This window comes from Zootoca vivipara, chromosome 6 (assembly GCF_965207765.1).
Source record: "Zootoca vivipara chromosome 6, rZooViv2.hap1.1, whole genome shotgun sequence".
NCBI classification, from domain to species: domain Eukaryota; kingdom Metazoa; phylum Chordata; class Lepidosauria; order Squamata; family Lacertidae; genus Zootoca; species Zootoca vivipara.
The window spans coordinates 88,738,630-88,880,626 of record NC_142589.1 but is presented as its reverse complement, the minus strand read 5'-3'; the positions used below and the strand labels follow the sequence as shown (position 1 = coordinate 88,880,626).

Genomic DNA, 141,997 nt, shown 5'->3' with positions numbered 1-141,997 from the left:
ACGATTTGGATGTAACATTCTTGTTTTGAGAGTCTATTTTGGAGCAAGTTCTGTTAGGGAAGCTTTTGAGCCCTATTTTTGGACTGGACAAGTTTTTATTTCTAGAGGAGCCCGTTTTTGTTCATCACATTGATTTCAAATGCGCAGTAGTGATAACCGCAATGAAGTCAACTCCATCGATCTGTCTGTTGTGTCAAGGAAAGGTTGCAGCCCGGATTTTTAAAAACCCCGTAAATCTCCCGGATTCTTACCGGCCCAGGGAGGCTCCTTCTGCGCATGTCTGGAGTCTCTGGACATGCACAGAAGCGATTTCTGGCGCTGCGGCCATTTTGGAAATGGGCAGAGCATGCGTAGAAGCGACTTCCGGCGCTGCTCTGCCCAGTTCCAAAATGGCCACAGCGCGACTTCTGGTCGCAGCGCGACTTCCGATCCCGGATTTTTCAATCTGGGAGTTGGCACCTATGAACCATAGGAGGTTGTGAGGTCTGTGAAATATCAGGGGGAAACCCAGAAAGCTAATCAGCAACAGAAGCAGCCTTTGAACGCTACTGACTGTACCCCTCCTGCCTCACCCTTCTCCCTGCTGAAAAGGCCATGGTGGCTTTTTTCTGGCAAGACGCATCCTCGGAGGCTCTCATGTCCAGGAAGGGAAGGAAAAGGAGAGAGGGAGAGGGAGAGAGGGAGAGAGAATCATGGTCGTCATGGCAATGGCATAGGATGGAGAGCGGCCTGTTTTGCAAAACATTGGCCCTTAAACGGCTTTGTTTCCATGGGGGCTCTTTAGCGACAACAACGTCTGCCCCCCGCTGGGCACCCCAAGCACGTCCTGCTGGCTGCTGGACCCCTAATATCTCCAGAGGAAAATAAAAAAATTCCTTCAGTAGAACCTTAAAGACCAACTAAGTTTATATTTTGGTATATCCCATGGACTGCTAGAAGATCAAACCTATCAATTCTTAAGGAAATCAGCCCTGAGTGCTCCCTGGAAGGACAGATCGTGAAGCTGAGGCTCCAATACTTTGGCCACCTCATGAGAAGAGAAGACTCCCTGGAAAAGACCCTGATGTTGGGAAAGATGGAGGGCACAAGGAGAAGGGGACGACAGAGGACGAGATGGTTGGACAGTGTTCTCGAAGCTACGAACATGAGTTTGACCAAACTACGGGAGGCAGTGCAAGACAGGAGTGCCTGGCGTGCTATGGTCCATGGGGTCACGAAGAGTCGGACACGACTAAACGACTAAACAACAATGAGCTTTCGTGTGCATGCACACTTCTTCAGATACACGGAGGAATCTCCAGAGGAATTCTTGGAAGCACAAGCCTCCTATTGCAGAGGTGGCAGAGGGACAATTGTCCAACAGAACAAAGAGGACACTCTGCACATGCTCAGCGACTTGCTGGCTTTCATTACCAGGCCATGTCGAATTTACGAACTTTCAAATTCCCAAAATGGAAGGTGCTATAAATAAATTTTAAAAAGTTGTAACGTGACTTGGGAATCCCACAGGTGTTTTGTTGTTGTTGTTAAATAAATGCAAAATAAATAAATGCAATTAAGCTTTGCTTGGTCATTGGAACATTTGTAAAATTGCATAGAAAATGAATGCCGAGTGCTTGCAGTGATATTGCACCTTATTTATTATTGCCATCCCTTAGTACCACCTGACATTTTCAGAAGGTAAAATGAAAAGTTCTTCGGTTTCCCGAGAGCGGTTTGTGTGCTTTTTAATCAAATGTAGACCTAGCAAGCAAAATGTTGTCCAGTCACGAAAACAGAAGAATAGAACCATAGTTGGAAGGGACCCCCCCCAGGTTCATCTGCAATACAGGAATCACAACTTTTAAAAAAACCGACAGAGAGGGTGGAGAGGTTCTTGTGGGGCTCAGGCAAGGAATCCCTGGGATGGGGCTCTTTGGGGTGCCTCTGTACTACTGGGAAAGGGGTCATCTGGGTCCAGATGAACCTCTGCAGAGCCCCCCAAGACTCATCCTTCAATGAGGCACTCCCCAGCCACTCTGGGCGACTTCCAACAGAATATTAAAAACACAATCAAACATTAAACACTTCCCTAAACAGGGCTGCCTTCAGATGTCTTCTAAAAGTCAGGTCTTTGTTTATTTCCTTGACATCTGATGGGAGGGCGCCACCACCGAGAAGGCCCTCTGCCTGGTTCCCTGTAACCTCACTTCTCACAGGGAGGGAACCGCCAGAAGGCCCTCGGAGCTGGACCTCAGTGTCCAGGCTGGACAATGGGGACGGCGATGCTGCTTCAGGGATACTGGGCTGAGGCTGTTTAGGGCTTTCAAGGTCAGCACCAACACATATAAATTGCTGCCTGGGGCAGAGGTGGGCACGGTGGCTCTGGTGAGCTCTCCGTGTCATTTCCAGCGGTGGAAATGAGCAGGAGTGGGCTGTTGCGGTGGTGGTGGTGGCAGCAAGCCTTGGATTCGGCAAACAGCTGCAACTTTGAGAGCCTCAGTGGGGTTTGGGTTCTGAAAGGGATCGATGTAGGACTGCGCTAGGACTCAACACCCCCTTGCCTCACACTGGTTGACCAGGCAGCCTGGCACTCTCTCATCTCCTGAAAGCGAGGCCGGTGTGATTCAGAGTGGAGAGTCCAAGGCAGCTGGGCCCTCAGGGTGAGGAGCAGCTGTTCTCCACGCCCCTCGTGAGCTGTCAACAAAAGAGCAGGGGAAAGGGTTCGTCCTCATAATGTGGGGTGTTTCCTGTGAGTCTCTTGAACTGCACCAAGCCTTCCTGACAGTGGAGCCAACTGACTCCCTGCCACCCCACACCTGATTTTTTCCTTCTCACTTTTTCATGCACATATCTTGACTGGCTAACTGCACGGCAAAATTCAGAGACGTGAAAGTTTTGAAGGGCGGCTGCTTTTGGATTCTTGTTTCGTTCCAGAAACGGCAAGTTAGGCAGGCTTGCCTTTCAGTGTAACCTTCCCTATTTTCCCCAGACTTTTGGGCAATCGTTTCATGAAGCTTCCACGCTGCCGTTTCCAACCGCTATCTGCGATACATTTGGGAACATTGATTTCAGGTTGTTCTTATATCATGTTAACGCATACCCTCCAAGTGTCCCGATTTTCCAGGGACGGTCCTGGAATTATGAAAGCCGGACCTATTTTCCTCACCGGTGCAGGGTAGCGCTGCATGTCCCGAGTTCGAATCCCAACTCAAATTGGCTTCTTAGTCACGGTCTTCCTTTTTTTTTTTTTTTTTTTTTTTGCTCCTGTTCTCCAAAGTGAGTAGTGGAAAAGACGACACACACACACACACAGCAGGGTGATGATGAATTGTGTTTTCGGTGCCACTGCGCGACAGAGTCTCCTTAGACCTGGCGTGATGTATAACAGCATCGCTGCAGTTCATTTATCACATCCAAAGGCGAGGAAAAGAGGGCGACAGCACCACAGACCTCTGGCAAGCTGCAGCGAGCATCACCCCGTAAAGCAGGCACACGCGGGTTGACTAAGACCAGAACGTTGCCACGCTCATCCCAGAGTTTATACACCCTGTCAAGGCTCGACTCTGCACTTGTTTGTCTTCCCTCTTTGGCTCTATTGGTGCTTCCAAAGGGACCTTCCTTTCCCGAGCAGCAGAAACAGATTGCAGTAAAACCTGGGAGGAACTTTGGAGGCAGCGGCTCTTCGTCACCGAGGCGTAGTATTTGTCGCCCAGGATTTCCCCTTTTGAGTAAAATAAAAAAATCCCTTCAGTAGCACCTTAAAGACCAACTAAGTTTTTATTTTGGTATGAGCTTTCGTGTGCATGCACACTTCTTCAGATACACTGAAATAGGAGTCCCCAGGCACTTATGTGGAAAAGGGGTGGGGAGGGGTGGGTGGGGAGGGGAGGGGGTATCACTCAGAAGTGTGGTGGAAGTGGGTGATTGACTGACTGATAGCTGTTGATGACTGAAAACGACTGCAAATGGTTTTGCATGAAAAAGCAAGGGTTGAGATGGCTGAAGGTCACTTTATCATGTATAATGAGATAAGAATCCAATGTCTCTGTTCAAACCAGGTCCCTCCATGGTTTTGAGCTTGGTGATAAGTTGTAATTCAGCAACTTCTCTTTCCAGTCTATTTCTGAAATTCTATTGTAGTAAGACAGCTACTTTGAGATCTTGCATAGAATGTCCTGGGAGATTGAAGTGTTCTCCTACTGGTTTCTTTGTCTTGTGGTTCCCGATGTCAGATTTATGTCCATTTATCCTTTGGCATAGGGTTTGGCCTGTTTGTCCAATATAGAGAGCTGAAGGGCACTGTTGGCATTTGATGGCATACACAATGTTAGAAGATGAGCAATTAAATAGTCCTGAGATGGTATGTTGGATGGTATGTTTGAGTAGACCTGTATCGGATTGTGACTTCTACTGAGCTGGAAAAGCATTTCTTATGCCGATAGAGAGAGCTGCTTTGCCCTTGTGTCTAGTTCAACCTCTCTTTTAAATCAGAACCAGCGAAGGCGGTGAAGGTCCTGTGTGAGTGACTGGAGGTGGTTGGAGGATGGATGCGGCTAACAGATTGAGGTTGAATCCTGATCAGGCAGAAGTACTCTTTCTGGGTGACAGGGGGCGGGGCACTCCCGGGTCCTGAATGGGGTAACTGTGCCCCTGAAGGACTAGGTGCGCAGCCTGGGAGTCGTTTTGGACTCACATGGAGGCGCAGGTCAGTTCTGTGTCCGGGGCAGCTATCTACCAGCTGCATCTGTATGCAGGCTGAGACCCTCCCTGCCTGCCAACTGTCTCGCCAGAGTGGTGCACGCTCTGGTTATCTCCTGCTTGGACTACTGCAGTGCGCTCTACATGGGGCTACCTTTGAAGGTGACCCGGAAACTGCAACTAATCCAGAATGCGGGAGCTAGACTGAGGACTGGGAGTGGCCGCCAGGATCATATAACACTGGTCCTGAAAGACCTCCATTGGCTCCCAGTACGTTTCTGAGCACAATTCGCGATTGGTTGTCCAAAGAAGGATAGAGGTTGGCAAGGAAAATGCAGAGGCAAGTGGTATGCATTGGACCTCCTGGGATGGAAGTCAGGGGGATGAATTGCAGGGGGCGCCAGAGGCAACTGACAGGGAAAGCCAACTCTTTCCACTTTTGTGCTCCTCCTGCTCCTCCTTCCTGCCGAGTTCCACGGGGAGCAACACAGAGACGGAGGAGAAGGAGGAGCAGATGGGTGGGATCATGCCCTGGGGTGGGTGTAAAGAAGGAGGCAGGCTGGTGGGGGCCAGCTAAGAGCAGGATACGGCTGTTAAAGCAGCAGCCCATTTGCCCCAATGGAGGGCACAAGAGTGACTGTGGAAGAGGCCTCATGAAACAGGGCACAGAGAGGAGAAGTAGATGGACAGCTCTCACACCAGAGAGAGGGATGAAGTGGTGCCCCACCCTGTGCACTGTCGGCGGAACTTGCATTGTTTTTTAAAGCAGTCTATAAATGCTTTCCAATAAACAAACAAACTAAAAACTGCACGCTCTCTCTCCAGTATCCTGCAGGAGGAAAAGAAAAGGGGGTTGCATTGGAGCGCTTTGCTGCAGCTACTGGCACTTAGGCCAGGAGGCAAGGGGAACTCTAAACCCCTTTTCTCCATCAGTAAGTGTGAACAGCAAGAGCAACTTTGCCAGTCCCATGTCTATGTCTGATGCCATATGCAAGACAAGCAGGGTGGGGGGCGGTGTCAGGAGTTTCAGGACCACGGAGAGCTCAGAGAGAGCAATGTTGTCCCCCAGCTGAGACCAGAGGGAGCTTTTCGCCCAAGACCAGCTCTCCCAGGGTCAGCCACTTTGCGGATGGCTCAAATGGGTTGCCAGTCCATTTCTGGGCCCAATTCTGGGTTTGGACTAATAATAATAATAATAATAATTCATCATTTATACCCCGCCCATCTGGCGGGTTCCCCCAGCCACTCTGGGCGGCTTCCAACAAAATATTAAAATACAGAAATACATCAAACATTAAAAGCTTCCCTAAACAGGGCTGCTTTGAGATGCCTTCTAAAGGTCTGGTAATTGTTATTCTCTTTGACCTCTGGTGGGAGGGTGTTCCACAGGGCAGGTGCCACCACCGAGAAGGCCCTCTGCCTGGTTCCCTGTAACTTGGCTTCTCGTAGCGAGGGAACCGCCAGAAGGCCCTCGGCGCTGGACCTCAGTATCCGGGCAGAACGATGGGGGTGGAGGCGCTCCTTCAGGTATTCTGGACCGAGGCTGTTTAGGACATTACTGTTTAAAGCCCTAAATGACCTAGGTTCCCCAAAATCTGCTTTTCCCCCCTATAGATATTCTCGGTGTCATGATCGGTGGGTGTGCAGCCATCCTCCAAAATTCACTTTTCTCTGAATCTTCCAGTACCATTCACCAGACAAGTAAGGTGTGCAAAAACAATAAAAATCTACTGGGGTAGAGTGCGCACACACAAAAATGTATGTATTGGTGAAAATAACACGCAAACCTGCATTATACTGGGGGGGATTGCTTTGCAAAAACCTCTTATATTAGGCAAAATTGCATACAAACATGTGTCCATTAGGAGAAAGTGAAACTGAATTACTGGTGGATTTTTTATGATGAGTTTTTTTAAAAAAAATTGCTGATAGGTAATGTGGTGGCCTTAAGAGAAGGGAAATGAGAAACTGAAACTGAAATCGATTGGCTCGGAGCCAGGGGTGGGCCTGATGGTCTTCAGGGGACCGTCCCTCAAAGGCCCATGGCTGTAAAGAGGTCCCACTTCTCTCTTTCCGTGCCCTTAAGCCACAGGAGGCCTACGCAATCACCAGGCAAACGGCTGCGGCAGCGCTAGCGAATCCAGGCACATTTCTGCAGAAGGCACCAGGGGACAGGCTGTGAATCGCTTGGCATTTGTTTGGATGAAAGTTTGCAAAATGCCACCAGGCTCTGCAGCTAAAGTGGTTCATCTGTCAGCCGCTGCTCTGGAAATTTAAAATAAAAATAAAAAAGCGGCCTTCCAGCAACTTCTGTGGCTCAAGCAGCCACTCTCATCTGCAAAATCCATCCTGCAGGAGGAAAAGGGGTGCGGGGAGAAAGGGGGAGAAGAAAAGAGTCCAGAAACACACACCCCACAAGTTTCTTGGAAAAACTGGGACATCTTTACGAGAGAACGGCAGCCATTCTGGTAGCTGTGATCTCGCGCGATTTCCCCTGGAAATGAGCCATTTTGGGGGCTACAATCTTGCAAAAATGTGCATGCTGGGCAAAACTGCATACAACAATGGGGCCACACTAAAATGTGGGTAAATTTTCATGAGGTATAGATATACAGTGGTACCTCGGTTTTCGAACGTCTTGGAAGTAGAACATTTCAGTTTTCAAATGCCGAAAATCCAGAAGTAACTGCTTCGGTTTTCGAACGCTTTTCAGAAGTCGAAAGTGCCACTCGGCTTCTGTATTGAGTTTTCCGTAAGTAAACGCTTCCAGAAGGAAATGCTTAAGTTTCTGAACGTTTCGGAAGTCAGTCTTCTGGAATGGATTACGTTTGAAAACTGAGGTACCACTGTATGTATGTACGTGTGTGTGTGTGTGTGTGTGTGTGTGTGTGTGTGTGTGTAACTGGTGTGGACATGTGGATAACTGGATTTAGGATTGGGAAAACAAGAAAACGAAATGTGCGAATTTGCCTGCCCCCAGCTAACGCTCTTTTTCCTGAGGGTCGTGGCCAGTGTCAATCCTGCTCAGAGTTGTTGTTGTTGTTGTTGTTGTTGTTGTTGTTGTTTAGTCGTTTAGTCATGTCTGACTCTTCGTGACCCCATGGACCATAGCACGCCAGGCACTCCTGTCTTCCACTGTCTCCCGCAGTTTGGTCAAACTAATGTCCGTAGCTTCGAGAACACTGTCCAACCATCTTGTCCTACTCACAGTAGTCCCATTGAAATACATGGGTGCAGCCTGTTACTTCAAATGGGTCTACTCTTGAGTGGAACTTAATAGGGAAAACCCAGTGGTGTGTCCAACTAACACAGGAATAGGCAAACTCAGCCCTCCAGATGTTTTGGGACTACAATTCCCATCATCCCTGACCGCTGGTCCTGCTAGCTAGGGGTCATGGGAGTTGTAGGCCAAAAACATCTGGAGGAGAGGAAGAAGAGTTTGGATTTGATATCCCGCTTTATCACTACCCGAAGGAGTCTCAAAGCGGCTAACATTCTCCTTTCCCTTCCTCCCCCACAACAGACACTCTGTGAGGTGGGTGGGGCTGAGAGACTTCAGCGAAGTGTGACTAGCCCAAGGTCACCCAGTAGCTGCATGTGGAAGAGCGGAGACACGAACCCAGTTCACCAGATTACGAGTCTACCGCTCTTAACCACTACCCCACACTGGAGGGCCGAGTTTGCCTATGCCTGAACTAACAGCTCCCTCTGAAAATCCTAAATTGCATTTTTAACTCCCATCTCCCTAATTATTATTAATTTTTGAGCACCGGAGAGGTACAGGCCAGAACAACTGGTTGGAATGAGAGCAGCTGTTTGGAGCTGTAAGCAGAAGGCAGCATGAGATAATGATGGGGGAAGATAATAATAACGGATAATAACTTTCATCATCATCTACTATTAGGCTTGGCTTAGTTTCTTTACCTGTTGTCTTTGTCCATGGAGTTTTCTTGGCAGGGATACTGGAGTGGCTTGCCAGTTCCTTCTCCAGGTGGATCATGTTTAGTCAAAACTCTCCACTATGACCTGTCCATATTGGGTGGCCCTGCATGGCATAGCTCATAGCTTCTCTGAGTTATTCATGCCCCTTCGCCACGACAAGGCATTGGTTGGACAGTGTTCTCGAAGCTACGAACATGAGTTTGACCAAACTGCGGGAGGCAGTGCAAGACAGGAGTGCCTGGCGTGCTCTGGTCCATGGGGTCACGAAGAGTCGGACACGACTAAACGACTGAACAACAAAGTTTATTTACTATTGAGTTATTCTATAGGTTTTAATCTGCACCTGACTCTGTAGGTTGTCATTAGAATAGTCAGATTTGCTGATGACACTAAACTGGGAGGGGTAGCTAATGCTGCAGAAGACAGAGTCAGAATTCAAAATGATCTTAGCAGGTTGAAGAACTGGGCCCAAACTAACAAAATGAATTGAATAGGGACAAAATGTAAAGTTCTGCACTTCGGCTGGAAGAACCAGATGCACAAATATACGATGGGGAACGGCTGGCTTACTAGCCGTACACGTGAAAAGGATCTAGGGGTCATTTTGGACCACAAGCTTAACATGCCTCAACAGTGTGAAAAATGTGAGTGGTGTTCTAGGCTGCAAATGTGAATGGTGTTCTATGTGCTACAAAGAAGTCTTGTGTCAAGGGAAGTTATAGCACCGCTCTATTCTGCCTTGGTCAGACCACACCTGGAATACTGTGTCCATTTCTAGGAACCACAATTTAAGGATGTTGACAAACTGGAGCGTGTGAAGAGGAGGGTGTGACGATGTGTCCCACTCTCCGTTACTATCAATGCGACACAGGAATTCAGAGGGGAAAACACCCACCCTCTTCTCCTGCCGCCTCAAAAATAAACCCCTTTTACTTATGGGTTTCTCAGTAAGGAGAGCCTTCCAGCTTACGTGGCCTGGTACCTTAAGAAACTCTAGGCTGTCCGACGGAATAACCTCTTGCCTACAGTAAAGGGTCTCCCTCAGTCTGATTCCCCCACTGTAAAAGTTTGCCCTTTTCACTCTGGCAACTTCTTGGCGCCTCAGGTTACCCTACTAAGCCTCCTCCGTTTAACTCCAGGACACAAACTGCCACCTCCCTGCCTGAGGTGAGTTTTGCCCTCTCTTGAGCCACCACGGCTGTGAGTCCTGGTACCTCGCTGGAATAATAAAGACGGACCTTTTTGGCAAAACAGAGATGAAGTTTTATTGTCTTAAAAGCATAAGTGTTTCTTTAACGTGTCATGTATTTATCTGCCTTGTTTCAGTTGTACAAAAAAAAACTCAGTCAAACATTTAACTTCAAGCTTTCCTAAATCTTATCTAAATTCCCAGTCTCCTGACCTCTCCACTTTCTTCATATCACACCACACCACATCACACCACACCACACCCTCCTCCCTCTCCCTAACTGACCAAACTGCTACTCCCTCCTTTTTTGAACCGGGCACAGTCCCACCCCCATCAGAATTCTATGTCAGTCAGGCTGGATTAACTCTTTGCCAGCCAGGTAGGAATAAACATTTCAAAACTGCGTCAATTTGTCACAGAGGGCGATCAAGATGATCAAGAGTCTGAGAACCAAGCCTTATGAGGAATGGTTGAAGGAGCTGGGGATGTTTAGCCTGGAAAAGAGGAGAGTGAGAGGAGATACGATAGACGTCTTGAAATATCTTAAGGGCTGTCACATGGAAGAGGGAGCAAGCTGGTTTACTCCTGCTCTGAAAGGCAGGACTCGAACCAATGGCTTCAAGTTACAGGAAAGCAGATTCCGACTAAACATCAGGAAGAACCTTGTGACCGTAAGAGCTGTCCAGCAGTGGGAACGGTCTCCCTCATGGGGTGGTGGACTCTCCTTCCTTGGAGGTTTTTAAGCAGAGCTTAGAGGGTCATTTGTCATGGATGCTTTAGTTGGGATTCCTTCCTGGCAAGGGCTTGGACTAGATGACCATTGGGGTGCCTTCCAACTCTACAATTCTGCGATTCTATTATTCTAGTTAGGGTTGTGCACCAAATCTAGCTGAATCCTAGATCTCAAACCAATTGAGGCTGATTTGGGTCAAGTCAGGATTTAGTTGGATCAGAATGAAGTGGATTGGGTGCGATGGGGTAATTGGGCCTGTCAATAGGGGGGGCAGTGTCCTGGCAATGAGGAGAGGGGGGAAGAAGGAGATGCGCAAGCCTAGGCATGTGCGGAGGTGTGCCCCCCCAAAAGTGTGCATAAAAATGCACATATGTGTGAGTGCCTGGAGGCGGTTGGAGGATGGATGGCGGCTAACAGATTGAGGTTGAATCCTGACAAGACAGAAGTACTGTTTGTGGGGGACAGGAGGCGGGCAGGTGTGGAGGACTCCCTGGTCCTGAATGGGGTAACTGTGCCCCAGCTGTCCATGGAGGCGCAGGTCAATTCTGTGTCCAGGGCAGCTGTCTATCAGCTCCATCTGGTACGCAGGCTGAGACCCTACCTGCCTGCAGACTGTCTTGCCAGAGTGGTGCGTGCTCCAGTTATCTCCCGCTTGGACTACTGCAATGCGCTCTACATGGGGCTAACTTTGAAGGTGACCCGGAAACTACAACTAATCCAGAATGCGGCAGCTAGACTGGTGACTGGGAGCGGCTGCCGAGACCACATAACACCAGTCTTGAAAGATCTACATTGGCTCCCAGTACGTTTCCGAGCACAGTTCAAAGTGTTGGTGCTGACCTTTAAAGCCCTAAATGGCCTCGGTCCAGTATACCTGAAGGAGCGTCTCCACCCCCATCGTTCTTCCCGGACACTGAGGTCCAGTTCTGGCGGTTCCCTCGTTGCGAGAAGCCAAGTTGCAGGGAACCAGGCAGAGGGCCTTCTCGGTGGTGGTGCCCGCCCTGTGGAACACCCTCCCACGAGGTGTCAAAGAGAAAAACAGCTACCAAATTTTTAGAAGACATCTGAAGGCAGCCCTGTTTAGGGAAGCTTTTAATGTTTAATAGATTATTTTATTTCATTTTTCCGTTGGAAGCCGCCCAGAGTGGCTGGGGAAACCCAGCCAGATGGGCGTGTTATAAATAATGAATTATTATTATTATTATTATTATTATTATTATTATTATTATTCAGTGAAAACTTAGCTACGGAAACAGGAAATGCTTAGCAAATTTAGTGCATCTCTTAGGCAAAGCTTCATGCAGAGATGTGTCTGTATATACTGGACATTCACATTAAATGCAGATAAATCTTAAACACACACACACAAATGATGTGAAAATCCTTGCTTGCACAACTGTCTCTGAATGTGGCTTTGTTCTATGTTTTCTGAGATATCCCCCCACCAAACCGCATTCCCCGGGCAATGGGAAACCTGGGCTTTTGGACAATGGGGCTTTCTTGGTGGCTAAAGCCTGCCTCTCCCTGACACACAAACCCCCCTGTGCCTGTTTTGCGCATTTGTTTCGTTCAAGGGGTGGGTGGGGTGGTACTCTCCCCCGATCTTGAATTCTTGAACTCTGTCCAAGACACAGAGCAGCAGTCTTCAGGGAGAGGGAGAGACAGGTGGGCAGGGGAGCGAAGCAAGACAGAGATAGAGGGGAAAGTTCCCGGCGAGCATTTAAAGATCAATTAATGAGCTGAGGTTTACATTTCAGAAGAGGCGGCTATTCCGCAGGAAAGAATCGGGCAGCTCACCTCCGCAGCGGAGAGTATAATTTATGCTCTGAACAGGTGGCACACAGAAAGCCAGGTCAGCCTTTGTCCATTTGACTCACAGAAGTGCGGAACTTGCAGCCCTCCAGATGTTCAGGGATTTCAGCCGCCCCCAGCACGGCCACTGGGCCAGAGATAGTGGACAACAGCAACAACTGCCATAAACACAGAGGCCAGTCCAGTAAACAGCAGGCAAGGCCCCGACCCACTGGCCCTCTCAGTCTCCCTTTTAGGGTGATCATGTGGCCTACTTTACAGAGGACGGTCCTCTATTTTGAAGGCATCCTCTGTCGGCGAGGCTGTCCAGTTTACATCTGATTTCTACGGGGAGCTGGCTTCAGGCACCAGGCACCGTTAGCTACAAAGATGTCTGCAAACGGGACATGAAGGCTGGCCACATCAACCCTGCTGTGCAGACGACCACAGTGCCTTTGGTCCACAGCAGTGACCAGAAGAGGAATGACCGCTGGGAGAGGCACAGGGAGAAGGAATGTCGTGGTGCATCTGCAGTGGCACAACCGGACGCCTTCATCTGCCCCAGCTGCAACAAAACATGTCTCTCCTGCATCGGTTTCTACAGCCGCAGCAGTAACTCTCCAGCGGTTTGACTCCACCCCCCAAAGACGCGCTCCCCTGTTGTCTCCCAAGACAGACAGATGCCAACCATAACTGCATGCCTGTCTTTGGGAGATGCAAAAGTGTCCACAGCCCTTCCCTTTTTTTCAGGCTTTGGGAATCGGCTTCCTCCCCCTGTGGCCGTAAGCAGAACAAAGGAAAACGAGTCTTCTTACCAGTTAGAAACTTTAATAATCACAGCGAGAGAACAAAGAACACATCTCCTAGTAATGGCGGTGCTCCCAATTAAGGATACCACCCCCCTTCAGTCCTTATGAACCTACGTCACTTCTACATCTTGTAATCTGAGCTTGTACCCTCTGCGCTTTCTGTCCTGCCACTTTCTGAGCTCTCTGGGACTTTGAGGGAGGGGGTGTGAATGCTGTCCAGAGATTGTGAATCTGTTAACCCTCTCTCTCCCAGTGTCTCTTCTCCTAGCTGTTTCCCATCCAGTATTTCCCAGCTTCCGCCTTCTGAACTATGTCCCTCGGCAAACCACTGTTCCAAATCTATACAGTACTGTCCTCCTGCACCTGGGAAGAGTTAGGACAGGCATCGGCAACCTCCGGCCCATGGGTCAGATGCGGCCCACGGAGGCCATTTATCCGGCCCACAAGCCACCCGGTCACTGAGCCGCCCGTTCGGCAAGTGCCCGCACCGCACTAAATTGGTGGACTCGCGTGGGGACTCACAGAGCGGTGCTGGAAATGGCATCTGCGCATGCGCAAATGCAAAAAACATCTGCATCCAGGCATGCGCAGAAGCGATTTCCAGTGCCACACTGCCCATGCCCAGAAGCTGGAAATCGCTTCTGCGCAAGTCTGTAGCATGTCCGGCCCACGGACCAGAGTCAGTGGCAAAACGTTGCCGACGCCTGTTTTAGGATCTGGATCAGGAGCGGGGGGGGGGGCTCCCGCCATTCCTCCTCAGTGCAGCCCTCTGCAGCATGGTCCCGAACACCTTATTGGTTTCTGCATCTACATGACTGTGCTTGCAGCGTGTGTGGAGTGTCTGGGGTTATTTTCAGTTCACAGATATCTCCCCCCCCCCTTTGCAGGTTCCAGCAAGTGCACATGGAATAAAACCTCTCATTTTTAAAAAAAGACAAATGAATCTGCAACCATTTCAATACAGTGGTATCTTGGTACTCACAAACGCCTTGGTTCGCAAACGCCCCAAACCCGGAAGTAAGTGTTCTGGTTTTTGAACATTTTTTCCAGAAGCTGAACGTCTGATGTGGCTGTCGGCTATTGTTTCCGGGACGCCTGCACCAATCAGAAGCTGCGCCTTGGCTTTCGAACATTTCGGAAGTCAAACAGATTAAATCCGGTGCTTTTGTTTTTGCTATTTGTTTTGCGTTTTTGTTTTTGAGGCTTTTTCGATTCATTTGTTTTTGTGACTGAGTGGAACCCAGTTCAGCTACCGATTGATTGATTGATTGATTGTGTGATTGCAGAAATGGATAAAAACACCCCATCCAAACAATGGCTGTCATCAGTGCAGGTAAGGAAAAAATAATAATTTTAATTTTAATCATCTACAATATTGTCTTATTTCTTTTATAGTGCAGTACATTGATTATTGCTTTCATTTTATGGATCAATGTTAGAAAGTAAAATTCATACTAAATTGCTGTTTTAGGGGTTGTTTTTTTAAAGTCTGGAATGGATTAATCCGTTTTGCATTACTTTCTATGGGAAAGCACGCCTTGGTTTTGGAACCCTTTGGTTTCGGAACAGACTTCCGGAACGGATTAAGTTTGAGAACCAAGGTACCACTGTATCTCATTTTGCACTGTGTTTGTTCAGCATGCAGATGCAAAGCAACATGGAATGGAAGATCATATGTAAGCTTGCAGCAAGCTGAGCGTGCACCAAATTCCAAAATTCTTTTCAATTCTCCAAGTTAAATTGAGAGGCAGGTAGCGGCTGACTGCTTGTCTCTCTCTTGTTTTGTTTTTGTTTTTAAGGTGGGAATAGAAGGATGGGATCTTCTTAGTCAATGAATTAAGCATACACACGGCACAATGTTTGTATTTGCCATTCTGCTGTAAACACAAAATAAATAGGAACAGCAGGACCAGTCTGTTTGTTTAAATATATTTACTCTATATTTTGACTTGCTGGAATTGACAGTTTGTTTTCAAGCGCTTATAACATAGAAGTCTTGCCTCCCTCTGTCATTAAATAATTGCTTGTCTCACCGACTGTGAAAATGTAAATATTAAAATAAAATAAAAACTGATCATAACCCATAATTTTCCCACAATGTTTAAACGGGCAAAAAAAGGAGAGAGAAAGAATGCAAACAAAATAATCTGTCATGAGAAATTTGCACATCAATATTTATTTCATTTATATCCGGCTGTTCCTCCAGTGAACTTAAGGTATGTAGTTCTCTGTGGCCCTTTGCTACATCCTTACAACAACCCTCCGAGGTAGGCTGAGCTGGGAGAAGATGGCTGGCCCAGTGACTTTCATGGTAAAATGGGATTTGAACCTGGGTCTTCTTCCCAGTTCTAACCTTGATATCACACTGACTCCCTCCTCATGCATGTATTTACATCTCAGGTCAGCCTTACTATTCATTGGCTTGTCTACTGTGATGTCATGCAGTGCTCATCTAAATTCTAACTTCTGGGAGGGGAGCTAGCCATGCCATGTGGACAATGAATGCAGCTCCTCAGAGATCAGTGGCAGTTCAGCTGGAAGCAAAATTTCCCAGAGGCCAAGGTTCCGGAAGAGCAATTTTGCCGTGAATGGGAGACAATGTCAAGCCCACGTTTTGGAGGTCCTGAAGTTTGACCCGTTGGGGGGGGGGCTTTGCAACCAGCAGCAAGGTCTGGGTAACCACAGTTCTCTTCTGCAATGCAGTTGTTCTGCAACAGATCTGTCGTCCCCTTCTCCTAGTGCCCTCCATCTTTCCCAACATCAGGGTCTTTTCCAGGGAGTCTTCTCTTCTCATGAGGTGGCCAAAGTCTTGGAGCCTCAGCTTCAGGATCTGTCCTTCCAGTGAGCACTCAGGGCTGATTTCCTTCAGAATGGATAGGTTTGATCTTCTTGCAGTCCATGGGACTCTCGGTCCCTGCTCCTGCCCACCTAGCAGTTTGAAAGCGCGTCAAAGTGCAAGTAGATAAATAGGCGGGAAGGTAAACGGCGTTTCCGTGCGCTGCTCTGGTTCACCAGAAGCGGCTTAGTCATGCTGGCCACATGACCCAGAAACTGTACGCCAGCTCCCTCGGCCAGTAAAGCAAGATGAGTACCACAACCCCAGAGTCGTCCACGACTGGACCTAACTGTCAGGGGTCCCTTTACCTTTTTACCCCTTACCTGGCTGGAGAACTGCATTGCCATATTGGGAGGACTGTGATTTTGAGGGAACAAGGTGGTCTTTCATATGTTGGGATGCTAAGCCATTGAGGGCTATAAGCAGTAACGTTTAAACCCCGAGTTGGGCACCAAATCAAACTGGCAAGCCATTGGGACCATCCACAAAGGGGCAGAGTCTGTGGGAGATCAGGTCTTGGGTAAAAAGCTCCCTCTGCTCTCAACCCTTGTGGGAGGAAGTTTCTCACTCAGAGCTCTCCGTGGTCCTGAAACGTCTGACCCTCAGCCTTGTAGATGTGGAATGCTGACTGGCCCTTGGGAAAAGATAGGTCTAGGAATGGAGTGTCCTGGCCAAAGATGCGGCTGGTTAGCTAGATTTTGCCCCACTTGCATTAAAACAGTAACAGGACCTAAGGCAGGACTTCTAGATCACAGATGGTTTTCTCTCCTCCTCCTCCTCCTCCTCCTCCTCCTCCTCCTCCTCCTCCTCCTCCTTCTTCTTCTTCTTCTTCTTCTTCTTCTTCCTCCTCCTCCTCCTCCAAACTATGAATAAACTCCCAGCATGATCTATGGAATGAGGAGCAAAGACTTTGAGGAGCAAGGATTCCAGATAGACAGTTGCCTAGCAACAGATGCAGGCTTCTCCCTCTTTGGTTCCTCATCCCCTCCTCCTCCTTCTCCGAAGGGACATCTCAGGCTACACAGAGGCCCTTAGAGCAACTGCCTACCCTCCACACACCCCTCCCAGTCCTTCCCAATTAACTGGACCTCAAAGTCCTCCTTCCCTGGATGTCTAAGGGAAAGAGTGAAATGAGGCCTTGCTTCTCTTCTTTTGCTGGTGGCAAAAAATGGACTCCTGGAGCTGCCAGACCTTCAAGGGGCCTCTGAGAGTCAAAGAAAGGGGTGTTTTCAAGATAGGAAGAGCTGGCACTGAACAAATTGGGGGAAAGGGGAGATATCTGAAGGATGACCTAGATTCACTGAGAGGAGCCTAGCATGGAATTGTGGTAGGGGGGGAATAATGTAGGTGGGGGCAAAATATTCCAAAGTATAATCTTTTTCTAAGGCTGTTGCTATTATTATAAAGGAAGGAGGGGAGAGAGGAGAGGAGGGGAGGGAGGGGAGGGAGGGAGGGGAGGGGAAAACAGGAAGCACAGAATGGAGAGGGAGGGAGGGAGGGAGGGAAGGTGGCAAGAAGGCAGACAGGGGCCCTCCTCCTCCTCAAGAAAGAAGATTCCACCTAAACATTAGGAAGAACTTCCTGACAGTAAGAGCGGTTCGGCAGTGGAATTTGCTACCAAGGAGTGTGGTGGAGTCTCCTTCTTTGGAGGTCTTTAAGCAGAGGCTTGACAGGCATATGTCAAGAATGCTTTGATGGTGTTTCCTGCTTGGCAGGGGGTTGGACTGGATGGCGCTTGTGGTCTCTTCCAACTCTGATTCTATGATTCCTCCCCTCTCTGCTCAATGGCAGAGCAGAAGGTCCCAGGTTGACTCCGCCTTGGCTGGGTTGCCATCATGACACCAGGAAGGAGAAGGAATCTGCCCACCCGGAGCTGCTGAGAAGCAGTTGCTGGAGCATGAGACTCTTCATCTCAGGGTCGTGGGTTCAAGCCACATGTTGGGCAACAGATTCCTGCATTGCAGGGGGGTGGACTAGGTGACTCTCGTGGTCCCTTCCAGCCGTACAATTATGTCCTGCATTGCAGCAGCTTGGACTAGGTGGCTCTCACAGCCCCACCCCACTCTGCGATTTCTATGAAATGGAAATTTATTACTTGTATTATGCCTAGAGACAGAGGGGGGGGAACCTCTGGGCCATAGTCATCTTTTTTTGGCTGAGAGAAGGGTAGAGAGCTGATGGTTGCAGAGAACGGGAGATATCTGAGACCATATAACACTGGTCCTGAAAGACCTAGTTTGGCTCCCAGTACGTTTCCAAGCACAATTCAAAGTGTTGGTGCTGACCTTTAAAGCCCTAAACTGCCTTGGCCCAGTAGACCTGAAGGAGCGTCTCCACCCCCATTGTTCAGCCCAGAGACTGAGGTCCAGCTCCGAGGGCCTTCTGGTGGTTCCCTCATTGCGAGAAGGGAGGTTACAGGGAACCAGTCAGAGTGCCTTCTCGGTGGTGGCGCCCTCCCTGCAGAACGCCCTTCCATCAGATATCAAGGAAATAAACAACTATCTGACTTTTAGAAGACATCTGAAGGCAGCCTCTTTAGGGAAGCTTTTAATGTTTGATGTTTTACCATGTTTTTTATATATTCTGTTCGGAGGCGCCCAGAGTGGCTGGGGAAACCCAGCCAGATGGACAGGGTATAAATATGTTGTTGTTGTTGTTGTTGTTGTTGTTGTTGTTGTTGTTGTTGACAGTGATGTCTCTGGTCCCAATTTAAGGATGTGGGAGGCAGGAAAGAGAGTGGGCTTGATAACTGAGGAGGTGTGGGGGGGCATTAAAAATAATAATAATTCTGCTTGACATTCCAACCCGTTTGGGGCTATGCCTTGGTTGCCCTAATGGAGCAGCCTTCACAGCAAGTGAGGCCCAGAAAGACCCTTGCCTGGGACCCTAGAGAGGTGCTTTCAGACAGTGTTGACAATACTGAGGTATATGGACCCAGTGTTCCAGCTCTCTGTGTCCTCAATTGGTCTTCCAGGTGCTTTGCTTTGGGGGAACTCATACCCCAGAGTTCCCTGGCTAATACCCCAGAGGAAAGGATCACACTTCAAAATGAGCTTAACAGATTAGACAACTGGGCCAAAGCAAACAAGATGACTTTTAACAAGGAGAAATGTAAAGTACTACACTTGGGCAAAAAAAATATGAAAGGCACAAATACAGGATGGGAGACACCTGGCTTGAGAGCAGTACATGTGAAAAGGATCTAGGAGTCTTGGTAGACCGCAGACTTGACATGAGTCAGCAGTGTGATGCAGCAGCTAAAAGAGCCAATGCAATTCTGGGCTGCATCAATAGGAGTATAGCATCTAGATCAGGCATCCCCAAACTTAGGCCCTCCAGATGTTTTGGACTACAATTCCCATCTTCCCCAACCATTGGCCCTGTTAGCTGGGAATCATGGGAGTTGTAGGCCAAAACATCTGGAGGGCCGCAGTTTGGGGAAGCCTGATCTAGATCAAGGGAAGTAATAGTACCACTGTATTCTGCTCTGGTCAGACCTCACCTGGAGTACAGTGTCCAGTTCTGGGCACCACAGTTCAAGAAGGATACTGACAAGCTGGAACGTGTCCAGAAGAGGGCAACCAAAATGGTCAAAGGCCTGGAACGATGCCTTATGAGGAACGGCTTAGGGAGCTGGGTATGTTTAGCCTGGAGAAGCGAAGGTTAAGGGGTGATATGATAGCCACGTTCAAATATATAAAAGGATGTCATATAGAGGAGGGAGAAAGGTTGTTTTCTGCTGCTCCAGGGAAGCGGACACGGAGCAATGGATTCAAGCTACAAGAAAAAAGATTCTACCTAAACATTAGGAAGAACTTCCTGACAGTAAGAGCTGTTCGACAGTGGAACTTTCTGCCAAGGAGTGTGGTGGAGTCTCCTTCTTTGGAGGTCTTTAAGCGGAGGCTTGACAGCCATTTGTCAGGAATGCTTTGATGGTGTTTCCTGCTTGGCAGGGGGTTGGACTGGATGGCCCTTGTGGTCTCTTCCAACGCTATGATTCTATGATTCTCTGTCCCCTGGGACGCTGCTGGGGGGGGTGCCAGGCCACCAAAGCAGGCGGCAACCCATCTCAAGGTGCCATGACCGACTCTCGTGGGATCCATCAAGGTCCCTTTAGCACACGCGCGATTCAGCTGCTGAGGTTCGCGCCAACCTTTCTACACCCCGTTCAATGGCAAGGGGCCAAGAGGAGCAGATGAACCTGGCGGATGTTGGAGGAGCAACTGTTTGGCATGAGCGCAGCAGCTGCTGCTTCTGTTACCACGCAGTGTGCTTGTGAAAGCAAATAAAACTCACCCTGCCAGGCCCCGGACCACCCTCCCTGCCTCCTGTCCGGCGGGAGCCTTGAGAGGGGCTCTGGGAGACGTCGGGGCTGAGCCTGTGTTGTGGAGTCTGTAGCCAAAGAGGATTATGACAGGCCAGTTGCCAATCACAGGTGCCCCAAAGCGTGGGTTCTATTCAGCGTTATCCCCGCTGAAATGAATAGCCATGGGGAACTTAGGCCTTCTGCTTTGGGACATCTCACATAGTGTCCTGTGATCCCGATCTTATATAATTTGTAGCCCGGTCGCAACTGGAATCCAGTACAGGTAGGACTTTCAGATACCCTCATACGTTAGGAATTTGTCTGTACCAACCTATCGGTGTTCATTTACCAAAGCCGGACTAAGTGTATTTCCCTCGGAAGTTCTAAATGGCAGGCTGAGAGGCATCCCCTATCAGAATAGGCTTTGTTTATGTTCCCGGGACATCGATTGTATAATAATAATAATAATAATAATAATAATAATAATAATAATAATAATAATAATAATATATTATTTATACCCCGCCCATCTGGCTGGGTTTCCCCAGCCACTCTGGGCGGCTTCCAACAGAAAAATAAAACACAGTAATCTATTAAAAATTAAAAGCCTCCCTGAACAGGGCTGCCTTCAGATGTCTTCTAAAAGTCTGGTAGTTGTTTTCCTCTTTGACATCTGTTGGGAGGGCGTTCCACAGGGCAGGCGCCACCACCGAGAAGGCCCTCTGCCTAGTTCCCTGCAACTTGGCTTCTCGCAATGAGGGAACCGCCAGAAGGCCCTCGGTGCTGGACCTCAGACATCCGGGCAGAATGATGGAGGTGGAGACTCTCCTTCAGGTATACAGGACCGAGGCCGTTAAGGGCTTTAAAGGTCAGCACCAACGCTTTGAATTTTGCTCGGAAACGTACTGGGAGCCAATGTAGATCTTTCAAGACCTACATTGTATGAAGCATATCCTACTGCATTGTGCGATCAAACCCTTCCTGGCAAATCTGCCGGAAAAATCTGGAGCCTCCCATATTGAATATCTTTTGGAAGACAGGTCAAATGATATTACACTGGCCGTGGCAAAGTCTCTTTCAGAGGTTATAAGAAACAAAGATCATTATGCCCTAGATAAAACATAATGACTGCCTTGGTTTCTGCCTGGGCTTGTGGCAAAAGCTGCACTTTAGGAACTCAGGTCAAGGTTGACAAATGATATGGGGAGCAGGAATGGCGAGGGGTGCAGAGTTTGGGGTGATCTTTCAGAGCAGTAGCCATGGCACCATTTGCCAGAGCACCGGGGTGATAGAGGGAAGGGCTTTGTGCTGGCGAGGTGATAGCAAGGATTTCAAGTTTTGCCGTAGACACAAATTAGCATAAAGGGAGTCAGAGAACGAGGGAAATAATCAGCCAGAGGCTGGATACTTCTTTTCCTTGGTGCAGAGTTTCCTGAGAGTGGGCTGAACTTGTAAGGTTGCCAAATGTTCTCTTCTTTTTCCAGGACACATCCTCTTTCCCATGGGTAGAGTTGGCGTAACAATCTGTGGTTAAAAGTACAGTCATACCTCGGGTTGCGTCGGCTGCGAGTTGCATTTTTTCATGTTGTGAACACGGCGGACCCGGAAGTGTTTACTTCTGGGTTTTGCCGCGCGTGCATGCGCAGAAGCGTTCTGCGCGCTTTGTGCATGCGTAGAAACGCTCTGTCGCGCTTTCGTGCATGCGCAAAAGCGCCGCTCGGGTTGCGGAGTTTCTGGGGTGCAAACGGCACCCCGGAATGGATCGGGTCCGCAACCCGAGGTACCACTGTAGAAGTCGGCAAATGTGTCCCCCTTTTTGCTCTTCAAAATATGGCAACCCTCCCCACCTCTGGAGGGCCAAAGTTGGCATGTGGGCAGTGCTAGGGCTGTAGTCAGGTGCAGGTCGGCAATAAAGGAAGCAGATCTCTGTTGTCAGTAAAGTTAACTCATTCAAGGAAGCAAACATCAGAAAACTCAGCCTAGTGGTCTCATCAACCCTTCTCAGTAGGTCTTGCCCCTACGATCTGTGGTTAAAAGGAGAAGTTGAAAAATATGTCCTCTTTTTTGCCCCTCAAAATATGGCAACCCTCTCTGTTCTGCTCTTCTCATTACAGTTGTACCTTGGAAGTTGAATAGAATCCGTTCCGGAAGTCCATTCGACTCCAAAAACGTTCGAAAACCAAATTGTGGCTTCTGGTTGGCTGCAGGAAGCTCCTGCAGCCAATCAGAAGCTGCGGAAGCCCTGTTGGATGTTCGGGTTCCAAAAGAACGTTCGCAAACCGGAACAATCACTTCCGGGTTTGCGGCGTTCGGGAGCCAAAACATCTGAGTTCCAGGGCATTTAAGATCCAAGATATGACTGTACTCTGCGACAGAGCTTGCCTCGGCAGGAAGGGGAGACTCCTTGGATTATTCAGCAGCCTCTTGGCTCCCCTCTTCTGCATCAGCCTCAGAGTCTGAACTGCTACCTGTCGCAGGCTCTTCCTGCTCACCAAACCCTGTTGCCCCTCCAGCATCCAGCACCTCCTCCCTCTGACCTCTCCAACCCCCTGACTCTGAGCCTTCTTTCTCCAGAGTTTCCCTTAGGGGTTCCCCAGCTGATGCCTTCCACCACTCCTCTTTGTCTAGCCCAGGGTAGTTTTTATACCTACCGCCCACTAATGCATCTTTCTTGATGGTCAAATTCCCTTCCCGCCCACCAGTGCTCGATGGAAGGAGGATTCAGCTTGTGCCGTAGAACCCCCTACCGCCCACCTAGTGGTAGGGACCAGGTTCACAACCCCTGGTTTGCCAGTCCATGACAGGCACGGTTGCCCACCTGTCAATCACCTAACACCATAGTGAAATTGCTTTGAAGCTTCTGACTATCAGGACTTCAAAGTGTAGCATGGGGGCTGTTTGAAAGCCCTTTGGAAATGGCCTGATGCTGCTGCCTGAACCTCCAAGAAGCGGAGGTTTGAAGATCAGCATGGGTCTGTTTGCAAAAGGGCTTTCAAAAAGCCCGGCATTGCACTTTGCCTGTACTTGCCTGTTCCCAGCAGGGAATGCAGTCAAAACAAGCGGGTTTTCATCCCTGCTCATCAACTGATGCACAGCAGTTAATTCTGTGTAATTTCTGCCTGGGTTTGTGGCAAAAGCTGCACTTTAGGAACTCAGGAACTCAGTTAATTCTGCTGCAGAATTAACCCCACTTTCACCCACTAGCTGAGGTCACCCCTATCAGGGATTGGCTCTTTGGTTAGAAGTTCCCATTCATGCTCTGCAGGGTAGATTCATGGAGAAAGTAGTGGTGGTTGTATTCATAGAATCATTGAAGTGTAGCGTCGGAAGGGATCCCAAGGGTCATCTAGTCCAACCCCCTGTGGTGCAGGAATCACAGCTAAAGACTCCCGGCGGATGGCCATCCCATCTCTGTTTAAAAGCAAGGTAGTCCATTCCACTGCCCAACAGCCCTCGCTGCCAGAAAGCACTTCCAACTGTCGAGGCAGAATCTCCTTTCTCGTCCTTTGAATCCATCGATTCAGGTTCTACCCTCTGGAGCGGCAGAAAACGAGCTCACTCCATCTTCCATGTGATGACCCTTCGGATATTTGAAGACGGCCATCATATCACATCTCAAACCTTCTCCAGGCTAATCCTTCAACCATTCCTCATCAGGCTCGGTTTCCAGACCCTTGATCGTCTTGGTCGCCCTCCTCGGCACACCTTCCCGCTTCTCCAAATCCTTCTTCTTCAACTGTGGTACCCAGAACCGGACATGGGAATCCATGAAGGATGGGACCAAGGCAGAACAGAGAAGTGCTACTATGGTTGGTAGAATTTTCTGTCTCTTATTGAGAACCACATGGCCACCATCGGACACCGTAAGAAATGGATTGAATCATAGAATTGTGGAGGTGGAAGGAAGAGACCACGAGGATCGTCTGGTTCAATCGCTGCAATGCAGGAAACTTTTCCCTAACGCGGGGCTCGAACTGTATTTACAAACTTTTGCAAATATTTTCGCCTTGACCACCTTGCAAGGTTGGTTGCATCTCCCATCACTTGAGAGTTTAGGTTGGAGGAGAGCGATTTGCCCAAGGCCAAGCAATGGAAGTGGGTGGCTCAGGGCTGTTTCGTCCTGCGACAGCTCTAACCCTCCTCTCTTTCTCTCTCCAAGGACAGGCGCTCAGGAGGCAAGAGCCCCCATGGCTTGCAAGAAACGGGACCGAGCGCGGTGTCCTTATTTTTAGCCTGTCAATTCAAATAGATTGCATTTGGCTCCCGCACCTGCCAAAACAGGTGTAGCAGCTCCTCCGGACGGCAGCGTGCCAGTTTAGATATTTCCTTCCTGAATGAGCCGTGGGTCTGATCCTTCTCCTCCCGCAGCCTCTCTCTCTCTCTCTCCCCCCCCCTTGAATTATGGACACATTTTCCGATGTAAAGTGATATCAAAGAGACAAGGGAGGCAGGTGGAGGCCGCGCTAGCAAAGGGGGATGTCTGTATTAAACTGACAGCGATGAGACAAGAACACGAGAGAAGAAATAGAAGATGTTATTTCCTCCCTCTTCCCTGCCCCCCCCCACCTCACAGCATTACAAAAATACAGAGAATACAGACAAGCTAATGAGTCCAGGGATGAGAAACAGCAGGAGAACTCTGCCCCCTGGTGGCAACTTGGCTCTGTGTCATTTCACTGGGAATTCTAGTTTCCTCTCTCTCTCTTAAACAGGTAACGAGAGTCAAAAATGGAAGGGCTGCAGAATAGAGTTACGGCTGTCCACACCTCGCCCAGCTTCTATCCCACTGGTTTTCCTCTGTAAACCGTATGTACCTACCTGGACCCTGAGATCATCTTCCGAGGCCCTTCTTCGTGTGCCTCCTCCTCGAGAGGTCCGGAGATTGGCAACACAAGAACGGGGCCTTCTCTGTAGTTGCTCCCCATCTGTGGAATGCTCTCACCAAGGAAGTTTGCCTGGCACCTTCATTATACACCTTTAGGCACCAGGCAAAAACATTCCTTTTTAATCAGGCCTTTGGTTGATTTGAAGGACGTCCTATACCCCTTTTAAAATGTGACTCTTTGTAGGGGGGGCGTATTGGGTTATTGTTCTTATGCTGATTTTATTTTTGTTAACTGCCCTGAAACCTCCAAGTATAGGACAGTACAAACAACAAACAAACAAACGGGCATCCTGATTGTCTTATCGAATGCTAATGTTTTGTGTAAACTTTGTCTGCAACTCTGTACAACTTTATAAATCCTAAGGACTATTACACCTTGGCCTGCCTGAGCCACAGTAACCCCACATTATGTGTGATGTAATTTCTGACCGTTTGTAGAGGGGATTTTCTTCTTCTCCTAGCCAAAATGCAAACCCTTAAAAGAGATGTTTCTTCTTGGTTCTCTGTCTCTCTTGCCACCTTGCTAGGAGGGGAGGGAACTCTGTTGCAAGAGAAAAATAAAGATCTGCCTTGCTTTCCCTGCATCCTGCCTCCATCCATTCATCTCTGACCGATCATCTATTTCAGACCCCCAACTCTTTTATTTTGTCCCTTTGCCAGTCTGAACGCCGGTGTGTTTCAGCTACGCACCCTTTCATTTAGAACAGACTTCCCCTTCCCTTGCAAATTTGAAATGCCTTTCAGGTTTAGAAGTTTAAATTGGCAAATGGCATAGTTTAAAATTCTTCATCTGATCTAGCTGTGGCTAAAAGATTAATATCTACTCAGAAGGTTGAGGAAGTAGCTCACACAGAGAGCCCTGGTAAGCTCTGTCTCTCTCTCTCAGCTCGGTTTCATCCAAAGCTTCCCTTCTTAATCTCACCTTTAATCCGCCATAAACCTCCGGTTTTAATCCGTTTAAACAAGACTGCTCCAAATTAGTTTTGCTTTCTGCTCTTTCTCTTTTTTGCAATGTGTAGCTCGGCATCTCCGGGCTAGTCGGCAAGACGGCAGCATCGACACAATACATCTGAAGCACGACTGAAGCTCGAGACTTTCTTCAAAGAATCCTGGGAACTGTATTTTATGCCCCCCCCCCCGGCAGAGCTACAAATCCCAGCACCCTTAACAAGCGACAATTCCCAGGATTCCATGGGAGAAGCTTCGTGCTTTAAATGAACTATGTAAATGTGAGTCTTTCCCAGTCCCTAATGGAGATGCTAGGGGCATGGATTTCTGCATGCAAAGCAAAGATCCACACTGGGGTCTGTTGCCCCCTGGGGATCCCGCTGCCCGAGGCACTCGCCCCAGCTTGCCTCTTGGGTTAGCCAGCCTTGATGTCAGGGGCTGGCCTGAGGAGGAATGGTGGGGGCCACCCCCCCTTTCTCCTGAACCTTCCCGAGAACAGGAAGACAGTATAGATTTAGAACAGCGGTTTGCAGAAGGTCACAGTTCAGAGGCTGCAGGGGGGGGGGGAGCTGAGGAATATTGGAAGAGGAACAGCAACAAGAAGAAGCACCGGGAAGAGACAGCTGACAGACTCAGTGTCCTTGGAAAGCATGCTAGACCTGCCCCTCCCAGGACCAGGCATGCATTGAGAGTAGGAGAACAGAAAGCTCAGAGGCAGAAAGCACAGATTAGCCAACACAGGGATGATGTAGAACAGGGGTCCCCAAAGTAAGGCCCAGGGGCCGGATGCAGCCCAATCGCCTTCTCAATCCGGCCCACGGATGGTCTGGGAATCAGCATGTTTTTACATGAGTAGAATGTTTCCTTTTATATAAAATGCATCTCTGGGTTATTTGTGGGGCATAGGAAATTTGTTCATTTTTTTTCCCAAAATATATTTCCGGCCCCCCACAAGGTGTGAGGGACAGTGGAGAGGCCCCCTGCTGAAAAGGTTTGCTGACCCCTGACATAGAATATGAGAGACGGAGGGGGTGGGTCTTTACTTGGAGCAATGCCACTAACTACAGGAGACTGTCTTCCCTCATCTCTCTCTGTGACTTACGGAATAAATTACTTGGTAAGAACTCATTTTTGTTTATCTGCTTATTGGCTGCCACCATGGGAGTGATTCCTTGAAGCCTGATGCTGGCAAAGCAGGTACTCTGCCCTTTTGCTATTGTTATCTCCCGCTTGGACTACTGCAATGTGCTCTACGTGGGGCTACTTTTGAAGGTGACCCGGAAACTGCAATTATTCCAGAATGCGGCAGCTAGACTAGTGACTGGGAGTGGCCGCCGGGACCACATAACACTGGTCCTGAGAGATCTACACTGGCCCCCAGTACGTTTCCGAGCACAATTCAAAGTGTTGGTACTGACCTTGAAAGCCCTAAACGGCCTCGGTCCTGTATACCTGTAGGAGCGTCTCCACCCCCACCATTCAGCCCAGACACTGAGATCCAGCACCGAGGGCCTTCTGGCGGTTCCCTCGTTGCGAGAAGTGAGGTTACAGGGAACCAGACAGAGGGCCTTCTCGGTGGTGGCGCCCTCCCATCAGATGTCAAGGAAATAAACAAAGACCTGACTTTTAGAAGACATCTGAAGGCAGCCCTGTTTAGGGAAGTTTTTAATGTTTTATCATGTTTTTAATAGTCTGTTGGAAGCCGGCCAGAGTGGCTGGTGAAACCCAACCAGATGGGCGGGGTTTAAATAATAAATTATTATTATTATTATTATTATTATTATTATTATTATTATATTGCCCTTCTTCTTAAGAAAACCACAAAAAAACAGTAAGATTCCTCTGGCTAAACACTGAATTAAATTGTAATGCAGCTTGGTGGTGGACGGGAGACCTTCAGAATTAGCAGGAAAACTGCTAATTTACCGCTCAGATCCTAGTTGCAAAGTCCTGGATGAGACAGCTTCCCTCCACGGGAGGGTGGTTGAAGAGACTTTGTCCAACAATGCTAATGAATGCATATTAGAAGAGATTTCAGGAAAACCTAAAAATGGAACTGCTTGGAACAATGGTGCTTCAAAAAATAAATAAAAGAAAAAGAGATTTCCTGCTCTAATAGAATTAAAACCCCAGGAATCCAAGGTGAGGAAGTCCTGGTGATTGTTTAAGTTGCAGAGCTTGACCCGGGCTGATCTTGGAGGACTTGTGGCAGGAGATCTGCTGACTCTTAGGAGTTCCTAACATTTGCTTGCACTTCCGCAACTTCCTCTCTTTACATCTGTAAAAGCCCATATGTGAATGCTGTGCCTCCTTCTGGCAACTCCTGCAGCCAAGCTGGTGCCAAATGTCTGGCTCCGCTTTCCTTTGATGGTGACTCGGAAACTACAACTAATCCAGAATGCGGCAGCTAGACTGGTGACTGGTGACTGGGAGCGGCTGCCGAGACCATATAACACCTGAAAGACCTACATTGGCTCCCGGTATGCTCCCGAGCACAATTCAAAGTGTTGGTGCTGACCTTTAAAGCCCTAAATCAGGCATCCCCAAACTGCGGCCCTCCAGATGTTTTGGCCTACAATTCCCATGATCCCTAGCTAACACAACCAGTGGTCGGGAAACATGGGAATTGTAGTCCAAAACATCTGGAGGGCCGAAGTTTGGGGGTGCCTGCCCTAAATGGCCTTGGTCCAGTATACCTGAAGGAGCGTCTCCACCCCCATCGTCCAGACCGGACACTGAGGTCCAGCTCCGAGGGCCTTCTGGTGGTTCCCTCACTGCAATAAGTGAAGTTGCAGGGAACCAGGCAGAGGGCCTTCTCGGTGGTGGCTCCCACCCTGTGGAATGCCCTCCCACCAGATGTCAAAGGGAAAAACAACTGTCTGACTTTTAGAAGACATCTGAAGGCAGTCCAAGCGGGAGATAACCAGAGCAGGTACCACTCTGGCGAGACAGTCTGACGGCAGTAAGGGCCTCAGCCTGCATACAGATGGATCACCAGACAGCTGCCCTGGACACAGAATTAACTTTCGCCTCCATGGACAGCTATGAGTCCAAAATGACTCCCAGGCTGTGCACCTGGTCCTTCAGGGGCACAGTTACCCCATTCAGGACCAGGGAGTCCTTCTAAGCTTCCTGGGCTTTGGGAAGGAGGTTCCAGGGGAACATTTAAGGGATTAGTCTTGTGTCCATATATCCACTGACCACTGGTGCTGTCCCGCCCTGGACCACCTGCTTCAGTGGGTGCTTAGATCTCAGAATATCACTCAACAAGCAGCTCGACAGCCACAACAGTTTAACTGCAACCCAAAAGGCACACTTCCCCATTCTCATCCGAGACAGAGGAATGCCAGTAACAATCTATGGATGCTGGGCTCGTTGTCTGAAGCTGGGTCCTTGGACCCCAAGCTGAGGCCAAGGGATAAAACTGACCCTGTTCACAATTCACGTGGATTTGTAGAGTCGGAAGGGATCCCAAGGGTCGTCTAGTCCAACCCCTTGCAATGCCAAATAATTCCTGACATCCAACCTCCTGGTAAAAACATCTGCAGTTCTGAAGCTGAGCCTACCAGATTTGCAAATTATTCCAAATCAACAGCTGAACCGAAACACAGTCACGTTCAGGAATTTGCGCTTCTCTGATTGCTGCAGTGAGGTTTTCCAGCCAAGTCATGGGTGCAAGAATCCATATACTGTACTAGGTAAAGTGTGCCTAAGAGTGCATATATTAGTGAAAATAACCTACAAGGTGCATCCTTATTAAGGGGAACTGCCTTGCAAAGATGTTCATTTTGGAGAGAATAGCATTTAGAGGGTGAATTCGCATTCAAATGCTGGCGAATTTTCATTAGGGCTTCTTTCTTATTGTAAAGATTTGCAAACTGATAGGGAAACGTGGGACGAAAGGTGGGCAAAAATACATATACTGGGCTAAAAGCGTGCATAGGAATGCATATAACAGCAAAAACTAACACACAGTATAGCATTATATTAGGGGGAAATACCGTACTTTTCCATGTATAAGACTAGCTTTTTTTTTACTAAAAAATAATGTTAAAGGGGGGGTAGTCTTATACATGGGAGCAATCTTCCCCCTTTCTTAATTTTGAGTCCCTAAAAATATTATACATGGAACAATACGGTGCTTTTTTTTTTTTAAGTATACATTCAGCAAATTTGCAGCAGCCGGAAAGTTCTGCAAGACCGCCATCTGTTGGCAAGAAATGAGTTAGGCCAATTTGTGCCTAAAGTTTCAGCCAGCTAGGGTAGCCATTTACCTGGGGGGAAGCTCAGTTGAACTCAATGACGCTCCCTCCTGAGGAGACACATATACAATAGGATTATTCCATGGCGAATGAGAGCATTGTGGCTCTGCTCCACCTCTCCTGACGGAGGTTGGATGCCTCTGAAGAGTTGTGGTCAATCTCAGGTCTGCTGGGGCTTCCCCAAACTGTTGGTCACTGTGATGGACTAGGTGGGTCATTGCCCTGACACAGCAGACTCTTCTGCTCTTCTACAGCAGACTCTTCACAGCAGATACAGCAGAGCCAGTGTGGTGTAGTGGTTAAGAGTGGTAGACTCGTAATCTGGGGAACCGGGTTCGCTTCCCCGCTCCTCCACATGCAGCTGCTGGGTGACCTTGGGCTAGTCACACTTCTCTGAAGTCTCTCAGCCCCACTCACCTCACAGAGTGTTTGTTGTGGGGGAGGAAGGGAAAGGAGAATGTTAGCCGCTTTGAGACTCCTTAGGGGAGTGATAAAGCGGGATATCAAATCCAAACTCCACTACTACTACTTCTTCTTCTTCTTCTTCTTCTTCTTCTTCTTCTTCTTCTTCTTCTTCTTCATCTTCTTCTTCGTGTCCCCTTTTTAAAATTTTGTTTTTCAGTTTCTCATTTTACAAATACACCAGTGGCCAAAATTGTGGAAACCTTTTGGGGAAAGTGTATTTTCGAGGTGTGATGGCTCATAACGCCACTTTTTGGGGAGTAATTCCATAAAAGTATATATGAATGGAAAGGTAAATTAATGAAGAATGTAATGCAACAAAGTCTGTTCAATTATCTGTATTCTATTTTTAAAAAAAGATATAACCAAATAACCAGAAAAAGGAAGCACAACTTGCTTAGGTTGATATGCAGTAGTTTTCCTTCATTTGAATGTAGCCAATGAGCATGAGTGTTTAGAGAGCCAATCAGGCATCGTCTTGATTTGGCAATCATTAAATCATCTTGCAATTGATATATAATTTCATGGTATCACTCAAAAAAAAAAGTGGTGTTATGAGCCATCAAACCTCGGAAATACGCTTTTTCCAAAAGGTTTCCACAATTTTGGCCACTAGTGTATTCTAAGAAAGAAAATAGATTACACAATCAGATTAAATCACCAAAAGTCGACCCCCCTCGCCTACTTTCTGTGGTTACTTATGTTATATCTTTGATCACTGACTATCTAATTCAAACCTATTTGCCAGTTTTCCTTCCGTATTCCCTTTCATTTATTCCCACTGCTTCTTCTAATGTTCTTATGAGGCTGCCATCCAAGGCAGCTGCTAATGGTTCTCCCAGACAAGTCCAACTGGTCAAGAGCCTGGAGGAGCCAGGAAGATGGTTAGAATCATAGAATCATAGAGTTGGAAGAGACCACAAGGGCCATCCAGTCCAACCCCCTGCCAAGCAGGAAACACCATCAAAGCATTCTTGACATATCCCTGTCAAGCCTCCGCTTAAAGACCTCCAAAGAAGGAGACTCCACCACACTCCTTGGCAGCAAATTCCACTGTCGAACAGCTCTTACTGTCAGGAAGTTCTTCCTAATGTTGAGGTGGAACCTTCTTTCTTGTAGCTTGAATGAATAATGAATAAATGAATAAATAGTGTCCTCTTGTATCTTTATGGGCTGGCTGCTGAAGACCTCTGCGGGGATGAGAAGAAACTTTGCTCACGCCCTGCCCATCGACAGAAAGTGTCGGTAATGCACAAAGGCTGTGTGCCAACAATTCTCCATGTTAGCCTTGAGCAAACAGACGCCGTTGCCTCTTCTGTGTCTTAAAAGGGATGGGCACTGGTGTCACAAATGTTTGCTTCCTTCTCCACCCTGCAAGCGAAGCTTAGGGAAGGGTCATGGCTCAGTGGCAGAGAACTTGCTTTGCATGCAAAAGGTCCCAAAGTTCAACCCCCACCTTCTCCAAACACCCTTGCCTGGAGCGCGGCTTATTTGCCAAAGGAAAAGGAAAACTTTGGTCCTAAACCTTCGCTACCTTGCAGCTATACTAGATGTTGGGAGTAAACACCAAGGAGAAATCTGAACCCAATGCTCTGTGGGGCATCTTTGGGAGTAAACCCTACACAAATCTGCAGTGGGATTGAATGGCACGTTGCACACCTCCAACTACCAACTACCGCACAATTGCTCCAACTACCGCACAATTGCGCTCATTTCACACGCTAGCAAGGTTATGCTTAAAATTATACAAGGCAGGCTTAGGCAGTATGTGGACTGAGAACTCCCAGAAGTGCAAGCTGGATTTCGAAGGGGCAGAGGAACCAGAGACCAAATAGCAAACATGCGCTGGATTATGGAGAAAGCTAGAGAGTTCCAGAAAAACGTCTACTTCTGCTTCATTGACTATGCAAAAGCCTTTGACTGTGTCGACCACAGCAAACTATGGCAAGCTCTTAAAGAAATGGGAGTGCCTGATCACCTCATCTGTCTCCTGAGAAATCTCTATATGGGACAAGATGCTACAGTTAGAACTTCCAACATAGTATAAAAACATAACAAAACATCAAACATTTAAAACTTCCTGATACAGGACTACCTTCAGGTGTCTTCTAAAAGTTGTGCAGTTGTTTATCTCCTTAACTATGTATCAAATATTAAAAATTTCCTGATACCAGGGCTGCTTTCAGATGTCTTCTAAAAGTCAGATAGTTGTTTATTTCCTTGACGTCTGATGGGAGGGTGTTCCACAGGGCGGGTGCCACCACCGAGAAGGCCCTCTGCCTGGTTCCCTGTAACCTCCCTTCTCGCAGGGAGGGAACCGCCAGAAGGCCCTCGGAGCTGGACCTCAGTGGGGGTGGAGACGCTCCTTCAGGTCTACTGAGCTGAAGCTGTTTGGGGCTTTCAAGGTCACCACCAACACTTTGAATTGCAGTCGGAAAATTACTGGGAGCCAATGTAAACAGTTGCTTTGCTATTACATGTCACTGTATTTTTCATCATTGATTTTATTCATATTATGTTTTTGCTGTCTGCTTTTATTTCTTTGTGAGCCACCCTAGTATTCCTTCCTGAAATGAAATGAGCCCACAGTGTGATGCAGCTTCAAAAAAGCTAGTGCAATCCTAGGCGACATCAACAGAAGTCTAAGGTCCGGATCGAGGGAAGTCATAGTCTAGGCTTGGTCCTACCACCCCTGGAATACTGTGTCCAGTTAGTTTCAGCAGGATATTGACAAGCTGGAAAGTGTGCAGAGGAGGGCAACCAAGATGATCAAGGGTCTGGAAACCAAGCCTGATGAGGAACGGTTGAAGGTGATGGGTATGTTTAGTCTGGAGAAGAAGAATAATAATAATAATTTTGGATTTGATATCCCGCTTTATCACTACCCGAAGGAGTCTCAAAGCCGCTAACAATCTCCTTTCCCTTCCTCCCCCACAACAAACACTCTGTGAGGTGGGTGGGGCTGAGAGACTTCAGAGAAGTGTGACTAGCCCAAGGTCACCCAGCAGCTGCATGTGGAGGAGCGGAGACGCGAACCCGGTTCCCCAGATTACGAGTCTACCGCTCTTAACCACTACACCACACTGGCTCTCTAGAAGACGGAGAGGTGATCTGATGGCCAAATACCTAAAGGGCTGTCACATGGAAGATGGGGCCAGCTTGTTTCCCACTACTCCAGAGGGCAGGACCCAAACCAGTGGATTCAAATGACAAGGAAGGAGATTCTGACTAAACCTTAGGAGGAACTTTCTGACAGTAAGAGCTGTTTGACATTAGAACTGACTCCCTCCGAAGGTGGAGTTTGGATTTGATATCCCGCTTTATCACTACCCTAAGGAGTCTCAAAGTGGCTAACATTCTCCTTTCCCTTCCTCTCCCACAACAAACACTCTGTGAGGTGAGTAGGGCTGGGAGACTTCAGAAAAGTGTGACTAGCCCAAGGTCACCCAGCAGCTGCATGTGGAGGAGCAGAGACGCGAACCCGGTTCCCCAGATTATGAGTCTACCGCTCTAAACCACTACACCACACTGGCTCTCAGTGACAGACTCTCCTTCCCTGGAGGCTTTTTAGGAGAGTTTGGGTGATCCACTAACAGGGCTTCTTTAGCTGTGATTCCTGCATTGCAGGCGGTTGGAATCGATGGCCCTTGGGACCCCAACTCTACAATTCTATGCTTCTACAAAAGGTGGCATATAAATTCCTGTAATTATAATCAGGGCTGTCCTTAGCATATGCGCCGCCCCAAAATTAACTTATATTGAGCTTTTTCTGGGAGGGGGGAAGCCAAAGTTGTTGACTTTTGGGGGGGCGAACTCAAAGTTGTTGAGTTTCTTTGGGGGGAATCGCTCACCTATAACAACGATGCAGCAGAAAAAACTGCTTTAGTTTCCTTCCTGACTCGTCGGGAACATTTGATGCTACGGAGTAACAGAGCGACGAGGGGGGGGCGACTTTTGCTCCATTGCTTTTCACTGCCACCAATCGAGAGTGACTGGTGAATAGTAAGTATACATTTAGCACACACACACCCCAGAATTTGGCGCCCGGGTGCCCCGCACCCCTTGCACCCCCGGGTAGAAATGGCCCTGATGATAATTGTTTTAGCCATGTTTGCACAGGAAGATTTCCTGAAGGGTGGGCTACGTCTTCCTCAGGTTCTGCCACCCAAAATCAACCAATGGAGAGGGCCTTTTGGGATTCTCTAAAATAAGCATCCATTGAGTGGGTGCGAGAAAAAGGGCACAGACAATGAGAAAGTATTATCAGGCGGTTGCTCAATTCTGCACACACTACAAACAGTTGTTTAAACTGAAGAAACTACTCTTTGCCAAAGAACAATGGACCGAATTGGACGCTGCTACTAGACGCCGAGATGATAAGAAATTTTGGCAACTAATAAACTCGGACTTAACCTCCCCTGCCCCCCCCCTGCAACAACATTCCTGCAGATAGCTGGCATAAACATTTTTCCCAGCTATACGCCGTGCCTCTTACAAATAAAAACCCAATCCCTCTGGCTTGCTGCAGCTCCTCTCTCCCCATATGGGATCCGGTCTCCCCAAAGAAATGCTTCCAGCTGATTGGTTTGCTAAAGGGTGGAAAATCACCCGGGGAAGACATGCTACCTCCCTGAGGTTTTTCTATCAAACCAACTTTGTATAAGTTACTGTTAGAATGGGATACTAAGGATGAAGAAGTAAAAGCTGTGATGATACACTGGGCAAAAGATGTGGGTTATAATATTCAACTTAACTCATAGGAAAGGTTGTGGAAAGAAGATTTAAAACTTACGGCTCGTACGTTGAAAGAGAACTATATGAAAATGATGTACAGTTGGTATTTGATCCCTGTAAGACTAGCAAAGATGAACAGGGTGCCTCGGTTTACGATGACGATCCGTTCTGGGGAGCCGGTCGCTTCCCAAGTTCATCGCTCCCCGAAGGCACACTTCTACGCGTGCATGAAGCGCCGATAGAGCACTTCTGCACACGTGCGCGCTGTGCAGATCGCTTCCGCGCATCCGCGCGCGCGGAACCCAGATGTAAATACTTCCGGGTCCGCGGCGGTCGCTCTCCAAGTTCGTCGTAAATGGTGGCGGTCGCAAACCGAGGTTCCACTGTATAAAAACACTTCCTACTTATGCTGGAAGTGTAAAGAAACGGAAGGTACTTTCCACCACATGTGATGGACATGCAAAATAGTAAAAGGTTTCTGGGAGATGATATACAATGAATTGAAAAAAAATGTTTAAGATAACTTCTATAAAAAAAACAGAAGATTTTTTTATTAGGATTAACAGGAGACGAAATACCAAAAGACTTAAAAAGATTATTTATGTATGCGACAACAGCTGCAAGAATGGTGGTCACTCAGAAATGGAAGGAAGAGAAAGTCCCAACTAAGGAAGAGTGGATAACCAAGATGATGGACTATGCCAGGCATCCCCAAACTTTGGCCCTCCAGATGTTTTGGACTACAATTCCCATCTTCCCCAACCACTGGTCTTGTTAGCTAGGGATCATGGGAGTTGTAGGCCAAAACATCTGGAGGGCCGCAGTTTGGGGATGCCTGGACTATGCCAAAATGGCAAAGATGATCGTGAAGATGATAAAAAAAATTAGTCAAGAGTGGGGGGAAATTATAGAATATCTTAAAAAACGCTAGCAGGATTTTTATAGCACTTATAATGTAATATGATTTAAGGAGATAAAATGGATTAGAAAAATGTAATTATATCTAATAGAACAAAAAGAAAAAATGGAAACCGGGGGGTGGGGAGGGGAGGAGTCTGGGGATTCAAGTACTGTGGTACCTTGGCACTCAAATGCCTTGGTTCTCATACGCTGAAAACCCGGAAGTGAGTGTTCCGGTTTTCGAACATTTTTCGGAAGCTGAACGTCCGATGCAGCTGTCGGCTATTGTTTCCGGGTGCCTGCACCAATCAGAAGCCACGCCTTGGTTTTCGAACATTTCGGAAGTCATGCAGACTTCCGGAACGGATTAAGTTTGGCACTTTTTGTTTTTGAGGCTTTTTGGGTTAATTTGTTTTTTGTGACTGTGTGGAACCCAGTTCAGCTACTGATTGATTAACTGATTGATTGATTGATTGATTGTGTGACTGCGGAGATGGATAAAATCCCCCCATCCAAACAATGACTATCATCAGTACAGGTAAGAATTTTTTTCAAAAAAAAATCATCTGCAATACTGTCTTATTTATTTCATAGTACAGTACATTGATTATTGCTTTCATTTGATGGATCAATGGTCTCGTTAGTTAAATTGCTGTTTTAGGGGTTGTTTTCAAAAGTCTGGAACGGATTAATCCATTTTGCATTACTTTCTATGGAAAGCGCACCTTGGTTTTGGAACACTTTGGTTTTGGAACGGACTTCTGGAACGGATTAAGTTTGAGAACCAAGGTACCACTGTTGTCCCAGATGTACAGAAATTGAAAATGTTTTAAATGTATAAGAATATTGTTCTTTAAAAAATGAAAAAGGAAAGAGAGAGAGAGAGGGAACAGAGCAAGGTGGGTCCTGATCCTGCAGAGCTCTCCTTACAGACTAAGGGGTGCTGCCTCTGTGTTGAACATAAGTAGACGCCGTTCGAGGCCACAAGCACACCATCGCCCCCAGAGATTGCGCTTTCCTCTTTGCAAAACAGGGAGGAAAAGAAAGCCTTTTTCTTCTTTCAGAGAGCAAAACACGTGCGAGCCTGCCGGAAAGGGGCCCCCGAGAGTGGGAGAGAGGAAGGAGCAAAGGGCCGAGGAGGAGGAGGGAGATAGCATCCCCAGCAAGGAAAAGGGGGGAAGGGAGAATGGAATGGAATGGAATGACAGAAAAAGGTGGAGGGAGATTGTAATGTAGCAGAACTGGGAGGCGTAGGCATAAGAAGACTTAACACATCTGCAAGCCATCGCAGAGGAACTTTAAGGAAACCGAGAAACTCCCAAAGAAGCAAACGAGAAGCAAGGATTCTTCCAAGGCTTTAAAAACAAAGACTGAATCCAGACCCTCCTGAAATGGCAGGAAAAGCAAAGGGCATTTCAAAGAATTGTAGAATTGTAGGGTTGGAATGGACCAGTCCAACTCCACCCCCCTGCAATACGGGAATCACAGCTAAAATAAAGTGAACAGTATTGTACCATATAATCGACTGCAGATCAAAATTCAGAAGCAAATCAGTCAGCCACTTGAAGCCGATAACAGCCTGGGAGGCCAAATATCAGCCGGAAAAGAAAAGAAAAGTATCCATGAGATGTTGTTGGAAGACCATCGATGAAGGGACAAAAAAATGCCAGGTGTTTAAGGCACCTGGATTCCCCCCAAATAACCCTGGGAACTGTCGTTTTTTAAGGGTCCCTCATCACTAGCCAGGTTTGGTGACGATATATCCAGAGGCTGCCGAACCGATGTCAAAGAGTGGCAGCGTCACAGCAAAGTGCTGTTTGGGTTTGCCATCTTCATTAAAAATGCCAGCCAGCACTCACACAATGAGAACGACAGCTGCCTCCACCTCAGGAACCCTCATGTCAAGCTTGGCAACAATATCTCGAGAGGTGCCCAGACCTATAGAACACAACACGCAAATGGACAAACCATATATATAGCGGATTCGTTTGTTCGTTATTTCCAGAACGTGTCCAGAGGAGGGCAACCAAAATGGTCAAAGGCCTGGAAACAGTGCCTTATGAGGAACGGTTTAGGGAGCTGGGTATGTTTAGCCTGGAGAAGAGAAGGTTAAGGGGTGATATGATAGCTATGTTCAAATATATAAAAGGATGTCATATAGAAGAGGGTGCAAGGTTGTTTTCTGCTGCTCCAGAAAAGCGGACACGGAGCAATGGACTCAAACTACAAGAAAGAAGATTCCACCTAAACATTAGGAAGAACTTCCTGACAGTAAGAGCTGTTCGACAGTGGAATTTGCTACCAAGGAGTGTGGTGTTGGTCTCCTTCTTTGGAGGTCTTTAAGCAGAGGCTTGACAGGCATATGTCAAGAATGCTTTGATGGTGTTTCCTGCTTGGCAGGGGGTTGGATTGGATGGCCCTTGTGGTCTCTTCCAACTATGATTCTATGATTTCCAAGGCCCCCTCTGATCTCCTATTGCAGGCGTATTCTGCAACATATCCTTGAAACCATATTAGTGTGATAGTGGGGGCTTCCTTCTGCTTCAGTTTTCTGTGAAACTTCCCCAGTTATGCTACTGTGCTCTTGCTGTCAGGAGGGGCTGTGACGAAAACAGACCAGAATTTTTTTCTTTAAAACTCTGAACGTTTGTGATATGAAAAGTTACAGAATTTCAGCAGGAACATTACGGGGTATGCACTAACTGGGAACAACTTCCCTGGAACTTTCGCAGCCGCAAATAGCGAACGGCATTGAAACCACACCTTTAGCACCGAACCCATGGATGAAATAGCACCGGAAAGGATATTTTTCGATGAGCGAATCGCATCGAAAGCAGGATTGTGTGCGGCCGCCCTGACCACGTCATGAGCACAAATCACGACACATTGTTTGTGGCAATGTAACAGTAGCCAACTGTTCTAGGAAATATGAGAAGGCGCACTTTCTGCTTACGCCAGGTCTCAGGGCATGGGTCTACTAACCCCATCTAAACTAGGAACACACTCCTAGAACACACTCAACATGCTCCAGAAGGCACACATGAACCACGGTGTGTGTGAGTTCGAGCCCCATATTATTATTATTATTATTAATAATAATAATTTCTATACCGTTCTATACCCAAAGGTCTCAGGGTGGTTCACATAAAATACCAAATACATAAAATCAAAACAAAAACTTTTTGTTGCCATTCTTCTTTGTCTGGAACGTTAGCGGCCTTCCAATTTTTTGCAATCAAAAATTATATTATATATATATATATATATATATATATATATATATATATATATATATGGAACACCCTCCCACCAGATGTCAAAGGGAAAAACAACTGTCTGACTTTTAGAAGACATCTGAAGGCAGTCCTGTTAGGGAAGCTTTTAATGTTTAATAGACTACTATATTTTAATATTTTGTTGGAAGCCACCCAGAGTGGCTGGGGAAACCCAGCCAGATGGGCTGGGTATAAAATAAATATATTATTATTATTATTATTATTATTATTATTATTATTATTATTATCCTACCTGCCTCTTGTTGAAGGACCCAAGATTAGTGTACATAACACTATGATTCTATGAAATGCTAGAAACTTTTCCAAAATGAAAGGCAGGGGAACCGAAGGTGATGCTTCGTTTGGGGGTGGGGGAATTGTCCCCGATTCGAGGAATGAAACCTAGTGCGTGGGAGAATGCTCTGCTGATGCTCAGAGGTACCCTTTACTCAACGCATTCCCAGCGGTGGAAACTGCAAATACGAAAACCCTCTTGCAGTCCACCCACAGAGCTGAAACAACAGTGACATTTCCCCCTGGGGGGAGAGATGCAATGCTGGAGGCAGAGGAGGCCGGGCGCCAGCAGAGCACATGGCAAATGTAGCCAGAGGCTGCTCCTGTTGCAGAGACGTGGGCGAGGAATGGGAGCAGGGATGGGGTGAGGAAGCTGGAAACGGGTCATGGAGCAGAGGAGAAAGACGGACAAAAAGGGTGACCCTGCAAGACATGTGCTTTTCTGGCTTGGCTGTCCTCTGGTGTGCAGTCTGTGAAGCGTGCCAAAGCCCCCGCAAGAAGGAAGCCCTCGCTCATAAAAATTATTTGTGCCACAGAGAAAATGGATGGAGAAAAGTTTGCCTCCCTCTCTCCTAACACTAGAACATGTGGACATCTAGTGAAGCTGAATATTGAGAGATCTGGGAGAGAAGTAATCCTCCACGCAGTGCATAGCTGAACTGTGGAACTCTCTTCTGCAGGAGGGAGTGATGGTCGCCGACTTGGATGGCTTAGGAGAGGATTAGACAGATTCATGGGGGAGAAGAGGGCCATTGAAGGCTTTTAGCCACAATGGCTATGTTCTGCCCCCACTGTCGGAGGCAGCTGTGCTTCTGAATCCCAGTTGCTGGGGAGAGATGCCCTTTTGCTCCTGTTTTGCTCCTTCGTTATCCGTTCCTAAACCTAGACAACATCTCAAAAAGCAGAGACATTACCTTGTCAGCAAAGATCTGCATAGTTAAAGCTATGGTTTTCCCAGTAGTGATGTATGGAAGTGAGAGCTGGACCACAAAGAAGGCTGATCCCCGGAGAATTGATGCTTTTGAATTGTGGTGCTGGAGGAGACTCTTGAGAGTCCCATGGACTGCAAGAAGATCAAACCTATCCATTCTGAAGGAAATCAGCCTTGAGTGCTCACTGGAAGGACAGATCCTGAAGCTGAGGGCCTGAGGCTCCAATACTTTGGCTGCCTCATGAGAAGAGAAGACTCCCTGGAAAAGACCCTGATGTTGGGAAAGATGGAGGGCACAAGGAGAAGGGGACGACAGAGGACGAGATGGTTGGACAGTGTTCTCGAAGCTACGAACATGTGTTTGACCAAACTGTGGGAGGCAGTGGAAGACAGGAGTGCCTGGCATGCTCTGGTCCATGGGGTCACGACTAAACAACAACAAACAACAACAACTTTTAACTATGGATCGCTTTGACCCGACTCATGAAAAAGAGGACATGTCCTGGGAAAAGAGGACATATGGCAACCCAACATGTCCTGGGATCCCTCTGCAGAACCTGGAGGGCTCACCTCCCACGCTGCGTTCTGCGAGCCAATTTTGCATCCAGAGAAAGTGGGGGAAAGAGGAATGGAAAGGAAGGGTGCGCGCACCGCCCCCCCCACCCGCCCGGCCCAGGTCGCTCAAGAACGGCTTCTGGCATTGTGCCTTGTATGCATTGAGATTGGGGTGGGGGGGCGGGTCTCCCTTAGACCCACATCCCTCCCACTTCTCAAAGGCTGCGCAGGGGCTGATAAAGGAATGCGCTTCCTCGCACCCTTTTTCTCCTCGCCCCCCCCGCCCTACTTCGCGCCCTCCCTCTTTCTCCTGGCTTCCCCATTGGCTGCTTCGTAGGTAGCCCTGCGCAATGGTTGGCTGCCTGGCCTGTCACCCTCCCCCCCTCTCCCCCCCCCGCCACCTCCAGCCCTCTTTGAATTTGAAACTTGCCTCTGTGTTGCAAAAGCATCAAGTTTCAACCTTGGACTCCCGGAGGCGACGGTCCGGATGCGGAGAGAAAAAGAGAGATCGCGGCCAGCAGGAGCGAACCTTGGCCAAGTTGAGACATTGTCTTTAAATTAAGGGTATCTGCAACATCTGTGGTTGTTTTAAAAAACCAAAAGAATTTGCCTTTTTCTCAAGCGGAACTTTGAGGTTATCGCGTGTGAGAAGAGGCGGATTTGCAGACGGGGTCTTCTTGCTAGGGGACCCTTTTGGAGAAGACCCGGCTGGGTCTGCGGCTCATGTAGAAGGAGCAGACAGACCAGGTAAGAGGCAGAAGGGCGCGCGGGCGCGGGCGCGGGCGCGCCCCGGGGCAGCCGGGTTCCCACGAAACCCGAAGGGCTGGCGACTGGTCAGACTTGGAGTGGCTGGGGTAAGAGCACTTCCTTCTTGTCTAGTTGCCAAGACGGGAGGCTGTAAGCCAGGAAAAATGTGGCTGTGGGGTGGTTTTTGGGTGGTTTGATGATGGTGATGGCTCTGCTTTCTGTAAGATAGTCTATTTTGGAAGGGAGGGAGGGAGGGAGACGAAAGAGAGAGGGAAGGGGGGAAAGAAAGAGGAGGAGAACAAAAGGGAAAGAGTAGAAAAGATAATAGAATTTTAGAGCTAGAAGGGACCCGAGGGTCATCCAGCCCAGCCCGCTGTAATGCAGGAATCTCCACTAAAGCATCCATGACAGGCGGCCATCTAACATCTGCTATGGCCACGAGGTCTTACCCCGCTGTCTCCAGGCATAATACAAACAATAACTGGCATTTCGAAGTATCATCAAATTTTAGAGTTGGAAGGGACCCCAACCCAGGAATCTGCTTTGCCCAACGCAGGGCTCAAACCAGCGACTCTGAGATTGAGAGTCGCCTGCTCTCCCGACTGAGCTGCTATCCCCAGAAGCACTTTAGTGGTTCCGCTGGGGCTGGGAAGGAAGGATAATATCATTCGGTGCCCTTGAAGCAACCAGGCAAGTTTTCATCAAGCTGGCAGGGAACAAATGGAAGCTCATTTCTAAAGAAGAGGGGGCAGAAACATTTTCAAGTTGCAATCAGAGTGCTGGAAAGGACCCCAAACGTTCAGTTGTGGGGTTCCTAAAGTGTGGTCTGTAAACTTCATGCAGGTGGTTCTGAAGATGGGATTTTTAATTGTGGTTTTTATTGCTTCTTTCATTTCCCATGTACAGTAGCTTTTCAATGCAATGCATTTTGAATTCTATGGAATCGCAGTTGCTGCTGCAACAGGCAAAAAAATCTTGAAGTGGTCTGCAAAGACCCTTAGCAATTTCCAAGCGGTCCATGGGGGACGGGGGAGTTTGAAGGTCACTTATCTAGCCCTAAGGCTAGGATAGATTGTTTGCCTGTGCCTATGCCTGCCTAAGGCCTTGCCAATGCAGGGCTGCCTTGAGATGCCTTCTAAAGGTCTGGTAATTGTTGTTCTCTTTGACCTCTGGTGGGAGAGCGTTCCACAGGGTGGGTGCCACTACCGAGAAGGCCCTCTGCTGGGTTACCTGTAACTTGGCTTCTCGTAGCGAGGGAACCGCCAGAAGGCCCTCGGCGCTGGACCTCAGTGTCCGGGCAGAACGATGGAGGTGGAGACACTCCTTCAGGTATACTGGACCGAGTCTGTTTAGGGCTTTCAAGGTCAGCACCAACACTTTGTGCTTGGAAATGTACTGGGAGCCAATGTAGGTCTTTCAGGACCAGGGTTATGTGGTCTCGGCAGCCGCTCCCAGTCACCAGTCTAGCTGCCGCATTCTGGGTTAGTTGTAGTTTCCAGGTCACCTTCAAAGGTAGCCCCACGTAGAGCGCATTGCAGTAGTCCAAGGCAGGGAGTTCCAAAGTATTATGTGGCGCTTGTGCCAATTCAGCTGATTGAAGCAGTATATATAAAAGGGACCTAAGATCCATATGTATGTTTGTGAAAGGAGCAAGCTTCTGCTGATGTGTGTACATGGCGCCTCTGAGCACATACAAAGTGTTTTTACCCCCTGGTTTGGGGGGGGGAGCATTAAAAAGACACAATGCAAGGACAGTGACTCTGAACATGAGTTTTCCGCTCCAGAGTTACATATTTGCTGCAAACATTAGGAAGCTTAGGAAGGATGCATGTGGGCGGCAGAAAAGGAGAAGAACGTTCAAAATACACAAACACCTTTTTTTAAAAAAATAATAATCTTAAACTCTCACAGATTTGGAGGGGGTCACGTGGCCGGTTGTAATTTGAGTGCAGAACACAAACATGTATATAAACGCAACTGAGTGCGTAAAAATCGCCAGACCCAATTGAAACACCACCTACTGCAATTTATACACAAAATTTAAACGTTAAGAACAGCGTGGAGCAGACAGAATTACCCTCCTCGGTTAGAATTTAGAAAATCACACAATTTAAAACGCGGCATGCTGTTGCGGCCCTGAGTTTAACAGCGGTTGCTAAGGATTTTGCAGGTTCTGCTTTTTCCAGCTTGTCCCCCCCCCCCCCCCGCAAAGGAGTGCCCAGGGCTGAGATCATAATTATGATAATAATCGCCAAAATCAAAAGTAAACACTGTTTTGCATCTGGATATTCATTCGCCGTTTTAATCCTCCCAGCATCAAGTTAAGGTGACCCAAAAGTATGACTCACTGTTTAGCAACCAAGTGCCGATTCCTCTTCTGAGCAAATAATCGCCTCAGGTTGTCCTTTCCAAAACCTTGTCCCTAAATTACATTGGGTGGAGAGGCTTCAGTTGGCTCAAGCCTTTGCATGCCTACTCAGGAGAAAGGCTGACTGCAGCCACACAACACAATCCTAAGGTGTGTTTGCTCTGAATAAAGTCCCAGTTCCATTCATTCATTCATTCATTTCATTCATTTTATTTGTATGCAGCCTTTTGACACACAAAATCATGCTCAGAGCGGCTTACAACAAAGGAACAGAGACCATCAAATGCTACCCCAAAAATATGTGCTAATAAAGTAGCAGAACAATAGAAATGTAAACATTTCATAATAACAACCAGGGCTTTTTTTTTCAGCCAGAACTCACTGGAACTCAGTTCCGGCCCCTGTCAGTTGGGCGCCGTTGCCGTTCTAAGAGAAAGAGAGAGACATTCATGGTGAGTTCCGGCACTTCTTTTTCTAGAAAAATAGCACTGATAACAGCAAAACAGAAAGAATAACATACAAAAAGCCACATTTCAATATTCTTCTTTGGCAAGTCCTCATAGCCAAGTAAGATTATTTTCCATAAACACATGTTTTAACAATGAATCATAGAATCGTAGCGTTGGAAGAGACCACAAGGGCCATCCAGTCCAACCCCATGCCAAGCAGGAAACACCATCAAAGCATTCCTGACAGATGCCTGTCAGGCCTCCGCTTAAAGACCTCCAAAGAAGGATACTCCACCACACTCCTTGGCAGCAAATTCCACTGTCGAACAGCTCTTACTGTCAGGAAGTTCTTCCTAATGTTTAGGTGGATTCTTCTTTCTTGTAGCTTGAATCCATTGCTCCGTGTCCGCTTCTCTGGAACAGCAGAAAACAACCTTCCACCCTCTTCTATATGACATCCTTTTATATATTTGAACATGGCTATCATATCGCCCCTTAACTTTCTCTTCTCCAGGCTAAACATACCCAGCTACCTAAGCCGTTCCTCATAAGGCATTGTTTCCAGGCCTTTGACCATTTTGGTTGCCCTCTTCTGGACACGTTCCAGCTTGTCAGTATCCTTCTTGAACTGTGGTGCCCAGAACTGGACGCAGTATTCCAGGTGAGGTCTGACCAGAGCGGAATACAGTAGTACTATTACTTCCCTTGATCTAGATGCTATACTCCTATTGATGCAGCCCAGAATTGCATTGGATTTTTAAGCTACTGCATCACACTCATGTCAAGTTTGTGGTCTACCAAGACTCCTAGATCCTTTCCACATGTACTGCTCTCAAGCCAGGTGTCAGCCATCCTGTATTTGTGCCTTTCATTTTTTTTGCCCAAGTGTAGTACTTTACATTTCTCCCTGTTAAAATTCATCTTGTTTGCTTTGGCCCAGTTGTCTAATCTGTTAAGGTCATTCTGAAGTGTGATCCTGTCCTCTGGGGTGTTAGCCACCCCTCCTAATTTGGTGTCATCTGCAAACTTGCTCAGGATTCCCTCAAGCCCATCATCCAAGTCATTGATAAAGATGTTGAATAAGATTGGGCCCAAGACAGAACCCTGTGGCACCCCACTAGTCACTACTCTCCAGGATGAGGAGGAGCCATTGATGAGCACCCTTTGGGTTCGGTCAGTAAGCCAGCTACAAATCCACTGAATGTTAGCATTGTCTAGCCCACATTTTACCAGCTTCTTTACAAGAATATCATGGGGCACCTTGTCAAAGGCCTTGCTGAAATCAAGATAGGCTACATACACAGCACTCCCATGAGTCTGTAAGTGACTGTGGAGGCCAATTCTGGATCCACATGTCCTTCCACAGTGGGGACAGAGGTTCCTGGGAGGGAGTTGATCACGGTGAAGGTTTGCCAAGCGTGCCTTCCTCTTAACTCATTTCTCCCTTGTGTCCTGAGTTCAAGTGTCTTCAAAGCCCATGACACCTTTGCTAAAGGCATTTCTCCAACTGGAGCGCTCGCAGGCCTGTGTTTCCCAGTTGTCAGTGTTTATGCTACATTTTTTTTTAGGATTTGCCTTGAGAGAGTCTTTAAACAGCAAAGCAGAAAGAATAACATACAAAAAGCCACATTTCAAAACTATAAATATAACAAGATTACTTGCCCTCCTGCTCTGGAGGGTAGGACTCAAACCCCTGGCTTTAATAATAATAATAATAATAATAATAATAATAATAATAATAATAATAATAATATATTATTTATACCCCGCCCATCTGGCTGGGTTTCCCCAGCCCCTCTGGGCGGCTTCCAACAGAAAAATAAAACACAATAATCTATTAAACATTAAAAGCCTCCCTGAACAGGGCTGCCTTCAAATGTCTTCTAAAAGTCTGGTAGTTGTTTTCCTCTTTGACATCTGTTGGGAGGGCGTTCCACAGGACAGGCGCCACCACCGAGAAGACCCTCTGCCTAGTTCCCTGCAAATTGGCTTCTCGCAATGAGGGAACCACCAGAAGGCCCTCGGTGCTGGACCTCAGTGTCCGGGCAGAATGATGGAGGTGGAGACGCTCCTTCAGGTATACTGGACCGAGGCCATTTAGGGCTTTTAAGGTCAGCACCAACACTTTGAATTGTGCTCGGAAACGTACTGGGAGCCAATGTAGATCTTTCAAGACCGGTGTTATGTGGTCTTGGCAGCCGCTCCAGGCCACCAGTCTAGCTGCCGCATTCTGGATTAGTTGTAGTTTCCGAGTCACCTTCAAGGGTAGCCCCACGTAGAGCGCATTGCAGTAGTACAAGCGGGAGATAACTAGAGCATGCACCACTCTTGCTAGACAGTCTGCGGGCAGGTAGGGTCTCAGCCTGCGTACCAGATGGAGCTGATAGACAAGTTACAAGAAAGGAGATTCCGACTCTGTTGGAGGTTTTTAAGCAGAGGTTGGATGCTTTAGTTGTGATTCCTGCCTTCCAATGTGGCTCGACTAGATGACTCTTTGGGCTCCCTTCCAACTCTAAAGTTCTGTGATTCTAGGATTCTTTTTAAACAACGTTTAAACAAGCTTCACAGTTTCAGTGTTTCAGGTTCACCGCCCATACTCCTCTAGAGGTCTGTTTTATTGCAAATTTGTGGTGGTTTCATGCTTTGGGAGCATGAAGTCACGTTCCCAGTTTCGGTGCTGCTTGCTCCTGCAAGAGATTTGGGGCGGTCACACTGCTTCATTTCCAGTCAGCACATATCCTGCAGCTTCCTGCCGATATATCCTGCGCTCAGAAGAAATCCCCCCTTTAATTGTGTCACCTGTTTTCTGGCTGCACAGGAAAAAGAGGTTCAGGGGTTAAGCTCCAGCGAATGGCCATACAAACTTGTGAGGCGTTCACCTTTAACTCGCCTTCCTGGCCCTCCCGTTGCAAAGAGAGCTTCCAAATTGTGACTCCTGGGTACAAGAAAGTGTGCATGTAATTTATTAACTGGCATACTTTATTCTCCACTCAGGTTTGGGAGCAGAGGGGTCCTCAGGGTGAGGATTCGGGGGTCAAATCCCGACTCCACTCAGATCGCCAAACCTGCTTGGAAAACAAACGCCAGGGCTCAGGAAGGCTGCCACGGGGCGCTGCTTTGCCAACGTGATTTATGGCCCAATCTGTTACGGCGCCTAATATTTCCCTCGCTTGGTGTAACTAATTGGCTCGTTAGCGGGAATATTTATGCCGCTCCAGAGCACGGCAAGTTGCCCTCCCATGGAACAGCCTCCTCCTTCAATTGTCAGTCTGCACTTGCAATCCAAGCCGGGTTTTCCAGAAAACTCAACTTTGCCAGCAGCACACTCGCAGAAGGGTTCGTTCCCACAATCGGTTTGGAATCATAGAAGTGTGTGGTGCTCGAGAGATCCGCTAGTCCAACCCCCTGCTTGCTGCAGGGCCTCCATTGCAACCACAACATCCCTGGCAGAGGGCCAATCACCTCCCAAGAAAGCCTGTTCCGTTGTTGAACAGCTAATAATTATTATTATTATTATTATTTATTTGTATCCCGCCTTCCCTGGCTAAAGCCAGGCTCAGAGCGGCTAACAACAGGTAAAAATAGCACAGTGTACATAAAATCACTACGAACATGAGTTTGACCAGACTGCGGCAGGCAGTGGAAGACATGAGTGCCTGGCGTGCTATGGTCCATGGGGTCATGAAGAGTCGGACACGACAAAATGACTAAACAGCAGCAACAACAACATAAAATCACACAGTCAATTACTTAAAATACGTAAATACGTTCTAGAATCAATTCAATGACAAACCTAGACAACCATGACAAACCTAGACAGCATCTTAAAAAGCAGAGACATCACCTTGCCGACAAAGGTCCGTATAGTTAAAGCTATGGTTTTCCCAGTAGTGATGTATGGAAGTGAGAGCTGGACCATAAAGAAGGCTGATCGCCGAAGAATCGATGCTTTTGAATTATGGTGCTGGAGGAGACTCTTGAGAGTCCCATGGACTGCAAGAAGATCAAACCTATCCATTCTGAAGGAAATCAGCCCTGAGTGCTCACTGGAAGGATAGATCCTGAAGCTGAGGCTCCAATACTTTGGCCACCTCATGAGAAGAGAAGACTCCCTGGAAAAGACCCTGATGTTGGGAAAGATGGAGGGCACAAGGAGAAGGGGACAACAGAGGACGAGATGGTTGGACAGTGTTCTCGAAGCTACGAACATGAGTTTGACTAAACAACTAAACAACAACAGAATCAATTCAGAATCAAATTAATGGCAACCATCGGGTTAGAGTTCTATGAAGATTACAGAAGGAGAGAGGGGTCAGACTGTGCCTTGGCCAAAGGCCTGGTGGAACAGCTCTATCTTGCAGGCCCTGCAAAAAGATGTCAAGTCCCGCAGGGCCCTAGTCCCTTGTGACAGAGAGTTCCACCAGATTGGGGCCACGGCCAAAAATCCCTGGCTCTGGTCGAGGCCAGCCTAACCTCCCTGTGGCCTGGAATCTCCAATATGTTTTTATTTGAAGACCGTAAGGTCCTCCGTGGGACATACCAGGAGAGGTATGTCCTGGAGTCTCCTTCTTTGGAGGTCTTTAAGCAGAGGCTTGACAGCCATATGTCAAGAATGCTTTGATGGTGTTTCCTGCTTGGCAGGGGGTTGGACTGGATGGCCCTTGTGGTCTCTTCCAACTCTATGATTCTAGGTGGCCCCGTGGGTCCGAGGGTCCTAGGCCGTATAGGGCTTTGAAGGTTAAAACCAGCACCATAAACCCGATCCTGTACTCCACCAGGAGCCAGTGCAGCTGGTATAGCACTGGGCGAACGTGATCCCGCAGTGGGGATCCCATAAGGAGTCTCGCCGCGGCATTCTGCACCTGCTGGAGTTTCTGGGTCAGTCTCAAGGGCAGCCCCACGTAGAGTGAGTTACAGTAATCAAGCCTGGTGGTGACAGTGGCTTGGATCACAGTGGCTAGGTCAGGGGGAGAGAGGTAAGGAGCCAACTGCTCTTGTCATTGGAGGAGCGTTTCTTAACGTTCAGCCAAAATCTGCTGGGTGCTACAGAATTCTCCATGGGGAACTCTATAAGCGCAGCCGATCCCAGCAAACAACAGCACTCAAAGCCAGTGCCTATCAGCTGATCGGTGCCGACTCAAAGCCCTTGGCTGTGGTGCAGAATTTCTACAGGGGGCACCACAGCACAGCCGGTCCCAGTAGCCAAAGCAGAATCTGAAGGCAGTAAACCGCCCATCAGGGATCGTCCCTGACTTCAAGCCTGCTGGGATCAGCTGCATAATAATAATAATAATAATAATAATAATAATAATAATAATAATAATAATAATAATAATTATACCCCGCCCATCTGGCTGGGTTTCCCCAGCCACTCTGGGCGGCTTCCAACAGAAAAATAATCTATTGAACATTAAAAGCCTCCCTGAACAGGGCTGCCTTCATATGTCTTCTAAAAGTCTGGTACAGTAGTTGTTTTCCTCTTTGACATCTGTTGGGAGGGCGTTCCGCAGGGCAGGCGCCACCACCGAGAAGGCCCTCTCTTGCCACTACGAGATTCCGTAGTGCAGCCGATCCCTGCAGGGAGCAGAGCTTGAAGTCTATAGACCAGGCTCACCTCAGATGAAAAGGAGACCCATCAAATTGGGTCCTCAATACTGGATACATACAGAGCTCTAGTCCTACCCCCCAAAACGAACTTAATTCATGATCAGTTCCACTGGGGTTGCTTTCAAGGGAAGGTTCAGAGATCTTTGAACGAATTCAGCAAACTCGTTCATTCAGCCCTCGTTCCTTGGGACAAACCACACGCATCTGGGTTTGGCAAAAGTACGGATGGAGGTGGTCACCGCAGAAAACAACATTGAGGCCTCCTTCTTTATCTTTCCAGTCTGCTCCTACTCCTCCTTCCCTCCATCTCTCTTCCACAAGCTGATCCGTAAATTATTCAGGTCCTCTGTACGGCTGTATGAAAAATTTATCCTCTTGGCAAGAGAGATGGCAATGTACAGCAGGGTCTCTGGTTGCAAGCGACAGGAGCCAGCCGTCGCTCCGGTAATTGAGCCCAAAAGAGAGGTGTTGACCGAGTGCGGCTTCTGAAAGGAAGCTGGAATCATAGAATTGTCAAGGTGGAAGGCACCCTGAGAGTCATCTAGTCCAGCCCCCTGCAAGTTGTAGTTGTTGTTTCTTCAACGTATTAGTTGCTGACTACGAAAAGAGGAGGATCATAGCTGTTGGCACCTGTCTGTCTCAAGAGGCAATGGAGTGCACCTGCAGGGGTGAAGTCAAACCGCTGGAGAATCACAGCACCTGCTGTGGCTGTAGAGCCCAGTAATTTGTAACTGCTGTCACCTGTGTTAGCAGCACTGAAGTGACCTCCCTGGGGTGTGTGTTTGGAGGTCCTGGAGTGCTCAAATGACAGATAGATAGTCAAAGCTGTGGGGAAATGTGGGAGAATCGTACGTTGAAAATGTTGTCCATTGGAATAAAAGAAAATGATCATAAAGTAATTTGGAGGTGGTATATAACACCAGTCAGATTAAATCAAATAAACAAGGATTATTTGGTGTTATGTTGGAGGGGATGCCAGGAAACAGGGAATTGTGTTCACATGTGGTGGGGGTGTAAATATGTACAATATTTTGGGCAAAGGGTGTTTAAGGATACTGTATAACAGAAATCACTGGGTTAAAGCTGACCAAAAATCCAGAGGTAGCATTACTATCAATTTACGATGGGGTGGAAGGTTCGCAGAAGGCAACCCAGACATCTGAAGGCAGCCCTGTTTAGGGAAGTTTTTAATGTTTGATGTTTCATCCCATTATTACTATTACTATTACTATTATGATGATGATGTTGGGAGCCACCCAGAGTGGCTGGGGAAACCCAGCCAGATGGGTGGGCTATAAATAAGTGGTGGTGGTGGTGGTTGTTAATAATAATAATAATAATAATAATAATAATAATAATAATAATAATAATAATAATAATGTCTGTGTGCTCTTGCCTTTTCCAGAAAAGATGGACACTTTCAGCACCAAGAATCTGGCTCTGCAAGCTCAGAAGAAGCTTCTGAGCAAGATGGCGTCCAAAAACATAGCCAGCATCTTCATTGATGACACCAGCAGTGACATCCTGGACGAACTGTACCGGGTCACCAAGGAGTACACGAGGAACCGCAAGGAAGCCCAGAAGATCATCAAGAACCTGATCAAGGTGGTCATGAAGCTGGGTGTCCTCTACCGCAACGGACAGTTCAATGCAGACGAGCTGGCCCTCATGGACCGCTTCCGGAAGAAGTTGCACACTTTGGCCATGACCGCCGTCAGCTTCTACCAGATAGACTTCACCTTCGACCGGCGGGTCCTGTCCAACATGCTCAAGGAGTGCTCCGAGTTGCTCCACCAGGCGGTCAACACCCACCTGACGGCCAAGTCCCACTCGCGCATCAACCACGTCTTCAACCACTTTGCGGACTACGAGTTCCTCTCGGCCCTCTACGGGTCTTCCGAGCCTTACCGCATGCACCTGCAGAGGATCTGCGAAGGGCTCAACCAAATGCTTGATGAAGGGAACATCTGAGAGCCCAGCCTGCCAACTTTCAGAAAGCTTTTGGTGTTGGCGAGGGAATATCAGGAGATGGTTGTTGATTTTGGTGGCCTCCACTTAGACTTCTCCATGCTGTACGGCACAAAGCATCTTGTGGTCTTTTGGTATTCGGCTTGGTAATGCTTAAGGGCTTGTGGGGAGGGTGTTGTTCCTGGTTCAAATGTTCTGTCCTCCTCCACCACCTCATCTGGGAATGTTAAGGCTAGTAGGAAAGGATATATTGATTAAGTATTATCTTTTCTTCACTCACGTTAGTGAGTCATGTAGCAGAGCAGATCCCTCTCAATACAGCAGGAAGCTAGTTTGCAGATTCATTTGAATCTCTTTAGTCAAGTAATCCAATTTGGCTTGGCCAGATGGATTATTCCTGGTGTCCCCTTCGATCCCTCTTAAAAGACACAAGAGCCTTTCCTTAAAAGTAACAAGAAGTTTATTCACATTCAGTTCACAGTATGATCCCTGAAGGCAGACTTTAGCTTGTACGTAGTTACAGAACACAGTGTGAGTTCATCCCTTATGGGGATTGAGCCCATGTGCTGCTGGCTGAGAGCCAGCAGACAGCAAAAATACATTAAGAGAACAGCATCAAGAGAAGAAAATGGCTGTAGGAGAGCAGCATCGCAGCAAGAGAGAGACAGACTGGCTGTGTGACTCGGCTCTTTTATGGAGTCAGTCAGGGCCGCACCCATCTCCCAGGTGAAATGCAGGGGGGGGAGCTCCAGACCAGTGGAACAGGAAGTTATACTGACTGGAGTAACACCCCCTGCTTGTGCCCACTCTAGGGAAACAAGGAATGTTGTATTGGACTGCGCCAATGGATCACATCCCACACCTCATTCCCGCGAAATGAAGTGGTTTTGCAAAGACCTTCCCTTACCACCAGATGGAAGCTGGGTCTGAATCCGGCCTTCTCCAAAGCAGGTGGTTTGTTTTACAGGGTCATCAGGCTGAAAGACTCCCTAGCTTAGCATCCTGATTCCAACAGCGGACAGGCAGGTGGTTTGGGGAAGCTCTCGTGGCAATTTGAGCTAAGAAGTTGTCACACCCCTTCCTCTTCCTAAACACTGCAGGGTGGGAGGAAAGATTTATTCAGCCCTGCAGCTTGGCAGCACTTACTCAGATACAGTGGTACCTTGGTTTACAACCATAATCCGTTCTGGAGGTCTGGTTGTAAACCAAAACAAGTTGTAACCCAAGGCGCGCTTTCACCAATGGGACCTCCCAAAAAAATATATGGGTTGCAATCCAAAAAAAGGGACACGCACTTCCGGGTTTGACATGGTTGTAATCCAAAACGGTTGTAATCCAAGACGGTTGCAAACCGAGGTACCACTGTATCTTTGGCCAGTTCACAAGCCAGGCAATCCCATTCCTTGGTCCTCATTCCTTCATGAATTTGGTCGACCCTTTTTAAGGGTGTCTGAAGGTCACGGCATTGCAATCAGAGCGAAAGTATACCTAGCACTGTGCTAGTTTGGTTTGGCAATCTCTGAACTACACCTGGAAGCAGTTCCCAGAATTTCTAGGTGAACAGAATGTGAATTAAGTTCATTTTGGGGTATAATCTGGAACAATTTCAGGGTCATCTTCAAGTTTATTCTTTTACATGTGTTGTTGAGTTTTGTTTTGTTTTGTTTTTTACTCTTTAGACTCTTTGAGCCTTTAAGCTCACAGATCATAATTGTCGGGGGAAATAAATTAAACCATCCACATTCCACTGTGTGTCTTTTGGTATTTTCGTCATCTTCTAGAGCAGGCATCCCCAGACTTCGGCCCTCCAGATGTTTTGGACTACAATTCCCACCATCCCTGAACATGTTGTATGTTGGATATGTGATTTGTTGTTGTTGTTTAGTCGTTCATTAGTGTCCGACTCTTCGTGACCCCATGGACCATAGCACGCCAGGCACTCCTGTCTTCCACTCCCTTCCGCAGTTTGGTCAGACTCATGTTGGTAGCTTCAAGAACAATGGCCAACCATCTCGTCCTCTGTCATCCCCTTCTCCTAGTGCCCTCCATCTTTCCCAACATCAGGGTCTTTTCCAGGGAGGCTTCTCTTCTCATGAGGTGGCCAAGTATTGGAGCCTCAGCTTCAGGATCTGTCCTTCCAGTGAGCACTCAGGGCTGATTTCCTTCAGAATGGATAGGTTTGATCTTCTTGCAGTCCATGGGACTCTCAAGAGTCTTCTCCAGCACCATATGTGATTGTAAAACTGTAATTTGAAAAAACTAAAATAATAATAATGATGATGATAATAAATAAAGATTTACATTGGGATCTGCTGCCCCTGTGAACCCTGCCTCCTGAGGTGGTTGCCTCACCTTGCCTCATGGGTGGGCCGGCCCTATTGGGAAGATATTCCTGGACTAAAGCCGACCCTTTAAGCCCAGGCGGTCTCCCTTCTAAAAATGAAGCAAGTCAAAGCGGAGCTTGCTCATCTCCCAGAATCTTGGAGCATCTTCCTTCCACACCCCACCAGCTGCAGGCGAACGCCGAGCAGCTGGAGCATTGGCGGTGAGAGGATGCGCCACAGAATGACAGGTGATTGACGCTGCCAAGGAAGGAGGCCAGAGATGCAGCAGCAATCCCTTTCCACTCGTTAGTCAGCAACCGGCTGAGCGCCTCGTTAATCACATGCCAAGGAAAGTGGTCCTCATAGAAAGGACGGCTGCTCACAGCGAAACACAGGAAGATTCCTTACCCAGTCAGACCAAAGCTACCTCCACTGATTATAAAGAGCATGGTGCTAGTCATGCCAAGGTTGCAGGTTCGAGCTGCATATTCCTGCACTGCAAGGGGTTGGATTGGATGACAGTCAGGGTCCCTGCCAACTCTACAATTCTATGGTTCTATCTGTCCAAGAGGCTAATCTTCCCTCGGTAGAATTACGGAGCTGGCATTGGACACTTAACTATTTGCTTCGCCTAAACTCAAATCCCCCCCAGTCTAATATCCCTAGTGCTACACGATTGTCACAAGAGCGCCTGGACTAAAATTGTCTATCAGACACTTCACTCTCATGGTTTATCACCACAACAGCTACTCACTTTGGGTTTTAGTAAAGCAAACTGTCTAATTTGTCAGCACCTAAATGATATTGAAGGGGGGCGGGGGGCGCTGTGGTCTAAACCACAGAGCCTAGGGCTTGCTGATCAGGTCGGCGGTTTGAATCCCTGCGACGGGGTGAGCTCCTGTTGCTTGGTCCCTGCATCTGCCCACCTAGCAGTTCGAAAGCACCTCAAAGTGCAAGTAGATAAATAGGTACTGCTCCGGCGGGAAAGTAAATGGTGTTTCCGTGTGCTGCTATGGTTCGAGAGCCAGTGTGGTGTAGTGGTTAAGAGTGGTAGACTCATAATCTGGGGAACCGGGTTCGCGTCTCCGGTCCTCCACATGCAGCTGCTGGGTGACCTTGGGCTAGTCACACTTCTCTGAAGTCTCTCAGCCCCACTCACCTCACAGGGTGTCTGTTGTGGGGGAGGAAGGGAAAGGAGAATGTTAGCCGCTTTGAGACTCCTTCGGGTAGTGATAAAACGGGATATCAAATCCAAACTCTTCTTCTTCTTCTTCTTCTTCGCCAGAAACGGCTTAGCCATGCTGGCCACATGACCCGGAAGCTGTACGCCAGCTCCCTTGGCCAATAAAGCGAGATGACGCCGCAACCCCAGAGTCGTCCGCAACTGGACCTAATGGCCAGGGGTCCCTTTACCTTTAAATGATATCGAGCGTCAGAACAACTTGGCCACAATAAGGAAATTTTACCCATGTTATGACCATTTTCCATCTTCCCATTTCAACTCTCTGGTACCCTATCTGCATAACCTAGCAATTCTAAAACTTTTACTCTCGCAAGATTGAATGTCTTGCCCCTTGGCTGTACTTGAGGGTAAGATTCCAACAGATTCCACACAAAAAACGCTTATGTCCCTGTGGAGATGGCAGTACCAAATCGGTGGCGCATGCCCTTCTGGCTTGCCCTCTTTATAAAGACTTGAGGAATGAGATTATCACCCCTCTTTTATTGTCCATTCTGGGTCGCCCAGCCACTGCCATAGTGTCCTTTCTCTGGGCAGATCAAGATGAGCAGGTGACAGCAAAGGTGGCAAGGTTTTTAGCTGGGGCAATCAGAATAACATCCACTATTTGGATATGCATTTTACATAATTGACTTTTTATTTCTATTCTTTTGTATATTGTATTGTTGTTCTATTGCTATGGCCGATAGCTGACGCAAATAAAGATGCATTCATTCCTTCATTCTGTCCAACCCAGCATAGAGGCACAGAAGCAGCCGTTCCACACCATGCCGAACACCCAATTTGTTTTTCCCCCTGTGAACTGGTATTCAGAAGCAGGCACCTGGCCTGGGAGGGCAGGGCCCGGACTGACTCCAGCTACAAAAGCTGAGGATGCTGAAGAAGCCAGAGAACACCTTGGCTGCCTCTTAGTACGGACCCTGGTCACAAAGTCTGAGCTTCCGCAACTGCCACCTAGAATGAACAACAGCAGATATATTCTATGCTTAGGATAACATTTTTATATTCTTGCTAATTATGGTGTTTTATAAGTGATTTTATGATTCTTTTCAGAAATGTTTAGGATAAACCTTTTTGTTAACTTTTCTGCGTTAAACATGCATTCTGCACCCAACCGCCTTTGTAATGTTTTATTTTAAAATCTTTAAGCTAATATTTTAGTTTCTTTGTTAATGATGTTCCTTTGAATGTATACTTTACACGTGATTTTCTTCAGTAACATTTCGTTCTGGGTTTTTTGGGATGTTTCAATGTGTTGTAAATCACCTTGAGATTTTTTTCTTTAAAATGCAGAGTGGTTACAGAAATGAGGGGGACAGCTCTGGCTTTTGCTTTTAATTTTTTCTGATGCTGTGCGTGGGAATGTTTTTATGTGGCAGTCGCCATTTATCGTTCTATGTGATCCTATGACATAATCTTACAAGTTGATTTTGACCTTGCACCAACCAGAGGTCAGGTTGTTTTTTTGTGGTGTTTTGAGTTGCATTGTTCCTTCAGGAAAAATCTTCAATACAATATATATACAGTATTTAAAAATAATAACCATACTTATAAAAATAAGAATACAATCCTCTTTTCAATGCTCTTCAGAGCAAGATAGAGACTTGCACACCAATTTTTATTAGTACCCAGGAAATAGACGCAGCAGCAGCAAAGAGACTAACAAACTGTAAGATAGATAGATATATATATTCTGATTTATTCGAACTATTGCCCTTTTTCACCAAGGAAAAGAGAAGGTGGGATTCTGTTGTGGCTCTTAAGCTGGCTTACGGAGGGGGAAGACAAGGTGGAGGGGAATGTGCCAGTGTATTTATTTGGTCCTTTCTGGGTGAAAAACGATTAGAGGAATCGAAACTTCTGCAATGGTTTTCAGACGCAGTCTCTCCGTGACAGCTGCCGCTGGTCTCTGCCGAATTGGGTGTTGCACCCACAGACTGAAAACGGAGATTACTAGGATGACAAACGGCACCCCACACTTATTTCCCACACTGCCGGTGACATTTCGTATTCCGAGAGACCGCTGCCAGAGCAGAACACCAGAAACATCTCAAGAGGAGCTTTCAGAGTTTGTGGTGCCGAAGCACTGTGCAGTTTTGCAAATGCTTCCCCCAATTCCTACTCAAGCGGAGAACTGGAGCACAGGAGAGGAGGCCCCACCCCCTGCAAGAGTCGGCCAGAAGATCCGCTTGCAATGTCCCCGGCAAAGCAGAGCACCTTCCAACGGGCAAGGGACCTCGGCGATTCACAGCTCGTCGTGGGCCGTTTTGGCGACGATCAGCAGCTTGGAGAGTTCTGAGCGGAATTTGCCGTCCTTGTGAGACACTGCAAAGGGGAGAAGACGACAGCAGGGTGAAAAGAAGGGCAGAAAACACAAGGCACGGCAGGATCACAGCTGTTCCAACAGTGGAACAGGCTCTGCTTCCTTGGAGGTTTTTAAACAGAGGTTGGATTGCCAGCTGTCACGTATGATCACGTGGGTGGCGCTGTGGTCTAAACCACTGAGCCTCTTGGGCTCAGCGATCAGAAGGTCAGCGGTTCGAATCCCTGCGACGGGGTGAGCTCCCTTTGCTGTCCCCGCTCCTGCCAACCTAGCAGTCCAAAAGCACGCCAGTGCAAGTAGATAAATAGGTACCACTGTGGCGGGAAGGTAAACAGCGTTTCCGTGCGCTCTGGTTTCCGTCACGGTGTCCCGTTGTACCAGAAGCGGTTTAGTCCTGCTGGCCACATGACCTGGAAAGCTGTCTGCGGACAAACACTGGCTCCCTTGGGCTGAAAGCGAGATGAGCACCGCAACCCCATAGTTGCCTTTGACTGGACTTAACCGTCCAGGGGTCTTTTACCTTTACCTATGATCAAGCTGAGTTTTCTGCGTAGCAGGGTTTGGAGTATCTATCTGGTTTTGTATACGGCCCTTCATCCAAAGATCTCGGGGCGGTTCGCAGAATAAAACCAAAGTGCATAATAAAAACAAGAACAAAACAATACAATACCCCCCATCTGAAACAAATATAAAAGGAAATAGACTATTAATCAGCCCGAGGCCCGATTGCAGAGGGACATTTTCTCCTGGTGCCTAAAGATGCGTAATGTATCGGGAAGTTTTTAATGTTTGACATTTTATCGTGTTTTTATATTTTGCTGGAAGCTGCCCAGAGTGGCTGGGGGAACCTGGCCAGATGGGCGGGGTATTAATAATAACAACAACAACAATACCACTGCAACTGCAACAACAACAACAACAACAACAACAACAACAACAACAACAACACCACTGCAGAAAAGGCCCACTCTTCGTGTTCCTGCCCTTGGGAACTCTGGTAGAGGCGGCATATGAAGAAGAGCCTCAGATGATGATCACAGGCTCTGCGTTGAGTTCCTGGAGGGAGAGGCAGTCCTCGGGGGTCTTTCGGTCCTGTTTTAAGGCTTTATAGGGCCAAACCAGCAGTTTTAACTGGGAGCCAGTGCAGTCGAACCAACACCAATCTATTTCTGAAATTCATTTGTAATAAGACAGCTACTTGGAGATCTTGTATAGAATGTCCTGGGAGATTGAAGTGTTCTACTGGTTTCTCTGTCTTGTGGTTCCTGATGTCAGATTTATGTCCATTTATCCTTTAAGGATAAATGGACAAGACCAATCTAGTATGCTCCAACCATCTTTCCCCATAAGCAACCTGGCCGCCGACTTCTGCGCCAGCTGAGGTTTCCAAACTGTCTTCCAGGCAACCCTCTAGCTAATCACACTGGCCCCAAACATGAGGGTCAGCCAGGTGGTGGAAGTTGGTGAGAAATGTCCATGGGATTCCCACCCCACCTCACCCTACCCCGGAAGTGAGCTGTTCCTTTTTGCATGAGTTGTGTCATTTTTGGTTGCATAAGGAATGGCACTCAGAAAGAAGATGAAATCCCTGCCAGAGAAAAATGGCAGATCAAGTGGGTGGATTTATGCCGAAACGGATAAAGTGACCAGAAGAATCAGAAATCGGGAAGACCAAAATTTTAGTAAGGAAGGGGGAAAATTTATTGCTTATCATGAGGACCATTGTAAACAGTTAAAATTGTTGGTAGGATTGGAATATCACTTGTAGTTTAATGGTGAATTCTGGACACATTGGAGTGGTACAAGTTTTGGATTATCATAAAAGATGCAGGAGGAAATGATTAACAACAGGACCCACAAAGGGGAGGAGGGAAGTCCAGTAGATTCCTTGGAATCTTGTTTTTATGTTGTATGTGGGGTATGTGACTGTAGAATTCTAATCTGAAAAACCTAATAAATAAAAATTTAAAAAGGAACGGCACTCGTAGCCCGGACGTGCAAAAAAATGTTGAATGCGGAAAATGGGAGTGTGGCGTTTGCCTGTGAAGAGAGTGATGTCATCCCCAGTATGCATGTGAAAGGGTTAAATGTAAAGCCAATGAGAACCCAGGGGGCGGAGTCAGCGAGAGTATAAAACAAGCCCGGGGGGGGGTTGGTTTAAGCTGCGTGAGAAAGTACAGTGGTACCTCGCAAGACGAATGCCCTGCAAAATGAATTTTTCGCAAGACGAATGCTTCTTGTGATCTGATGGTGACTCGCAAGACTAATTCGTTTTGCAAAAAATGCGTCTTGCGAATCGCGGTTTCCCATAGGAATGCATTGAAATTTAATTAATGCGTTCCTATGGGCAAAAAAAAGAAATTTCAATGCATTCCTATGGGAAACCGCGATTCACAAGACAAATTTTTCACAAAACGAATTGACTCGCAGAACGAATTAAATTCGTCTTGCGAGGCATCACTGTAAATCTGAGTCAGGGACAGTCAGCATCTGAAAGGAACAGATAAGAACCTGGGCAGTTCTGGCTGGGAACTGGGAGGAGGTGGGTTGAATTGTGAACTTGAGGGTGGAAGGTATAGGAAGGTATAGGCCGGTATAGGAACTAAGTTAATATTGACTGAACACCATCTTTGAAACCATACGCTTGTTATACTTGTAAGAAATAAACTGAAGTTTGTGTTCACTTTAACAACCCTGACTGGACTCAGTGATTACCAGGAAGTACCTAGTTGGTGGCAGCGAGTTACCATGGTGGCACAGGGATCAATCGACCGTGAAACATCCAGGGGGGAGTGTCCCTGTGTGATCGCCACAGGGAGACACGATTTGTTCTCAGACCAAACAGGCACAGGTAACCAATTTGCCCACAAGCAGTCGCAGTAAGCAATTTGCCCACAAAAGGGCAGAGCATGGCTTCAAAAAGCCGGCGTACTTATCTGAGCTACAGAACAAGCTTCAGGAAACCGGCAACTGCTTAGGAGCCACAGAAGTGACGGTTAAGCTCCTGTTCCCCATACATGCGAAAGGTCGAAGGCAACAGCCTTCTCCGGCACATCCCTTGTAACAGGTACACTGCCACCAAACATGGAAGTTTTCTTTCTTTCTTTTGCAATGCAAATTGCATTGATGTTGCTCCAGTGAGATCATGATGATATGCAGTCTGACTCTAAAAATAGTAAAATAAAAACTCCTTACTCCACTCCAGGGAAGCAGTTTAGGATGGAACCCCAAAACCAGCGAGTGAGCTTTGAGTCGGGTGTTAAGTCCAGTCAAAGGCAAATATGAGGTTGTGGCGCTCATCTCGCTTTCAGGCCAAGGAAGCCGGCGTTTGTCCACAGACAGCTTTCCGGGTCATGTGGCCAGCAGTACTAAACCACTTCTGGTGCAACAGGACACTGTGACGGAAACCAGAGCGCACGGAAATGCCACTTACCTTCCTGCCGCAGCGGTACCTATTTATTTACTTGCCCTGGCATGCTTTCGAACTGCTAGGTTGGCGGGAGCTGGGACAGAGCAACGGGAGCTCACCCCGTCACGGAGATTCGAACCGCTGACCTTCCGATCAGCAAGTCCAAGAGGCTCAGTGGTTTAACCCGCAGCACCACCCACCAACTGCTTTTAGGGTCCCTCCAGGCATCCCTTTTTACTGCACCCTTGAGATCAGCTGTGTTCATGATGCTCTCAGGGCGGTCACACACAACCCCAATAGCAGAGCAATTTGTGCCTGAGAAATTTTCACTGCATGCCCTATCATGTCCTGCTGAGCTCCTCCAACTTCTCCAGCCGCAAACGCTCTGGGGGCTTTGTCCTCCCCCCCCCCAAGCAGCCCTCTGTCCCTCCCGAAGTAGTGTCATCAGCCCCTCCTGCTGCCACTCACCTGCCGTTTCAGTCACCTGGAATTCCTCCTCCTTTAAGGGGATGTCCCTCTGCCCTCCAACCGCAGCCGTGGACTGCAACGAGACAGAAGGTGCTCAGACAGGCATATCCGAGAGTTTCTCTCCCGCCTGCTGCTCAAACTAGTCATCACAGGGACACAGGAATCTGCCTTCCAGTGATTCAGGCCGCTGGGTCTACCCAAGCCCAATGCCATCGACACCAGGTGTGGGGAAGGAACCCTTTGGACCGCCAGGTTTTTTCAGACTCCAATTCTCATCATCCCCAGCAAGCCTTGGTCAGTGGAGTTGTAGCCAAGCAACGTTTGGCAGAACAGTTTCCCCACACCTGGTGTACACTGACTGGCAGAAGGACCTGAAGATCTTTGCTTACTTAATTGTTACTTGCTTTTCTCAGTGGCCTAAAGTGGCTTCCCCCTTACTATCAAGCCAGGTTCAAGTCTGTAATAATAAATAATAATAATAATAATAATTTATTATTAATAATAAATTATTATTATTTATAGCCCGCCCATCTGGCTGGGTTTCCTCAGCCACTCTGGGCGGCTCCCAACTGGATATTAAAAGCACGATAGAACACCAAACATTAAAAGCTTCCCTAAAGAGGGCTGGCTTCAGATGTCTTCTAAAAGTCAGATAGTTGTTTATTTCCTTGACATCTCATGAGAAGGCATTGCACAGGGTGGGCGCCACTACCAAGAAGGCCCTCTGCCTGGTTCCCTGTAACCTCACTTCTCGCAGGGAGGGAACTGCCAGAAGGCCCTCGGTGCTGGGCCTCAGTGTCCAGGCTGGACGATGGAGGTGGAGACGCTCCTTCAGGTACACTGGGCCATTTAGGGCTTTAAAGGTCAGCACCAACACTTTGAATTGTGCCCGGAAACGTACTGGGAGCCAATGTAGGTCTTTCAGGAATGGTGTTATGTGGTCTCGGTGGCCGCTCCCAGTCACCAGTCTAGCTGCCACATTCTGGGCTAGTTGTAGTTTTGGGTCACTTTCAAAGGTAGCCCCACGTAGAGCGCAGTGCAGTAGTTCAAGGGAGAGATAACCAGAGCATGCACCACTCTGGCGAGACAGTCTGCGGGCAGGGAGGGTCTCAGCCTGCGTACCAGATGGAGTTGGTAGACAGCTGCCCCAGACGCAGAACTGACTTGCAACTCCATGGACAGCTGTGAGTCCAAAATGACTCCCAGGCTGAGCTCCTGGTCCTTCAGGGGCACAGTTACCCCATTCAGGGCTAATCTACTAAGCCCTGCACAACTTAGGAACCCTGATATCCCGACCTGATCACTACAGGGGTGGGGGAGGCTCATTTGATAATAGCAAGAATCACCCCAATCCTGTGGAACTCCCTGCCAAAAGAGATTCAGCAGGCACCTCCTGTGCCAACTTTCAAATCCCTGACGATACCTTTTCTATCCTATCAGACCTATGAAGGCCATTAAGAATACAATTGAATAACTGTATTCAATAATTAAGAACAATTGGTGTCCGTTTTTAATATTGTCATGGTTTCTATTATGTGGTTTTATTGCTGTAAACACTTTAAATGTGTTTTTATTTGTATTTTTTTAATGATGCAGCAGCATACAAACACTGCTATAAATAAACACAAGGAAATTTAGACAGGGCCATTTCTACATGGAGATGCCAGGGATCGAACAGGAGACTTTGGGCCAGCACCCCACCTCACCCTAGAAACAGAAAAGACTTACGTAGGCCATGCCATACTCGATCTTCGCTCCTTTGACTTCGCCTTTAAACTGGGTGAAGAAGAGGTAAGACTTCCCTTGGGGCCTTGGACGTGAAAGGAAAAAAAAAAAAAAGAAAAACCACAGCATTAAGAGAGGAAGAGGTTATATGGTTATATGTAAGGATGCGGGTGGCGCTGTGGTCTAAAGCACTGAGACTCTTGGGCTTGCCGATCAGAAGGTCAACAGTTCGAATCCCCGCGACGGAGTGAGCTCCCATCGCTCTTTCCCAGCTCCTGCCAACCTTAGCAGTTCGAAAGCACACCAGTGCAAGTAGATAAATAGGTACAGCTGCGGCGGGAAGGGAAATGGCGTTTCCGTGCGCTCTGGTTTCCGCCATGGTGTCCCGTTGCGCCAGAAGCGGTTTAGTACTGCTGGCCACATGACCCGGAAAGCTGTCTGCGGACGAACGCCGGATCCCTCGGCCTGAAAGCGAGATGAGGGCCGCAACCCCACAGTTGCCTTTGACTGGACTTAACCGTCCAGGGGTCCTTTACTTATGCAAAGATGGGTGGTTAAGAGGATATGTTCAGGTGCTTAAACTAGGGGAGGGAAGAGCAGGAACATGCTTGGTGGCCTCGTCATCTTTGCTGCACACCCAACAGACTCTGGCCTCACAGCCCTCCCCACACTGAACATGCATGGCAGGGAGCCTGCTGTTGTCGCAGGGGCTATTTGCATGATTTAGAACCCACCACAATCCCACCTCCGCAGACTTTTGCCCTGTGATCCATGTTGTGAAGCTGAGAAAAAGTGATGCAATCTACAGGGTGGGGCTTGTAAGCTCATCCCAGGGATGTCCAACAGGTCAATGTCCAAAAAAAGTGCAACAACTGTGGCTGATCCTCCCCAAAAAAGCTCAACAACTTCAGTCAATCCAATGGGGAGATCACTGCCAGTTTTATATATATATATAGTGGGAATAGATCGCAGTCTCTTGTAAGTTGGGACATGCCTGCCCTATCCAAACCAAACCAAACCAAATCTTTATAGACCAGCATAAGGGTACAGTCATTTAAAATCTGAAAAAATGATTTGAAGAACTAAAAAGAGTTAAAAGCCTATAAAAATCTAAAAGAAGCTAGGAAAGTCTAAAAGAAGGGTTAGGAACATTAGACAGATGTGGCAGAGCATAAGAATATATATATATATATATATATATATATATATATATATATATATATATATACACACAGTGGTGCCTCTCTAGATGAATTTAATTCGTTCCACGGGTCTTTTCTTATAAGGAAAAATTCGTCTAGCGAATCCCATAGGAATGCATTGAATTGTTTTTGATTTTTTTTTTGCCCATAGGAACACATTAATTGAATTTCAATGCATTCCTATGGGAAACCGCGATTCGCTAGACTAATTTTTCGTAAAACGGATTCGTCTAGCGAGGCAACCTCCGCTCGAAAAATCCTTTCGTTAAGCGGAAATTTCGTTAAGCAGGGCATTTGTTAAGTGAGGCACCACTGTATATATATAAGACTACAGCTATAAGACTACAGAGCACTCTGATATGAGTGCTCATTAAATCTAGTTTGAGGCACAGGTCATCATCGTCTGACAAATTTTGAGCGCTGCTGTGCAGAATCTGGCAACGTTGCATGTTGCAGCAGGGTTGATATCTGAAAGCGGCAAGAAGGTATAGAATTCTCCTGTGCACCCTGGGTACTTACGCAGTACAGTGGTACCTTGGTTTAAGAACAGACCTGTTTACCAACGATTCGGTTTATGAGCTCCACAAAACCGGAAATAGTGTCTTGGTTTGAGAACTTTACCTCGGTCTAAGAACGGAATCCGAACAGTGGAAAGGGCACCGGCGGCAGGAGGCCTCATTAGGGAAAGTGTGCCTTGGTTTAAGAATGGACTTCAGGAACGGATTAAGTTCGTAAACCGAGGTACCACTGTAATGGTAAGATGAAGCTAGTACAAATGTCTCTGTAATACAGACAATGTAGAAGCACATGCTCTGTTGTTTCTATCTGTCCAGAGGCACAGGGGCATTGTATCTCCAGGGAAGCAATCTTCCTGCATCGGCCTTCAAGGACAGCCAAGGGGAGGGCATGACATCATGCCAAGGTAAAGGCCCTCCGGTGCTTAGGGACTTCGAGTTTAGCTTGGTATGCCCTTCCTTTATCCTGCAGCAAAGAACATGAGCATTTAAGAGGCCTGAATTCAGCCACTGTCCTGATGCATTAAGAAGTTGGTGCCTCAGTTATGTCTCAGGTTTGTCCTGAACTTGCAGAGGAATGGAAAGAGCGTTTCAATCGTGTATTCGCGATCTTTCGTGCTCCTGATGGTACTGGAGTGTTTATACGTGATTCCCCCTTTTCAATACTGTTTGCACCTGCAATAGATTCAGGGTGGATATATAGCTTTGTTTCCAAGTTGGCACATACCCCCACCACTTCCTTTTATTCCACAAATGTCCAAGTGTTTATTTCGGTCCCGTTTTTGCTGTGCTGCAGCTCCTCCGGGCAGCAATAACACGGCAGCAGAATTGGGGGAAGCATCACAGAACAACTAACAAAGCAGAATAAACCCACCACTGAGAACCCACCACATACGGCAGCCATGAAACACCAGGAGCAGTCACAATTTAGACAGGCTGGAAGTGAAAAGTGGAAGAGGGTCGTTCTCCTCTTATCAGGGATGCTGTCACTGCAATGTGCTGCAGATCTAGACTAGATGCCCTCAAAGGAACCCTTCTGACCTATGAGTCGTAGGGCACGACCCTTGGGTTAATAATGTGGCTAACAATGTGGCTCTCTTTCCTCTCCCATCCGGGACTGTGGCCAGGGCAGAGGAGAACAGCCCTCTGGATCAACCCTTTCAGAACCAGGGAGGTGCCTTCCAGAGGCGCAACTCCCTCAAACTCAGGGAGCAAGGAGGAAAATCACCTATGTGTAAGCTGCAAAGAGAAAGATAAACGGCAGAAAACTGTACTCACCTCCAGATGGAACAGGAAAACAGCAGGTTATCTTCACTGATCCCAATGCTCATCTGCCATTTCTTGGAAGGGAAAAGGAATAACAATAAATCTCAGCATTTAGGTACATACTTACCTATCAGATAAGCAAGATCTGCCCATCAGAGAAACCTTAGCCAAGAGCAAACTGCAGCCACTACAAGGAAAGCTAACCAACAAATTGAAGCAAAATAAAAAAATTCCTTCAGTAGCACCTTAAAGACCAACTAAGTTTATATTTTGGTATGAGCTTTCGTGTGCATGCACACTTCTTCAGATACACTTCAGATACGCTAGTGTATCTGAAGAAGTGTGCATGCACACGAAAGCTCATACCAAAATATAAACTTAGTTGGTCTTTAAGGTGCTACTGAAGGAATTTTTTTATTTTGCTTCGACTCAGACCAACACGGCTACCTACCTGTAACTACAACAAATTGAAATCAGCAGGGGACAAACAAAAGAGAATGTCTCCACCCCAGTGTGGCTCCCCTTTACTACATACACAGCCCAACAAGACAACAACATAAACCCCACAACTGCATACAAATCAATATGGCTAATTTGACCCAACAACCTCCCACCCCTTCTCACATCACACACAAATAAAACTCACAGCAACCTACCAAATTCAACCAGCCATGCTCTGAGCTCCCAAATCTCTCTTACCACCAATGAAGACTAATAAATGAACAGATGAAGAACCTATGGACGTGACGCTGGCATAAAACCCCACACATGCACTGCAGATGGGGAGGAAAAATCTGCACCCCCCTTCTTTCTCCCCCTCTCACCCACCTCACAATGCCTATGGCAGCAATGCCTCACATCAAATGCAACAGTTTAGAAGAATGTTAAGTGTTCCACCTTACAGAATTAAAGAGTGTCGCTCCAGCTTCAGAATTAAGGGCAGTAGCTGGGGGGAAGAAGCCTAAGCAAAATTGGTTTTAGGATTAACGCAACTCACTTCGTTGGTCCCACCTTGAGCAGCATAGGTAAAAGTGCAGGTGTAGTCTCCCTGAAGGAAAGAAACAGAAACGAGGGCTTTAAAACACTCAGTGCTTCCTTCCATGGGACAGCGCTGGTTAACAGGTTATCAAGAGAGGAGCCAAGGAAACGAACACTGAAGCGCAAATATAAAATATAATGAAAATATAAAAGGAAAACTCTCCCAGAGCCAGTGTGGAGTAACGGTTATAGAGTGTTGTACTGGGTCCTGGCAGAGGCCAGGGTTCGAATTCCCTATGGAGCTCACCAGGTGTGACCTGGGGGCAGGGGACAGTCACTGCCTTCTCTCGGCCCAGCCCTACCTCACTGGGCTGTTGTGGGGATGAAATGAGGAGGGTTAGGAGAACCACGTGAACCGTCTTGATGCTCCATGAAAGGAAAGGTGGGAGATAAATGCAATTACTGCAATAAATAAATAAATACGTGCAATAAATAAATGCAATTACTGCAATAAGTAAATGTAATAAATATGCACAATAAATGAATGCAATAAATGAATGCAATTACTGCAATAAATAAATGCAATAAAAACAATAAATAAGCAACAAAATGAAACAATTGAAATAAGAATTGGTAGCAGTGTACTATAATTAATTAATTAATAATTAATAATTAACAGAAATGAGAAGTGCACACACTTATAGGCAGAGAGGTGCCAAGCCCAACAGAACCAAAGTTTCCCCCTAACTACGGTTGCCGCGAAGGGACACGCCCCGCCCTCTCCGCAATCCCCGCCGAGAGGCCACGCCCGGAGCTTCGCTCCAGCCAATCAAAACGCTGTCCTCTCCGCCGGGTCAGGCGCGCCTCAGCCAACCAGCGGTCGCCACCTCCGTCCGGCTCTCACCAGGGTCCTCGAGAACGAGTGGGCCGCCCCGCCGGGCCTCACGTCGAACTCGGCCGTGCTTTGGTCCCCCTCGGCCCCGGCCTCCGCCGCGGGAAGAAGAGGAAGGAGGAAGAAGAACACGGCGGCCGCCGCCAAACCATCCCAAAGCCGCCGAACTCTGATCGACCTGGGCGCCGCCATCTTTGGAGGAACGGAGGTGGGGAAAAAACCCCGAGGGGCGGGGGCTACGACGAGCCGTGGTGGCCAAAACCTTCCTTCGCGTTGCCTGCTCAGGCGCGTAATGTTTTCCTTGACGCCCCGGCGGCCATCTTTGCAGCGGGCGAAGGATGGTTAACTCTTTGCTGCCGAGTTGTTTTTTCTCGACCAGAGCGCAGATAGAAAGCATGCGGCTTCTCCCTCCATGCATGCAACCGGAATTGCAGCTGTGTAAAAGATAAACTATGGTTCCCTGGGGAATCCATGTACAGTACTGTATTTTGAATGTATGGGGGGGTGTAAGATTTTTTTCTGCCCCCCCCCGCAAAAAAAGCAATAGATAAACTTGTTGGTGATTATTGTTTATTTGGATTTCGTCTGCCTGTCCTATTCTAGAGGCTGAAGATGGGTGGTATAAAACAGTACATTTAGGTCCAGTGCCTGCCTGCCCTGTATCTGAAGATTTTCATTTTAAAACAAAAAAAGATTTTTTTTAAAAAAAATTAAAACATAAGGCAACCAGAACTGTTTGCAGGGTTCCAAATGATGGGACGTTTGGCAGAGAAATGAATAAAGTTGCATGGACTGTTTTGTTATGATACAAGGATATATATATGTTCTTTCACCAAAGGCTGCTGGAATAAGGAGGTGTAAAGTGTTTGCCATCTCAAGGAATGGCCTGGATACCTAGGGAATGCAATCTGAAAGACATTATCAGGTACCTTGACAGACAGGAGAGAAGCTGCACTCAAATTTTCTGTCGGAAACTTCCCCCTTCTGTGATGTATGTAGGATTGCCAGACTCAATAGTGGACAGGACTTCTGTGCCTTTAATTGCCCTGCTCACTTTTGAGTCTGGAAACCTTAAAGAGAAACCAGCAGACCCTTTCTTTAACTTCCAAGCAAAGGATCTGCTGGTTTCTCTTTCAGGTTTCCAGACTCAAAAGAGAGCAGGGCAATTAAAGGCACAGAAGTCCTGTCCTCTATTGAGACTGGCAACCCTAGATGTATGTAGGGTGCTTTGGGATGAGCGTTGGCTAAGGGGCTGGGCAACCTCTAAAGTCTTCAAAGTACTATGCCCTTGGGGGGACTATTGGATTGTCATTTTTATTTTGTGGTTTTATATCTTGATTTTATTCTGTGAACCGCCCTGAGACCCCCCGGGTATAAGGCGGTGTATAAATTCAATATAATAATAATGATGGTGATGATGATGGTTCCTGTACACTTTGTTCTTGGTCTCTCTCACCTCCTTGCAAGGATGGAGTAAGGTGAGGACTCTGTTGCAACTGGATCCTGTCTCCATCCAGTTTAGAACTTCCTGACAGTAAGAGCTGTTGGGCAGTGGAATTTGCTACCAAGGAGTGTGGTGGAGTCTCCTTCTTTGGAGGTCTTTAAGCGGAGGCTTGACAGCCATATGTCAGGAATGCTTTGATGGTGTTTCCTGCTTGGCAGGGGGTTGGACTGGATGGCCCTTGTGGTCTCTTCCAGCTTTATGATTCTATGATTCTCTGACCGATAAGGCTGTAAAAGCCAACCCTTGTATCCAGCAGTGTTCTTTTTGCAGAGGCAGCCTGCTTGAGAGGGAGAATGGCTCTTGTGAACCCTGAGAAACTGGAGGTCAGTGGCACGACGGCCTCCTCACTTTCTAAGGAAGAGCTTTCGTTCAGGTGGGGGTTATCAGCCTCTGACAGCTTTCTACCTGCAAGGAGGTGGGACACATCGGCAACCACCCTTAAGATTGGGTTCGATGAGAGAGAAATGGGTGCAAGATGTCAGGAGTATGGGCAGGAGTCAGGCTCTGGGGCCTGTAGTGCTTTGCAGGACTGGGGCATGCCTCAGCTTGTGCTGGAGAAGCAAGGCGTGGCCACACAGATGAAGACCTCAGCTTGTGCTGGAGAGGCAAGGAGTGGTCACTCAGGTGAGGCCACTGGATACCTCACTGCACCTGGTGGCAGGAGCTGGGAGGGATAAAAGCTCAGCATTTCCCTTCAGCTCTTTGCCACAGCAACGCTATCCCTGCCTGGTTGCATCTGGCCTCTTGATCCTTGCTTCGTGGACCCTTGCCTTGACGATGTCTTGATCATTGCTCCGTGGACCCTTGCCTTGACGACGTCTTGATCCTTCGCCTTGCTTCTTGTTCCTTGAGCCTACGCCTTGATCCTTGTTCCTTGAGCCTTCGCCTTGCTCCTTGACCCTTGGACCTTCACCTTGCTTCTTGTTCCTTGAGCCTTCGCCTCTGCCTTGCTCCTTGACCCTGTGACTGCCTGCTGCTGGACCCTCAGCCCTGCACCTGTTCCTGCTTCTACACCACCATCTTGCCTCTGGTCCTGACGCCCGCCGACCGGACCGTGACACAAGAGGCTACAGGTGGTTTTCTTCCTCTTCCTGTACAAGCTGGAGACACCGAGAGCCAATTCAGACATGGTCGCTTCTATTTTGGACTATTCATGTTGGTTTATCTCTATTCAACTGAGAGTGGCCGCCGAGACCATGTAACGTCAGTCCTGAAAGACCTATATTCCTAGTGTTGGTGCTGACCTTTAAAGCTGACCTAAACAGCCTCGGCTCAGTATTGTATACTCGAAGGAGTGCCTCCACCCCCATCGTTCAGACCGGAAACTGAGGTCCAGCTCCGAGAGCCTTCTGGTGGCTTCCTCCCTGCGAGGTTACAGGGAACCAGGCAGAGGGCCTTCTCGGTGGTGGCACCCACCCTGTGGAATGCCCTCTCATCAGATGTCAAGGAAATAACCACCTATCTGACTTTTAGAAGACATTTGAAGGCAGCCCTGTTCAGGGAAGTTTTTTATGTTTGATGTTTTATCATGTTTTTAATATTCTGCTGGGAGCCGCCCATCTGGCTGGGGAAACTAAATATAGTATCAGCCGGGTAGTATCAGAGTAGTGGTATTTCACCGGTGGCCCGACGGGCGGGCTTCCCACTTATTTTGCACCTCTCATGTCTCTTCACAGGGCCAGACTCGAGTCAATACTAAATAAATATAGTATTATGATTATTATTATATATATCCGATCTTTCCCTCCAAGGAGATGGGAGCACATACATCAGCCCTCCCCGCAACAACCCTGTGAGGTGGGTTAAGAGAGAGTGATTAGCCCACGGTCACTCAGTGAGCTTGATGGCCCATGGGGGATTTGAACCCAAGTCTCCCTCATCCTACTTTGACCTAGTTTGTGAAGATGGGGAGTTTAAAGGCTGCACAACAAGGATGCTAAAACCAATGAGACAGCTGTAAAAGGTTCTTCTGGATTTCTTCTTTAAATAGAAGTTTAACACTGCTTCTAGCCAAATGCAAGCTTCTTCAGAACACATAAGTGCAGACATTCACTCGAGACTGTCTTAATACGATGTGCAGAATTTATTTTTATTTTTTTATGCTACGCCTTCCTGTATAATTTGCAAGCAAATTTGCAAGCAAAACGTCCAGGGCTTCAATCCTGCCCTGTTGGAAAACATCAAAGCAGCCCCACCAGGGGAAGAATCTGGACAAAGGGATCGTGGCCCAGCGCAGCAGGTCACAGGGTGGGGTAGCTGGCATCACTCGCTACACCGCATTGATTGTGACAGCCTTTGGCGAGTCGCATGTAGCCCTTTTCGCCCCAAGTTTCGGACCAGCTGTGGGAGGGTAAGAAGAACAGGTGAGAGCCTCTGCGACAAATTGTTCCAGCGGGGTGATAAGTCTAACTGGAGCCTGGGTGCCGCTATGCAGATGAAGGGGCAGGGATATGCAAATAAAGGAGGCAGGGCTACCCAAACAGGTGGCGCTGCAACTCCCAAGAAGTTCACCACACATTTAAAGCACCACTTCAAACCATCAAGGCTTACCCCCAAAGAATCCTGAGAGCTGTGGGGTTTTTTAAGTGTGCTGAGAGTTGTTTAGGAGACCCCCTCACAGAGTGACAGTTCCCAGCACCCTTTGAAAAAAACTACAGTTCCAAGGGTTCTCTCCACCATCATTATTTAACTTTAGGTACCAGGCCAAAGGATGTCTTTCTTGTTAGGCCTTTGGGCTCTTAATTATATATGCAGTTTCCATTCATCCTTCCTTTCAAAATGCAGGGCGGTCTTTCGGATTTTTATTTGAAACCGGCAGAAAAGAACAAAAACTATGTATGTGTTTGTGGACCGGGGACTCTCCTTCGCTGCAGGTTCCCAAACTGAGGTTAGGTGGGCCATCTGCCTGAGATTCCTTAGTTGTGCTTTCCTGAATTGCAGGGGGTTGGACTAGATGACCTTTGGGGGTTCCCTTCTGCAAAAATGCCAGCTGTCACAATGGCTGGGTTGCACACAGCCCCCCCCCCGCCGGCATCACAAGGCAGCTATATGCAGCCTGCGTTCAGAGACGCAAGAATAATAATATAATAATAATAATTTATTATTTATACCCCGCCCATCTGGCTGGGCTCCCCCAGCCGCTCTGGGCGGCTTCCAACAAAATATTAAAATACAGAAATCCATCAAACATTAAAAGCTTCCCTAAACAGGGCTGCCTTGAGATGCCTTCTAAAGGTCTGGTAATTGTTGTTCTCTTTGACCTCTGGTGGGAGGGCGTTCCACAGGGTGGGTGCCACTACCGAGAAGGCCCTCCGCCTGGTTCCCTGCAACTTGGCTTCTCGCAACGAGGGAACCACCAGAAGGCCCTCGGCGCTGGATCTCAGTGTCTGGGCAGAATGATGCGGGTGGAGACGCTCCTTGCCCAGAGATGAAGGGACAGAGCACTTGATTTGCATGCAGGAAGTCCCAGATTCTAAGCGCACTGGCACCTCCAAGGTAGGACTGGGAATGTCCCCTGCCTGAAGCCCGGCTGCCTGTCAGTGTGGACAATACTCGGCTTGGATGGACCAGTGGCCATCTATTTCTGCCCTTGACTTAGAACCATAGAGGATGAAAGCTTTTATTTTTAGGGAAAAGGTGGTAGAGGTGGTAAATGTGCCAGGTTCAATCCACAGCACAGAGCTACGAAAGACCCCCCCCCCCCCCGGGAGAGATGCTGCCACTCCGTGTATGCAGTACTGAGCTAGATGGACCAAAGGTCTGGCTCGATATCGGGCGTCTTTCTATGCCCCTCGTTCTGCCTTGCCTCTTTGGCCCCAAAGACCTAAGTGTGACCTATGTGGTCTTCGCTGCTCCATCCTCTTAGCCATCCTTTCTCACCTGTTCTTCAGGATCCAGTAATCCTTAATCTTCTTATCTCCTTTGACGGTGCCATAGCCAACTGCCAACATGCCGTGATTCAACACCTGTTCACAGTCCTTGTGGTGAAAGATTCCTGATGGAGGAAGAGTTGCCGGTAAGGGGGGGGGGACGACAGGGGTGCAAAACAGAAAATGACGTGACGTGAGTTCATGCCCTGGCTTGTGCACAAGTCCCTGGGAAAAGCCCCTCTCTCCCTCCTCAAGAAAGAGGAGAAAACAAAATTCTGCAGGGTGTATGATATAATCAGAAGTGGACTTTCAAGTGTTGTAGGAATTTAGGGGTCGGGTGACCCAGAAAACAATCTAATAATAATAATGCTAGATGGCGCTGTGGTAAATGGGGCAGGAGGCAAGTTACATTTTAGCAATACAGACAGATACAAGTCTATAAGGAGTGAAACACTTAAAGTCTTGACATTTCCAGTATAGGATATATAAAAGAATACACAGCTATAGCTTTCTTTTTATACATTCAATAACATAACTTTTCTATAAGACCATAGTTTTATTGGATCAGAAAAAGGATTTTAGGTCCCCAAGATCTTTTTGGGAAGGAATGCTTTGACGTGGAGATTTAGCCAGGAGGGTGAAGGGTGGAAATACCAGTGTTGTGAGACCCTATTTACTTAAGGCATTTGCATCTATTTGGAGAGATTGTAAGGGTGCTTAGGTGAGACTTGTGCAAAAGGGAGGTGGGGGTGTTTTCCGGAGACAGTCTGGGGTCAAGTGGGGATTATTCTTCCTGTTGAGCAATCTCTGGCAAGGAGAAATGGCTCCTGTCAGGTCAAGGCACCGTTCCCCTCTCTGTCCATCTGTGGACCTACAAGTGTATGGCGTTCAATTTACTACAACACAAGTTTCTGCAGCACCCCGCGCAAGGCCAAAATTTGGCACCTTGCCTTCTGTTCCGCTCAATTCACTATGTCACAGTTGCGACACCCTAGGCTGCAGGGGCCACGGGACACGCTGCCCCGGATCTGCCTCTGATGTACAGTCCATTCAACTTCCAAAACATTCAGAAACCAAAGCACAGCTTCCGATTGGCTGCAGGAAGAATCAGTGGCCAAAATGGAGGCTGGAGAGGAGGAGGGGGCCAAGAGGCAGAGTTCAGGCTGCCAAAGAAGCCAGGGAGTCTCACCCTCCTGCTGCAACCACCTAAACTCCACGCTGGTCTCCCAGGACCAGAAGAGGTAGGAGCAAAGAGAGGGGAGCAAAGAGAGACAGCGCGAAGAAATCTCAGATTACTTGGAGAGGAGACTTAGGGAGCCTTAAGTCCTCGCAAGTTCCTCACCTGCTGGGAAGAGTTGTTGTGCTCAGTAGTCCTGAAGCTGTTTTGTTTCTTTGAATAAAGAGTTAACTTCACTGGCACCTTGTGAGTTATTGCTGACCTGATCCCGCCAGGACATACGGACGGGAGCACGGCCTGTCTTCCTATCGAAAAACGTTAACTTACCCGACTTGTAGAACATAAAGCTACTTGCGTCCACTGCGACGGAAACTGGGCCCACCTTCGCCACAGCTCGTGCCAGGGCTGTCTCGTTCTTCTTTGGGATCTTGACCCTAGAAGTGCACGTGGCCGCTCGGTCGGAGGCATTGAACCGACAGGGCCCATCCTGCCAAGACAGAGCCATTGGGGACGTGAGCTTTGGCTGAGCGTCAGCTCGCGCCTCGCGGTTGCAGAACAGGAGGTCCCTGCTCCCACATTACCTCAGCCTCATAGGGATAGGTCCTCTCCGAGTTGATCCCCTTGTTAAGCCAGACGTACTTGAAGGCCCAGTTCATGAACCCGCCGTTGCACCCTTTGTTTCCCTGCTTCCAGGAGCAGTCAACGAGGTTCTGTTCGCTAAGCGAGACCAGCTTGTGGGTCTTCTTGAAATGCAAGCCTTCGAGGGCACCCGTGGCGCTGAACGCCCAGCAAGACCCACAATCGCCCTGCATTGAAAATAGGAAGGTGTTTGATCCAGCGGTTGGGACCTGAGTTAGGGGCTATCTCTCCTAAGGACGCTGTTGAAGTGTAGGTGAGTTCCCACAAGGCAAGACACAGCGATAACAGCAAGAACCTTTATTGAACTACATAACTGGGAAACAGGGGCAAAGCAACCGCTTAAATAGATTCCTGGAAGGTTGAGCCACTCCCAACGTGATTGGCTGTCTACACTTCCAAGCTGCGAATCACAACTCAAAGAGTTCAAGGGCCAATGGCAGAGGCCCAAATCCTGAAATGTTTTGTGATTGGACATCAAGTATCGAATCAGGAGCTCAGAATCCTTAGTCCAGACTCAAGCTCAGGCAAACACAGACCACTGAATACATAACAGCTGTAATTTTCTGGACTCCCAGGGCTGCCCAGTTATAGTGCAAATTACTATTTCAGATTATTAAAGGACATTGGTAAATTTCCCAGATCCACAATTAGCTGTCCCTATTGATATTGGCTTTGCAGAACTGTTTACAACTCCTGATCGGTGGATGAATAGCATTTTTTCCACTAATCTGCTGGCTATGACATATTAAGATTGATCTCAATTCAGACTTTAAATATACATTGTCAGTGTGTCCTCTCAGTGCTGCCACGCAAGTTTTAAGGGAAGTTAGTTAAACATTCGAATGAGCTTATAGGGAAGGTCTTTTGTAGGACACTTAACAGTATACTAGAATTGGTATATTAAAAGTTTTGGTCGATAGACTTATAGAAGATGCTTTGATTCCCAAAAGCACACTGTTTTTTGTCTATTAACCTTTTTAATGTTCTCTCTCTCTCTCTCTCTCTCTCTCTCTCTCTCCAACACCAGTCTGTTCAGCAGAAAACACAATCACCTTGGAAGTTATAAATCCATTTAAAGTGCTTGTTCTTAACAGTGGAAACTAAACATTGTGGACACTCAATGCTGGCCACAAATGAAGCCCTGTAAGACTGAGACCACCAGCTGGGAAGGCCAGCTGATAATTGTGAAGATCTAGTATTGGGGGGCAGGCACGACCACCACTGCAGGGGGGTCCCTGCCTCCTCTCTCTCCACACAAAAGCCCTGTGAGGGTAAGGCAGGCTAGGAGATAGCAAGGGACCGACACGTGGTAAGTGAGCATTTGAACCCCAGCCTTCCAGGTCCAAGTCGAACACCATAACTGTCAACCCTCCCTTTTTTGCGGGAAACTCCCTTACTCCAAGCCCATAGCTGCCAAGTCTCCCGTTTTCCCCGGGAAATCCCCGTTTTTCCAGCTGTTCCCAGATGAAAAAACGGGGTTTTTTTGTTTTTCCCCGGTTTATTCTGGTGCGGCGGCCATTTTGGAACTGGGCGGAGCATGCTCAGAAGCGACTTTTGATGCTGCTTTCCCCAGTTCCAAAATGGCTGCAGTGCGACTTCTGGCGCGGTGGCCATTTTGGAACTGGGCAAAGCAGCATCAAAAGTCACTTCTGAGCATGCTCCGCCCAGTTCCAAAATGGCGGCACCGCTACTTCTGATCTGCTATTTCCGCCGGGTCCCTTATTTCTCTGACAGCAACTTGGCAGGTATGCAAGCCACAGCTGTCAACCTTCCCCTTTTTTGCTGGAAATTCCCTTATTCCAGCGCTGTTTCCCGCTACTATCCTGGATTGTTAGATATACCGTAGACTGTCCCCAGGACAGGTGAGGCTGCTGCTGATCCCTTATTTACAAATCCAAAAGTTGACAGCTATGGCGAACACTTCCAACTTGATGCCCACTCACCTGGTCTTTTATGGGGGTGACATAACCTTTGGTGCGCCAGTCTACATGTTTGGGCGTCTCGAGGGCGTCAGTATCTTCGAAAAAGGCCTCGTCTTCACCATGTTCTTCAGCTATGTCCGAATGGAAGCCGTTCGGCTTTTGGTTAAACTCTTCTCGTGTCTGGGAAAGAAGAGCAGAGTCCACATCAAAGCTTCTTTCCTCCCCTTAGAGATGCTGTTGGCTTGTGGCCTGTGCGGTGGGTAGCTAGGAGTTGTTTTCTTCCTCCCAAAGAAAAGGATATAAGCATCTTACTGGACCACAAGCTTAACATGAGCCCACAGTGTGATGCAGCAGCAAAAGAAGCTAATGCTATTCTTGGCTGCATCAACAGAAGTCTAGTGTCCAGATCAAGGGAAGTAAGAGTCCCACTCTATTCTGCCTTGGTCAGACCACACCTGGAATACTGTGTCCAGTTCTGGGCACCACAATTTAAGAAGGATGTTGACAAGCTGGAAGGTGTGCAGAGGAGGGAAACCAAGATGATCAAGGTTCTGGAAACTATGCCTTATGAGGAGCACTTAGAATAATAGAATATAGAGTTGGAAGAGACCACAAGGGCCATCCAGTCCAACCCCCTGCCAAGAAGGAAACACCATCAAAGCATTCTTGACAGATGGCTGTCAAGCCTCTGCTTAAAGACCTCCAAAGAAGGAGACTCCACCACACTCCTTGGTAGCAAATTCCACTGCCGAACAGCTCTTACTGTCAGGAAGTTCTTCCTAATGTTTAGGTAGAATCTTCTTTCTTGTAGTTTGAATCCATTGCTCCGTGTCCGCTTCTCTGGAGCAGCAGAAAACAATCTTTCTCCCTCCTCTATATGACATCCTTTTATATATTTGAACATGGCTATCATATCACCCCTTAACCTTCTCTTCTCCAAGCTAAACATACCCAGCTCCCTAAGCCGTTCCTCATAAGGCATTATTTCCAGGCCTTTGAGCATTTTGGTTGCCCTCTTCTGGACACGTTCCAGCTTGTCTGTATCCTTCTTGAACTGTGGTGCCCAGAATTGGACACAGTACTCCAGGTGAGGTCTGACCAGAGCAGAATACAGTGGTACTATTACTTCCCTTGATCTAGATGCTATACTCCTATACACTTGAAGGAGCTGGGTATGTTTAGCCTGGAAAAGAGGACTGAGAGGAGATATGAGAGGAGCCATCTTCAAATATCTTAAGGGCTGTCACATGGAAGATGGAGCAAGCTTGTTTTCTCTTGCTCTGGAGGGTAGGACTCAAGGCAAAGATTTCAAATTACAAGAAAGGAAATTCTGGCTAAACATCAAAAAGGACATCAAGAAGATAGGTAGAGCTTTTTGACAGTTCGGAGGTGGTGGACTCTCCTTCCTTGGTGGATTTTAAGCAAAGGTTGGGTGGCCATCTGTCATGCAGGCACTTATTGAGATTCCTGCATTGCGAGAGGTTGGAATAGATGACCCAGGGGGTCCCTTCCACCTCTACAACTCTATGATTCTATGCATGGAAGGTGGATGCTATCGTCCTTCCCCAAGGAGGAGCTTGACTACAGCAATAACACAACCCATCTGGAATTAATGCAGAAAAGTCTGCCCAATGTATGGACCACTTACCAAGTCACCAAGGTGGTTCATGCCCAGATTATAGCTGTACATCCCCTGGGATGCCTCTAAGTTGTGCTCTTCAATAATCTGTAGATTCTTCTCCCACACAGCCCTCCGGAAAGGTTCTTCCTCCTGCAAGGAACCCAATAAAGAGTTTGGACTCACTCACTGGATCATAAAAAAAATCCTTCAGTAGCACGTTAAAGACCAACTAGGTTTTTATTTTGGTATGAGCTTTCGTGTGCATGCACACTTCTTCAGATACACTTGAAACAGAAGAGCCAGACCCTTACGTATATACAGAGGGTGGTGGGGGTGGGTGGGAATAGGTGATGGGCTAATAGGAGTGGTAAACCTGTTGATGGCTGTTAACGACTGTTGATGATGTCATCAGCAGTCGTTAACAGCCATCAACAGGTTCACCACTCCTATCAGCCCATCACCCATTCCCACCCCCACACCCTCTGAATATAAATAAGGGTCTGGCTCTTCTGCTTCAAGTGTATCTGAAGAAGTGTGCATGCACACAAAAGCTCATACCAATATTTTATTTTATTTTGACAGGCGGCTCAGCAGATTGAGGTTGAATCCTGATAAGACAGAAGTACTCTTTCTGGGTGACAGGGGGCAGGGCACTCCCGGGTCCTGAATGGGGTAACTGTGCCTCTGAAGGACTAGGTGCACAGCCTGGGAGTCGTTTTGGACTCACAGCTGTCCATGGAGGCGCAGGTCAATTCTGTGTCCAGGGCAGCTGTCTACCAGCTCCATCTGGTACTCAGGCTGAGACCTTCCCTGCCCATGGACTGTCTCGCCAGAGTGGTCCATGCTCTGGTTATCTCCTGCTTGGACTACTGCCATGTGCTCTACGTGGGGCTACCTTTGAAGGTGACCCGGAAACTATAACTAATCCAGAATGTGGCAGCTAGACTGGTGACTGGAAGCGGCCATCGAGACCACACAACACCATTCCTGAAAGACCTACATTGGCTCCCAGTACGTTTCCGGGCACAATTCAAAGTGTTGGTGCTGACCTTTAAAGCCCTAAATGGCCTCAGCCCAGTATACCTGAAGGAGCATCTCCACCCCCATTGTTCTGCCGGGACACTGAGGTCCAGCTCCAAGGGCCTTCTGGCGGTTCCCTCCCTGCAAGGTTACAGGGGACCGGGCAGAGGGCCTTCTCAGTGGTGGTGCCCACCCTGTGGAATGCTCTCCCATCAGATGTCAAAGAGATAAACAACTATCTGACATTTAGAAGGCATCTGAAGGCAGCTCTGTTTAGGGAAGCTTTTAATATTTGTTGAATGATTGTATTTTAATATTCTGCTCGAAGCTGCCTAGAGTGGCTGGGGAAACCCAGCCAGATAGGCGGGGTATAAATAATAATATGTTGTTGTTGTTGTTGTTACTAATATTATTCTCTGGAATGGCACTCTGCACATGCTTGGTAGCACATGAATTCCCAAGGTGGCGGAATTTCAGCAGCACGAGGACACTGCCGGTCTTAGTCATGCCAGAGAAAACTCACCTCGCTGTATTCTTTAGAATGGGCTCTCTTCCAGTCTCCCCAGGCTTTGTCCAGGGTCGGATCCAGCGCTGCGCTGACAGTCCTCAGCAACACCAGCCCGGTCAGTGCCATTGCCGAGATCGGAAGCATGTTTTTTACCTAGGAAAGCAATGCCTAGAGTCATAAGCAGTTGCCTTGTGCCAAGTTAGAAGATTGGCAGTGCCAGATTTAGGGGGTGCAAAATATGATGATGATGATGATGATGATGATGATAATAATAATAATAATATAGCCATATGTGGTGGGAAACAATTCATAACGAACTGAAAAAAAGTTTAAAAGTATTCCCCCCCCCCAAAAAAAAATCCAGAGTGCTTTTTGTTGGGAATAACTCAGACAGAAATTCCCAGATGTCAAAAAAGTTTATTTACAGCATGCCACTACTGCAGCCCATGTTTTGTTAGCCCCCAAATGGAAAACAAGTGAGGTCCCAACTAAAGAAGAATGGCAACTGAAACTGATGGAATATGTGCAGCTTGCAGACCTAACATATAGAATAAGAGAGCAAGAAGAACATACATTTAGAGAAGATTGGAAAACGTTTGTTGAATATATGGGGGGAAATTGTGTTTATTTGAAAACATGGGCATCATTAAGACAAATTCAACAGTGTGAATAAGTTTGGATGGATGTAATAATGGAATACTGAATGGTTTAGTTTACCATAATGCCTAATAAAGGTTTGGTAAGTAGGTTTAGTTTATATAAAATGCGCAGGGGTTTCTGTTGTGCAAAATGTACCATGGAAAGAGAGGAAGGGAGCCATTGATATATTAAGGTTGAAAAACACAAAATTAATAAACATTATTTAAAAAAGCAAAGTAGTAGTAGTAGTGAGAAGAAGAAGAAGAAGGAGGAGGAGGAGGAGGAGGAGGAGGAGGAGGAGGAGGAGAAGGAGAAGGAGAAGGAGAAGGAGAAGGAGAAGGAGAAGGAGAAGGAGAAGGAGAAGGAGAAGGAGAAGGAGAAGGAGAAGAAACCTATATTTATACAGGTACCTACTGAGAAGATCCATTAAAAAAGCAAATGTGAAAATTCATTGTGAAAATAATAAATATTTTTGGAGGAAAATACCACATTTTATACTCTCTTCAGGGCATCCTATTACCGGAGTCTGTCCCTGCCATTAGTCCATTGAGCTCAGCATTGCCTGCACTGGCAGGCAGCAGCTCTACAAGAGATGGCAGCGGTACCTATTTGTCTCCTTGCACTTTGAGGTGCTTTTGAACTGCTAGGTTGGTAGGAGTTGGGACTGAGCAATGGGAGCTCACCCCGTCACAGGGATTCAAACCACCAACCTTCTGATCAGCAAGCCCTAGGCGCTGTGGTTTAACCCACAGCGCCACCTGTTGTGGGTTAAACCACCTGAATGAAACCAGCGATAAAATATTCCTTTGCCCGTAATTAAAATACATAGTAAGAAAAAAAACATCCATAATTAAAACTTGCAATAAATTTATAAATAGACAAGTTCATTAACCGTTAAACCAATCAAAGCAGGATAAAAAAACATTTGAAGAAATAAAACAGTTTTTGACGGATTGGTTGCAATATCACCAGATACATGATGTGTTTAAGGAAGATAAAAAGAAAAAGGGGTTTCAGACAGTAAGATCTAGGTTTGAGATAGAATGATTGGATGATAAGAGGATAATATGATCGAAAATGTATAAATTACTATTGGAATGGCACACAATGATTGAGGATGTCAAGGGGGTGATGATACAATGGGTTAAAGATTTTGGATATAATATTCAGCTAAAATCTTGGGAAAGGTGGTGGAAGGAAGGCATTAATTTTACGGCATGCAGTGCAGTAAATAAAATGTTATGAAAATGTTATGAAAATTATGTAAAATGTACAAGACAAAAACCAATGAGTGTTGGAAATGGAAGAAAAGGGAAGGTACCTTCTACCACATGTGGTGGACTTGTAAAGAGGCAAAGGCTTTCTGGGAAATGGTATATAATGAGTTAAAGAAAATGTTCAAAAATACTTTTTGTCAAAAAAGCAGAAGCCTTTTCACTGGGTATAGTGGGTGAAGAGATACCAAGGGAAGAGAAAAGACTGTTTATGTACGCAACAACTGCGGCAAGAATTCTTTTAGCCCAAAAATGGAAACAAGAAGACGTACCAACGAAAGAAGAGTGGCAGATGAAAATGATGGACTTTGCAGAACTGGAAAAACCGACGAGGAAAATCCGAAACCAGCACAATCAAGTATTCCAAAAGGACTGGAGCCCAAAGGTATGTATGGCAGTCTGATCCCCCCCCCCCGCCCGCCCCCCGCTCCAAAATACTTTGGTCCCACTCACACCAATCTTACCTCTCTCCCCACTGAAGGATTTAAAGAAAGCTTCTTGTTTGAAGACGAAAATGCAGGAGCCCCTTTTATAAAGAGGCTTTATAAAGTCCTTGGAAAGGACATATCCAATGGAGCTCTCATCCCACCCCCTCCCAAAGAAACCACAACATCTCAGAGATGAAACGGCGAGACTTTGTCACAAGAAGAAAAGTCGCCAGCGGAAAGGTTGGGTCGCTGGGCTCAGCAAAACATAAAACTCTCCGGCTTGCACATTTTCGTTTCTAAGAAAAACGAAAGGGGGAAGTTTTGCGTTGTGGTGTGTGTCGCCCTAGCAGTTTAAAGGAAAACACGTTTGCCGAGCCTGCGTGGGCGATGCTGCTGGTGAAATCTCTCTGGCGGTCACAGGGCAGGGTTTTCATGGCCCAGTACACCTGCTTCCCCTTTCCGGTCCTAGCAGATCAGCTAGAGAGCTGCCTTCCTCTTGTTGTCGTCGTTGGCACCTGTCTGTCTCGAGAGACGATGGAGTGCATTTGGTTCATCTAGTTCAGCATTGTCCACACTGATCGGCAGCGATGGCTCTCCGGGGTTTCAGGAAAGCTTTTCTCCCAGCCCTTACCAGGTGACAGGAGCGAGCCAGCAGTACACCGAGCGAGAGTTAGCTTTTTATAAGCAACAACAGGATCTGCATAGGAGTGTCAGACCTAATGAGCGCAGCAACTCATCTTCAGCAATTATTGCCTCCATGAGGCAGTTGCTGAGACTGAAGGTCCCTGCCTAAGTTTCTCCAGTTTCTCCCAAGCAATCTGAGACAGCGCCTGCTTGAAGCTAACTTCTCTGCCCTTTTCATGCCTCTCCTGGTACTGGGAGACCAGAGGGAAGGGGAGCTTTTTACAGCAGGAGGGTGAGACCCCCTGGCTTCTTCACCAGCCTGACCAATCTCTGCCTCTTGGTCCCCCTCCCTTCTTGCCTCAGCTTCTGCCTCTGATTCTGGACTTCTCTCTGCCACCGACTCTTCCCGCTCACTAAGCCCTGTTCCCTCAGCAGCTTCTGACACATCCTCCTCCTCCTCCTCCTATGAGTGTTTCACCTTAGATCATATGGGAGGTATTGCAAATTCGCCATCTTGGAAGGTTGGTGACTGGAGTCTTTGTTTCCAAACTCTGCAAGAGCGAGGATTTGACTGAAGCTCTCCAGGAAAACAGATCCAGGCAAAATGGATGCTGGGAGAGAGAGAGAGAGAGAGAGAGAGAGAGAGAGAGAGAGAGAGAGAGAGAGAGAGAGAGAGAGACCTTTGCTTCCAGGTCTGTAGGAATTATTTCATATTTTGTAAGTTGCTGAGCCTATGCCTTGGACTGGCATATGTGTTATGGAACTGTTGGATGTACCATTTTATGCTTTTGTTTTTGTGGAAAGTTCTACGAGTAAAGTTTTGAATAAACTTTTGGGCCTTGTTTTATTTCCAAAAAGGAGCCAGTTACCATAGGAACACAAGGGAACAACAGAGAACCAGCACAAGCGACACTGTCACACACACACACACACACACACACACACCCCACGATGTATATTAAGTAAACTAAAACACCATCACCTGACCCCCCCATCTACTTCTATCCCCCTCTTTCTTCCCAATGTCTCAACAAATGAAACCAATTAGTAAAAATGTTATGAGAGACATTGCATATATTTCTGTAAATCAAGAAAACCTTGAATAAAACAAACAAACAAAAAGGAGCCAGCTTTCATGCAAACTGTGCAATATTGATATCTGCATACAGTGGTACCCCTACTTACAAATAACTCTACTTACGAATTTTTCTACTTACAAATGGAGCTCTGTCCGCCATCTTGGATGCGGTTTAGATAGGATTTTTTCTACTTACGAATTTTTAGATAGGGTTGCTTCAACTTATGAATTTTTTCTCCCAGTGCATTCATTCCTATGGGATTTGACTTACAATTTTTTTCGACTGACAAATGTGTGTTCGGAACACATTAAATTTGTAAGTAGAGGTACCACTGTATATATAGTCAGCATGACTCGTAGACATTTAAAGCCCTCTTCTCCATGAATTTGCCTAAATCCTACTGCCTCCTGTGGCCGTGAGTTCCATAGTTCGCTTTGTGAAGAAGGGGTTTCATTCACCTGCCCTGAATCTTCCAACCATCAGCCTCCGCTGCTTACAACCCTTCTTAATAAAAAGAGCAACCTCAGTGCAAGATATGGTCATTGCCAGGGTGGAGAGAGGTAACCAGGGTTGTGCCCCCCCCCAGCAGTTTTGGGCTCCAGCCCCAAGCAACCAGCGTGAACAGTGGTCAGCGATTATGGGAACTGGAGACCATAAGATCTACAAGACATCAGGTCGGCTAACCTTGGTTTAGTGTGCCAAACCAGAACCAGGGACACCCTGGTTCAAATGCACCACTACCCCAGCCACACAGCTGAGCTTGCACTAACAGATTGAGATTGAATCCTGACAAGACAGAAGTACTGTTCGTGGGGGACAGGAGGCGGGCAGGCGTGGAGGATTCCCTGGTTCTGAATGTGGTAATTGTGCCCCTGAAAGACCAGATGCGCACCTTGAAAGATCTACATTGGCTCCCAGTACATTTCCGAGCACAATTCAAAGTGTTGGTGCTGACCTTTAAAGCCCTAAATGGCCTCGGTCCACTATACCTGAAGGAGCGTCTCCACCTCCATTGTTCTGCCCGGACACTGAGGTCCAGAGCTGAGGCCCTTCTGGCGGTTCCCTCGTTGCGAGAAGCCAAGTTGCAGGGAACTAGGCAGAGGGCCTTCTCGGTGGTGGCGCCTACCCTGTGGAACACCCTCCCATCAAATGTCAAAGAGGAACAACAACTACCAGACTTTTAGAAGACATCTGAAGGCAGCCCTGTTCAGGAAGGCTTTTAATGTTTAATAGATTGTTGTGTTTTATTCTTCTGTTGGAAGCCGCCCAGTGGCTGGGGAGACCCGGCCCGATGGGCGGGGTATAATTAATATATTATTATTATTATTATTATTATTATTATTATTTTGTCTCTCAGAAGAACCTCCCTCGTCTCCAGTATCTGTGCAGAAAAGACCAGAACTCAAGTGGCAAAAGAATCTCATTCTCTGCCTAAGAGAAACGTCCTCAGTCTGACCACCAGCGATCGCAAGAAGGAGTTTGGGGGCAGAGGGGGCGGTTAGCCCCGGGTGCCACTCTGGGAGGGGTGACAAGATGGCCCCTGCCTCCCCCCAGCTGTAGAGCAGACGAGGGCACGCAAAGTCCATGTGGGTGCCCGTCTCGCACACTGTTCATGTACAGTCGCCTTTCATGTGTGAGCGGCAGTCCGTACGGAGTGCGCATGTGCGGCATTCCATACAGAGTGTGCACGCGTGGGATGCCGCACATGCGCAGTCCGAACAGGCTGCGCCGCCCCAGGTGCCGGAGAGGGTTCCTCTGCCACTGGTTGGGGGCGTCCAGGTTCTTTTCAAAGGAATCGAAAAACGCCCGCCTCCCCAACTTTACTCTCATCAAATATAAAGTCACGGCTCATCTTGAATCAATGCGAATTGCCCACTTCTCCTTTTCTCTGAAACAATAAAACCCTTCTCACTTCCTTCTTGATTCCCATTTCCCGCTATGAGCTCTGCTTCGCTGTTTTCGGTGATCAAAACAACTTGCCAGCTGCACTTTGGGTGTGAATGCCTGGGCCCAGGGTGTCGCCCCAGTGTTTTGGGGGGTGGCCTTGGGGTACAGGGTGGGCAATTTTAAAAGGCTATATAAGCGCTTGCGCACCATTGTTCTGTGTTCTGTCCTCCCTCCTGTGTGTGGTGAGTGAGGACCCTGTTGCAACAGTTTAATAAAGATCAAGATTACTAGCCAGTTTGCTTCTCAGTATTCTCTGGCTGGCCTCCGTGGTATCGCCATGAAGCTGTGGATCCGTTTTTTTGACGGTGTGGGCTATGCTCCTGGCTATAATGTGTGATTTGAGGGTGAGTTTGGGGTGGCCCAATGCAAAAAGCCTTAGGATCCATGAGGATCCATGCTTCAAAACCACGTTTTGGGGCCGTGGTATCAGCTGGAAGCCAAGGATCCTTGATTTTATTGGTGCAGACTGTGCCCCTGGCATATAGCTGCCAAGTCTCCCGTTTTCCCCGGGAAATCCCCGTTTTTCCAGCTGTTCCTAGCTGAAAAAACGATTTTTTTTGTTTTTTCCCGGTTTATTCTGGCGCGGCGGCCATTTTGGAACTGGGCAGAGCATGCTCAGAAGCGACTTTTGATGCTGCTCTGCCCAGTTCCAAAATGGTTGCAGTGCACTTCCGGTCTGCTATTTCCAGCCCGGTCCCTTATTTCTCTGACAGCAACTTGGCAGGTATGCCCTGGCAGTGCCGTCCTTCCTACTGGACTGACTGGCACATTGCGCCAGGGCGCTGGCCTCTCAGGGGCGCCCCAATGCTGCAGAAAGAGCTCCGGCCGCTCCCGAGCCCAGGCGGGGGCGGCGGTGGAAGCAGCACCCAAAATGGCTCTTTTTGGGGCACTGTTCCCGCCACGCCCGCTTGCAACAGCAGGCTTGCTAGCTGCCATTCCAACGGCGCCTAGCAAGCCGTGGGGGGGGGCACCAGAGGGATTTTTGCACCACATGTGGTGGGAATGCCCCAAAATCCAATTATTCTGGGCAACAGCCATACGAGAAATATGTAAAATAACCGAACAAGTAATAGAAATTACCCCAGAATTGGCCCTACTAAACATCTTCCAAGATAATAATGCCCATTTAGACCACAAAGACCTCATAAACCACCTACTTTCAGCAACCAGAAATGTCATAACCAGACATTGGAGAGACCTGTCAGGAGTAAGCATGGACCAATGGTACCAAGTAGGATCGGAAACAGCCTTACGAGAAAAACTAACCAACAAGCTGAAACTGGCACGGGGACAAATAGAAGAGGATGCCTTCACCCCGCTATGGTTCCCCTTTATCACACACACAGCCCAATAAGATAATGACAAAAATTTACCGCCAGCATACAAATCAGTATGGCTAACCTGACCCAAAAATACCCACCCACCCCCCACACACATGAAAACAAGGACCATCATAGCCAATCACAAATGGACAACCACACCCTTGGCCAACCCCAGTCTCTCTCACCATCAAAAGAACACAAGCGAATAAAGGAGTATCAACACAAACAAAGCTGTCATCAAGCCCTATACAGTGGAACCTCAGTTTATGAACACCTCGGTTTACGAATTTTCGGTTTACGAACGCTGCGGACCCATCTGGAACGGATTAATTCACTTTCCATTACTTTCAATGGGAAAGTTTGCTTCAGTTTATGAACAGACTTCCAGAACCAATTACACTCATACTTCGGGTTAAGTACGCTTCAGGTTGAGTACTCCGCGGACCCGTCTGGAACGGATTAATCCACTTTCCATTACTTTCAATGGGAAAGTTCGCTTCAGTTTATGAACGCTTCAGTTTAAGTACTCTGTGGACCGTCTGGAACAGATTAATCCACTTTCCATTACTTTCAATGGGAAAGTTCGCTTCAGTTTATGAACGCTTCAGTTTATGAACAGACGTCCGGAACCAATTGTGTTCATAAACCGAGGTACCACTGTACAGTGGAACCTCAGTTTATGAACACCTCGGTTTACGAATTTTCGGTTTACGAACGCTGCGGACCCATCTGGAACAGATTAATTCACTTTCCATTACTTTCAATGGGAAAGTTTGCTTCAGTTTATGAACAGACTTCCAGAACCAATTACACTCATACTTCGGGTTAAGTACGCTTCAGGTTGAGTACTCCGCGGACCCGTCTGGAACAGATTAATCCACTTTCCATTACTTTCAATGGGAAAGTTCGCTTCAGTTTATGAACACTTCAGTTTATGAACAGACTTCCGGAACCAATTGTGTTCATAAACCGAGGTACCACTGTATATATTAAGCAAAACAGAAACATCGTCACCCTACTCCCACCCCCATCCACCCTCCCACCCCCTATCTACCTCGTTTTCCCTCTTTCTTCTTAGCGTCTTAACAAATGAAACTGATTTGCAAAAATGAGACATGTTAAAATATGAGAGACACTGCACACACCTTTGTGATTCAAGAAATCTTTAATTAAAAAAATACTTTAAAAATAAGTCAGGGAGAAGAAGGTGTCTTGATATGGTTTGCGCAGTTTTGCCAAAATAAATAAATAAATAAAGCTGGTGCTCACACACACCCCCCCCCCCCCCGCCAAAGCTGCAAAAGCTCTCCTTGCAGGGCTAAGAAATCCTTCCCATTAAAACCTAAATGCATGGTGGAAGGAAGACATGCAACATTCCAAGGTCTCATGCCTCCAGCTTCTATGCAGCTTAGAAGTCATGGTACAGCACTTGACTGCGGCAGTACAGGTATATCCAATTCTGATTGCAATCTAGGGATGAGCAGTTTCGAATTCTGCCAGAAGAGGGCGACCCAGGAAGGCTTTCTACCTTAAAAGGATTTTAAGAGCCAGGCTTCCCGGTGTCGCTCTGCTTAAGGACAGGTATGAAAAATCGACAGCGCTGCAAAACCGCATGCAGGACTAAACCCCAGGGCAGGCCCACCCAGGAGGTAAGGTGAGGGGGCTGCCTTGGGAGGCAGGATGCAGAAGGGTCGTGTTTCAGGAGACCCGAGGGAGTCCGTTCCACTGTTCAAAAAGCTCTTACTGATGTTTAGTCGGGATCGCCTTTCTTGTAACTTGAAGCCATCAGTACGGTAATAATAATAATAATAATAATAATAATAAATTTATTATTTATACCCTGCCTATCAGCCACTCTGCACGGCTCCCAACAGAATATAAAACATCAAACATTAAAAATTTCCCTAAGCAGGGTTGCCTTCAGGTGTCTTATAAAAGTCAGATATTCATTTATCTCCTTGACATCTGATGGAAGGGTGTTCCACAGGGCGGGTGCCACTACCGAGAAGGCCCTCTGCCTGGTTCCCTGTAACACAGGCATCCCCAAACTTTGGCTCTCCAGATGTTTTGGACCACAATTCCCATCATCCCTGGCCACTGGTCCTGTTAGCTAGGGATCATGGGTGTTGTAGGCCAAAACACCTGGAGGGCCGCAGTTTGGGGGTGCCTGCTGTAACCTCACTTCTCACAGGGAGGGAACCGCCAGAAGGCCCTTGGAGATGGAGCTCAGTGAACAATGGGAGTGGAGACTTGACCTGTTCATCTTTTGTATGCCACTCTCAAAGCAAGCTATATGTTTTAATTTAGACAATAATTTAACATGGTTTTCTAACAGTTCTTTCTGAAATCTTGATATTTCACAACTAAAACCTTTCTTCCTATCTGTCTTAAAAGTATCATTTAGTTGGTGAAACTATAACCCAGGGGTCAGCAAACTTTTTCAGCAGGGGGCCGGTCCACTGTCCCTCAGACCTTGTGGGGGGCCGGACTATATTTTGGAAAAAAAATATGAACGGATTCCTATGCCCCACAAATAACCCAGAGATGCATTTTAAATAAAATGACACCTTCTACTCATGTAAAAACACCAGGCAGGTCCCACAAATAACCCAGAGATGCATTTTAAATAAAAGGAAACATTCTACTCATGTAAAAACATGCTGATTCCCGCACAATCCGCAGGTTGGATTTAGAAGGTGATTGGGCCGCATCTGGCCCCCGGGCCTTAGTTTGGGGGACCCCTGCTATAACCAATCCATTAATAAATCCCTTATCTCCTCATAATCTTTAGGTTTCACTTGGTGTTCTGCTTTGGTTAACAGCTCTCTGCCTATGCCATCCAATTACTTCTCAGATCCAGTTTTTTCAGAGATATTGCTTCTAAAGGGGAAAGTTGCTAACCCTAAGTCTTGGGTAGGCAAACTAAGGCCCAGGGACCGGATCTGGCCCAATCGCCTTCTCAATCCAGCCCGCGGGCAGTCTGGGAATCAGCGTGTTTTTACATGAGTGGAATGTGTGCTTTTATTTAAAATGCATCTCTGGGTTATTTGTGGGGCATAGGAATTCGTTCTTCTTTTTCCCTTCAAAATATAGTCCGGTCCCCCACAAGGTCTGAGGGACAGTGGACCGGTCCCCTGCTGAAAAAGATTGCTGACCCCTGACTCAAACTGATGGGACACGCTGACGCCAGCCCTAAGTTCCTGACCAGTCTCATTTGCGTTTGGGCCTTTGGTGTGTTGTTTTTCTTTTCTTTTCTTTTCTTTTAAGAAAGCGGGACTTCTCTGAAGGTTGCCCTGTGGCGTTTTGCCAGAGGCTGTGACCAGGGATGCTGCCAACAGGTGCTGCTTTTCTTAGCCTGGATGGTCAGGTGGGGCTTTTAGGGTTATTTCAGGAGTGCCCCCAGAAGGAGCAGCCAGCCAGCCAGCCGGCTGGCCTCAAAAGGGCCTCTCCCGCCTCAGCCACCTTCTTTTGGGGCTGCTCCGACCCACCCACTGCTTTATGAAGCCTTTATGAAAAGCGCCACTGTGTTGGGAAGCACCTTGAATAAAGAAACAGCGCCTGGGTAAACAAAGCCTCGAAAGTCCTGAAGTCTTCCTTTGTGCCGGGGAACAGATGCAGCTTGTCACTCGCGGCCAGCCAGTGGTTTTGGTAGACAAGTGGGAAAAGGTAAGGACACCCCCCCCCCAAAAAATGCCCACTTTGGCTTAAGAGAGGACTCTTCTTCCCCCTCCCAGACCCTGTGGTCAGCTAGACACCCAAACACCCACACACACACACCCTGGACAGGACAAAATACCTAAGACCGGCCGAGAGCACCCAATTTCATAGAAGCATAGAGTTGGAAGAGACCACAAGGGCCATCCAGTCCAACCCCCTGCCGAGCAGGAAACACCATCAAAGCATTCTTGACATATGCCTGTCAAGCCTCTGCTTAAAGACCTCCAAAGAAGGAGACTCCACCACACTTCTTGGCAGCAAATTCCACTGCCGAACAGCTCTTACTGTCAGGAAGTTCTTCCTAATGTCGAGGTGGAATCTTCTTTCTTGTAGTTTGAATCCATTGCTCCGTGTCCGCTTCTCTGGAGCAGCAGAAAACAACCTTTCTCCCTCTTCTATATGACATCCTTTTATATATTTGAACATGGCTATCATATCACCCCTTAACCTTCTCTTCTCCAGGCTAAACATACCCAGATCCCTAAGCCGTTCCTCATAAGGCATCATTTCCAGGCCTTTGACCATTTTGGTTGCCCTCTTCTGGACATGTTCCAGCTTGTCAGTATCCTTCTTGAACTGTGGTGCCCAGAACGGGACACAGTACTCCAGGTGAGGTCTGACCAGAGCAGAATACAGTGGTACTATTACTTCCCTTGATCTAGATGCTATACTCCTATTGATGCAGCCCAGAATTGCATTGGCTTTTTTAGCTGCTGCATCACACTGCTGACTCATGTCAAGTCACTCTACATTGGAAGTGGCATCGTACCACTTTAACGGTCCTGCCTTCAGGAGAAGAAGGAGAAGGAGAAGAAGTTATTATTTTTACCCCACCAATCTGGCTAGGTTTCCCCAGCCATTCTGGGTGGCTTCCAACGAAACATTAAAAATGCAATAAAACGTCAGACATCAAAAACTTCCCTAAACAGGGCTGCCTTCAGATGTCTTCTAAAAGTCAGGTAGTTGTTTATTTCCTTGATATCTGATGGGAGGGCGTTCCACAGGGCGGGCGCCACCACCGAGAAGGCCCTCTGCCTGGTTCTCTGTAACCTGGCTTCTTGCAGGGAGGGAACCGCCAGAAGGCCCTTGGAGCTGGACCTCAGTGTCTGGGCTGAACGATGAGGGTGGAGATGCTCCTTCAGGGATACAAGGCTGAGACCATTCAGGGCTTTCAAGGTCAGCACCAACACTTTGAATTGTGCTCGGAAACATACCGGGAGCCAGTGTAGGTCTTTCAGGACCTTTGTTATATGGTCTCGGTGGCCATTCCAAGTTGCCAGTACAGTGGTGCCTCGACTTACGAATTTAATCCGTTCCGAAGGCACCTTCGTAAGTCAAAAAAATCGTAAGTCGAAAAATGCCATTGGAAATGCGATTTCCCATAGGAATGCATTGGAAACGGAAAAATTCGTAAGTCGAAGCAACCCTATCTAAAAATTTCTCAAGTCGAAAAATCCCTATCTAAAACCGCAGCGGTTTTTCCCCGGATGTCGAGACATTCGTAAGCGCGTGGCCATTACCCCCCCCAAAAAAAATTGTAAGTCGAAAACTTTGGTTGTCGAGTCGTTAATAAGTCAAGATACCACTGTATAGCTGCCGGATGCTAGAAGGAACAAAATATAGTCTTTGTTGGAATATTTTAATATGTCTTGTTGGAAATCTGTAAAAACACCTATGTCAGTAGAGTTTCATAAAAGTAATGAAACCGAATCATTTGAAAGCTCTGAGGTGTACAGGAGTGTCTAAATAATGAGGACACAGAAAAGAATAATAATTACTTTTTAAAATATGGAAATGATTGGTTGGGGAAGGAAGGAAGGAAGGAAGGAAGGAAGGAAGGAAGGAAGGAAGGAAGGAAGGAAGGAAGGAAGGAAGGAAGGAAGGAAAACAAAACAAAACAAAACAAAACAAAACACAGTATTGGGGTAGGAAGGACACGAAGGAAACATTTAAAGGGGCACCAATCTTATTCTCACTTTTCGAAACAACACACAAACTGAAGCCATCCTTCGAAATTTGCACTTGACTTCTCCAAATTTTGCACCGTTATTCCTCCAGCCAAATAATGTGTTAAAAAATGGCATATACTGGGGTGGCATGTGCTGCAGGAAAAGGATATCATTTGGTGATAATAACATTCAAAATGCATTATATGTGCGGAAAGTTCTTTGCAAAAAAAAAGGTTATATTAGGAAGAACTGCATGCTACAGTTAGCTAATACAATTACAGATTTTCATGCTGCTAACCTTCTTCCCAACAATCGCTGGAATGCTTTTAACAGTAAACAATATTATTAAAGTCACACGATGTTCATCCCAAGTCCCTCTGAGGGTATATCGGGGTGCCTAGACTTATTGAAGCGCAGGTGAAGGCCACAATTTCAGAGCAAACAGCAGCAATGCCAGCAAAACATTGGAGTGGAACAACCATTTCACCAATGGATCCTAGACAATGCACAAAAGGGACATTTAGGCTTAAAAGCAAACAGCAAAGCAGCGCTTTCTCTTCTGTGACTGAGATAGTCTGGGCTCGTGTACATGGAATCTTACAGGGGTGGGTTAAGGAGAGTACGATGAATAATGGAAGTTTTATATGGCCACTGGTCCCATCACCTCCTGGCAAATAGAAGGGGGAGAAATGGAGGCAGTGGGAGATTTTACTTTCTTGGGCTCTTTGATCACTGCAGATGGTGACAGCAGTCACGAAATTAAAAGATGCCTGATTCTTGGGAGAAAAGCAATGACAAACCTAGACAGCAGCTTAAAAAGCAGAGACATCACCTTGCCGACAAAGGTCCGTATAGTTAAAGCTATGGTTTTCCCAGTAGTGATGTATGGAAGTGAGAGCTGGACCATAAAGAAGGCTGATCGCCGAAGAATGGATGCTTTTGAATTATGGTGCTGGAGGAGACTCTTGAGCAGGCATACCCAAACTGCAGCCCTCCAGATGTTTTGGACTACAGTTCCCATCATCCCTGACCACTGGTCCTGTTAGCTAGGGATCATGGGAGTTGTAGGCCAAAACATCTGGAGGGCCGCAGTTTGGGGATGCCTGCTCTTGAGAGTCCCATGGACTGCAAGAAGATCAAACCTCTCCATTCTGAAGGAAATCAGCCCTGAGTGCTCACTGGAAGGACAGATTCTGAAGCTGAGGCTCCAATACTTTGGCCAACTTATTTATTTTATTTTTAAAGATTTTTTATTAAAGATTTCTTGATTTACAAAGGTGTGTGCAGTGGCTCTCATATTTTAACATGTATCATTTTTGCAAACCAGTTTCATTTGTTAAGACACTAAGAAGAAAGAGGGAAAACGAGGTACCTTATGAGAAGAGAAGACTCCCTGGAAAAGACCCTGATGTTGGGAAAGATGGAGGGCACAAGGAGAAGGGGACAACAGAGGACGAGATAGTTGGACAGTGTTATAGAAGTGACCAACATGAATCTGACCAAATTGCGGAAGGCAGTGGAAGACAGGACTACCTGGCGTGCTCTGGTCCATGGGCTCACCAAGATTCAGACACAACTAAACGACTAAACGGCAACAACAACAGTTAACAATGGCAGGGGATTGACTTAATGGGTTATGTTTACAGAGCGCACAGAAAAACTGCATGGGGGAGGTGAGAAATTTGAGAAGAAAGTACTGAAAAGGTTTCCAGCAAATCCAAGAAAACTCATTCTAGGTTTTTTAAAAAAAAATAATAATGAAAAAGGTGTGTTCTTTGTAATTTTGCAAAATGTATACACGTTAACTGCACAAAAGCTACCTCCCAACCCTGATGTTAATTTTTATTGAACTTCCTGGTTTTCCAACGGCTGAAGATTTCTACAGATTTCTCTGAGCGCTTGGGGGGCTGTCCAAAGAAAGTAAATGAAAACAACTGCTGCGGAGACATTTCGTTCCAAATCTGCTAGACAGAGCCAGACAGAGGATGAGGGTGGGTGGGTATCCTGGCCCCCCACCCCCCAACATAAATCCTGGCTACACTCATGGGTAAGGAGCAGGTTTTCAAGGGGAAAGCTTGGGCCAAAAAGGTGGGGAAATGTTTGGACATTGTAGTTTAAAGGAAGTTGGATGTGCCCTAAACTGGCAGGCAAGGTCATGCTGTGAACTGGATTAAAGCAGGAAAATGAGTGGAGCAGTGGTCTAATTTGTCCTGTTATAAGGGAAAAAAAACTGCTCCTTTTTCCTTATGTGGTATCCAAGAGCCCGTATAGAGTCCTTAAGTAGGTTCCCTATCAGTAGGAGAAAATAACGGAGGCCCACCAGAGTATATTGAGAAGCAAAGCGGCTAGTAAGCCTGATCTTTATTAAACAGGGTCCCCACTCACCACACACAGGAGGGAAAACGAACCCCGGACAATGGTGCGCAAGTCCCTATATAGACTTTTGAAATTGCCCACCCTGTAGCCCAAGACCACCACCCCGAAACATCATACACACATCACAGAAGGAGGCAGTCTACAGCAGAAATCCTGCCTGCCAGGAATCCTGATAATCGTCACTGAATGCATTACCTGGGCAGCCTGGCCATTCTTTTGTGATGGTTAATACTTTAGTTCCCGAGTCCAGGTCACAGCTCACCTTATTCATATACTGTACAAATATACCCTTTAAGGCAAGATTTGTATCAAAAAGACAATGGGGAGGCTTTCCCCATTTTCCTCCCTTACTGCAGAGAAATATTTGAGGTCACTGGGAGAGTCAAAATGGCTTCAGGATTGCTGTCCTGTACTATTTCAGACATGTGGTTTATATACTTTTGTATGTGTTTGCCTTCCAAATTTAATAATAATAATAATAATAATAATAATAATAATAATAATAATAATATATTTATATATACCCCGCCCTTCCCAGTCAAGACCGGGCTCAGGGCGGCTAACAACAAATAATATCAACACAAATATAAAAGAAACAATTCAATTAAAATGCAGATTAATACAATGTTAAAATTCCATTTTAAAATTAAAAATCTAAAAGTAAGATAAAACCATTATAAGATAAAACCTTAGGGGAGGGTAACCCCGGGGTCAGACTGCGTCAGTCCAAAGGCCAAGCGGAACAGCTCTGTCTTGCAGGCCCTACGAAAAGATGACAAATCCCGCAGGGCCCTAGTCTCCTGGGACAGAGCGTTCCACCAGGTCGGGGCCAGTACTGAGAAGGTCCTGGTCCTGGTTGAGGCCAGCCTAACCACCTTGTGACTCGGGATCTCCAGTATGTTATTATTTGTGGACCTTAATGTCCTCTGAGGGGCATACCGGGAGAGGCGGTCCCATAGGTACGAGGGTCCTAAGCCGCATAAGGCCTTAAAGGTCAAAACCAGCACCTTAAACCTGATCCTGTACTCCACCGGGAGCCAGTGCAGCTGGTAAAGCACTGGATGAATGTGACCCCGCGGCTGGGACCCCGTAAGGAGTCTCGCCGCAGCATTCTGCACCCGCTGGAGTTTCTGGGTCAGTTTCAAGGGCAGCCCCGTGTAGAGCGAGTTACAATAATCAAGCCTAGAGGTGACCATCGCACGGATCACTGTGGCCAGATCAGTTGGAGGCCTTAAAATTCTTAGAACAATCCTTAAGAACCAGCCCCACCACCCTTGTATCAGGACCACCCCCACCCCACAAACGCATCCTTTCCAATCACTCCCTTCGGTACAAAGGAGGTTTCTTCCAAACACAATGTCAAGCCACAAACATCTCCGCTTCCTGGCCTTCCCACCACCGACAAATTTAAGTTTGTCCTGCGACATCAAATATTAGTCCGGGCGTGCGTTCCTGCATCAACTCACTGGGTCCCTTGTGCACGGCACATTCTTTCGGGAGGAATCGGTGGGGAGCGTTGAGAACAGGGGCAAAAATAATAATACGGAGGGGAATGATGAGCTTTTTCCTTGAGGGGCTCAACCCAAATATTGACTGGGATCTTTATTTAGCCAGAGTCCAGAGAGCAGCACTTTGGCTCCTCTTCCCCTTCAGAGTTTGCCAACGCTTTTCCACCGAGAGGCGGCACTGGCAACAGAGAGGAAATTTACCAGGCCGTGACCTCACTTGAATGCCAGAGGTTGGCACATGGCACCACCTTGCAAACACTGAACATTTCACCTCCGTCCCAGGGAAGCTTTTTCACATCCCCTTCTCAGCAAGCTTCTGGAGGCCGCATGCCAATGGTAAGCAGCAGGGCGACAAATATACATTTAACTTCACTCCATGTGGCTTGTGTCTATCCTTACACGGAGAAAGACTACAAGTCTAGGAGACGTGGTGGACCACAAGCTTAGCGTGAGTCCACAGTGCAATGCAACAGCGAAGAAAGTGAATGCTATTCTTGTTGTTGTTGTTGTTGTTTAGTCATTTAGTCGTGTCCGACTCTTCGTGACCCCATGGACCAGAGCACGCCAGGCACTCCTGTCTTGCACTGCCTCCCGCAGTTTGGACAAACTCATGTTCGTAGCTTCGAGAACACTGTCCAACCATCTTGTCCTCTGACGTCCCCTTCTCTTAGTGCCCTCAATCTTTCCCAACATCAGGGTCTTTTCCAAGGATTCTTCTCTTCTCATGAGGTGGCCAAAGTATTGGAGCCTCAGCTTCACGATCTGTCCTTCCAGGGAGCACTCAGGGCTGATTTCCTTAAGAATGGATAGGTTTGATCTTCTTGCAGTCCATGGAATGCTATTCTAGCCTGCATCAACAAAAGTCTAGTGCCCAGGTCAAGGGAAGTCATAGTGCCATTCTATTCTGCCTTGGTCAGACCGCACCTGGAACACGGTGTCCAGGGCCGGCGCGTCCATTAAGGCGAACTAGGCAGTTGCCTAGGGCGCCAAAATGGAGGGGGTGCTGGCACGACGGGGAGCGCTGCTGGCTTCGCAGGACTCGCTCTGCTGTGCGGCCGCTCCACCCGGACGCCACCTACCCGCGTTTAGGGCGGGCGGCAGCAGCTACGCCGGTGCAGCCCAGGCATGCCCGGAGCTCCGAGGGCAGCAGTGTGTGGAGGACACGTGGGGCGAGAGCAGCCCCTTCCTGTGGCGCGCACACACCAGAGCCGGGCCTTCGGCTCCAGGCGCCGGCGCCACGCTCTACTTCTCGGGCATGCGGGAGCAGCTGCTGTTGCGCCCGGGGGTCCGTGGCTGAAGCCCAAGGGCGGCCAGAGCAACCCTGCCGTCGACATCGCAGGTAAGCAGGAGGGGCGCTGGGAAGGGAAGGGGGTGAAGGCTGGGCCAGGCCCGCAGATGCCTGGGGGGCGCCAGAAGGTGATCTTGCCTAGAGCGCAAAAAACCCTAGCACCGGCCCTGGGCGCCACAATTTAAGAAGGATGTTGACAAGCTGGAAGGTGTGCAGAGGAGGGCAGCCCAGATGATCAAGGGTCTGGAAACCAAGCCTGATGAGGAACGGTTGAAGGAGCTGGATATGTTTTGCCTGGAGAAGAGGAGACTGAGAGGAGATATGAGAGACATCTTCAAATATCTCAAGAACTGTCACATGAGAGATGGAGCAAGCTTGCTTTCTCCTGCTCCACAGGGTTGGACTCGAACCAATGGCTTAAAGTTACAAGAAAGGAGATTTTTTAAGCTTTCCTTGAAGCAGCTTCCATTCTGGAGGAAGCTTTGCCTGTTGAATGTCTGTCTGTTGGAGAACAGGCAACCAGCTACAAACTTATGACACACACACCCTTTAAACTTTTCCTCCAGGTCATAAAAACCTGAAGGAAAATCCTTGAACTTTTCTGATCCCACAAACTGTGCATGAACCAGATGGGCAAGAATTACTGTTTAAAGGCTCCTCCCCACATCCCAGTTACGTTATTTAAAAACCCTGTAGTAATTCAGGTGCAGATTTCTACTTGTATATTGGAAACCCAACCATATGGGTGGGGTTTTATTAATAAAGGTAAAGGTAAAGGGACCCCCGACCGTTAGGTCCAGTCGCGAACGACTCTGGGGTTGCGGCGCTCATCTCGCTTTACTGGCCAAGGGAGCTTCCAGGTCATGTGGCCAGCATGACTAAGCTGCTTCTGGCGAAACCAGAGCAGCACACGGAAACGCCGTTTACCTTTCCACCAGAGCGTTACCTATTTATCTATTTGCACTTTGATGTGCTTTTGGTTGGCAGGAGCAGGACCGAGCAACGGGAGCTCACCCCGTCGCAGGGATTTGAACCGCCGACCTTCTGATTGGCAAACCCTAGGCTCTGTGGTTTAACCCACAGTGCCACCTGCATCTTTATTAACTACAGGTAGGTTGTTATTATTAATAAAGAGGTTTGTTGTTGTTGTTGTTGTTGTTGTTGTTGTTGTTGTTGTTGTTGTTGTATTCAGCGTCACCCCAGTGCAAAACAAAGCAGATCATGGAAGGCTGAAATCTCCCACCCCCTCTTTTAAAGGAGTACATTTTTCAAAGAGGTTTTTTTTTAAGCACTAAAGCTAGGAGATTCCTGCGTTGTGCATTCTGTGATGAATTCTATGGCTGAACTTTCAGCTGGGAAGCTGAGCCCGCCTCTCTCTGTTGCACAGCCTTCAAACTAACCAGGCAACCCTATCTCACATCGGACATAATGAGAACCCAGACGGCCTTGCAAGGCTGTTGTTAACAGCGGGGGAAGTAACCAGTGGGAAGCTATCTTACTGTAAAATGCTAAATTGCTGGGGTTGACAAAGGGGATGGGGGATTGAATTTGACATGAGGTAGGTAAAAAAGAGGGACCCAGGTGGCGCTGTGGTTAAACCACTGAGCCTAGGGCTTGCTGATCAGAAGGTCGGCGGTTCGAATCCCTGTGACGGGGTGAGCTCCCGTTGCTTGGTCCCAGCTCCTGCCAACCTAGCAGTTCGAAAGCACGTCAAAATGCAAGTAGATAAATAGGAACCGCTACAGTGGGAAGGTAAACGGCGTTTCCATGTGCTGCTCTGGTTTTCCAGAAGCGGCTTTGTCATGCTGGCCACATGACCTGGAAGCTGTACGCTGGCTCCCTCGGCCAATAATGCGAGATGAGCACGCAACCCCAGAGTCGGTCACGACTGGACCTAATGGTCAGGGGTCCCTTTACCTTTACCTTAGGTTAAAAAGAGGATGTAAGGTAGAATCGCAGAGTTGGCAGGGACCCGAGGGTCATCTAGTCCAACCCAATACAGTGCAGGCATCTCAACACGTCCAACATCCAGTTTGAAACCATACCGGCCCCTGCTTAGCTCTGCTAACGTGTGGGTGGGAGCCAAGAAGCGGAGGGGGAGGGAGATGGAGGAGAGGGCAGAAAGCAGGTAGGGGGTGGCTGGCTCCGATGCCTGGCTGGAGGGAAACTGAGGCAAAGAGGAAAAGGAAAGAGAGCTGGATGGGAAACTGGCAGGAGAAAGGGAGTCACGAAGGAGGAGGAGGAGGCGAGCCCGCGGGGAGGGCGCTGTCCATGGTACGCCCCCCTCCGGTCCTCCGGTTGGGTGCCTGCCTGGCGAAAGGCGTGGGCGGGGTGGGGTGGGGTGGGGTGGGGAGCCGTCTGCTGGGGCGTTACCTGGCGCCTCCTCCACCTTCTCCCCGCAGCCCCGGGAGCCCATTCGAGGCTTGCCTGCTCGGTGCGCTCGCCATGGCCGCGGAGGGGCGCCCGGCGACGGCGCTGTCGTGGCTGCTGCTTCTGCCGTCGCTGCTGTTGCTGCTGTTGGCGGCGCGCCCCGACGGCGCGGACGGCCAGCGTCCCTGGAGGCAGCAGATCCGCTGGGAGAGCGGAGGCAGGCTCTTCAGCCTCTTCAACAGCGCCGCCCGCTTGCGGCCGCCCCGGCGGGGTCCCGGCGGCGGGGACCACCCCCAGAGCCTCTACCTCAGCATCGCCGCGCGCCCCCACGGGGCAGCGCTCCGGACCGCGGCTCCCGGGCGCGTCCCGAGGGCTGGACCCGTCACCCTCGAGGCCTCTCGGGGCTTCCCCGGCTGGGGGGAAGAAGGCTCTGGGGTGGGGGCCCGCTCCGTCGAGGCCAACCGGGGAGACGCGCCCGCCAGCGCGGACAGGGGCCCCCGGGGGCGCAATGACTCGGCCCCCGGGACCCCTTCCCCAAGCTGGCAGCAGCAGGTCACCCCTGCTGGGGCAGCTCGGGGGAGCGGCCCGGCTGCTAGCTGGCTTCAGATGGGGGGCAACGAGATTCAGGGGGATCCCGTCCCCGAGGAAGAGGGGTCCCAGACGCCACCCAGCGCCTCGACCAGGGATGACCCGCGAAACCCCTTCCAGCGGTGGAATAGCATCTTCTACGACGTCTACCCCGGCGCCAGGCAGCGCCCCTCAACGGCAAGCACCCCCAACAGGAGGCCGGGCTATGGGACCCGATTCTTTCATCATGGTGAGCTGGTTGGGGGGTATTGGGGGTGATGGGGGTATAGAACCCTAAATATGAAGAGTTGTAGAGTTGGAAGGGACCTGGACGACTATTTAGTCCAACAAAAATCTTTCCCCCAACGCGAGACTTGAACTCAGGACCCTATCTATGGTTGTGGCATGGGAGGGGGGCACTGGTGTGGGGGGCAGAGAGGAGCAAGAGAGCATCTGCTTTGCCCAAGGAAGTTCCCCGAAGGAATCTCCGGGTAGGGCTGAGAGACGCTGCCTGCCTGGGAAACTCTGGAGAGGCACTGCTGCCAGTCAGTGCAGACAACACTAGGCTAAGTGGACCGAAATGCTGGCACAGCTGCCTGCACGTCTGGGACCTGAATTGATTGTACGTACATGCCACTGTTGCTTTCTTATATTTATCACTTTTCATTGGTTTTTTTAATACAATTGTTTTAGATGTATATAACTGTTTTAGATATGCCATCATGCTTTCGGGTGTCTCAGGGGAAGCAGCTCGTAAATCTTTCTGGAACTGGCTGCTTTTAATGAAATGGCTGGCACTTTTCTTGTTGATTTTCCATGTCACAGCCCTTCAGATATTTGTGGGTGTTATATATTGTTAGTAGGGGTGGCCAACTCCGAAGAGAGTGGCCAGTGATCTACCTCTTTTGGGGGGGTTCAGGTCAAAGTTGGTGAGCTTTTTTTAGGAAGGAGGCAGGCCCGTTTTTTTTTGGGTTCAGGTCAGAGTTGTGCTTTTTTAGGGAGGAAAGCCCCGTTTTTTAAGGGGTTCAGGGCAAAGCGGTTTAGGTTTTTTTAGGGGTGACAAAGTTGTTGAGCTCCTTTGGGGGGAACCAGTGATCTACCAGTGATCTACCACAGACGTCCAGCAATCTACCAGTAGATCATGATCTACCTGTTGGACATGCCTGGATATGGGACTGGTTTTAATGGTTATAGCTTGCAGTATTTTGATTTCACTTGTAGCTTAATAAATATAAAAGGATGTCATATAGAGGAGGGAGAAAGGTTGTTTTCTGCTGCTCCAGAGAAGCGGACACGGAGCAATGGATTCAAACTACAAGAAAGAAGATTCCACCTAAACATTAGGAAGAACTTCCTGACAGTAAGAGCTGTTCTGCAGTGGAATTTGCTGCCAAGGAGTGTGGTGGAGTCTCCTTCTTTGGAGCCATATGTCAAGAATGCATTGATGGTGTTTCCTGCTTGGCAGGGGGTTGGACTGGATGGCCCTTGTGGTCTCTTCCAACTCTATGATTCTATTATTCTATGAAATACCATGGACAATACGGATTGATATAAAAGTTGGAGTAATGAAGAATATGCAGTTGTAAATGTTCAAAACGGGACTCCATGGAGGGGTGGAGGGGAAGTCCTGAGATTCGGAGGGATCTCTGTATATGGATATATATTTGGATTCTTATAACTTTGTATTTGTAAAACCAAATAAAAATATTTTCAAGAAAAAAATTAATGGTTGTAGATAGATAGATAGATAGACAGACAGACAGACAGACAGACAGACAGACAGGTAGATAGTTCTTTATAGTTGTAACCTGCCCTGGGACTTTATGGTAAAGGGGAATAAATCTAACTTGTTTAGATGGCTTCAAATTACAAGAAAGGAGATTCCGACTAAAACATTAGGAACAACTTTCTGATGGTTAAGAGTTGTTTGGCAGTGGAACGGTCTCCCTTGGGAGGATGTGGACTCTCCTTCCTTGAAAGTTTTTAAGCAGGGATGCTTTCGCTGAGATTCCTGCATTGCAGGGGGGGTTGGACTAGATGACCCTTGGTGTCCCTTCCAACGCTACAATTCTGAGATTCTAGGGTCGCAGCAAGTGACCTTTCCCCATTGCCCAATCCAGTTCTGGCTTGCAGCAGAGTCCCAGGCAGGGCTGTCTGGAGATGCGAAGGCTGACAGCTGAGGTTTTGGGCATGCAATGCATGTGCTTTCGTGCCCGGCCTGGGCTCCGGGTGTTCAGTCTGTGTGTATCGCAAGATGGCCACCTGCTCTGGATGGGGTTACACTTCCTCTGAAGGAGCAGGTTTGTAGCCTTGGGGTACTCCTGGATCTCTTGCTCAAGGCTCAGGAGACCTCAGTGGCTGGGAGTGCCTTCTATCAGCTTCGGCGGGTGGCCCAGCTACGCCCCTATCTGGACAGGGATAGCCTAACTGCTGTTGTCTATGCTCTGGTAACCTCAAAGTTAGATTACTGCAATGCATTATATGTAGGGCTGCCTCTGAAGACAGTTCGGAAACTTCACCAGGTGCCAAATTCAGCGGCCAGGTCACTCACCGGAGCAAGGCAGTCTGAGCATATCACACTGATCCTGGTCCTACTGCACTGGCTAACAATTGGTTTCCGGGTCCAATTCAAAGTGCTGGTGTCACGGTGGCCGGAGTGGACTACTTCAGAGTAACGACGCCACGCAGCTCTGCATTTTATTCTTTTATTGGTGCTGCGTATTTACAGTGCTCAAGTCATTGCTATTTACAAGGAGTGATGTGGTCAGTCGGTTTCAGAACCTCCTAATGGCTTTTGGCGCGTCTTTCTCCAACACAAAAGCTTTGGCAGACCCATCCTCTTGCCCCTCCTCTTCCTGCGTAATTCTGGAGTTGGGGGGATGGGTCTTCCCCCCTTGCTTGCCCCTTCCTGTCCCACCTGGGACCCTGGCTCCTCTACCTTGCCTGAGCCTCGGACACGACTTCCTGCTTCCCCACTGGAATCGGAACTCTCCCTGCTTTCCCCTTTGCTCGGGGACGGGCTTGAACTCAGGAGGGGAGGGACTTCGCGATATCCCCTGTCCCTCACATCCACCCCCCTCCCAAGCTCTCCTTCACCCCTCCCCAGGCCCCCCCCATGTGTCGGTGACGACTGGAAGCCTAAGAACTCAGTGCTCTCCGAGCCCGTTGGTGTGAATACCTCCCCCCAGTCCTGCGAGCCCCCCCCTTCCGCCTGGGCGGACGGGAATCCCAAAAAGTCCGTGGCGTCAGAGCTGGTGGGGGTAAAAACGTTCTGCCAATCTGCTCCTTCCTCTGACTGGGTGGATCTCGGTGACACCCATACCTCATCCTCTGGTTCCTCAAACTCCGCTTCCCAGCGCCATGGTGAGCTGCTCTCCCGTGCCTCCTCCTCCTCCCCCTCCCTTTCCATGTGCCAGGGCTTGGGTCTGTGGGGAAAGAGGGCGTGAAATTCTTCCACCAAGAATTCCTCCTGTATCTGAGTGGCTGGGACCCATTCATTCTGGGACGGTGGAGCATCCTCCCATGCCATGAGGTACTCCAGTCCCCCCACCCCCCACCTTGAATCCAGGATGGCCGTGGCCTCATTGAGTTGCTCCCTGCCTTCCCTCTCCCCCCCTCCCTCGGGGGTTTGTTCGCTGTCTCGGAGCCTGCTGCTTTCCCTGTACGGCGACAGCAGCGATCTATGAAACACTGGATGCACCCTCATGTCCTCTGGCAGTGCCAGCCTGTATGCCACCGGGTTGACCTGTTGCGTGACCGTGAAGGGGCCCAGCCTTTTGGGTGCCAGCTTTTTGCACCTCCCTCTGGTGGGAAGGCCCTCCGAGGACAACCACACCTTGTCCCCCACCCTGATGACCTCCCCTAGTCGCCTGTGGCGATCTGCCCCCTTTTTGTACGCTTCCTTGGCCCTCTCCAAGTGTTCTCTGAGCTGCTGGTGCACCGTCTCCAGTTCCTCTGCCCAATCCTCAGCCTGTGGGCCCTCCTCCTCCTCCTCCCCCTCCCTCTCTGGGAAAGATCTGAGGTCGCGCCCGTAATTGGCCTTAAAGGGCGACACCCCTGTGGAGACGTGCACTGCATTGTTGTAGGCAAATTCTGCTAGTGGCAGGCGATCCACCCAGTCCGTTTGCCTCTGGCTGACGTAGCATCTCAGGTACTGCTGCAGAATGGCGTTGACCCTCTCCGCTTGTCCGTTGGTTTGCGGGTGTCTAGCCGTCGACAAGCTGACCTCCACCTGCAGGAGGTTCATGAGCCGCCGCCAGAACCTGGAAACAAATTGGCGGCCACGATCCGAAATAACCCTTAAAGGCAATCCATGCAGTCTGAAAACGTGATCAACAAACAGTTTGGCTGTCTCTTCTGCAGAGACTGCCCTGGCACACGGTATAAAGTGGCACATTTTGGACATGAGGTCCACCACCACCAACACTGCGGTCTTACCCCGGGAAGAAGGCAGATCTGTGATGAAGTCCATGGACAGCACTTCCCACGGCCTGTGTGGCGTGGCTAAGGGCTCCAGCAACCCTGGTGGCGCTGCCCTGACCACCTTTGCCCGCTGGCAGGTGTCACAGCCCCGTACATAGTCTCGAACATCTTCCCTCACCCCTGGCCACCAGAAGTGTCTCATGACTAGGTGAGTGGTCTTGTCCCTTCCAAAATGCCCCGCCGTTGGGTTGTCGTGCATCTGTTTGAGGACCGTACGTCTGAGCTGGGTGGTGGGCAGGTACAGTGCCCCCTTGTAGAAAAGCAGCCCTCTGCGTTCTGCAAAGTCTTTTGCCTGCTCCCTCCCCCCTCTCAGTTCTCTGAAGATGCGGTTGGCAAAGTCATCCGCTGCCGTCAGTGCTGTGAGTTCTGCCTCGCTCACCACTGCTGCTCCGCAGGACCATGCCGACGGGGGGAAAATGTGCCTTGGGGCTGGTGGCTCCTCCTCCTCCATGTACTCTGGCTTGCGGGAGAGGGCATCCGCCCTGACGTTCTGCTCTCCCGGGATGTAGTGTATGGAGAAGTTGAAGTTCGAGAAGAACTCTGCCCACCGTATCTGCCGCTGGTTGAGCACCCTGGCAGTTCTCCAGAACTCCAGGTTCTTGTGGTCTGTGCACACCTGGATGGGGTGCTTGGCGCCCACCAGGAAGTGTCTGCAATGTTTGAACGCAGCGTGGATCGCAAGAAGTTCTTTGTCAAACACGGTGTAGTTGCGCTCGGGCTGTGTCAACTTCCTGGAGAAGAAGGCACAGGGTCTCCACTCCCTGTTGGCGTCCAGTTGCAACAAAATGGCGCCCACAGCTTTCTCAGAAGCATCTGTCTCAATGCGTAGGGGCGCGTCCTGGACCACGTGGAACAGGTTCTGGTCCGAGGCGAACACCCTCTTGAGGCTTTCGAACGCTGCTTGCGCCTCTGGTGTCCACCTGAACTTCTGCTTGCCTCTCAGGCAGTCAGTGATGGGAGCCGTAACGCGAGAGAAGTTCTTGATGAACTTCCTGTAGAAGTTGGCGAAGCCTAGTAGGCGTTGGGCATCTTTGCGCGTCCTGGGGCTGTGCCAGTCCAGGATGGCCTGCACCTTGTCCTTGTCCATCGCCAGCCCCTTGTCTGACAGCTTGTAGCCCAGGAAGTCCACCTCCTTGGTGTGAAACTTGCACTTCTCCAGCTTCACATACAGGTGGTTCTCCTTCAGGCGCTGCAACACTTCCCTGACATCTTTCACATGCTGCACTGGGTCATTGGAATAGATAAGGATGTCATCCAGAAAGACCAGGCAGTTCTTGAAGAGGAGGGACCCCAGGACGTGGTGCATGAAGGCCTGGAAGCAGGCTGAGCCCCCTTGCAACCCGAAGGGCATCACCAGATATTCAAAAGAGCCCAGAGGCGTGAACATCGTGGTCTTCCATTCATCGCCTTCCCGGATCCTGATCAAGTTGTACGCCCCCCTCAGGTCTAGCTTGGTGAAAATCTTGCCCCTGCGTGCTGCTGTCAGGAGATCATCCACTCTGGGCATGGGGAAAGCCACTGGCTCTGTCACCGAATTCAGCCGTCTAAAATCCACCACCAGGCGGCGCTGTTGCGTGTCTTTCTTGTCCACCCAGAAGACCGGGCTGCCCCCTGCTGCCTTGCTTTCTCTGATGAACCCCCGCTTGAGGTTCTTGTCGATGAAAGCGCGCAGATCCTCCAGTTCCTGGTCTGACATGGCGTACAGCTTGGCTGGGGGTATAGTTGCCCCTGGCACCAGGTTGATCTGGCAGTCAAAAGGCCTGTGTGGGGGTAGGTGATCGGACTCCGCTTCGCTGAAGACCTCCTGCAGGTCCCAGTACGGCTTGGGTATCGCCTCACCCCCTTTGACGTGCATGGTGGCCACCGTGGCTATCGGAGGCCCCTCCCCTGGTTGGTGCTGCATGCAATGTTCCAGGCAAAAGTCCGATCCAAAAGTGATGCATCTCTGGTGCCAACTGATGGAGGGGTCGTGGCGCGCCAGCCAGCTCATGCCCAAGACGATGGGGGGGTCTGAGATGGTGGTGACGTTGAATGCCAGTGTCTCTGAGTGCCTTCCCACCGTCATTCTCATGGGGGGGGGTTTGATGAGTGATGGCCCCCCCCAGCAGCTCTCTGCCGTCAATGGTTGCCACGTGAAGGGGAAAATCCAGCTGCAGAAGCTGGATCTGGTGCTCTTCTGCAAAGTTTCTCGAGAAGAAGTTCGCTGAGGCACCACTGTCAATTAAGGCAAGGACTGTCAGGGGATAGCCATTTGGGAGCGTTAGCGTGACTTCTAGAACCACTCCTGCTCTGGGAGGGGTGGGCTGGCTCTGCTCCTCTCTGTGCGGGTGGGTGGGCTGGGGCTGTTGTCTGCTGACTGTGCCTGGCTGCTGCCCCTTGTCTCCTGCAGCCAGGCTTTCCCGTTTCCCTGCTGTGGTGCTGCGTCAGTGGGGGAGGGCACCACCGTTCCCGCCCTTCCTTGCCACTCCCTGCGATGTGGGCAGTCTCTGACGAGATGCTGGGGGGAGTTGCAGAGAAAGCAATTCCCGCCCTTTCCCTCCTTGCGTCTTGGCGCCGCTGGGGTTTGAAAAGCCCGCGCGCGCGCGCGCTATCAATCTGCATGGGTTCCTGGTCCTGGCTGGCCCCAGGCGTGGCTTGAAAGGGTTGTTGGGGGAGTGGTTTCTCCTGCGACCGTGGGAACCAAGCCCGCTTTGCGCGCGTTGCTTGTTTGTCGCTCCACCGGGATTCCTGTCTCACCCCCACCGCCAGAGCCGCTTTGCTCAGCTGATCCATATCACTGGGCTTTGGACCTCTCGAGAGCTCATCCTTCACCTCCTCCTGCAACCCCAAGTAGAACGCCGCTTGCATTGGGGGGGACCCCAGTTCCCACCCCAATCTGTGCACCAGCATGGTGAATTTCGCCCAATACGCGCGAACTGTCATATTTCCTTGGCGTAAATTATGAAGTTCCTCCTTAGTCTGGTCCATATGACTATCGGACGAATACATCGTTTTCAAACCTTCTAGAAATAGTTTGACATTCTTCATGCAAGGATTCCTTGTTGCAATTAACGGTCTTAGCCACTCCCTGGCTGCCCCGGTAAGGTGCTCCACAATAAACGCTACTCTGTGCTCATCATCAGGGAACTCATCGTGGTGCAGCTCAAGAGCATACACAATCTCAGTCTCAAAGCCTTGAAATTCCTTCGGGTCTCCATTGAACTTGCTAACTAGGGTCCCAGCTCTCCTTCCTGGCAGCACTTGGACTTGGGGTGCCCCTCCCGCCTTGTTTTTCTCTGCATCCAGCTTGTTTTGGAGGTCTACCGCCACCGCCCTTAATTGCTGCTCTTTTTCCTGAAGCTCTCTCACCTGTTCCGCAAGTTGTAGCCGGTCGTCCTGGACCTTCTTAGTCTCCTCTTTAGCTGCCTTCAATTCTCCCTGCGCCTGCAGCGATAGCTGCTGCAGTTCTAGCTGGGCTTGCTCCGCGATCTGCCGCCACTTCTCCGCCTCTGACACGCTCATCCCGGCAACTCCAAAGTAGCCCAAAAATGATTAGGAGGTTGCTGTCACGGTGGCCGGAGTGGACTACTTCAGAGTAACGACGCCACGCAGCTCTGCATTTTATTCTTTTATTGGTGCTGCGTATTTACAGTGCTCAAGTCATTGCTATTTACAAGGAGTGATGTGGTCAGTCGGTTTCAGAACCTCCTAATGGCTTTTGGCGCGTCTTTCTCCAACACAAAAGCTTTGGCAGACCCATCCTCTTGCCCCTCCTCTTCCTGCGTAATTCTGGAGTTGGGGGGATGGGTCTTCCCCCCTTGCTTGCCCCTTCCTGTCCCACCTGGGACCCTGGCTCCTCTACCTTGCCTGAGCCTCGGACACGACTTCCTGCTTCCCCACTGGAATCGGAACTCTCCCTGCTTTCCCCTTTGCTCGGGGACGGGCTTGAACTCAGGAGGGGAGGGACTTCGCGATATCCCCTGTCCCTCACAGCTGGTTTTGACCTATAAAGCCTTAAATGGCTCAGGACCCCAATACTCAAGGACCGCCTCTTCCCATATGAACCTACCCAGTCCCTGAGATCATCTTCTGAGGCCCTCCTTCATGTGCCTCCTCCTCAAGAGTTCCAGAGGGTGGCATCATGAGAACGGGGCCTCCTCTGTAGTGGCTCCCTATCTGTGGAACGCTCTCCCCAGGGAAGTTCGCCTGGCGCCTTCATTATACACCTTTAGGTGGCCAGGCAAAAACGTTCCTTTCTAACCAGGCCTTTGGTTGATCTTATTGACATCCAACACCCTTTTAAAATGTGGCTTGGGGGGGGGGTATTGGGTTACTGCTTTTGGTTTCATTTTATATGTTGTGGTCTCCTTGTGAACCAGCCTGAGACCTCTGGGTATAGTATAGGGCGGTGTATAAGTTGAAATAATAATTATTTTTATGTTGTTGTTGTTGTTGTTGTTGTTGTTTTACTGCCAACACTCAACAGAACCCTAATAATAATAATAATTAATTATACTCTGGGCGGCTTCCAACAGAAATATTAAAATACACTAATTTCTTAAAGATTAAAAGCTTCCCTAAACAGGGCTGCCTTCAGAAGTCCTCTAAAAGTCTGGCAGTTATTTTTCTTTTTGACATCTGGTCGGAGGGCGTTCCACAGGGTGGGTGCCACTACCGAGAAGACCCTCTGCCTGGTTCACTGTAACTTGGCTTCTCGCAGCGAGGGAACCGCCAGAAGGCCCTCGGCACTGGACCTCAGTGTCTGGGCAGAACGATGGAGGTGGAGATGCTCCTTCAGGTATACTGGACCGAAGCCGTTTAGGGCTTTCAAGGTCAGCACCAACACTTTGAATTGTGCTCATAAACGTACTGGGAGCCAATGTAGGTCTTTCAGGACTGGTGTTACATGGTCTCGATGGCCACTCCCAATCACCAGTCTAGCTGCTGCATTCTGGATTAGTTGTAGTTTCTGGGTCACCTTCAAAGGTAGCCCCATGTAGAGCACATTGCAGTAGTCCAAGCGAGAGATAACTAGAGCATGCACCACTGAGCTGCTGGCACTGCTTAGGGGGCAAAGGAGTCCTCCTGACCTTCCTGTGTTTCTCCTTCCTCCTAGGGCTCCCGGATTTAATTCCCGATCCATACTTCATTGAAGCAGGCACCTACATCCAACGGGTCCAGCTGTACGCCTTGAAATGTGCCGCAGAGGAGAATTGCCTGGCAAGGTAGAGAGGAATGTACCTTGGCATTTACGTCTCGGGTGCATGTTGGGTGAAACCAGTGTGGTTGCATAGTGCAATTTATTTATTTTTTTCAAAAATGGGCAAAGAACCGTTGCAGGGGGGGCGTGTTTGGAAGGGAAATAGCACAATAGAGCTTTCTCCCCTCATGGTGCAATCCGGACCAGGAGAGCCAGTGTCTGTTTTCATCTTTTGTTGTTGTTATTCAGTCGTTTAGTTGTGTCCGACTCTTCGTGACCCCATGGACCATAGCACACCAGGCACTCCTGTCTTCCACTGCCTCCCACAGTTTGGTCAAACTCATGTTTGTAGCTTCAAGAACACTGTCCAACCATCTCATCCTCTGTCGTCCTCTTCTCCTTGTGCCCTCCATCTTTCCCAACATCAGGGTCTTTTCCAAGGATTCTTCTCTTCTCATGAGGTGGCCAAAGTATTGGAGCCTCAGCTTCAGGATCTGTCCTTCCAGTGAGCACTCAGGGCTGATTTCCTTAAGAATGGATAGGTTTGATCTTCTTGCAGTCCATGGGACTCTCAAGAGTCTCCTCCAGCACCATAATTCAAAAGCATCAATTCTTCGGCGATCAGCCTTCTTTATGGTCCAGCTCTCACTTCCATACATCACTACTGGGAAAACCATAGCTTTAACTATACGGACCTTTGTCGGCAAGGTGATGTCTCTGCTTTTTAAGATGCTGTCTAGGTTTGTCATTGCTTTTCTCCCAAGAAGCAGGCATCTTTTAATTTCGTGACTGCTGTCACCATCTGCAGTGATCAAGGAGCCCAAGAAAGTAAAATCTCTCACTGCCTCCATTTCTTCCCCTTCTATTTGCCAGGAAGGTGATGGGACAAGTGGCCATGATCTTGGTTTTTTTGATGTTGAGCTTCAGACCATATTTTGCGCTCTCCTCTTTCACCCTCATTAGAAGGTTCTTTTAATTTCAAAGGTTTTCATCTTGCAGGTTTACAATTCCTTGTGCTTTGTTTTCCACAGTAGAACTCCCTCAGAAGATGGCAGGTTCTCCTTCCTTGGAGAGTTTTATTTTAGCAGAGGCTGTATGGCCTTCTGCCATAGATGCTTCAGTTGAGATGCCAGCATTGAACCAATGGCCTCAAGTTAAAAGAAAGGAGATTTTTAAGCTTTCCTTGAAGCAGCTTCCATTCTGGAGGAAGCTTTGCCTGTTGAATGTTTGTCTGTTGGAGAACAGGTCCCATCCAACTCTATAATTCTATGGTTTCTATTTTAGTTCCCTATTTGTTTTTAGTTGAGTCACTTTCCAAACTCAAGCGGGCTTCATCCTCCTTGAAGGCAAAGTTGTCCAAAGTGCGTTCAACACAATTTTCACAGGGGTATGATGACCAGCTCTCTCCATATGAACCCACCCAGACCCTGAGATCATCTTCCAAGGCCCTCCTTCCTCCTAGAGAGGTCCGGAGGGTGGCAACGTGAGAACGGGGCCTTCTCTGCAGTGGCTCTGTGGAATGCTCTCCCCAGGGGAAGTTTGCCTGGCGCCTTCATTATACACCTTTAGACTAAGCCAGGCGAAAACATTCCTTTTTAACCAGGCCTTTGGTTTTTGATTGACATCCTTTTAAAATGTGGGTTTTGGGGTTGTTGTTTTTATTTTTATTGAATATTTTGTGGTTTTATATTTTGATTTTGTTCTGTGAACTGCCCTGGGAGGAGCAGAAGGCTGGAGAGCTGGCTTCGGACTTTGCATAATTAGCAAAGGATTGGCTCCAGGCACGATGGTCCAGGGATGCCAGGATTTAACAATGACTTGTGCGACGAACCCCCTCGCCGACGTTGCCAATAGATTATGAGACGAAAGGATACAGGAGTAAAGCAATCCCCACTCAATTCTTTACGCCTTCAAATAAATCCCTCAATTGTGGGCTTCTCAGTAAAGAGAGTCTAATTCCAGCTTCTGTGGCCTGATCTCACAAACACTCAGGTCTATTTGAATGAACAACCTCTTGCCTACAGAGCAGGGACTCCCTCAACTCAGATCCCCTCTGTATCAGTCTGCCATGTCACCCTGGCAAACTTGTGGCACTCTAGGTTTTCACCATACAGTGGTACCTCGGTTTATGAACACAATTGGTTCCGGAAGTCTGTTCAGAAACTGAAGCGTTCATAAACTGAAGCGAACTTTCCCATTGAAAGTAATGGAAAGTGAATTAATCCGTTCCAGATGGGTCCGCGGCATTCGTAAACCAAAAATTCGTAAACCGAGGTGTTCGTAAACCGAGGTTCCACTCTACTCCACACAAATTATCCCCTTTTCTGAGTCTCCACCTCTGTGAGTTTTAATACGCTGCTGGAATAACCAAGACGATACTCTTTGGCACAAAAAGAAGATGAATTTTATTTTCTTGAGAACATAGGTTTTTCTTTTATTAACGATGCATAAGTTTACAAGCTTAGTTACAGTTATACATTAACTCTGTCGGACTTTAACTTCAAGTTATCCTAAGCCTAACCTAAACCACCACTATCCTGGCCCCACACCCTTCTTCTTCCCCTTCTTCCTCTTCCAACTCCCAAAACGGTTATTCCCTCATGCGCTGTAAATTAAGCTGGAGGTGAATTAACTCTTTCTAATCCAGGGTGTAAATCCATTAATCCATTACAACTCGTGATCCCAGTTCCCCACCACCAGGTTGTTTCTGGGGGTGTAGGCGCCCCCAAAAGAGCACTCTCTTGGCAGCAACTATCAGAGAGCAAGATTCAATCAGCCGACACTGCAGGGCTGTTGTGTTGCAGTTGAACATGAGTCAGCAGTGTGATGCAGCAGCTAAAAAAGCCAATGCAATTCTGGGCTGCATCAAAAGGAGTATAGCATCTAGATCTAGGGAAGTAAAAGTACCACTGTATTCTGCTCTGGTCAGACCTCACCTGGAGTACTGTGTCCAGTTCTGGGCACCACAGTTCAAGAAGGATACTGACAAGCTGGAACGTGTCCAGAGGAGGGCAACCAAAATGGTCAAAGGCCTGGAAACGATGCCTTATGAGGAACGGCTTAGGGAGCTGGGTATGTTTAGCCTGGAGAAGAGAAGGTTAAGGGGTGATATGATAGCCATGTTCAAATATATAAAAGGATGTCATATAGAGGAGGGAGAAAGGTTGTTTTCTGCTGCTCCAGAGAAGCGGACACGGAGCAATGGTTTCAAACTACAAGAAAGAAGATTCCACCTAAACATTCGGAAGAACTTCCTGACAGTAAGAGCTGTTCGGCAGTGGAATTTGCCACCAAGGAGTGTGGTGGAGTCTCCTTCTTTGGAGGTCTTTAAGCAGAGGCTTGACAGCCATATGTCAAGAATGCTTTGATGGTGTTTCCTGCTCGGCAGGGGGTTGGGCTGGATGGCCCTTGTGGTCTCTTCCAACTCTATGATTCTATGATTCTAAGGCAGCATGAGGGTTAAATGTGCCTGTAGCCATTCAGAAGCGCTCAACAAGTCATCCTGGAACAACAAATGGTCCTTTTCTGCTTATTGATTCTAGCTGGAAAAATGCAAAAAGAAGAAGAAGAAATATTGGTGGGGGGTAGAATGAAATGACTCCATTTCCTGTAAACACCCAAACAAACAAAGCTGTTCTCCCAGGACAGGCAATGCCAAAGGGTCAATCCTTTGCTTGTTTGCTCACCCATTCCATGAATGGCCCCTTCTTTCCCTCCTCACCTTCCCTCGCCCTGCCGAAGAGACTCCAAAAATAACCCTCTTTAGAGCTCTTGAAGCTTTGTTATGCTAGCGCAAGAACACTCCCCTGCCAACTATGGAGAATTCCCAAGCAGCAGAAAAATTTCCAGTCTGGCATCTGAACTTCTGTCTGCATCAGGGAAGGGTGTAGCTCAGAAGGAGAGCATCTCTCTTGCATGTAGAAGGTCTTGCTGCCAGCCAGAGTCAACAGCACTGACCTAGGTAGACCGGGGGCACCTTCCTATGCCGCTAGCACCTGGATAGCTCAGTAGGTTAGAGCAGGCATAGGCAAACTCGGCCCTCCAGATGTTTTGGGACTACAACTCCCATCATCCCTGACCACTGGTCCTGTTAGCTAGGATTGATGGGAGTTGTAATCCCAAAACATCTGGAGGGCCGAGTTTGCCTGTGCCTGGATTAGAGCAATGTGCCGATAATGCCAAGGTTGTAGGTTCGATCCCCAAATGGGGAAGCTCTGGCAATGGGGTTGGACCAGATGATTCTCTGGTCCAGGCATCCCCAAACTTCGGCCCTCCAGATGTTTTGGACTACAATTCCCATCATCCCTGACCACTGGTCCTGTTAGCTAGGGATCATGGGAGTTGTAGGCCAAAACATCTGGAGGGCCGCAGTTTGGGGATGCCTGCTCTGGTCCCTTTCAACTCACCTTTTCATCACATTTTGAGAGTGACCTGCCTCATCAGGGGGGCATTTGCAGGCCTAATTTAGGCCAGAGGGCTGCCCTTTACCTTCTGGGAGGCCACATGTTTGTGGGGGGCGGGGCCTTTGGCAAAAATGGGTGGGGCAATGCATGCAAATTTCACATTTGTACAGTAGGACAATCGCTGCGGAAACTCCTTGCCCGTCTCTCTATCCTCCACCTGGAGAAGGAAGTGGCTTAGAGTTTGTAGACACACCCCAACCAGGCAGAACTACTCAAGGATATGGAGCAGGGACATTGAGGGGTGTAGCCTGGAAAGAGAGGGCATGGCCTCAAAAGAGAAGGTGTGGCTAGAGTCCCGAGAACCTGATATTTGGCCCTGAGTTTCCCCATGCTTGTCTTCAGTGGCGTAGTAATAGGGGGGGGCCGTGCCGCCCCGGGCAGCAGGCTGGACGGGGCTGACCACCTCCAACGGCCGCCACCGCTGCCGCGCGACACAGCCGCCGCCATGGAGGAAAAACCCCGACTGCCTCACTCCACAGCTTGCTCGTGGGGTTTGCCGCGCCGCCGTGGCGCATGCCTCCTGTGCACGCATGCGCCATGACTCATGCGTCAGGATGCATGTGTCGTGCGTCGTGATGCATGCATCGTGACGCGCGGAGCATGCGTGCGACGGACACCCTTTGGATTTGCCGCCCCGGGCAACCAGGCGGCTAGCTACGCCGCTGCTTGTCTTAGACTCTAAGGGCCTTTTTCAAATGTCCTTTTTATCACACATTCATGATGGAATGTGCCCAGGATGCTAATGGGGAGGCCATACACGATCCTGCTTTTTAATACCTTTTGCACCTGCAAAAGTTTCCAAGCAGGCACACCGCTTCGCTTCCAGTTGCCATCATCATATTTTATTGGTCAAGCAAATGCAGGTTATAGCCAAAAGCAAACAAACAAAGTACAGAAATGTCTCAAAAACATACAATTAAGGAAATGATCCATAATGAACTGGGGGGGGGGATGCTTAAAAGTACTTCCCCCCCCCCCAAAAAAAAAACCAAGAGTCCTTTCTGTTGGGGATAATTCAGACTGAAATTCCCAGGTGTCAAAAAAGGTTATTTGTGTATGCCACTACTGCGGCCGTGTTTCATTAGCCCAAAAATGGAAAATGAGCGAGGTCCCAACCAAAGAATAATGGCAACTTAAGCTAATGGAATATGCACAATTCACGGAGTTAACATACAGAATAAGAGAACAAGAAGATCATTTGCTTTAAAAAGATTGGAAAATGTTTATTGAATATATGGGAAATAATTTGTACAGCTGAAAACTCTGGCATCATTAAGATAAATTCAACAGTGTAAACAAGTTTAGATGGATGCAATAATGGAATGCTGTATGGTATAGTTTTTGTAAAATATTTATGACATGCAAAATGAACCATGGAAAGAGAAGAAGGGAAGTCATTGATATCTTAAGGATGTAAAATGCGTATTTTAAATAGCAAAACAGAAAATTTAATAAAAATTATTTTTTTATTTAAAAAAAAGCATTATAATGTGCACCACAGATTTACACAAACGGCGGGAAATGGTGAAAAACTCAGGGCACAAGACACAGGACTCTAGGACTTTCCTGAGTTGAGAGGTTCCTAGCACAAACTTCTGTTCATTAAACATAAATGGATTGTGTTTTTTGGCTAGACAGCAGGTAATTGATTTTATTGAAGACGCTAAAGGTGGCAGTCGACTTGAGGGGTTTCTTTAAGTATTTAGCCCTCGGAATTCCATCTCGTTTACAGTGCAACATATAACGAACGCTGCTCTCAGCTGACTGACATCCACAGATACAGAGGCGCTGTTCTCTGGGGATATTTTTAATATCGCTCTTCCGGGAAGGTGGTTTTCGTTGTAAACTACTTCCGGTCCAGTACCTGTTTCAGCGACTCTGCCGAAATCAACTTTCGGATTTGAAAATAAGAGATCAGCAGCCTCACCTGTCCCGGGGACAGTCTACAGTATATCTAACAATCCAGGATAGCAGTGGGAAATCGGTTCTGCTTGGGGAGGGGACGACCCCCAACGAGGCATCTGTTGGGACAGGATACTGGCATCCAACACAGGGCTCTTCTTGGGCTCCGTACATAATCCATGGCCTCTTCTCCCTCTCTTTCCTGCAGGTCTGCCTACCAGCCAGGGCTGAGCAGCATCAGCTACCGGGTCCTCCTTCGCTTCCCGCAGAGGGTGAAGAACCAAGGCACGGCAGACTTCCTCCCGGTCAAACCATACCACGCTTGGGAGTGGCACAGCTGCCACAAGTGAGTAAGCTGAGCCGAGTCCAGCTGGGGTGGTCAGCTGGGGCTGAGCTCTCCCTTCTGCATTTCTGTCCCCAGCAGATGTCCAAATGGCATGTACTGTACAGAAGCAGGACCTGGACAGCTATCCCTGATGGGATTTCACCATTGGGAGGTCCAGCCGGCAGCTCCCTCTTCGTCTCAGTCCCGGTGATTCCCATGGAACACGACTCAGGGTCTCAGCAACCTGAGCACGCAATCAGCAGAGATGCCCATGCAGTTTCAGCGGAGATGATAAGGCAGCAGCAGAGAGGCATTTTAAAGTGGTTTATTTACAGCTATATTACAGCATGAAGAGAGAGCGAACGATGCTTTCTCTCTTCCATCAGGTCAAACAGTTCAGAACAGAACTGAAAGTAAGAGTCCATAAAAGGATATACCTAGACATGTGAAATATATCAGCAGCAACATGCCTAAGTCTTAAGGTGGAACTGAATCTCCTGACATCACTCCCCCATTCTGTGAAACCTTAAGCTCAGCAGTTCCAAACTGTAGCTTTTGCATATAACTGTGCAACTGTTCTTTATTTACAACCTTGGACAACATATCAGCCGGAATTTCATTACCTGGCATGTATGATATTTGGACCAGTCCTTTCTTTATGCATTCCCTTGCACGATGTAATTTTATCTGCAAATATTTGGTCCTCTGCTTGCAACTCTCGGATGCTAGCAAGGCTAAACAGGACTGATTGTCTTGATATACCTGAATAGGACAAGACACATTAACTCCAATATCCTTGAACAGTTGCAACAACCATTCATAATCCATTAAGGAGAGTGAGAGAGCGTTGAGCTCTGCTTCACAGGAACTCTGACAAACGGTTGTCTGTTTCCTGCACATCCAATCAAAAAGACAATGGTTGTATACATAACAAACACCTGAAGTGCTTTTGCTATCTGTGACATCACTACCAAAACTTGCATCTGCGAAGATTTCCAGACCTCCAGTCTTTTGACTTGTGAAACGCAATCTGTAGTGCATGGTTCCTTTTAAGTACCTACAAATGCGTTTCAAAGCACGCCAATCCTGAACAGTAGGATTGTTGGCACGTCTGCTCAGCAAATTACAGCTAATAGCAATGTCAGGTCTTGAAACTCTTGCGATGAAGTTTAACTTACCTAACACACATCTATACAGTGTAGTGTCGGTAAATGGTTCTGCATCATCATCAACTTTATAACCTTGTACCATAGGTGTGTCAACAGGATTTGCGTCAATTAAATTCAATTTGTTCAGCACATCAGTAATCTTTTGAGTTTGGTGTACCAGAAAAGTACCTTCTTTGTTTCTCTCAACCTGTAGAGAAAGATAATTGGAAACCTCACCTAGGTCTTTCATATTGAAGTGTTCCTTCAACTGAGCAAGTGTACTCTGGTACAACTCTTTGTTCTTCCAGAAGAACAGCAAATCATCAACAAAACAAATACAATACAGTTTTTGCTCCCCCTCTTGTTTGACAAATACACACGGATCAGCGATACCTTGCTTAAATCCTAAGGAAAGCAATGTTTCTGTAAGTTTGGTGTTCCAACACCTGGCACTCTGTTTGAGCCCATACAGTGATTTCTTTAGTTTGCATACCATTCCCTTTGGTACATCCACACCAGCAGGGGGCAGTAAAAATATATCTTCCTGCAAAACCCCGTATAAAAAAGCTGTATCAATATCATGATGGGAGACCTGAAACTTTTGTTCAGACGCAAATTTAAGCATGAGTCTCACCGTCTCGTATTTCACGGTAGGAGCAAAGACTTGGTGAAAGTCCTCCCCCGGTACCTGCGAAAATCCTCTGGCGACCAACCTTGCTTTGTGTCTCATAATCTTTCCATTCTGGTTAGTCTTGGCTTTAAACACCCACTTGCTGTCAACAAGTCTCATTCCCGGGACAACTGGAACTAGCTCCCAGGTTTGATTTCTATCTAAGGAGTCAATTTCAGCCTTCATGGCTTCCAGCCATGGCTGAGCCTGCTTTGGGTTCAATTCCTGAACCTCTTGGAAACTAGCAGGTTCAAAGATTTTTTCAGAGGTACCAAGAACAGCAACAGCTGTCTTTGCATATTCATCAGCATATCTCTTGGGCGGTTTCCCCTTTGTGGCCCTCTCGGACCTTCGAACAGTCCGTTCTTCATCTTTACTTAACTCCTCCTTTTTAGGAGAAAAGTGACCAATGGTGAACAGAGGTTCTTCTGGTTCAGTGTCAGACACATCTGATGGTCTGATTGAGGCTTTTGCACTTAAATAATCTGCAGTGTCACTATCAGATGCTGATAGTGCACCTGCGCCTCTTACTGAATCAGAATCAGAACCAGAATCCTGCTCATCATCATCCTCAGCTTGTGCTTCTTCTTCTTCTTCATCATCAACAGGATGAATCTGAAAAATCCCCACATTTTCCCCCCATTTGGGATTGCACTGGACACTCTTGGTGATTCTTACAGTTTGAGTGTTTTTCATCAACACTCTGTACGCTCCATTTTCGTATCCCAAGAATATGCCAGGTTCACCTCGTGTCCCCAGCTTACCACTTTGTGGGGTGTTTACCCACATGTCAGATCCAAAGATCCTCATGTGTTTGATGTAAGGCTGTTTGCCAAACATCTTCTCATAAGGGGTACACTCAATCGCTGAATGCCACCTGCGATTAAAAGTGTAAACAAAATTAGATAGTGCTTCGGCCCAATACTGTTCTGGCAAATTGGCATCGTGCAGCAAGGTTTTAAGTCCCTGCTGTAAAGTTTGTCCAGCCCTTTCACACAAACCATTTTCCCAAGGACTTCTGGGGCATGCCAGATCGTGTTGAATTCCCTTCTCAGACAGAAAAGCTTCAAATTCGTGAGAAGTGAACTCCCCTCCATTGTCACTGAATAGGCACTTTATCTTTTGGCCCCTGACATTTTCAAGCCATGCACAGAAACCCTTGAACTTTAAAAAGGCATCTGATTTCTGTTTTAGCACAAACACGTGAACATATCTGGTGTAGGAATCTATTAGGATCATAAAATACCTAGATCCACTCACAGATGGCGATAGTGGACCTACCAGGTCTGCATGGACCACCTGATAAGGCTGGGTTGCCTTCCTCCCAGACACTTTCCCTTTGGGTGCAACTTTCACCTTATGTTGTGCACAGGAAACACACTTCATGTGATACTTGCAGGGTTTAAGCTTCAGGCCCTGCACAACCTTGGGCATCTTGGACACTGCTTGCCAGCCTAAGTGTCCAAAAATGCGATGGTATTCGTGAATACAACCTGCATGAAGAGGCCTATTAGTTGTGTTAGCAACATAAGCAACATTTTCATCAGGTTCACCCTCAGACACTTTTACATCATCAAAAGTCATCAAAAACAGTTCATCAACCTTTTCAGCACGTACGTATTCTTCATTGTTCTTAGTGATAATGGCAATGCCATTCCTGAAAGAGATGTGAAAACCCTTTCTGTCCAGCTGTGGAACTGAAAGTAAATTATCCTTTGCTTTTGGCACATAAAGCACATCAGCAATCTCTAGGTTTAGAGATTCTAACACAATTGTCCCAGTTCCTTGAATGTCCAAAGATGATCCACCTGCCTGTAAAATCTTCCCCTTATAGGCTTGAAATGAAACAAAAAGATGTCGGTCTCGGCAGATGTGATGAGTCGCACCAGAATCAACAACAAAGAAGTTATTAGCCTTTGAAGTTGCTGTTATCTTAGCCAGCATAGCTTTACGCTGTCCACTTGGCTGCTTTCCACCGCTGCCACCCCCCTTTCCTTGTTTGCCTTTGAAATTTGCAGCAGCTGTCGGTCTTTGCTTATCTTGCTTCTTTCTGCAGTTTCGCTTTACGTGACCCAAACCTCCGCAACCATAGCACCTGATCGTGAAGGCTCTAGCGTTATCAGCTTGAGATTGGCACGTAGCAGCTGGCTCCTGTGATTTGCAACTGGCGCCCTCAGCTCTCCTCCGATCCCACTCATTTTGCAATACAGCAATTACTCTAGCTGCTGTTAAATCTCTTGTGGGGAGGGCTGCTAACTGGCTAGCAATGGCATCAAAGCTGTGGTCTAAAGAGTCCAGAATCAACACTGCAAACACAGCTTCTGGCAAAACAAATTCACGATTCCCCAGTTCCTCCCTCAGCCGCTGCATTTCAAGAATGTGGGCACGTAAATCACCTCCCGGCTGGAGTTTCATGTTGTGCAGAGTCCGAAAAAACAATAGAACTGACCCTGCCTGTTTGCGTTCATGGACTTCACGTAGTCCCTCCCACATTAGTTTCGCAGACGCTTTTCCAGCAAGGGTAATTAATTCTGTAGCTGAGACACATCCAATAATCAAACCACGAGCTTGTGAATCACATTGAGCCCAAGCATTCGTCACTGGCACGGGGGGGTTCTCATCAATCACATGCCAGAGCTTTGCAAGTCTTAACTTGCCTTCTACATATATTTTCCATGTATGATAATTAGTCCCATCCAGAAGAATTATCTGGTTAGAGCTTCCAAGCATATTCTCCATTTTTTCCAGCCACCCGTTACAGGCAATCACTTTGGAAAAATGCCTCCGCTCCAGCTCTATCTCACAGTCAATTAATCACTGGGACAGGTTTACGACTGTCTGTTTCAAAGCTTTCTCCGGCAGCAGCCAGCAGCTTGCTGAATAAACATTTTGCTGCCTATCGCTCTCCACACATACCTCTCAATTGCTCCGATGTTTTCAGCACTGATCAGCCGCATTCGGAACACACTGCCTGCTCCTGGATCCATAACTGGCTGGTCCAGAGACCACCAACCATCTCCTCTGGGCTTGACGACCCTTGTACTTCTGGGCCCATAACCCTTTTGATGGGATTTCACCATTGGGAGGTCCAGCTGGCAGCTCCCTCTTCGTCTCAGTCCCGGTGATTCCCATGGAACACGACTCAGGGTCTCAGCAACCTGAGCACGCAATCAGCAGAGATGCCCACGCAGTTTCAGCGGAGATGATAAGGCAGCAGCAGAGAGGCATTTTAAAGTGGTTTATTTACAGCTATATTACAGCATGAAGAGAGAGCGAACGATGCTTTCTCTCTTCCATCAGGTCAAACAGTTCAGAACAGAACTCAGAACAGAACTGAAAGTAAGAGTCCATAAAAGGATATACCTAGACATGTGACATATATCAGCAGCAACATACCTAAGTCTTAAGGTGGAACTGAATCTCCTGACAATCCCCACTCGCATTTCCCAGGGACTGCATGCCTTCCATGTAGGATGTAACATAAGCAGTCAAGTATAACATTTCCTGTTTTCCCAAAGTGGACACACAGGGGAATGTTGGTCCAGCCAGGAGGAATTCCTGTCACACCTGGTCTAGAGCATCCTCTCCCTGCGTGTGACCAGGTAGATGGGCGTGGCCCTGGGAGACCCCATGAAAGGGCTGGTCATACAGCCATCTTCTCTTCTCCTTCGCTTTATTCCATCTTGATGTTCTTTTGCTGTCTGCTGGCTCTCAACCATGCAGGGCCATCCCTAGGTCTGGGCTGGGTGGCGCAAGGCGCCAGGGTGCCTGGCCATCAGGGGTGCGGAAGGGGCGCCGAACGCTGGGGTCTGCCTCCGCGCGCCTCTGCTGTTGAGCGGCTCCAGGAAGCTCTCCGGAGGCACGCGGGGAGCGCGAGCCTGGGGCCGCCTCTGCCGCGCCTCTGTCTCAGCTGTTGAGCGGCTTCAGGCCGCTCTCCAGAGGCGCACGGGGAGCGCTGACCTGGGGCCACCTGAACAGCTGAGAGGCGCAGTGCGGCGGCCCCAGGCTCGCATTCCCCATACGCCTCTGGAGCTTTGGGAGCGGGAGCCTGGGGCCGCCTCCTCCACACCTCTCAGTTTTTGAGCGGCTTCAGGCTGCTCTCTGGAGGCGCGCAGGGAGCGCGAGCCTGGGGCTGCCTCCTCCGCGCCTCTCAGCTCCCCGCGCACCCCTCCTGCCCGCCTCACTCACGGGGGGTGCCGGAGGGAATCTTGGCACCAGGGCGTCAGATAAGTGATTACCATCTCAAAGAAATGGCCAGACTACCAGGAAAGGCAATCAGATAAGGCATTATCAGATAACCTGGCAGACAGGAAAAACAGCAACATTCAGACTTCTGTTGTAGACCGCCTTTTCTGTGATGTAGGTATGATGTATGGAGGGGTGGTCTTGAGCTCCAGGGCAGGGAATTTCAAAATGTCTATGTAAGGGCAGGCACACCTTGGTTCTGGGTCCTCCTACGCTCATAGCTGTCAACTTTTGGATTTGGAAATAAGAGATCAGCAGCCTCACCTGTCCACTTCTGGGTTTGAAGATAAGGGATCGGCAACCTCACCTGTCCCGGGGACAGTCTACAGTATATCTAACAATCCAGGATAGCAGTGGGAAACAGCCCTGGAATAAGGCAATTTCCAGCAAAAAAAGGGAAAGTTGACAGCTGTGGCTTGGAATAAGGGAGTTTCCTGCAAAAAAGGGAGGGTTGACAGCTATGCCTCCGCTCTCCTGTGTGTGAGGGGAGCACCCTGTTGCAACAGTTCAATAAAGATCAGGCTTACTAGCTGCTTTGCTTCTCAATATTATCTGGTTGGCCTCTGTTATTTTCTCCTACCGATGGAGAACCTACAAAGGACTCTGTAAGCGCTCTTGTGTACCCCATAAGGGAATAAGGGCAGGTTTTGTTTACAACATAAGGAACCTGGACCTTTGTCTTTTAGCCATTATCACAGCATGGAAGCCTTTAGTAACTACGACCTGCTGGATGCCGTCACCCACAAGAAGGTAGCAGAGGGTCACAAGGCGAGCTTCTGCCTGGAGGATACGACATGCGACGCGGGAGTCCGGCGCCGGTACGCTTGCACGGCTCACACTCAGGTGAGGGGAGAAGAGACTCAGGCCCCCTTTTTTACCAGCCCCTTTTCCTCTGCCTTTGTTCTGCAGGGGACCACTGCTTGCCTTTCCCTGCCAGTTGCCCTGTTAATCCACAGACAGGGCAGTTTTCTCCTTGCCCACTTAAATCAAAGCTGTCAATCAATGCTAAAAGCTATGCAATATTAGGCAACAACATTTTATTTATCACAGGTTTTTATGGCCGTTTCCACCTTGAGCTCATGGGGGGGGGCAGGGATATGAATGTGATAAATAACATAAGCTTTAGTGGCAGCTCTTAAAGTTATGGGAGCAAGAGGGAGTCAGCCGGCCTCGTAGAAAGGGGTGCTGGTGAAAGTATAGAGGAGGGCGAAAGGTTGTTTTCTGCTGCTCCAGAGAAGCGGACACGGAGCAATGGATTAAAACTACAAGAAAGAAGATTCCACCTCAACATTAGGAAGAACTTCCCGACAGTAAGAGCTGTTCGACAGTGGAATTTGCTGCCAAGGAGTGTGGTGGAGTCTCCTTCTTTGGAGATCTTTAAGCAGAGGCTTGACAGCCATATGTCAAGAATGCTTTGATGGTGTTTCCTGCTTGGCAGGGGGTTGGCCTGGATGGCCCTTGTGGTCTCTTCCAACTCTATGATTCTATGGTTGGAGAAGGTTGTACAAACCATATTCAGAGAAAAGCATTCTGTCCGAAAGAAAGACTCAAAGCGATGTGATGTTGTCTTCCATTTAGGGTTTGGGTCCTGGCTGCTATGACACATACGATGCTCACATTGACTGCCAGTGGATCGACATTACAGATGTCCCCCCTGGGAATTATATCCTCAAGGTATGTTTGGCTGCAAAGCTCAAATTGGCAAGGAAATGGCATGGGCATGAGGGGTCATCCAGGAACACAGGGGCATTTTGCCTTGCAAGTGGTGCTGTGGTCGAAACCACTGCGCCTCCTGGGCTTCCCATTCAGAAGGTTGGTGGTTCAAATTGCCACGACGGAGTGAGCTCCCGTTGCTTGGTCCCAGCTCCTGCCAACCTAGCAGTTCGAAAGCACACCAGCGCAAGTAGATAAATAGATACCACTGTGGTGGGAAGGTATACAGCATTTCTTTGCGCTCTGGTTTCCGTCACGGTGTCCCATTGCGCCAGAAGCGGTTTAGTCCTGCTGGCCACGTGACCTGGAAAACTGTCTGCAGACAAACGCCGGCTCCCTTGGCCTGAAAGCAAGATGAGCGCCCCAACCGCATAGTCTCCTTTGACTGGACTTAAGCATCCAGGGGTCCTTTACCTTTTTACCTTTTACAGATCCACTCTGTGGAGATGGGCTAACCCAGGCACCCCCAAACTTTGGCCCTCCAGATGTTTTGGACTACAGTTCCCATCATGCCTGACCACTGGTCCTGTTAGCTAGGGATCATGGGAGTTGTAGGCCAAAACATCTGGAGGGCCGCAGTTTGGGGATGCCTGGGCTAACCTGTCAATCCCTGGTCCTCATTTTAACCAAATTCTGTTCCCCACATTTCCACATCACTCTGCAATTTATTATTATTATTATTATTATTATTATTATTATCATTATTATTATTATTAAAAGTCTTTGTGAAAATCCATCATTTTAATCCGAATTTGTCCTAATGTGCACATTTTTGGCATGACATTCTGCATAATGCACACCATAGGCCAAAGCAATTTTCCTCGCAAGAATTCTTGTAACAAGTCTTTCCTTCTTACGATCTGAGCTTGCAACAGTTGAAGCTAGTCCGTTAAGGGCACCGCCTGATTTTAGGAGAGGAAACAGTGCGGTGGAATTTGACTGTATCCTTTCTCATCCCATTTCAAGGTGACTGTCAATCCGGACTTCTTGGTGCCCGAGTCAGACTTCACAAACAATGCTGCCAGGTGTGATATAATATACACAGGGACGCATGCCACCGCACGGAACTGCAAGATCACCAGGTACTGTGAGGAAAGAGGGATTTGTAGGGCTCGAAGGGTCCCCCAAAAGTCATCTAGTCCAACCCCCCTCAGAGCAGGGACAGTTACCCTGCCTCCGTTAGGTGAAAAGAGAGGCCAGTAATGATGTCATCAGCACATCGTCAAGAGTATTTTTCTCTCCAGGGAGCCATGCCTTTCCTCAAGGCACAGAAGTATAATACCTGTGTACGGTTCAGGGCGTCTCAGCTCAAAAAGGATATTGTCAATGGGGAAAAGGCTGAGGAAGGAGCAAGTAGAATGATCCACGGGGTGGAGCAACTCCCCTTTGAGAAAATGTTTTGTGTTTGTGTGTGTGTGTGTGTGTGTGTGTGTGTGTGTGTGTACTGTGTGTACTGTGTGTTAAAAAAAAATTTTAATGTGCAGACAAACAAACATAACACATATATAACAAATAAAAATGAAAAAAGAGATAGAAAAAAAGGAAATGTTTCGGACTGTTTAGTTTAGAGAAAAGGCAAAGTTAGAGGTGACATGATGGAAGTTTATAAAATTCGATCTAGCAGGGAGAAAGTAGAGAGGGAGGAATATCCCCCCCCCCATAACACCCAGACTCCTGGACATCCAATGAAGCTGATTGGAGGGCAGATTTTAGCTTGTTTGTTTGTTCAATTTATCTACCACCTTTCATCATAAGAATTCAGGGCAGTAAGACACTACACATAGCTTTGTAATTCAAGAAATCTTTAATAAAAAATACTTTTGTAAAAAAAGAATTCAGGGCAGTACACCAAGTCAAATACAGGATAAAACCATGATATAGAAGAATTTTTTAAAAAAAATTGCAGAGAAGTGTGATACTGCCTGTGCAGTAATTTCACGGAGCCCATTTGCCCTTGTTATGAGAAATGAAACCCAGTGGTAAAAAGCATCTGCTGCGGGATTTGCAACTCTTGGCTAAAATAGCTCTGGCTGCCACAAATGGCACAGAGTCCCCCTTTGCTGCTGGCTCGTCGGCAAAGGTATTAAGAAATCTCCACAAACATTCTGCTTTCTCCAGAGCGGAAGGTTGAGGGCGGGAGAATTTGGCAACCTTGGCACAGCAGAGTGCTGTGTGCCTTGCATCAAAATGATGCTATTGAGGGACGTGGGTCGATCGTGGGGGGGTTGTGGCAGAGAGAGAGAGAGAGAGAGAGAGAGAGAGAGAGAGAGAGAGAGAGAGAGAGAGAGAGAGAGAGAGGACATGGAAAACAGAAGGTATTACACATGAAAAAACACATTAGGAATTCTAGATGCTGAAATCCCAAGGGAGCAGAAAAGACTATTTATGTATGCGACCACAGCTGTGAGGGTGTTATTGGCCCAGAGATGGAAAGAAGATGAAATCCCTACCAGAGAAGAATGGCAAATCAAGTTGATGGACTTATGCCAAAATGGCTAAAATGACAGGAAGAATCAGAAATCAGGAAGACCAAAGTTTTAATAATTTATAACTTATCTTAAAAACCATTGTAAACAGTTAAAATCACTAGCAGGATTGGAATATCGCTTGTAGTTTAATGGTGAATTTCAGACACAGTGGAGGTGTAAAAGTTTTGGATTATCATAGAAGATGGAGGAAAGGATTAACAGCAAGACCCACAAAGGGGTTGGGAGGGGAGTCCAGGAGGTTCTTTGGAATCTTGTTTTTTATGTTGTATATTGGATATGTGACTGTAAAGTTTTAATCTGAAAAACCAAATAAATAATTTTTAAGAAAGGAAAGGAAAAAAACACGTTCATGAATTGAAGTTGTGACTGAACTGCAATTTCTTTTCTTTCCCCCACCCGCTGCAGCAACTAAACGGCGACCCGATGGCAGTGGAGCAAGACCGCTTCATACCCCTTTTCCCCTCAAGTGCTTCAAACCATCTCTGCAACCCTGCTGGACCAAAGGAGACTCTGTGGCTCGAGACACATTTTGAAATTTGGCCAGCCCTCTCTTCCTATCCTGTCCCGGCTGCCACCAGTATTCAGTATTAGCCATTCACTTTTAGGGAGACTGCTAATCTATTGACGCTAGCTACCCTTCCCCAGCTCCTGCCAACCTAACAGTTCAAAAGCACATCAAGTGCAAGTAGATAAATAGGTACCACTCCAGCGGGAAGGTAAACGGCGTTTCCGTGTGCTGCTCTGGTTCGCCAGAAGCGGCTTAGTCATGCTGGCCACATGACCTGGAAGCTGTACGCCGGCTCCCTTGGTCAGTAAAGCGAGATGAGCGCCGCAACCCCAGAGTCGTTTGCAATTGGACTTAACTGTCAGGGGTCCCTTTACCCAGAGAGTAGAGAAGAGGAGGGGGCTGCCTGAACCCACCCATTCCCCAAGGCAGAGTGAAATGTACTCGGAGTCGAGAGTGAATTTCATGCTCTTTATTCAGCTCATAGTCATCAAGGAGAAGAGGAGAAGAAGAATGGCTCTTTTCCCAAAACCATCTGCTTATATACATTATTTACACAATGGGCCTTGCGTGATTGGCTACTTCAGGGCTACACCTGTGGGCCAATTATATTGTGGATTGACTTCTGCCTGCAGCCTGATTGGCTGCTCCTACAGGCCAATCAGGTAGCAGATTCACTTCTGCCAGCCGCCTGATTGGCTGCTCCAGCAGGCCAATCAGGTTGCGGATTCACTTCCACCTGGAGTTGGATTGGGTAGCTCCCGCTGATTCTGAATCCTATTGTTCTAGGATTTAGCTCAGTACATAACACCCCTCCCCTCTAAGTTCCAGTCCTGCCCGGGAAGTTGGTCAGTAAAGCGAGATGAGCGCCGCAACCCCAGAGTCGTTTGCAATTGGACTTAACTGTCAGGGGTCCCTTTACCCAGAGAGTAGAGAAGAGGAGGGGGCTGCCTGAACCCACCCATTCCCCAAGGCAGAGAAAAGCCCACATTGCACAGAATGGCACCCAACAATGAGGAAATTGACACTTTTCTAGATCCCAACTCTACAGTTCTGCGGCTCTAGGAGGGAGACCGGGTGTGAAAACCTCCGAGAAAAACCACCAGCATAATCTAAGTCAGGGGTCGGCAAGGCTTACCGGGCATGGGCCGGATCACTCCCACGGAGATCCTCTGTGGGCCGGCACAGCGCAACGCCGGAAATCGCATCTGTGCATGTCCACAGCGCCAGAAATTGCTTCTGCACATGCCCAGACACTGAAAATCACTTCTGTGCCGGCACGATTTTCAGCACCTGGGCACATGCAGAAGCGATTTCCGGCGCCGCGGAAGAGAGTCCCCGCGCCACGCTGCGCTGGTTTAACACAGCGCGCAGGGACTTACCAAGCAGGCGGCTTGGTTTGGGGCCAGCTCATGGCCCGGTTAAACAGCCCACGGGCCACAGGTTGGGGACCCCGGATCTAAGCCTTTCCCTGCCGTAAATATGAGGTGCTTGTGTTATTTGGGTGGTGCAGCAGGATCGTTGCCAGCTTAGGGAGTGCAGCAGCCGCGTGCTCCGAATAAGGAAACCTGCAACTGCCACGCCACCGGGGTAACATCTAGGGATGGAATAAGAAACCACGCAATTTGAAAATCTCGGAGTGGTGTCCGAACAGAAGCACAGCTCTCCTTCGAAAGCCGCGCTCCTCCAAGCTTTGTGACGCGGCCTTCCAAGCAAACGATACCACGTACAAAAAATTATCTGTTCAGAAGAAATATGCATCAATTAGTTGAGATGGCGTACAAAAATGTATCCGGAGAAACTGGCACTAAAAAGTTGTCGGATACGCATGAGGACTTTTGTTTTGATTGTTTTTCCCCTTCAGTGAAAATTGCAGCAGAAATGTGGAGGGCTGGTTTTATGATTGAAAAATTAGAAATCTAAGAGAACCAAAACTGACCGATTCATTCATTCCTAGTACCAAATGTTGTTGGCCCAACAGAGGGAAGACCTCAGATTTTTCCAGGTTCACCAGCTCGCCTTCATCCCTCGTTTATCCAGCTTCGCAACACACTTTTCTTTTCTTTGTCTCTTGTTAAGCTTGATGCAAAGCGGGGAGGGCACTGTCCGTTGGGGGCTTCTGTGCAAAGTGTATTGATGGTGCTGTAATACTGAAAAACAACAACTAGGAGCTGCAGCCCCACTTGCTCTGTAGCCAACCCCTCTGACATTCCCATTAACCCCGCTAGAGCTTCGCCTTACTACCCCACTCAACTACAAAGCTTGCTTTTCACCTCCCTAGCCCTGTCCCTGAACCATGGCTTTGGACTTTCAAATTTCATCAGAGCCCTGTGAGACACCCCAAAGGTGAAAAACCCAGACACTAGAGTTGTTGTGCTTTTGTTGTTGTTGCAAAATCTCAACAACAACAAAATTGGAAGTTTCTGAGCTACTTTTAAGGAGATTCGCCAAAATCTATAATGCCGTATTCCCGGAAATTCCCCCGCTGCCCAACCAGCCAAGTCTCAGGGGGTTTACTTGCCTGAAGGCAGAGTCCGTATCCAGTCCAGTCCTAAGGTCAGAAGTATCTCAGTCCACGTAGTCAGACGATCCATGGGTCCAGAAAGCCGGGGGTCCAAGGTCACGAGAACCAAGAAGTACCAAGGTCCGGCCAGGAACGACAAATGTTTTCAGCAACTGACTGGGGCCGGGAAACCCTGCTTAAGAAAGTTGGAACCAGCTGATTCACATCAGGAGCAAGAAGGCTGATGGGCAACAGGTGGAGTCAATCTGCCTTCTGCCCCTTCAGGCTGCTGTTCAGCAGGTAAAGCCGACTCCTGGCAGCCCTGGTTGTACATATTGTTGAAGTGCCCTATCAACAGTGTGAGCAAACGCTTGCCTAAATCTGCCTCTGCTCTGAAGCCACTTCTCTCTTCTATTTCGCAGCTCCAATTTCCACCCCTCGTTTTGCCTTCGCCGTGCTGCCCATGCTTCCTCCTCTCCTTGGGTGCAATGCCCCCTTGCACACGGGCCACCCCCAGGGCGACCTCCTGCACTGCCCTCCACCCACACGTTGCAACTGCTAAGCACCCTCTCACCTTTCCCCCCGCCCCCCAGTTATGGCCAGGGACTGGCTGGGCGATGAGGAGTGGTGGCAGGTGCCAGTTGGGGAACCCCCAGAGGAGGGGGAAGGCTCAGAGCTGGGGGGGGGTGTTGGTGGGGCACCAAGGTCAGAGGGGGCAGACAGGGAGGAGAGATTGGATGCTGAAGAGGCAACAGGATTGAGTGAGCAGGGAGATCCGGTGACAGGGAGCAGTTCGGACTTGGAGACTGAAGCGGAGGGGGTGGGGAGGGGCAGAGGAATCCCAGGAGGTTGCCTCTGCTACTGCAACAAGCTTTCCTCCCCCCCCCCTTGTCTCCAAGGATGCGTAGATGCAAACGGAGCACAGAGGGGCCCCAACGCAGCTGGAGACTGCTTGGGAGCCATCTGGCAGTGGAGGAGTCTTAATGGAGGTAGAAGGAGGGGACCGCCATTTCCTGGTGTCAGGATGCTGCCAGCTGCTCCCAGCCGGTTGCTTGGGAATTATAAAGACAAGGGAAAGTTTCTTACCGTCCTTTTTTATTTCAATCTTTACAGAGAGAGCCTATAGAACCCACTTCCTCATTCGTCACTTCTACAGGTGCTGCTATCTGTCTGCCCTCTGTCTCTGAGCTCTTCGCTCTCCTACTTTCAAGGCTCACCTGGTTCTGGGAGAGCTTTCTAATGCTTTCTAATGACAACATGTCAGTGGGTGTTGTTTTTTCTGGCTCACCCACGATTTCCCAGGTTTCCCCCTCGTCTGCCTCTGAGCTGCGACCTCCCTCAAACCCCCTGTTGTAAATCTACCCTGTCTTCTTCCTCTTCCTCCTCTCTGGAAGGGCATCAGGATGGGGAAGCGGGCTCCACCATTCCTCCTCTGCCCAGTCCCTGAATCCTGGCAACTGCCCTATAGTGGAAAGACCTGCTGGGAAGTGTTTTGTTTCCTTGAACAAATAATTAACTGCACTGAGAAGGCTCTGATTCTCGTATGTTGACCTACATCTGAACCGAGCCTTGACAGCTATGGAGCCATCATCTGCACCTGTTCTTTCAACCTCATTCCCATGCCGACTTGCTCTCTCCGCTTTTGCAACAACAACAAAAACCCCTTTGCACCATTTTTGCTCCTTGACCCCTCCTTGCTTTTCTCAGCTCTCCCTTGAACCCAGAGCACAGCCCATTTCCATCCCTTATCCCCCCTCTCCTGTTGCACAGCTACAGTACTGTATCTCTAAGCTGAATAGACTCTTAAGAGCCAGGCTGTCAGTTAGCTTGTTCTGTCAGAGAAGGTTAAGTTTATTGATGGATGTTGTACATAAATGGGTGTTCGCTTGTTAATAAAATGTCTCTTCGAAATTGCTACACTCAGTCTGAAGCTTCATGTTAAAGACCACACATGGTGCCGGGAGTGAAATACACTGTGGGAAAGTACCATGGGATAGTTGAGGCCTCCTTCCCCCCCCCCACTTCCTTCATCTCTCTTACACAAGACAGCTGAGGAATAGAAGAGGAAGAAGTTTAAAACAGACCATTTTTGTCCTTGCGGTGTTTCTCCCTTCTTGATCCATTCAAACGAGAGCAGAGGTTTGAGTAAACGAGAGGCGAAAAGACACTGAGATGAAAATTGTGATGTCGAACAATGGTGGAGGTTTGAGTAATGCAGGGTTGAAAAGACCCTGAAGAGTTCTTTAAATGATGGTGGAGGAGGGGAAATAGCAGTAACACAAAAGTTAACTTCAAAAAGCTAACACAAGAGCCTTTCCCAACTCCCTACTCGCTGTACTCAAACCTTGTTTTTAAATGCTGCTTCCCCATTCTTATTATTTTGAAGATGATTTTTATTTGATTATATAAATTCATTCACACTCAAAATCACAAACAATAAAAATTACACAAGATTCTTCCAAATCTCGGGACTCCCCCCCCCCTTTCCATGGGTTCTTTAGTTAACCTTTTCAACTGCATACTAGGAATCCTCCTAATTTTTCAGTCCTCCGTTGTTTCCAAAGTCTATGTAACATTACAAGAGTTGTTTAAGATCTGCCAGAGAGTTCAAGTGTTTACAGTGATCTGTCAAATATAATATAAATTTCTCCCATTCTTTGTTGAAGTTTTGATCCTCCTGGTTTCTGATTTTCCCAGTCATTCTTGCCATCTCTGCATAGTCCAATAGTTTGGTCTGCCAGTCAGGGGCGTGTTGTTGTTTAGTCATTTAGTCGTGTCCGACTCTTTGTGACCCCATGGACCATAGCACGCCAGGCACTCCTGTCTTCCACTGCCTCCCGCAGTTTGGTCAAACTCATGTTCGTAGCTTCGAGAACACTGTCCAACCATCTCGTCCTCTGTCGTCCCCTTCTCCTAGTGCCCTCCATCTTTCCCAACATCAGGGTCTTTTCCAAGGATTCTTCTCTTCTCATGAGGTGGCCAAAGTATTGGAGCCTCAGCTTCACGATCTGTCCTTCCAGGGAGCACTCAGGGCTGATTTCCTTAAGAATGGATAGGTTTGATCTTCTAGCAGTCCATGGGACTCTCAAGAGTCTCCTCCAGCACCATAATTCAAAAGCATCAATTCTTCGGCGATCAGCCTTCTTTATGGTCCAGCTCTCACTTCCATACATCACTACTGGGAAAACCATAGCTTTAACTATACGGACCTTTGTCGGCAAGGTGATGTCTCTGCTTTTTAAGATGCTGTCTAGGTTTGTCATTGCTTTTCTCCCAAGAAGCAGGCGTCTTTTAATTTCGTGACTGCTGTCACCATCTGCAGTGATCAAGGAGCCCAAGAAAGTAAAATCTCTCACTGCCTCCATTTCTTCCCCTTCTATTTGCCAGGAGGTGATGGGACCAGTGGCCATGATCTTGGTTTTTTTGATGTTGAGCTTCAGACCATATTTTGCGCTCTCCTCTTTCACCCTCATTAAAAGGTTCTTTAATTCCTCCTCGCTTTCTGCCATCAAGGTTGTGTCATCTGCATATCTGAGGTTGTTGATATTTCTTCCGGCAATCTTAATTCCGGCTTGGGATTCATCTAGTCCAGCCTTTCGCATGATGAATTCTGCATATAAGTTAAATAAGCAGGGAGACAATATACAACCTTGTCGTACTCCTTTCCCAATTTTGAACCAATCAGTTGTTCCATATCCAGTTCTAACTGTAGCTTCTTGTCCCACATAGAGATTTCTCAGGAGATAGATGAGGTGATCAGGCACTCCCATTTCTTTAAGAACTTGCCATAGTTTGCTGTGGTCGACACAGTCAAAGGCTTTTGCATAGTCAATGAAGCAGAAGTAGACGTTTTTCTGGAACTCTCTAGCTTTCTCCATAATCCAGCGCATGTTTGCTATTTGGTCTCTGGTTCCTCTGCCCTTTCGAAATCCAGCTTGCACTTCTGGGAGTTCTCGGTCCACATACTGCCTAAGCCTGCCTTGTAGAATTTTGAGCATAACCTTGCTAGCGTGTGAAATGAGCGCAATTGTGCGGTAGTTGGAGCATTCTTTGGCACTGCCCTTCTTTGGAATTGGGATGTAGACTGATCTTCTCCAATCCTCTGGCCATTGCTGAGTTTTCCAAACTTGCTGGCATATTGGGTGTAGCACCTTAACAGCATCATCTTTTAAAATTTTAAATAGTTCAGCTGGAATATCATCACTTCCACTGGCCTTGTTATTAGCAGTGCTTTCTAAGGCCCATTTGACTTCACTCTCCAAGATGTCTGGCTCAAGGTCAGCAACCACACTACCTGGGGTGTACGAGACCTCCATATCTTTCTGGTATAATTCCTCTGTGTATTCTTGCCACCTCTTCTTGATGTCTTCTGCTTCTGTTAGGTCCTTACCACTTTTGTCCTTGATTATGGTAATCTTTGTACGAAATGTTCCTTTCATATCTCCAATTTTCTTGAACAGATCTCTGGTTTTCCCCATTCTATTGTTTTCCTCTATTTCTTTGCATTGCTCATTTAAGAAGACCCTCTTGTCTCTCCTTGCTGCTTTTTGGAAATCTGCATTCAGTTTCCTGTATCTTTCCCTATCTCCCTTGCATTTTGCTTGCCTCCTCTCCTCCGCTATTTGTAAGGCCTCGTTGGACAGCCATTTTGCTTTCTTGCATTTCCTTTTCCTTGGGATGGTTTTCGTTGCTGCCTCCTGTATAATGTTACGAGCCTCCATCCATAGTTCTTCAGGCACTCTGTCCACCAAATCTAAATCCTTAAACCTGATCCTCACTTCCACTGTGTATTCATAAGGGATTTGATTCAGATTGTATCTTACTGGCCCAGTGGTTTTTCCTACTTTCTTCAGTTTAAGCTGGAATTTTGCTATAAGAAGCTGATGATCTGAGTTACAGTCAGCTCCAGGTCTTGTTTTTGCTGACTGTATAGAGCTTCTCCATCTTTGGCTGCAGAGAATATAATCAATCTGATTTCGATGCTGCCCATTTGGTGATATCCATGTGTAGAGTTGTCTCTTGTGTTGTTGGAAGAGAGTGTTTGTGATGACCAGCTTGTTCTCTTGACAGAACTCTATTAGCCTTTGCCCTGCTTCATTTTGAACTCCAAGGCCAAACTTGCCAGTTATTCCTTTTATCTCTTGATTCCCTACTTTAGCATTCCAATCCCCTGTAATGAGAAGAACATCCTTCTTTGGTGTCATTTCTAGAAGGTGTTGTAGGTCTTCATAGAATTGGTCAATTTCACTTTCTTCAGCACCGGTAGTTGGTGCATAAACTTGGATTACTGTGATATTAAAAGGTCTGCCTTGGATTCGTATCGAGATCATTCTGTCATTTTTGAGATTGCATCCCATTACAGCTTTTGCCACTCTTTTGTTGACTATGAGGGCCACTCCATTTCTTCTACAGGATTCTTGCCCACAGTAGTAGATATGATAGTCACCCGAACTGAATTCGCCCATTCCCTTCCATTTTAGTTCACTGATGCCCAGGAAGTCGATATTTATTCTTGTCATCTCATTTTTGACCACATCCAGCTTGCCTCCATCCATGGTTCTTACATTCCAGGTTCCTATGCAATATTTTTCTTTACAGCATCAGACTTTCCTTTCGCTTCCAGGCATATCCGCAACTGAGCGTCCTTTCGGCTTTGGCCCAGCCGCTTCATCAGCTCTGAATCTACTTGTACTTGTCCTCCGCTCTTCCTCAGTAGCATGTTGGACGCCTTCCGACCTGAGGGGCTCATCTTCCAGCGTCATAACTTTTATATGCCTGTTGTCTTTGTCCATGGAGTTTTCTTGGCAGGGATACTGGAGTGGCTTGCCAGTTCCTTCTCCAGGTGGATCACGTTTAGTCAAAACTCTCCACTATGACCTGTCCATCTTGGGTGGCCCTGCATGGCATAGCTCATAGCTTCTCCGAGTTATTCAAGCCCCTTCGCCACGACAAGGCATTGATCCATGAAGGGGGTCAGGGGCGTACCCAGGATCAAAACCAAGGCACGGGAGGGGAGGGGCCACAGAGTGGGAACATGGACGGGGCTACGGAGCCCAGGTGAACACAGCTGCCGTCCCTGGTGTCTGAGCTGCCTATTACAACTTTTAAATAAGAAATACCACATTTCTGTGTATTAGCATTACATGTACCACAATATCATTCTCTTGAAAAAGCAACATGTTTACATTTGTCCATAAGTAAAGGAAGTAACGTGCAGGGAAGCAGCGGCGGGCGATCCTGGCCCCTCTGCGACGTAGCTCTCCAAGGATCTGCCTGGATCTGCCGGAGACGAGCGGGAACGAGGAGGCGCCCGCTTGAAGCTGATTCCCAAGCCGATCCAGCGCTTCGCCTTCCCGCTGCCTCGCGATCGGCCCCCGCCATGGGGAATAGGAGGGCGCGCCCCCCCCCAAAAGCAACCTCCCGCAGAGACGCCGCTGCGGACGCGCAGGCAGCGCGCTCGGCGCCCTCCCGGGTCAAGCCTGCCGGCGGGGCTGGTGAGCAAAGGCGGAGGCAGGCTCTCCTGGTTCCCCGCCGCGCCTGGCCTTGCCGGAGGGTGCGATGGGGAGCTGGAGGGAGGGCGGGGCGCAGTGGGCGGGAACACCGAACTTGCGCTCCACCGGGCTGTGTTCCACCTCCGCCCACCAGCCCCGCCAGCAGTGCTGCTCTCGCACACGGCTGGGCTGTGCGCTCCGCCGGGGTCCTGGCAAGTGCGGGCGGCGGGCGGTGGGGCAGGCTGGCAGCACCCCCTATTGCCCTGCTTCTAGGGGGGGCAGCTGCCCCCCTGCCCCCTGGCTACGCCCATGCTGCCAGTCCACTCTGATAAGGACCTTGGGCAAGAAGCATCCTTGCAGCTTCCCCACTTCAATGTCTCCCCTTACTTACTCAAACCTCTGCCATTCTTTAAAACCATCGCTGTTTAAAACCACCAGTGGCCATGACTCTACATGGATGATGGAGCCAGCTTGTTTTCTGCTGTTCTGGAGGAGAGGACCCAAACCAAAGGACAAGATAGGAGATTCCAACGAAACATCGGGCAGAACTTCCTTATGGTAAGAGCTGTTCGACAATGGAACGGTCTTCCCTTCGGAAGGTGGTGGACTCTCCTTCCTTGGAGGTTTTCAAGCAGAGGTGGGGTGGCCTGTCAGGGATGCTTTAGTTGAGATTCTTGCATTGCAGGGGGTTGGACCAGAGGACCCTCAGGGTCCATTCCAGCCCTATAATTCTACGATTCTACAGCCCAAACCCTCAGCCTGTCACCTGCTGCCTCAGAGATCTCCCTTGGTGGTTAATAGGCCAGCCACCCTGTGCCCTGGCCTCCTCTCACCCTATTTTCATCAGCCAGGCATGAACCTGTAGTACTGTGTCCAATTCTGGGCACCACAGTTCAAGAAGGATACTGACAAGCTGGAATGTGTCCAGAAGAGGGCAACCAAAATGGTCAAAGGCCTGGAAACGATGCCTTATGAGGAACGCTTAGGGAGCTGGGTATGTTTAGCCTGGAGAAGAGAAGGTTAAGGGGTGATATGATAGCCATGTTCAAATATATAAAAGGATGTCATATAGAGGATGGAGAAAGGTTGTTTTCTGCTGCTCCAGAGAAGCGGACACGGAGCAATGGATTCAAACTACAAGAAAGAAGATTCCACCTAAACATTAGGAAGAACTTCCTGACAGTAAGAGCTGTTTGGCAGTGGAATTTGCTGCCAAGGAGTGTGGTGGAGTCTCCTTCTTTGGAGGTCTTTAAGCAGAGGCTTGACAGCCATCTGTCAGGAATGCTTTGATGGTGTTTCCTGCTTGGCAGGGGGTTGTACTGGATGGCCCTTGTGGTCTCTTCCAACTCTATGATTCTATGATTAACCTGTCTGGAACGGCAGCCCACCACAACCCACAGCTTTTGCAGGTGAAGGTCTCCCTGCCAGGAGGATTCCAACCAAGAATGGTAAACATTTCCCCTTGGCTGCTCTTCTTCCCTCAACCCACAGATCCACCCTAACCACAGTCATGTGGGCTCCCTCCTGGTGGAGAACAGGGCACTTGAACGTCCCCAAACCTTTTCCTACACCTACCCGAGGGCCAAAACCACCATTATGGCAGCCACAAATATGACATCTGCCCATCCCGGTGTCCCGAGATGCCTAGCCAAGTAAAACACACCCCAGAAGCCCATCTTTTTTGTGGTATGGTGAGCATGCCAGTGGCACACCTGTCTGGACCACCAGTTGCTCACATAAGAACTGCATGTCAGATGGCAGGCATGCAATGTTTGCACATTTCCGGGGCTGAGGTCACAGCTGCTTCTGCCCTACAGATGTGTTGAGACAATCACCGAAACTGGGAAGCCAACAGCCCCCCTTCTTCTCTCCCTCCAGGAGCCGGTGTCTCAAATGGAACACGACCCAGGGACCGCAGTAGCCTGGGCACGTAATTAGCAGAGCTTATCCATGCAGGGTTAGCAGTGTTAGCGGAGAAGACGAAGCAGATGAGAAGAGGCATTTTGTATTTCTGGTCTTCCTATTTCTGAGTCTTCCAGTCGTTTTTGCAAATTCAGTTAGGATTAGGGATACTGCAGTAAAGTCTTCAGGAAGAATACATGCACTGGCCAATATATTGTAAACAAATGCATTATATTACAGGACACATTTAAAGGCTTTGAGAACATTCAAATGCTGCCTTCTACCAGATCAGACCAACTCAGTACTGTCTACAGTTGGGTAGGCAACCTAAGGCCCACGGGCCACAAGCGTTTAACCGGCCCATAGAACCTCGCCCCCCACTCAGTCGGTTCCCGTGCGCCGCACTAAACCGGTGCAGAGCAGAGCAGGGGCCGCCTTCCGCAACGCTGGCCAGCTTCCTCCGCGCCGGAAGGAGCACCGGAAATAGCATTTGTGCATGGGTGTGCGCACTCCGGCCCACCGCGGCATCTGCGGGACCGTGAAGTATAGCATGTAGATCAAGGGAAGTAATAGTACCACTGTATTCTGCTCTGGTCAGACCCCACCTGGAGTACTGTGTCCAGTTCTGGGCATCACAGTTCAAGAAGGATACTGCCAAGCTGTAAGGTGTCCAGAAGAGGGCAACCAAAATGGTCAAAGGCCTAGAAACGATGCCTTATGAGGAACGGCTTAGGGAGCTGGGTATGTTTAGCCTGGAGAAGAGAAGGTTAAAAGGTGATATGATAGCCATGTTCAAATATATAAAAGGATGTCATATTATAGAGGAGGGAGAAAGGTTGTTTTCTGCTGCTCCAGAGAAGCGGACACGGAGCAATGGATTCAAACTATAAGAAAGAAGATTCCACCTAAACATTAGGAAGAACTTCCTGACAGTAAGAGCTGTTCAGCAGTGGAATTTGCTACCAAGGAGTGTGGTGGAGTCTCCTTTGGAGGTCTTTAAGCAGAGGCTTGACAGGCATCTGTCAGGAATGCTTTGATGGTGTTTCCTGCTTGGCAGGGGGTTGGACTGGATGGCCCTTGTGGTCTCTTCCAACTCTACGATTCTATGATTCTATGAACCACCCTGATGGACCTAAGCCCAAGTCCTGATCTCGGGAGCAATGGAGTCACACAGAGAGACAAAAGGTCAAGCAGATTATAACAGGTTTATTGTCAAGCATAGGCATGGCAAGGTGCAGAGCGATTGTTTGCAAAACTGCACACCCACTGGTGCGTGCACAGTTCTTTTATACAGTCACAAACAGGCAACACCTGATTTCCCCGAAAACACATGATTTCCAGGAAAATGAAACTTATAGCTCACATAGGAATTCGAAACGTAACTACAAAAAGCACAACCATTCCAGAAATCCAAACTGCCATATTCCCTTCTCCCTTCTTATCTGGTCCTGTGAGCCTAGCATGTACTCACTCCCCTCCTTCCTTTTTATCTGGGGACTGAATGTCGTAACTGTCTTCCCTCTTTGTTCTCAAGTGGAAGTTACAGCAACAGTTAAAATTCTTAGATACATGGATAGGTGAAATAACTGTAGGAACTTAAAATACTCATGTCAAATGGC

At 48.2% G+C, this 141,997-nt stretch overlaps 4 protein-coding genes across 5 annotated transcripts; 2 read left to right on the top strand and 2 right to left on the bottom strand.

Moving 5' to 3' along the window:
• Positions 1–41,956: 41,956 nt before the first annotated feature.
• TIPE1 (TNF alpha induced protein 8 like 1) lies at positions 41,957–54,416 on the top strand. 2 transcript variants are annotated; one of them, XM_088672974.1, is made up of 3 exons: positions 42,024–42,279; positions 45,019–45,099; positions 52,109–54,416. In XM_088672974.1, exon 3 carries the CDS (start codon positions 52,114–52,116, stop codon positions 52,672–52,674), a length of 561 nt encoding a protein of 186 aa, XP_088529100.1. In that variant the 5' UTR covers positions 42,024–42,279; positions 45,019–45,099; positions 52,109–52,113; the 3' UTR covers positions 52,675–54,416. The 2 variants fall into 2 exon arrangements, with proteins under 2 accessions (XP_034976015.2, XP_088529100.1); XM_035120124.3 differs by lacking the exon at positions 45,019–45,099 and having other exon boundaries at positions 41,957–42,279.
• A 3,494-nt stretch (positions 54,417–57,910) lies between these two features.
• Positions 57,911–69,215, bottom strand: MYDGF (myeloid derived growth factor). Its single transcript, XM_035120125.3, has 6 exons — positions 69,026–69,215; positions 68,141–68,191; positions 67,156–67,217; positions 64,164–64,245; positions 62,436–62,508; positions 57,911–58,560 (listed from the first exon to the last, which is right to left on the bottom strand). The coding sequence occupies exons 1-6, from the start codon at positions 69,203–69,205 to the stop codon at positions 58,481–58,483; spliced, it is 528 nt and encodes a 175-aa protein (XP_034976016.2). The 5' UTR covers positions 69,206–69,215; the 3' UTR covers positions 57,911–58,480.
• A 3,366-nt stretch (positions 69,216–72,581) lies between these two features.
• LOC118087467 (procathepsin L) lies at positions 72,582–83,988 on the bottom strand. Its single transcript, XM_060275371.2, has 8 exons — positions 83,651–83,988; positions 81,289–81,426; positions 79,773–79,895; positions 78,146–78,304; positions 76,145–76,369; positions 75,891–76,050; positions 74,397–74,511; positions 72,582–72,857 (listed from the first exon to the last, which is right to left on the bottom strand). The coding sequence occupies exons 2-8, from the start codon at positions 81,415–81,417 to the stop codon at positions 72,758–72,760; spliced, it is 1,011 nt and encodes a 336-aa protein (XP_060131354.1). The 5' UTR covers positions 81,418–81,426; positions 83,651–83,988; the 3' UTR covers positions 72,582–72,757.
• Positions 83,989–101,818: 17,830 nt separating this feature from the next.
• On the top strand, positions 101,819–131,311 carry LOC118086060 (protein-lysine 6-oxidase). Its single transcript, XM_060275230.2, has 7 exons — positions 101,819–102,611; positions 111,939–112,047; positions 118,596–118,733; positions 125,462–125,618; positions 126,354–126,449; positions 127,455–127,570; positions 129,383–131,311. The coding sequence occupies exons 1-7, from the start codon at positions 101,870–101,872 to the stop codon at positions 129,387–129,389; spliced, it is 1,365 nt and encodes a 454-aa protein (XP_060131213.1). The 5' UTR covers positions 101,819–101,869; the 3' UTR covers positions 129,390–131,311.
• Positions 131,312–141,997: the final 10,686 nt, after the last annotated feature.

Excerpts from the sequence above, each read along its gene's own strand:
- TIPE1 (XM_035120124.3), top strand. The coding sequence starts at position 52,114 with ATGGACACTTTCAGCACCAAGAATCTGGCTCTGCAAGCTCAGAAGAAG.
- MYDGF (XM_035120125.3), bottom strand. The coding sequence starts at position 69,205 with ATGGCGGCGCCCAGGTCGATCAGAGTTCGGCGGCTTTGGGATGGTTTG. Across the intron at positions 68,192-69,025 it reads ACTCGTTCTCGAGGACCCTG|GGAGACTACACCTGCACTTT; the intron begins GTGAGAGCCGGA and ends TCTTTCCTTCAG. Across the intron at positions 58,561-62,435 it reads CCAGGTGACTGAAACGGCAG|TGTCTCACAAGGACGGCAAA; the intron begins GTGAGTGGCAGC and ends TCCCCTTTGCAG.
- LOC118087467 (XM_060275371.2), bottom strand. The coding sequence starts at position 81,417 with ATGCTTCCGATCTCGGCAATGGCACTGACCGGGCTGGTGTTGCTGAGG. Across the intron at positions 79,896-81,288 it reads ATTCTAAAGAATACAGCGAG|GAGGAAGAACCTTTCCGGAG; the intron begins GTGAGTTTTCTC and ends GGTTCCTTGCAG. Across the intron at positions 78,305-79,772 it reads TGAACCACCTTGGTGACTTG|ACACGAGAAGAGTTTAACCA; the intron begins GTAAGTGGTCCA and ends CTTCTTTCCCAG.
- LOC118086060 (XM_060275230.2), top strand. The coding sequence starts at position 101,870 with ATGGCCGCGGAGGGGCGCCCGGCGACGGCGCTGTCGTGGCTGCTGCTT. Across the intron at positions 102,612-111,938 it reads GACCCGATTCTTTCATCATG|GGCTCCCGGATTTAATTCCC; the intron begins GTGAGCTGGTTG and ends CCTTCCTCCTAG. Across the intron at positions 125,619-126,353 it reads CTTGCACGGCTCACACTCAG|GGTTTGGGTCCTGGCTGCTA; the intron begins GTGAGGGGAGAA and ends TCTTCCATTTAG.